The 144,179-nt window shown below is 35.5% G+C and overlaps 2 long non-coding RNA genes across 2 annotated transcripts; one reads left to right on the forward strand and one right to left on the reverse strand.

Moving 5' to 3' along the window:
• Nucleotides 1–27,114: 27,114 nt before the first annotated feature.
• Nucleotides 27,115–54,785, reverse strand: LOC306802558. Its single transcript, XR_013774399.1, has 3 exons — nucleotides 54,702–54,785; nucleotides 54,145–54,236; nucleotides 27,115–27,773 (listed from the first exon to the last, which is right to left on the reverse strand). It is a non-coding gene; the product is annotated as an uncharacterized lncRNA (long non-coding RNA).
• A 4,959-nt stretch (nucleotides 54,786–59,744) lies between these two features.
• Nucleotides 59,745–94,441, forward strand: LOC306802398. The gene is made up of 3 exons (XR_013774350.1): nucleotides 59,745–59,904; nucleotides 60,824–60,885; nucleotides 94,280–94,441. It is a non-coding gene; the product is annotated as an uncharacterized lncRNA (long non-coding RNA).
• The last annotated feature ends 49,738 nt before the right edge of the window (nucleotides 94,442–144,179 follow it).

A 144,179-nucleotide genomic window follows, 5' to 3' on the forward strand; every position in this document is an offset into this window, starting at 1 on the left:
CTGTATTCTGATCTCAGCTAAATGCAATTAAATACAGAGTAATGGCTTTGTTGACCAATTTTTCCCCAGATTCCTGCAAAAATGTCATGAACTGACTTCCACAGTTGATTCTTGTGCTGCACTTGTTTGTAGCCAAACCTGTATGGAGCCTTTTTTTCCTTCATAGTTCCACTTATTTGACATGGTTTAACTCCAGACAGCGGATAAGTACTCTGCAGCATTTCACTAACTCCCCATCTCAGTGGGAAGGGGAGGCAAATAAAAAAAAACCTCCTGGGGGCAGATGTGAACAATTTCAAATAAGTCAGAAAAGGTAATAATGATAATAATGAACAAACAAACTCCAAGAAGAACAAGCTACACACAATAAAATTGCAATAAAAATTATAATTGATGAAATTTTTTTATGAAGTCAGAAAAAAACATTGATATTTCATATGGTATATTCTCTTTAATTTACTTGCTTTTTTGAATCACTTTCTATGAGGCTGACATAAAGGTATGTTCTGGTTTGGATGCCATGCTTTTACATTATTTATTTTTGCTCTGTCCTGAATTTTGTAGCTCATTTTTCGCTAGTTCTTGTTTTTGAAAAGTACAAGGAAACAGAGAACTCAGTCAGACAATTCCATAATCCCTCTCTTTTGTGCTCTAAGAGTTACTAGGAAATTGTTTCGTGTGTGACATACCTCAGGTTTTCACATGTTGGGGAAGGAGCATTAGATCTATACAGTTTGATCTGTAAAACACCAGAACATTCAACACTGACATAAGAGAGGATACACTGCTTACTTCTTTCAGTAACTTTAGCATAAAGCTATAAACTTTAATATAAATGTTCCCAAGACACTAGATGGAATAGAGGTGGGAGAAAAGGTTATTTACACTGAATAAAATCATACAAAGGTCATGCAGCCCTAGCCCATAATGCTTCCCTAATCCATTATTACTCCTGTTTCAAAAATGGTATAGACTGTTCACTATCTTTGAATTACCATGTTCTGAGCACACCAATTTATTTCTTGCTCACAATGACATATAATATGTGGCAGTATTTGTGTTACTACTTCAGATGACAATTTTCCTTGGATGTTCTTCATCCAAGAGCCAACTGTGGCCAGTGTGAATGGAAGACAGAATTCAATGAAATGCTGCTGCTGAAGGCACTAGTAACTGTCTCCTTTTATCTGTATTTTATTTTTATACAGGAAGCAAAAAGAAAGGGATTATATATTTAAAGAAATAAAAGACAACCTTCAGATATACTAAGCCAGAAAGTCTCTAACAAAACCTAGTGGAATTTGTTTGCACTTTCAATTTCACCAGAATGCAATGTAAACAACCATAGGAACCACACAGCCAACTTTCAAATTAAATACTACAATGAATAATTTATATTTTTAAACAAGGATTAGAAGTTCCATTCAGTTGCAGAATATCAGGGGTGGCTTTAATAATTTACATGCTCTCCAAAGGTGAATAAAATGCCCTCTCGAATAAAAATCAAAACAATGTAAATATTTTCTTTGTTAAAACTGCACTGTGATTGGCAAAAGAAGGGGCCACTGTCAAAATTAAATGCAGGTTCTCTGGGAGATAGGTGGAGGAATTCAATAATCTTCAAAGTAGAAGTGTCTGTGTGCAATTCCTACACTTATCAAGAGGAATATGGAAAAATAAAACCCATTATCAATGTGGAAAATCCGCATATAATTTTTGACCTTTACTGAAAAGCTTGAAGTTCTACTATATAATTTTTTGCATGTATGCAGGAGAACATATTGTTCCCTCACAGCAACTGATAAAGTACTCCAGGTCAAATGTTCTGAGTATTACCAGGGTTGTATCTGACCTTGCAGAAAGAGGTTAAATATAAAAGACATACAGTCTGCAAAGCACTATCACCTGGCAACAAGGAACACACTGACTTGAGAGCACTGATTTAAACCAGAGCCACCTCACTGGAGGTTTTGTAGGTAAACTGGCTGCCTTTGCTGTAATTCACAGCCTGTGTTCTTTGCAGTCCTAATAAATATTCTGCCGCTATCTTTATCCTGAACATGTGTACCCTGTGAAAAAGGGCAAGGGATATTGTACCTGATGAAAGAGAGTCCACTTCTCTGGAGAGCTCAATGCAATCACAGCATGAATGATCTCTATCTTTAGTGCATTAATGTAAAATTTAATGCAAGACGAATGTCCAGTTCTGCAGACATGGTTCATAAATCATATACACATTCTTCTTTGATTTTCATTTCCCCATGAAGAAATTGTAAAGAACACAGTTGCCTTCTTCAAACATATAATAACAGAATCATTATTTGCAAGGAAATATTCTGGACCAGACAATTGTTTGTAATTTTGGTTTAACACTTAGGAACAGTCAAACATTGCTAATCTCTGCTCACTGCAACACTGATATTAGTTAGACCTCACATACATCATCTGAAGCAATAGATGAACAAAACAGTTTCATTTCAACCAAATGGCATTGTTTATCATAGACCAGTTGTAACAGAAAAAAATAATGGCAGGAAAAAAATTTAAATAATTTTAAAAACAGATAACAGTAAAGATCAAAGTCAGTCAAGCCCAAATCCAGTAAAAATTTTTTTTTTTGAGTTACATAATAGTCATCTCCAACTTGAATCTAAACAAGCAAGATAAATGAACTAGAATTTTAAAAATGCAGAAATGAAAGGTAGAAGACAAGTTAGTCAGGAGAGCACCAGTAAATGAACACAAACACATTGAGTCTGAGCCTGGCTCATTATAAACAACTCCCTGAGCTAAGAGATCCAGTTATGAAGTAGGAATAGTTAGCAAGAAATCTCACGTATAAGGACAATGACTTTTAAATAAGTAACAACTCTCTGTTGCACTCTCACTACTGAGGGAAATGATCTTCAAATTTTAAATGCAACACTGAAACCAAAAGCAATTTTTTGAGGGTTCAGCTCAATAGTGTGATGGAGCACCAAGTCCAGTACAAAATATATCTGTATGGCTTTTAGAGACCTTTCTTGATCTTTCTACAGTTCAGATTACTATACCTGCTGCTTAGGTTGGTTTAGAGACAGGAAGATTTTGGAACATATTTTTATTGCCTGTAGATAGATTAATTTCACCAAAGAATTAATTCCCCAATGTTTCTATTGTTTTACTGTCTTCCAGTTTGATTATCCAAACAAGACTGCAGGAGAGTTATTTGCTAAATTAGCTGCCAAACTACTGAACTAAGACATTCTGAAATGCTGTAGGTACCTGCAATTTTGCTTAGGCATCTAAATAATCTTATTAATCAATACTGCAGTGTACTGAAGCACTTCGTTCCAAATCATCTTTATCAAGGTCTATAAAACCTTATAATAATCAGAAATAGCACTTAATTCTCATATCCCCACACAGAGCTTTCCCTCAATCCTAAAATGATGAATCAGCATTATGAGAAGTTGTTTAAGTGTGAACATCAGAACAAAAAAAATCCTGCAGTGCATGCACATGAAGTGATGGAGGCAAAAAAAGAAACTCCAAACATCTCCATATCACAGTGCTCAATAATGTTTGATAGGTGGAGGGTCTTACCCACTTTACTTGCCTTGATTTCACTTTATCCACTCTTACTCATATGTCCTTTAAAACTTCCTCCCGAAGAGAAATTATTTTTAGAGGAAAAGGTGTCTGCACCAATGCCAAGAAATTAAATTACAGCAGGATCAAAAATTTCAGTTATAGACAAAAAAAAATCTAACACAAAACTGTTAGACATTTCATTTTGTATGAGTGTGTGCAATTGCAGTCTTCCTCAGACAAGAATATATCCTTATTTATTCTCATTTTTCACAGAAGTCTTTTCTTTAGTCAATATTTTATTCAATACTAGACTACACTGCTCTGCCCATTAAATTAGGATCCTATCTTGTGGACTATCAGATATCTCCTTTTTTATGCTATCCCTTTTCCTTCTCATTTCAAGATCATAGTATATTAATTACTGCAAGTTTTTGTGAAGACACCTCAAATACCATTTACCACTTTTATTCACACTGAAATATTTAATGGGTTTAATTAAAATTACACCACAAGTTGTAGCATGTCAATATGAGCTGCCATTTCTAAGATGTAACGCAGGGTATCCTCTATTATTCTTGATATTTTGAAGAAGTTTCACAGCTCTTGTGAATTAGTGAAGTGCTATACAAGTCACTAAAACTATAATAATTTAATCTACTAATATATAAGATATTAATTATTGGGGGGAACCCAAAAACTTTTTTTTTTTAAATTTCAATTTGGATAGCAGAGCCCAAGTACTTAAACATACCAAGAAATCTTAGCTTTCCACGGTCTTACTATGTTATGTTTCTGGCTGTACAGAAATCTTAAAACATAGAAATATTCAGTGAGAACAGTGACATTACAGTTGTTTTCAACTGGAAGAGAAGGATCAAGCAGTTTTCAGAAGTAATATATTCACTAGCATAAAAAGTGATAGATGAGGATGGTCAGACTGAAGGGAGACAAATTTCTTAATATGCTTTCAGAATCCTCTGCTCTGTGGCCAGGGCACAGTATCACTACCAAGTCTTTCAAATACAATAATTTCATTGTGGAAAAATCTGACTGCTGTCTTGAAAATGGCAGAATAGGAGGTAGATAAAGCTCAAATGCTTCCACCCAGTCCAAAATTTTGTTGAAAAACCCAATTAAGCCTGTCCTACTGGACTGCAATTATTCTGAGTAGTCAATCTCTTGTCTGGATCATTTCCAGCACAATATATATAACATTCATTTAAGTAAAAAGCTCTCATTTCTCCAGGGAAAGTATTCCTGTTTCAGGTTACAAGACTTTTTATTATTATTTTTAATAGAATACCATCAACTTTTTTTTTTTTTTTTTTAACTGTAATAATATACACAGACTTTAAATGAAAATGGAAGGCAAAACCTATCCTGCAAAGATCATTCATCCTAGTAAAAGCTACAGAAAATAGCATAAGATAAAATATCCTTCCAAGAATATTCTCTGGGGATTCTCCCTTCTCCTTCAGCTCTTAGCTGTGAACAGGCACAGGCAAAGCTGCTGTGGGACAAGATGTACATTCTCTTGTGCTAGAAAACAGGCTGACCTCCTGCAGTAACTCTGAAAATTCACCATATTTATCAAATGGTGATAGTGAAAAGAGAATTTCAAATTTATGTTTGTACATGTAATGCCATTTCTATTTCTAAAGAACATTCTGATCCAATAGGGGAAAAAAAGATACACAACAGGATGCATTTGTCAGATTTTATCTAAAGGATACATATGAAAAACTGCTCTGAGACAAATTACAACCAATAAATTTTTTACAAAGCCCTCTAAATTAATCTTTGTGAGTTACAAGCAAATGCTACATTGCTCAAGCTGATGGTTATCACATAAAAATCCTTAGGCCCACAAGGACAGAGAAGGCATTTATTTGGGAACTGGGCAACTTCCAAGAATGCACATCAGAGAATTTGCTACAGAGGAGAAATAGCAGCACTGAACATTTCTTCTCTGGTGAAGACCTGTCAACAAAGCAGGAAACAGCTGGTAGTCAAGGAGAATGTGCTTGTTACTTTAAAGTTTACCAAGGAAGCAGATACTAGTGACCTGGCATTGCTGAAACCATCCTCTTCTTTTCTCACTACATTTCTCCCACTTAACTTATTTTCAGGAGACTAATGAACATTAGGGTGAATATTGCCATAAGATTCATGAATGTACAAGGAGAAAATAGAGTACCTGAATTTACAGAAGAGCATACAAAGGAAGGTATTTAGTGTAAATGCTGCCATTTCTCCCCATCCCTGAAGTCACTGTGCTCAGTTGAGTGGAGAAGGAAGCCTCTGTGTCGTGTGCCTCATCTACTTGTGGGGCCTGTCCCAGGGCAGACAGGGCATGATTCCAGTGGTCTCTTTCCTATTTCCTAGTCTACTCACCTCATCCTGGAGCTCTGGCACTAAGTGAAGGAATTCCTCTACCTGGGGCAGCTCCCACAGCTCTAATTACTGCTGTCATCCCTCCTGGCACCAGAGCAAGGGCCACCCTACAGCCTGGCCTGGGTGTCAGCTTCTTCTCACCAAAGGTTTCTGCTGGCACCCATATCAGCCATGGTGAGTGCAGAGCTTAGAGAGGCCATGACTTTCTGCTGGATCAAGATCACTGTTCCCTGGCCAGGCTGGCTGGCAGAGCTGCAGGTCCTTCCTGAACACCTTGCTGTGCAAACTGCTGCACAAACTGCCCTACCATCTCCTGTTTGCCTGCCCTGATTGTGATGATACAGGCTGATGCTGCTCCCTAAGGGCTTCTGTCAGGTGTGGGGATGGAGCTTGGTCACCACTGCTTCCTTTGTCCTCAGCACTGGTGAGGCTACATCTCAAATAGTCTGGGTTTGGGCACTTCTCTGCAAGTCAGACATTGAAGTGCTGGAGTGTGTCCAGAAAACACCTTCCAAAACACGTTCAAAGAGCAGTGAAGCTGGTGGAGGGTCTAGAGGAGAAGGAACCCAAGCACACAACTCTTGCACACTGCAAGAGGATTAACAGACTACCTTGCCTGAACACAAAATCAAAAATAAATTTGAGTCAGAACAATCAATATACCTTCTGGTGCCAGAATTTGCTCCAGTTTCATTCACCATTGGTTTTCAAATGCATATGGTAAAGTGCTGAACACTAGGAGGTAAAATCTGGGAATATAAAGCAGATTCATACGTTTTACTGGAGCTGAGAATTTATACATTTTATTCTGCTTTACAATTTCATGGGGAAAAGACAGACCACAAGTTGAAAAGCAGAAAATCAATAAGGGAGATACCTAAATAATTTTTTTCTTTATCCCATAGATGCTATTTTGAAGACCACGATGACATTCAGATTTTCCATAAAATATTTATCAAATATATTCGGGTTTTTTTTACCTTTGTTAAAGACCAAATTCCCCAAAGCCTGTGGATGCAATTACTCAGCGTTATAATAATTACACAAGACAATTTAGTAAAAATTATAGAATCTGGTCTTTGTTTTTTAGTGAGAAGTGCAATTTTTATCTCCAGCTAATTTACATGAGAACAGTTTGAAAAAAATATTTGTATCAAGTATTCAACTGATCCCACTTAAAGGCCACTGGTGCTATGACCTGAGGCTGCTCCACTGCAAAAATACTTTGCCAGTGTCCAGAGAACATGGCAAACACCTAGTTGCTTATCTTCCTTAATACAAAGAGAATAACTAATGGAGATATCAAAGGCTGCCATGAAAAGAAAAGGAACACATTTGAAGATAGTAGCTGTAAACAAGACTCCTGAAGAACTGTTTGCTTCACGTTAGCATGGGACCAACAGAAAAACAGTTACTTTTAATTACACCAACAGGAACCACCAGATCCTAGTGTTTCACAGCTAATTCCCAAACACTGGAGGGAGATATGTGTGACCATCATTTTATTTCTTTATACTCCATATAAATGAAATTCAATAATGTAAATGAAGAAGGACTTTCAAAGCTGTTTCCAAAAATAGTATAATGGTATTTAAAATGGTATAATGTATAGGCATGTGCTTTTCATGCTGAAGTCCACTAAGAAAAATTCCTTTGGAGCATTGCTTTACTCTTAATGCTTCACTGAGGTGAAATGAAAGAGAAATCTTCCCTGTAAATTTTAATTTATCACAAGCTGTCTGGAATCTTTAATCTCATGTTAACCTAAATCTCTCCTAGGCCCTCATCTTACATTAACCTCATCAGCCTTTATCAGCATTTCAAGTATCTTAACTTTCAGAAATGCTTAGACAAAATTTGGATAAGAATCTTCCAATAAAATGTTGCAAGTCATGTTATCAGATATTCCTGATGAGGAAAAATATTAAGGCCTGTACTGCTTACTGTACTTGCTTACAGCATTTCCCCAAGAACCTGTAAGTTTGAACATCTTTTGAAGTATTTCCCACTCACTAAATCTTATGATCCCTTTTAATATCCTAGGGAGGACAAGCCACCAATTTCAGATCATTTATCTGAAAATAAAAGTGTATGTTGCTGACTTGCTTATTATCTGTACATTTTCTCCCCCTAGTCAATCACTCCAAAATTAGTTATTTCTTTTGACAACTACTTTTGGAGAGGCATTTGACATCAACGTGCATCTGAAATCCTCTAAGGAAAGGATAATATTATAAATAAAATACATGGATCAAGGAAGGAAACATATGCACCAGCTGTATTATACACTGGTTGCTCTAGAGATCAAAATTTTGATATTAAACTGACATAATGGAAACATAACTCAATGAAGATACACATGATTTAACTTGGAGCATAATAGAGTACCAAAAGGTTAGAAAAATAAAGACATAAGTCAAATTAGTTAAAATATATTCTCTCCATGGAAAACTGCTTTTAAAATTACTTCTTTCTTTCTCATAATGAACACCCAGCCCAGAAGTCCACTTTCTTTTCTTACTCTTAATGTTAGCTTCTGGGAAGAGCTTGTGTTTCTGATTTTGGAGTGATTCTTTGTTATTCTGCTAAATTCTGTCATGCAAAGCTTTTATCATTTAGGCAACACAAGTTCCTTTTTTAATCTGCCATTTTGAAACTCCTCCAAGTTTATCTGAATAAAACATAAGAACAGACTTTAGGATTGTACCTATTGAATTTGCTTACATTCTTTTAAAAAAAACTTTTAAAATAAAAAAAGTTCAATGCAAATATTGCTGTGAAAAATCTTCTTGAATAAAACCTTCACAAAAAAATTTCACATATTTTAAAAGCAAATTACAGACTCCAAGACAAATCCTACATTTCACATATTTGTACAAATGCCTATGACTTCTGCAACAGTGCTGCAGTGCCCTGATAGTTTTTATTATATCACATAAATGCCAAAATCTACTGATTTACCAGAGGTAAAATGTCACCATACTGCTGATATTTATTCCTTGGATATCACAATTTTAATGAGAACACATGAATAGGAGTGCAATGCCTGCCTGGCCAGAAAATACCTGGGCAGAATTTTAAACCCTGGCATGCTTAACACAGTTGTACAAACCACATACTCCACTGCTTAAAACTGGTGGCAAAAGTTCTGTTAGGCTCCTAACAGCAACATCCTGATTTGTTCCAGCTAATGATATCAATAAACAAACTGTAGATATGAGAATAAATATTTGAATTCTATAGGCTGTTGGTCAAGATGGACCTCATGCATAACATATTCCTTTAGTTCTGTCTTAAGAAATAGTAAAATAGTGCAAAGTACTGAGATCCATCTTGGAGGTATTGCCAAGGCTAAGGTGGCCTTTGCACTACATCAAAATTCTTCCATAAAGAAAAAAAAAGTGTCATTGTCATAGAGGAACTCTTTCTAAACAGGAACAATTGTATCACTTTCTATAACTGCCTGGAAGGAGGCGTAGCCAGGTAAGAATTCCTCTCTTCTCTTTAGAAACAAGTGACAGGACTAGAGGAAATGGCCTCCAGTTGCATCAGGAAATGCTGGATACCAGGAAAAATTTCTCTATGGAAAGGACTGTCAAGTATGGAAATAGGCTGCCCAGGGGAATGGTTGAGCCACCATCCCCTGAAACATGTGGTTGTGGTGCATAGGAACATGGTTTAGAGGTGAACATGGCAGTGCTGAGTTAATTGTTGCACTCGAGGTCTTTTTCCATCATAAATGATTCTACCACACTGACTCTCTCTGGCTTCCAGAAATGCAGTCTTCAACATCTTAGCCTTAACTTGCAAAAAGGTATCCATGGATTTAACAAGACTACAACTAGCTGGGAATAGTTTCAGCCTTGTTGCATGGGAGCAAGACATGGAATATTTGAAGTATGTTATTCTCCTGTAAATTATCTCAACAACCTTCAAAGGTGTAATTCTAAGCAAGAATGAGTGCCAACGACCCAGTTCTGGCAGTACTTCTACAGTAACAGTACCTTCAGAATGCTGCAATAGGCAAAACCAGCTCTGTGCCATAAAATATTTCCACTTTTATTGCAAGGGTTAACATGAAACAGGTATTATCCAGTTATGTCGTGAATAATTGATAAATTTGAAAGCAGTCAAATTTAGCTGAGCTCTCCCCTCAACTTATAAAAAAGAAATGTTTCGCAAAAGCATTTTTTTTTCTGCAAAAGACTATATATTTGATTTTTTCTTTAGTAAGCAAACTACTGCCATATTGTACTTATTTATTTTTTCTTTTTAATCAAGATTTCCATACATTTGCTTACCTGTTACATGAATTACTCTCTTGTGAAATATGTTTATGTACTACAAGGCTCGGGAGGGGAAAGTTTCTTATCATAAATGGATTGCACAGATGGATTTCAACAGAAGTGGAAATTGTAAATATTTTACCAGCTTTGGTTTAGTGCTGTCTCTCAGTTCCTAAGTGTACTCTGGGAAAAGGAGGCTACAGCAGCTCAGGACTGGTGCAGTCTCCAGACTATTCATTACCTTAAAGAACATCCAAATGGAAGGGCAGAATGCACTGTAGTGGTAACTTCCATCCAGCCTCCAGCACACAGAAGGATGCTGCCTGTTGCATATCTAGGTCCCTGAGAATAAAATCATTGATGTGCAGAAGTAGTAACTTATGCAGGAATAAAAAAGCTAAACATGGAGCTCACAAAGGAATTGCAATTTTCTTCTAAATTCTGCCTAGAGGAAGAAAAATCTGACACATTTTTTCAGAATGGAGCATTAGCAGAGGTCCACTAGGAAAAGATTCACCCATATTGACTAAAATGGAAACCTAGTAAAGTGGCTAACAAGTGAGATGGAATATGGACATGATATCTTGGGTGTCTTCTTTAGTGGTGGGATAATTTCGAAAGGCAATGCAAAACTGCAGTTAACATTTTTCTAAAAGAAGATAAAAAAACTTATTATGCATAAGATATTTAAATTACTACACAAACATGTTTTTTTAAGCTAAATGTACCTACCTCTCAGGAAGATTTATTGAGAGATTAATATGGAATTTATGGAGCTTCCCATGGAAAAAAAACCCAAAAACTACAGCAGCAAAGGAACACAAGCTCTTTGTAAAATGTACAGCAAACAGGAACAAATGGTTGAATCATAAAATAGGAAAAATTTAAATTGAAAAGATTTCAGGTATCGGTGTCAGGCGAAGTTCAAACTGTATGTTAGGAAAAGTTTCTTCCCTGAGAGGGTGATTGGTCACTGGAATAGGGTCCCCAAGGAAACAGTCATGACACCAAGCCTGTCAGAGTTCAAGGAGTGTCTGGATGATGCTTTTGGTCATACAGTCTTTTAGACAGTCCTCTGACAAGCAGGGAGGACAATACTTATGGTCCCTTCTAATTCAAGGTATTCATGATTCTATGAAATAAGACAGGTATTTTCTATTCTGAATTATTAGATTCTGATAAAAATAAGATACTGTTGGCAGTGGAATAATCAGTCTTATCTGTGGCTTCTCATTTAGGTGAGAAACATACATAGATGTTGTGAACCACCCAGAAGAAGTCAATAGAAATTCTCAGCATGAAGACAGCATTATACAGTGATTCTGGCAGCTTTAAAGTTCTTATTTTAAAAAAATATTTGACTCACACTAGTGTAATTTTTTATATACTCATGGCTCAGACATTGAACAATTGTTAAAATTTCCCCTCCTCAGATTTATAGATGAAATCACTCTCTTCTGGGTTTATTACTTTTTCTATCCCAGCACAATCAGCAGAAAATTCATAACTTATGTTCTGGTCAGTCTTGGTTTTGAAATAGTTCAAAATACCAAGAAAGATAGTGTTTTATGATACTGTTTTAAAGGAAATTAATTCTTTCAACCCAGATCCCCAGCTACCAAGGTAGTGTGTATCAATTTTATATGATTGCTATCAGAAGAAAAACACTCAAATCAGGTAACTTCACTGAAATGTATATAAATAGCAACACAAATAAGCTCAACTGCATATTCAATTTTCCACCAATTCTGACCACATGGAAGAACAGTAACCTTGAACATATGACATCAAGTGAACAGTCTATAAATCACTGAAACCAGAACTTAACTTATCTGGTTTAATTTAATCCGTTCCTCAAAAACGTTCATTTCTTTCTAAACATGGAGGAGGTTTCAATCCTCATTCTTTGTAGCTTGGGGGTTCAAACTCAGAGAGGTTTATTTCCCTCTTCCTCCTTAGTAACTGCCACAGCTCCCTGCTAGTGGAAGCCTCCTTAAGTACAATATCCACTAATATGCAGTAACACATTCAGTCCTTCCTACTTAAGCTATTCAAGTCCCTCTATAAAACCCGAGGATTATCTAAATCCAAGTAAGTACAGAAAACTACAAAAGTCTAACATCCTCCTCTGCTGATTCATCCTGTGCTGATCAGACATACATGGGTGGATGGGAAGTTTGAGATATCTGGATCAGATTTTAATTTATTATTTATTACTTGTTAAGACCTGTTCAGAAAGACTTTTCTCCAGAAGTGTGCTAAGTGCCATAAAGTTTGCCATTATCTTTTGAGAGAGGAGAGAGAGAACAGGTCTCACATTTCTCTCAGCAGCTCTTGACACATTCACTTAAGGTGGAGCTCTCTATGTAAGGTTGTAGACTACCTCAGTGACTAAGCACACATCCAGCAGGTAATCTTTACCTCAATCTCCTCTATTTTAAATCTAACACATACTATTTTACAGTATATCTGCATGTTTGCAGAAAAATGACATGACAAGTTAGTTTTTTTAAGAATCAGGGATTAGGCTGTTGATGAAACTAAAACACCTGAAGTAATAAATTACCTCCCATGTCTATAAAATCTAGAATTTAAATATCTGCCTAGAATAGCTACAGCTCTACACTTTCACTTATATTCAAAGACCTAATAGACTTTTTTCCCAAAGGAACTCTAATTTGTATTCCCAATTAGGAATTGATTTCTAATTGAATGGCATGTCCAGTGCATTTCATATCAGACATCTCCTTGCACACAATGCAACAAAATAGCATCCATCACATTCAGCATTTCTTAGTTCACTCAATCTTTTCCAGGGGTATCCAGCCTCAACACAGAATTGCTTTTACAAATCACATCATTTTCATTGCAAACTTTGAAGATGATCAGTGTCTAATATTTAGTTATCAACATATTATTCAGAGATCATCACTACCTGTTAAAATTACAGAGTAGACAACTCCCAGTTTAAAACTAGCCTAAGATTAGTCAGAACTAGGTCACAGCTGATTATCTCTCTAGGAAAGGAAATATCATTCTACATAAACTATATGGCCTTCACGTTCCATAATACTTCTCAGTTTCTTTTCTAAGTTCCAAAATTTCTCTTCCCTTTTAAAACTTGTACCAATTTTCATAAAGCTTTTTCCATTTTTACTATTATTCAATGAATAGAAACAAGCTTATCTATACACCTAGTGTGATAATCACAGAGTTCTTCATTAAGCACACAAATTTGTAAAATGAAAGTATATCATGGTAGCACTGAAAAACACACAAGTATTTCTTAAATAAAAAGTACTAGCAAAGAGGCAGTCAACAAGAGAGAAAACTGACTAGGGTGAAGCACAGAAATACAAATGATAGAAGAGATGAAATAATGCACAAAACCTAGAGCACACTGATGTGAAATTGTCACATTCTGCAAGCCTTGTCTGTGTATTCTGAAGGAGAAGGGGGAGATGAGCAGACCAAGAGGGTAGAGTATATATTTTATATTTTTCAAACATTTTATATTTTTCACTCCTTAGATTATTTATTCATTTTATATGCTTTTGTTGCATTGTTTTCAATGTTTGCAGTGATTTTTGTACCTTTTATTCTATTAATTGAAAGGCATTATTCATGCAAAATAGAGGAAATAAGAGGGCACACACTGTAAAGCAGTGTATTAAAGTTTTCTTGGCCAGATTACCTTCTATGTGCCATACATTCATCTCTTTTTCCCACTTCTAAACAGCCAGCATACTAGCAAATATAATCTCAACACACCATGAGGTTGAACTTGCATTTTCTGTATATAGCATGCCCCTTTGTACATACATGTCATTTAAGCATATGTCTTACATAGTGTATTTAGAGTAACCTGAGAAAAAGAAGACAAAATATCATAAAATCTACAGCAAAACTGCTGAAGCCACTCTCACCTAGGAAAGATTTTAAGGCACAGCAGGTTTATACACTTTGACAACTTTTAACATGAGCTGAAACAACTCAGATGTGAGTGCAACTCTGGAAACCCTGTGAAAACTTCAGCACAAAACAGTCAGAAAGCAAAGAAAGTATTAGGTTGTGTAAGAGATGAGATTAACACTAAACAAATTGAGATGCCATTATATAAATTAATGCAACTGAAAATCTCAGGTAAATTTGTTCCGCTTGATTACCTGGTCTCTAAATGGTAAGAGCAGAAATACAAGAGTTCCAAAGAGCACCCACAAGTCTGGTTAGACCATGGACAAGGTGCAAGCAAAGCTGCACGTGCTGCAGCCCATCTGGACTCTGCTGCCCATCCCAGGGTGGCATGGGAGCTGTTGGTGCAGGGCAGGATGGAAGCACCTGGCTTCCTACTCCCTGCAGAGCTCAGGCCCAGGTGTATTGCATGATCTGGTCATTAGTGAGAACAAGACTTGCTAGGACACCTCAGGACCATCTTAGCCCAAACCTATTATCTGCATAACAGGGAAAAGGTGAGTGATCCAGGGGATTGATGAACAGATTAGAAGAGATATTCAATTGTATCTATTTCTCACAAACAAGAAGTGCTGGATGATGTAAAGATCAAGGGCAGCCTTGGCATCAGTGATCAAAATACTGTGAAGTTTAAGATCTGAAGAATAGTGACTGAGATTAACAACAAATTTGGACTTCCAGAAGAGCATCTTAGATTCACAGAAAGCTAAGCAAGCATTGAAGAGGACTAGCATTGATGAATGTGGAGCTGCTGACTTGACCTTAAACACAAAAAGGAAATATACAGGAGATGAAGGCAGGAATAGGCTACATCAGAGAAATAAGAAGACCAATCACATCAAGAAAAAAGCCAAAGCCCATATCAATCTGAAACTGCCTGAAGTGATAAAGGGTAATAAGCAAGATTTTTCTAAGTTACTCAGTAGCAGAAGAAAAGATAAGAATAATGTGAACCTATTGCTCATTGGGACAGGAAGTCTTACATGACAAGAGATAAGGCTGAGGTATTCACTGCCTTCTTCAACTCAGTTTTCAGTGGTAAGTCTTGTTCTCAGTCATTCTCCAAGGAGAATCTAAAGGAGCATAAATTGTACCTGCAGTAGATGAAGAAAGAGTTATGGATTACTTAATCCTCCTGTACATACACATGTTTCTGGAATTGAGGTTTATGGAGCTGCTTGTGTCACTGTGAGATTGCTCTCTATCATCATGGCGATCATCAGAGCTTCCCGATGGCTGGAAAAAAAGACAAATGTCATCCATCTTCAATAAGGGCAAGGAGGATTCAGGAACATACACATTGGTCAGCCTCGCCTTATGCCCCAGAAAGGTTACAGAGCAATTTCCCCTAGAAGATATTTCTTAAAAGAAGAGACAAGAAGGTGACTAGGAGAAATGAGAACTATTTACCAAGGGAAAATCATGTCTGCCTAACTCCATTTCTGTCTAAGATGAGATGGATGGCAGAGTGTCTAGGAACAGGGCAGTCAATGCCATGTATCTTGATTTTTATCAAGTCCTTTGATACAGCCTCCTATAGCTCATTTATCATTAATTCTGTGAGATATGAGAGGAATAAATGCATAAGGTAGGTGGAAACCTGAACTGCCAGACTTGAAAGTTGTCAGTGTTTCAAAGCTCGGACTGTACCCACTGTACCCAGTATCTAGTTGGGTTTCTCAGGGATCAGGATGGACACCAGTGCTGTTCACTGTCATCAACCAGGATGCTGGGATGTCAGGTTTGCAGAAAGCACCAAATCAGGAGAGCACACAGTATGCTGAAGGGTGGGAGGCTTGCAGCTCAAAAGAACTTAGGAAAGTCAGAGTCTCAGGGAAGAGATCCTTCCCCTCCATTTTATAAGGCAGCATCTGGAGTGGTGTGCCCCCCAGCACGAAATCAGTATTGACATATTAGAGAGAGTCTAGCTGAGGACATCATTCAGGGGAATGTGGTATTCAAGAAAAGACTGAGAAAAAATGTTTTAAATCAGAGAACAAAGTCTAACAAATGCTCTGGAAAGGAGATATGATTTTAAAAATGCAATTTAAAAAACCAGAAATTTGGAAATTGAGTCACTACAACCAAATGGACTGAGATGAAATGAGGGGTAGTGAAAAAGACAAAGCTTGCTAAAATTACTCCAATTAAAATTCTGAAATCAGGGAAGAAAAATAAACAAAGAGATAGAAGAAACTGAAGAAAGGAAACAGAAGAGAAAGGTGGGAAAATTCCAAACCTAAGTGAAACCAATGAAAGTGAATGGGATGACAAGAAGTGCAGGGAAACGGACTTATGCTTGCCCATTTAATCTTCACTGAAATCTTGAAATCAAAGTTACCAAATGCTCTGGAAATGAGAAATTACTGGTAAAAAAGCAATTGAAAAAATCGAGAAAATTTGGAAATTGAGTGACTGCAACCAAATAGACTGAGATCAAATGGGGTGCAGTGAAAAGAATTAAAATTTTCCAAAATTATTCCCATTGAAATCCAAAAATGTAAATAAAGTGACAGAAGAAGAGACTGATTAAATCAAATGACAATAAAAAAGAGTCAATTCTGAAATTTTGGGAAGTTTTGGTCCTTTTCACTGCACCTCATTTCATAGCAGTCCATTTGGTTGCAGTCACTCCATTTCCAAATTTTCTGCTTTTTTCAATTGTATTTAATTTGATCATATCTCCCTTCCAGATGATCATGATATTTCCTCCTTCTGGAATCCTTCCAGAGGATTTGTGACATTTTCTTTTCTGTTTTAAAGGTTTCATTTCCCTTCATGGAGGGAATTCTTCATTACATGAAAGGAAATTAAAACTTTCAATTTTAATGAGGAGTAATTCCTCAAGGTCTGGTCTGTATCCTTGCACTTTGTCATCCAATGCCATTTGACTGTTTCCCTTTTGGTGCAGAATTTTTTTTTTTTTTATTTGAGAATATAATTTAATCAATTTATTTTCCTGTCTTTTAGTTTGCTCCCTGATTTTGAGATTTCAGAAAAATTTATTTTACTAAGTCTAGATTCTTTTCAGTGCACCTCTTCTCATCACCATCCCTTTTGTTGTAGTCACTGCATTTCCAAATTTCTTTTTCTTTTTTTTTTTTTAATTGCATTTCTTTTGATCATATTTCCCTTCCAGGGTTTATGACACTTTCTTCTCTGTTTTCAGTATATAATTTCCTTTCATGAAAGAAAATTTTTTATGGTGCTGCCCCAACATTACTCCCTTCTCATCAATCTTCTTGGCCAAATGGCGTTCACCTAATGTTAGGACTGTGCTTATGGTTAGGGTCCAGAAATCCACAAATCCCAGAGCTCCAGGGACACTGCAAGTGCCAAGGGGAGCATGGCACTGCCCCAACATTGCTCCCTCCTAGTGTTTCTACTTGGCACCAGCACTGGCCAGGTGCCTTTTTTAATGCTCTGCCTAGGGTTAGGGCTCAGAAAAACACAAAGCCTTGAGCTCCAGGGACATTGCAGTCACAAAAGGCATGCTGAGCAGAGCATGGCACTGCCTCCACATTGCACCCTCCACACTTTTCTCCTTGGCACCAGCCTCACAAAAATGCAGGTTTCACTGCTCTGCCCAGGATTAGGGTTATGCTTAGGGCTTGAGAAAACCACAAAGCCCTCAGCTCCAGGGAGGCTGCAACCATAGTCTTAAGTGTCCCAAAGCAATCAAAGCCACACTGTTATTTTCTAAGGAAGAGAGTGCTTAAATTTTTTTCTTTTCTTTGGGGTTTAAGTCCTTCCTACTCCTTTTAGTCATCTTTCTTCATGATCCACTTCTCCCTACAGATATTGTATATCACACCAAAACCATATATATCGTGAAACGCAATATATATCTTCACTTCTGAAGATCTTCCAGTTTTACAGCCACTTAGGCAAATTTTTTTTTTCTGAAAATCAGCAATTTGGAAAAGGATTTAAAATAAGATTACTGATCCTTGTCATAATAGCAACATATAATCAGTTTCCCTGCCAGTATTGGTTGTTAAGAAATTTAAAAAAACAACCAAACAAACAAACAAAAAAAACCAGAACAAAAAAACCTCCTGTTCCTAAAACCTGACTTCTATCCAAGTCCAGCTCTGGATGTGATGATTGCAAGGTACTCTAGCTCTCTAGCTGCATGTTTGTCTCATTCCAAACCTCTCATATTCCTCTTTTCATAAATAGGAATATTGTACACTAGTTAAGGCTTCTATGAAAGTTTTTAATTATATGAAACACAGGACTGCTTATACAGAATAGTGTTAATTCTATTGCATAGCTTCAGATATTGACAGACCACCAAAAAATTATATTGCTTGGTTTGGGAAGATGCTGGAAGCCAAGAGTTAACTTCAAGTCCATTTATTCAAGGAAATTGTTTCTATATAAATCAAAAGGTATCTGCACATTATAGTAAAATTTAGTCACATGACTAATAAGAAAGATAGGCTTTCCTTTTTAATGAATACAAAAAATTGGTCAGTATTGTTTTCCATTTTCAAATCTTGATATAGCCATCAATTTTGTGTAAACTTACTTAATATTAGCTCCCTGACTTAAGCAGATTGTATTTTAGCCACAGAAGGACTTGGAGAAGCCAAGATTTCAAATAAGGTATTGGTGCATTCCTAACAGAAAAAAAGAAAATAAAAAACCTGAGCAAGCACCTCACCATTTCTCAGACAGTTAAGAGAGAACTAAGAACTTGACCCTCGCTGTGAATTTAGCTCTCAAAAAAGATGAGGAAGACAGTCATCAATTGAAAAGGTAGGTCACCATATTTCTTAATTTATATGAAGAGGTAACAGTATATTACAGAAATCTTATATAACATGCAACATTAATTTCCTTAGAAGGAAATAAATGAAAGAAAATTACTCAAAATTGCAAAGATAAAGAGAAGTATATAGATGACAAACAATTTGAATTTGAAGTGATATTCTAAATAGAATTTAAAAAATGAAAACATTTCAGCAAAACAATAAGCTTTTTATTGTTACCGTTTAATTTTTCTTGTAAAGAAACACAACCACACAATACTCAAGACAGTTAAAGTAAATTGTGATTTTTCATAATTTTTTTGCTCTTTGAAGAAAATTTCTTCCTCTGGATTTCTTCCTGTGAACTTCTAATGATCCCAAATATTCCATTTCTGTTGAATTTTTGTGATGGTCGAACTCTATACTAGTAAAACTTAGTGTGCTCCATTCAAAGAGAGTTGCTTTTTATTGGGAAAACAGGAAAAGCACATGCAAGGAGACACCATGAGTAGTATAAACATAATTATTTATGTTGCTAAGTGTGGAAGGAAATGACCATATTGGATAAACTCCATTGCAAAATGCAAATTATATAAAAAGCAATGGTGCATAAGGGTGCATCGCATCTGACTAATGTCATGTCTATGTGACATGTGGAAAAGCAATCTTCTCCACATCCAACTAATGCATAGAAGAAAAAGTTAATTTCCATTTCAAATACCTGGAACTCCTCTCCAGAATTTTCAGCTCCCATTTGGCCATCTCTCAATCAGATAATTATAAAACTTGACAATTTGGGTGATGGGGGAGAAGAAAGCAGCTATTCATAGTGACAGTGAGTGAGGACAAGTGACATCTTTCTTTTCTCATTGTAATCATTCAGTGCTAGCTGCCTTATTGCTCTGCTCTTGTTAACTCAATTAATATTATTTACCTGCTTTATATTTGGTACCTTTTGAATTTTTTTTTATCAATACAGTCATCTTGGGTTTTATTTTCCAGTTTCTTGAACATGCTTTTATCCTGTTCCAAGAAGTTCTTTCTTTACCCTCCCCCACTTCTAGATCTGTTTGAACAGTTAATGCATTTGTCATGTAATTATTTTTTGTGGGTTTGTGTTCTATGTTTTCTTTACTGTGCTGAATGTTTTAGTTCTGGACAGTATTTGAGACAAAGTTTACAGAACAAGTAAAGTGCTTTGCACTGTAATTTTAATCTAGTTAAGTGTAAAATTACATCTACAGTAAAGCCAAAGGGGGGAAATGATGATACTGGATTTCAGAATAACAGAGTTTAGGGGGAAAAATTCAGCAGGTTGAGTGAAATTGAGTGTAATGAAATGGCAGAGGAAACAGCAGAGAGAAACTGAAATGTGTATAATGAGATTAAAGTGTGCCCAAAGGATGTGGAATGCATAACATACAGCAATAAAATCAGGGGTTTAAAAAGCCTATATGGGAAAAGGAGGGAAAATAGGAAAAAAACAATGACCCACACAGTAAGCAAAAGCAATACAGATGGAACATCACTGAAATCAGGCATGAAAAGGTTTATGTGGTCATCTTGAACCACAGGTTTTGATAATATTGGAAACATCAAGTACAGAGAAAGATTTGAATGAATAGATGGAGAAGCTTTGGATACTAAACCCAATTAGAAAACAATCCTGCAGTGTAAGACAGCTGTACCAAAAATAGATTAAACAAAACTGTTTCAAGGGACTGATGTAAGAAATTGGGAGGATCTTTATTTTTCCTGCCTACACATGTTCCTATTGCCCATTAAACAACAGGAGCTGAGAAATTACAGATGTTCAGGGCAACAGCAATCAATGCAAGAGGCCTTAGGCTTGAATTGGAAGTGGGAAAAAAACCCTTAATCTGTGAACAACAGCAATTTCTAGCATTTAAAAAAGTAAATTTTTTCAAAATTCTGATTTGAAGTGACATAAATAAGCACAAATTTTGAGTGTATTTTTATAAGAGAGAGAATTGCAGTTAGGATATTTATTTTTAACTTGCAGATTTAAGGAAGTGGCAATGTTCAAATATATAATTTGTTCTTTGGAAAAATTGGAAATTTTTTTAAGTTTTTCAACATCAAACATTACTTTTTCCATATTAATCCACTATACTGTGAAGAGAGTTTTGCTTTTTATCTGCACCACCCAATGGGCTGATCCTCTTATAGGTGCCATGCTGAAGATTGCTGAGAAAGTAATTTTCTTCTCTTAAGGGAGCTACAGTACTCAGAAATACCAGAAAATATCACGGCAAATCTTGATACACAAACTCTTACAGAGACTGATAGTTCAAATAAGTTTTTAAACTACATTTTACTAGACCTTAAAATTTGTTATTTCTAATGAATTTTTATTTTTTTTAAAGCTAGCAGAAATCAGCACAATTTCTTTATTTTAGTTGTAGAAAGAACACTATGCTTCTGGGGAAAAAAGAAAAATGTTCAATTTTATTGAAGATTATTTTCTGTTATAAACCAGTTCTGAAATAACAACTTCAAAAATAGTATCACAATTAAAAAGCACTCAACAGGAACACCCCAACCTCCCCCAAAAAAGTGCTTTTCATCCATGAAATACAAAGAACAGTCTGCCTATTATACTTTGCATCATTCATTACCTTCCTCTCCAGTTCTTTCTCTTTGCCTCTTTGGCTTTCTCAGTCTGAATTTAGTTCAAGTTCCTACACTACATGGGTGATTCACACAGGTATTCTCACAAGTTAAAGGCTACCACTTGATCCTGTAGCCTTTGTAAGTAAGGATGGTGGGTTTCTGGAAAGGTAGTTCAGAAAATCTAAGTTGTGATCCATCAGTGAATCATCTTTTGAGAACCTTATTCTTTATGAGTCTAGATGGAGCCTAAGGAGATTAATTGAGTAAGTCAGATTCAGGAAGTTGAACAGGTTAACAATGTTTTGTTTTCTGTGTGCAGTCACCTACCAGATAACTTACCAGTAAACTTCCAGGAACAAATATTTTATGCTAGAAGGTATGCATCCAACCATTAATATAGCTGTAAGTTACATATAACAGGTTGACACAAGATTTAGTTTGGGTTTTTTTAATAATAAAACAAGACCCTTTCAGACATAATAATAATAAAATAGTGAAACAAGTGATTGGTAGTAAGAGAAGCTTGGGTTTAGTAGGATCCTGATTCATACAGTTTTTTCTGACTGACCGCTGATAGAATGTGACTTCTGAGCCACCTGACCCAAGAGGAAAGCTAAGAAGAAAAAAAACCACAAAACCACACACCATTAAATTAGAGCACAAGAAAAAAAGGATTAAATAGTTTGAAGGACTTACAGTTCAAGTGCCATTTAGATAATTCATCACTGTTGCTACCAGCAAGAAACTTTACAAGTATATCTGTATGTCTCCAGTCATGAGATGACACTTTTGAGATTCTTGTAAAGCAACTCACATAATTGCATGGTCTCTTCCATTGTTTCCTGGCACTGTAACACCATTGTCTAGAAAGGGAACTGACCCTTAGCTACCTAGAACTATCATCCAGAATACTTCAGAGGTGATTTAACAAAATGAACCTGAAAAATTTCCACATGAGAGGAAAATAGGAGTGTCTTGTAATTTAAAACAAATTAGAAATATGATTTTAACAATACTGATTTGTGAAGGGGGGCAACTGACAAACAGAAAACAAGCTAAACTAAATTTTTAAAGTTTAAATTGAAACCAGGTTGGTTTTTTTAGTCATACTACTAATTCTCAAGTTTATGGTTGTTACTTACCATTATTTAAATGAGAGTCTGGCTGAAGACTGAATGTCAAAGTTAGCTGATCATTAAATAAACCAGCTGTTACCCCAGTTGCTCTCCAACCTTCTCATTTCTCAGCAAACCCTCTCCAGACATCTAAACATAGATTTCTATGAAGCGAAAGGGAATTTTAAGGATATGACCACATACTTTGTTTTCCTCCTTCTATGTTATCAATTAGGTCATGAGAGCAGCAAGCTGATAGTTTTTGTTTTGATCATCTGGGATTTTGTATCATAAAGGAGCATAGAGAGACATTCTGACCTGAAAACTGTCCATTTTGAAAGAGGAACAAGAATCCAGGTGATAAATGCATCTTTTACCAATTGCACACAGATAGTCTTCAGAGTATTATTTACCACAGGAAAAGGTAGAATGACACCAAGATTCAAAAGCTGATCTCTTATATAAGATGCCCTGACTAACCCAATTATTTAATACTAACTTTATACACAACCCATTATGGTAGTGAACAAAATCAATTTTGGTAAATCAAATACAATGATTAACAATGACAAAAATAAGCAGTCACTATAAACATTACCTCTAATATGTAAGTAAGCTGGTATATATGGACTCCAGTGATCATTGGCATGAATATTTCTCTTGTTTGGTTGCACCACATCCTAAAGAACTCTTGGCCACTGCTGCAGACTTAAGCCCTCTTCAGTGCCAAGTATTTCTGTGAAGGTCAGTATTAAAGCACATACAAAATCTACAGTCAGTTTTGAAGATTTATCTGTAAGTTCTTTAGAAAGATGAATAAAACAAACAAAAATACCCTGAAAAATTTTCAACAAATGTTTGAATTCTCTTCTTTTATTAGCACAATAGGAGATTATTCAAGGTCAAACATGTCTCAACTCCATTACTTGCTTGAGACCTGGGAGCTGTCGGAGCTGCCTGATAATTTACTCTGATGGAGATCCTAGACATACTAAAGGCAATGGGAGAAATATGTCCAAGGCACAGACTTCATTACTCTCTCACATTATTGCCTTTACTACTGAGTTTTTCATTAGTTCAGTGATACTCTGATATAAAACTAAACATGCTCAGGATTAATTTTCACTGTTATAGTATAAACTTAAAAATCATGACTTTTACTGTGACTCTTTCCTACCAGAAATGAGAGATAGTGCTCTGCCCTCATGATCTAAAACCTTTTTGGAAACAAGAATTATATTTAAAAAAAAAAAAAGAAAAAAAAACCCAAAACCAAAACAACAAAACCAAACAAAAAACTAAACCAAAAACAAAACAAAAAAATAATCCCCCCAAACACAACAACAAAAAAAAACCCCACAAACCAGAAAAATCCAAATATTTCTTCTTAACAAAGAAAATAATAATGAAGAGAGAATTCAAGTTGATGCCACTGAGAATTTTTAGCACTGTCAAATCGCATATGTTCTTTTCCATTTCACTCAGTTGTGCTTCTATCTGAGTTGACAGAGCTTCACTTTTACATCTGCCAGAGGTATTGCTGTGGTAGGTTTATCTAGAATGTACTATGCCATATCCTAGTTGCCTGTCTTACATGTTGAATTCGTGTTGCCTTAAGCAGAACACAAACCTGATCTCAGAATGGCAAAGAATAAAAAATCCAAAGCAAATCCAAAACAAAACAAAAAAAAAATTGCTTTACTTTGATCCTCAGCTGCCAGTATTACAACTTGAACTTTTGGCTCTGTGTTCTCCCACTGAGAGATCAAACCACACAGATGTCCATAAGTTCTGCACAGGAATCTGGAAGCACTGAGAGATATTAAAAAAAACAAACTGTGGAACAGGGAGATTTGTTGCTTCAATTTAATCCACAAACAAGTGATTCATTACCCAAAATTTATGTTGATTTATATTTGGCTAAAGTCCGATTGCAGGTGGGAGGAAAATGTGAAATCAGGCACCAGAATGGGAACTGATATACCTAGTACACATAGAAATACTCTGGATCCTTGCATATAGAGACTTGACTTTAGGTATCTCACTTCTAGACACTCCATGAAGAAATGGCCAACAGATTTGTTAGCTAAATAAATTAATACAAATAACTATGTTCATCAGCTGAGTACATAATAATAATAATCTTTAAATTTAAGAAGAAAGTGTCAGAGTTTGGTCTTGCAGGCCATACTAGAACTCTTAAGATTGGTGAAGCAGTTCAACAGTGGCTGGACAGGACTTCTGCTTTTACTGAAGGCAAGATGAAGAAGACATGAACAGCAGTAGACATAGCTACTACCAAAAAATAAATAGGTAAAAAGGCAAGACAGGTACATGTAGCATGTGGACCTTGCCTAATGTTACAATAAACATCATAGTTACAGAAATAATGGATGATGTGAAAAGTTGAATTCCTGTTGGAGAACTGGGTAAACATGGAAAGAAGCATGGAATGTGTTAAACTAGTACATGTAGGCTTTTATTTCTGAGGTAAAATGTGCGCTATTAAGACTAGTTGCTCAAAAGTCCAGAAGAGGTTAGATTTATATATTTTTCAGCAGAATGACAGAAAAAGCATTTGCTCTAAACTTGCACATGGGAATATACTTTGGAAAGAACAACTTAACCTACTTGTCCACACAGAGATGGCTAACTAATTCAGAGCCTTTTCACAAGAGAGATTCAAATGTCCATGTGGACACTATAAAGTGGCTGCTTAGCCTGAATAGACTAAGATAGGTCTTCAAAACAATACAGAAAACTTTCCACAATATCTGAAATAAACATATTAACAGAAACCAGTCTACAAACTTATTTACTCATTACTTATGTCCATCAGAGTTCACTTCACAAAGAAAGAAAAATGTTTCTCCCAGACTCAATGTTGAAAATGCATAGTTTTCTATCTATATGTTGGAGAACAATTTTTGCCATTTAAGACATAACAAGGACCAAGTCTACCAGCATAATAATTCTGGGTCATGTCTCTATGTTTCTCTTTGTTTTCCTGTCACTTTTTTTCTTTTTTTTTAAATTTATTTTTTGGGGTTTTTTTTGTTTTTTTGTTTATATGCTTGTGTTTGTGTAAAGAGCACTAAAGCAAACAACACTGATGTACTTTGAAGTTTGTGTGATGGTCAGTGTGAGCAGCTGAGTCCAGAAATAAGGTTTTGAAAGAATCACTGAAATTATTTATTTTATGATTCATTGGGAGAGTTAAATGGTCTTGGTACTAGGAGCTAAACAACTGTGAATTTTCTAGGCATACAGCAATTTAGTTTCCATAATTTTGTTTAGTTTAAAAAGGCTGTCTTGTACTAAACCAAGGTTGAGTTTATCATTCCATCAGACTTACTGCAGAATACAAAGATGACTTTCTAACTGAAAGACAAGGAGTATAAGGAGAGGTGTGATATTTTCATTTGTCTGGACCCATGCAATCATGTCCAGTTATAAATCTGTTGTCAGTTCCACTGATCAATAATGGTTAGCAATAAGCACCACGAGTCTCCAGCTTGACACTGATGAATGGTGTAACCAAGAATGGGATAAATCTCCTGATAACAGCATCTAGATTCAAAGAAGCCATCCATCTTTTTCTTTCTTTCTCCTGTCCTTCATCTCAAGAACTTATTGCTCTAAACGAGTACTGCTCCCTTTTTTCCATCTCAAGACATGCTTACCCTAATTTTGCTTCAGTGCCATCTTATGCATGTGCATCTTCCTATGCAACCAACTAATAAATCCATTCTTTCATAGCAATTTCTAAAATTAAGTGCAAGAGCTTTAAGTATATAAGCATTTCTGTTTTACTCCAAAGGAATTCAGGAGAGAAACAATAAGAATCATTCATCATGCAGCAAAGGTACTTTCCCATGAATAAAAAGCCTAGCAATCTTTAAGGCTAGCTGTTGAAAAAATTTATTATATTTGTTCCTGGGAGAGGAGTCCTAGATCTCTACATATATGTGACTGTGCATTTATTTTATGTATTTATTTAATTTCAAGAAGCTTTAACTTTAGGCTCCCAAGTCTGCATGAACAACATGGCTCACTACTGGTAGTACTAACTTATGTCAGTGTGACTAAGACAACTGAGTTTGTCTTGCACATTTATGCAGCACAGAAGGAATCTATTAATCCAACACATTGTAAAATAATTTTGTTAAATTTCTTTTAGTTTTAAAGCTAATACGGCTATTAGTGCACATCCAACTGGATTTTACAAAGTTGTTTCACAGAAAGAATTGAGGCACGTTGACAATAGAAAATATTATTTCTGCCCAATTTCACATAGAATAACACTTAAATTCTTCTTTATTTGTACAAACACTTTAAAACTAGAAGTTAAATAATGCAGAATTATAATGGGATTTGCAGAATATGATAATGCCCAGTTTTATTTGAATGCAGATATATTTTTCTGTTCAAATGCAATTTTGTGCACAGAAATGATTTCTGCAGATTAAAGATTGAAGTCAGGTGTCTATAAAACTGAAGACTCCCTACCTGAGAAAAAAAAATTAATTTAAAACATTATTTGCTCTCAGTATAATTTGGCTGAAGTTTTTTTATTTGATCTCAATAGAATTTCATTTTAAAAGTCTAGAATAATTTTTAGATTTATCTTTTACTGGTGTTAGTTCAAAACAGAAAGCAGCAAAACACATTGATGTACAATCACAGAATTTTCTTCAACTACAATAGATTGGAAAACTGTATTGTCCTGATCACCTGGAGAGGCACCAGCTGACAAGGAAGGCAAAACACAAACACACTGGATTACTAAGGGACAAAGTAATACTACAAGTGTTTTAAGAGAAGGGTACCTGTATCCTTTCATTGCTCACTTCTTAAGAAGTGAATCATGTAAGTACAGATCTATTTCATGCCAACTCATCAACATCACAATGTTACTTTTCAATTTATCTCACATTTGTTGAAAGCACAGGAAACCTCAATGACACCGTCTGAAACTTCCATTGATTATTGCTGTGCTCGCAAATTCTTCTATAGTAGAATTATTGTAGTCCCCAATGGACCTTGTAGGAAAGGGAAAAATGTATTATAGAGGACAAGTCACATCACCATAGCCTGTTACTACAGGTAACAACTGCTTAAGGAAAGGGCACTATCAACTAAAGCCTTCTGTCAGATTTAAAATGCACAGTCATGCCCTAGATAAGCTTACCTAATTTTAACACAGCAGCACACATCTTAGTGTTCTTAACATACCAAGAAGCCCTTAAATTCCGTGGCTATATACCACCCCTATACAGAAAATTTTGTGTCCAATCTGCATTTTATATCTCCTAATTATCTATTCAACCAATGGAACAGCTGTCAATCAATTGCAGAGTAGACTAGATATGTAACTGGAGAGAACCAAAGCAAAAATAAGATTATCAGGACAGAGGTTATACCTTTAAAGTCTTGTACAAAATAAAATTACAGGAAACATTCAACTAGAGATATTAAGTGTTCTGATAAGTCTTGCTGTCAATAGTCATGATGGCAATGAAAAGTACAAAGATGACACTGAACCAATGCAAAAAATATATGCATGTTTGTTGCTTTTTCTTCTTTATTTATTTTTAAGATTTTTGGCCTCTTCCCCACCTTATCTTTTTAGATGAGAAATTTGAAGTACTAAATATCAAATCTATAACCATCCTTCAATACAGCCTGGAAAAGTGAATTAATTTCTTAGCAGTATATTTCTCAGTAATCATTGCAGTGCCATGAAATCATGCTTTCTAAATCCATTTTTAAAACCATGTAACACTTCCCCACCTTCCTTTAGTCCTTTAGGCAGTGTTCTGCTGCAATAGCAATTATTTCTCTTGCTTTCTCATCTTTACTCTCTAAGTCTCAGGAGGGTATTATGCATTTCATCTGGACAGTCAGGGAATAACACAGCAAAAAGTAATATTTCTATGTACACTTTTCTTACTGTAACACTCAAACAATATGAACACATTGATATATGGTCAAATTTAACTTGTTTAATATCTTAGAAGTCAGATGATTGAAAACATAAGAAGGTATATTACTTACTATTATGCAAATAGATACATCAGCAGTATCTTGATTACTATAGAAAGCTGAAGAAAAACACTTTAGTGCCCAATTTTCATTTTAAAAACATCATTATTTTGTATTCTTTGTATTTATGCAATTAGTAGCAGTAATTAGTAGAAAATTCAACACAGTGGTAAAGGGATGTAAAGCCACTCTTGTGGGCATTGGAACTGTCATCCACTGGGCCAGGCTGGGACTGAAGAGCTTGGGAGGCTCACCAGGGTGACAGTTTTCCCAGGGCACAGCTTGTTGTGGCTGGTCTCTGTTCTGTCCTGCAATGCTGAGAGCACCCACCTGGCAGATCTATCTTCCCAAGGGCACCAGAGCTGAGAACAGCCCTGGGAGAGATGTGGGAAGAAGCTGTTATCCAAGCATTGACCAGAAGCTCACCAGAGCATCCCTTTTCCAGCCCAGGAGATGCTAGGTGTAACAAGGGAAGAGGCCAATTAGTCCTGTGGATGAGGTTCTGCATCCCATCAGGCTCATCCCCTAGTCAGCTCTCTGGAGTCTGGGGATCTCCTGTCGGTTCCCTGACATATTCTTTAGCCCAAACCAAGGTTTCACACCTCAGGATGACATTTCAGGGCAGGTTTCCCTCCTACTGGCACGGGCTGAATTCCAATGAAACTCATCTGGGAAATCTGGAGCTTATCCAACCTGTTTATTGGGATCACATTACTTTGCAGTCCATGGGTGACATTCCCTTTGTTAGTGGGAGCTGAGGCCATGAGATGCCCTTGTTTGGAAACTGACCTCTTTCTCTCCATGCAAAGCTTTGACGTTTGCCTTCTCCCATCTGATATTGTCACTATCATGTTGTACCTGTCCTACAATCTCCAGTGTCTCTATCACAGGTCCTGAAAGGGTGGCACAGTACTAACGAAACCCCCAACACTTAGATCCCTAGTTTCTACACCACCACATCAAAATGCAGTTGCACAGCTGATGACAAACTTGAAATTAAGGTCAAGTTCTGAAATTTTTTGAGGTGGAGTCCTTCCAAAAGTTCCCAAAAGAGGACTAGTGGAAATTCTCCTTGTGAGCAGAGACTGAGGTCAGGCATTTCTCAGTGGGCAGAAAAGAAATCTCAGTGGGATTGTGGCTGTAGGGGTCTTCTCAAGATACAGATAAACAGAGTCCAAAAGCACTGACCAACCCAAAAAGGCAGGATTTAAATATAAGTGTTCAGAACATCTGTCTTATGTTTGATAAAATGCATTTATTATAAACTAGTGTATCCACCAGTATCAGATCCCTGCAAAGTCATGTTGAATGGTGGCTGCTTTGGCAGTAAGAACTAGGCAGTCCAACTCTCCAATATTAGTTTGAAATTGCAATCTATGCTTTAAATTAATCCTAAATAAATCTTGGACTTGTCACTATTTGACTTACATGATTTGGAAATTAAAATACCTTTTCAAATAGTTTCCTAATTAAAACACATAAAAATAAAGAAGGTCCAGACTCTGCACTTCACAGGTGTCAGGCTATTTCATGAAGCAAATATGAATATTAATTCCAAATCTAAGAACAGTATATTTTTAATACAAATATCCAGCCTAAAATAGGCAGCCTTCACATACTACATCCCACTAACTGATTCCTTAACATATCACTTTTCTATGGAATAAGATTAAAAATCTTGCAAATGTTCAGTACTATGATTGGAATGCAAAAACACACATATACAAAACTGATAGTCTCTAAAAATAATATTACTGTTTAAGATCATATTAACTTTAAGAATTTCTTGCCTAGGCTCAAATAATAAAAATAAATTAAAAATTAACCAAACAAAAATGCACACACCATACCACTACCTCCTTCAACAAAAAGAAACCACAAATCCAAAACATTTGTCTATGCAAAACTTCTTGCAACAGCATTAAAGTACTTGGCTGAAAACATAATAAGTTTAGTTCATTACTTCTCTCAGTTCTATTTTGTTCCCCTTGTGCCATTGCTTTTCTAAAAGTGTATAACTTTGTATATGCACCAGTTTTTTTCCTGAACATTTTTTTTTCTCACGTACCAAATAATACTCACCCTATTTCTCTTTTGTTAGTCCCTTGCACTAGGACTGTATTCTGTCTTCTCTTTTACTCTTACAATAAGCTAAAGCCAGAGCTCAACAGATGTCTTCAAATTCACGCTAGTTTTTCCTTTAATCTCTCATTTCTTCTTTAATTTTTTAAATGAAATGTTACGGAAGCATTTTAATGGAGTTCAAGAGCTCAGGCTAATGAGAAGTTATGAACAATTCATAACTCCTCTTCCTGAAGACAAACCATAAAAGAAGGTTTTCATCAGATTTTCAGTTTTGTGAGTGCCTGAGGATAGCAAAAGACAGAGGAAATAGCTATAAAGGGAATTAAATGTATTCCCTATTATTATAATGTTTCTGCCTGCTAATTAAATTCACCCTGGTAAAGATCTTCCAAAACCATTGCATCTTAAACTCTTCCATATACTGTGTAAGCATGATGCACCTTGGAACCACAAATTCCTTCCTGTGTGTGCCAACTCACCCTTGTATACTCATATACTTACTGTGGATTTTTATTGTCTATTTGGGAAAAGTCTAGTCTTAATTAGCTGATAGCAAACTTTAGAAAAAGATTAATGCAAAAAGGATCCAGATATCTGTACTTACAATACAAAGCAGTGATCCTTTGAAGTTTCTTAAAGCAGAGTTCGTTCCTACCCTAAATTCCCTTTTAAAAGTAAAAATCAATTTAAAAAATTCATTTTAAAAAATCTCATTTTCTTCTCTCTAGATTGCTTTGTTTTTATATATTTAATATTTCTGATAACATTTAAAACTTAACAATTTTGAGTGCATTAGAAAGTTGATATAGCTGGTTTTCTCAGTATGCAGTGTCAGCTGAGTTACATAAGAAAATGCAACAGGAGAGAGGGATTTTTAAGAAAAAAGAAAAATTTAAAAAACGCTGAAGTAAAAGTTTTCCTTCAAGAACTGTTTATCAGTATACCTGTGTCCAAGTAGATGCAATTCCCACCTCCTAATGCCTACAAAAAGAATTACAGTGTTGTATCTTTCCTTGATTCATAAGGAAAGAACTCCTTTTAACTGAGCAGAATTTAGCCTTGAATAAAAGGGTCATAGTGTCTTCTTAATTAGCTGTTTCTTGAAAGCAGTAAGTATAGATAACATTCAATCAGGCTTATGTCTCAAAAAAATTATTGAAACTGCAATTATGCTACAGAGAAAAAAGCATTTTTATTAAATACAAATTAGTTGAATATTATCAATAATGAGTCTTTCATCTCCATTAAACTCTTCATGCTGTCACAAACACAGGTGTGAGTACTTTCCCACCCATATTCTCTTTCATTACCGATACTACATTTTCCATTATACGAAACAGCAAGGAAAAGGACATATGGGGGGAGGGGATAATCAGTCACCATCTTTTCATTCAATTGAAGTGATGAGAAAGGAAAGACTATTTATCTTAATTAATGTTCATCTGAATCAAATTCCTGCCTCCTGAAATAATAAAGGTTCTCCAACCTGAAGGAAAAGTTCTCTGTTTTGTTAAAGTATACAAGCAAGTGATAGGAGACAATTATATATTTTTTTTAGCCATAGGCTCCTTGACATGCTGTTCTTAGACTCAACTAAGACTGATAAGAAATAAAGAATGCCAAAAAAACCCCAAGTTTAGAACACTAGGCCTGAGAAACTCAGTATTAAAATATATTGTTAAATGAGTATCATTAATTTTTATAGCAAAAGAACAAGAAAAGTTCTTCAGCACTCTGGTTTTTTTCTGCCGTGGGGTAGGAAACTAGAAGCAACAGGCTTAGGATATTACATACAATCTGTAGGATTTTTTCTGTTAATTTTTAGCTTAAGCTCCAGTTGTCGATTCTTACTATTGCCTCAGTTCCATATCTTCATTATGTGCATCCAAGCTCTTCTAGTATCAATACCTCTGTAACCTTTTAATATCTAGGAATATTTATATTATCTTCTAGCCTTTAACCTCTGTTAATTGACTATTTTGTTCAGGCTTGTGCTTTTAGTATGGTAGTTTAGAGTTGAACCCCAGAGAGAACATTCTAAAATACAACTATAATTTTTTTATTTGTGATTTTTCTGCCTTCTGCTCCAACAGCAACCATGCAGACAGACAAAATTAAGTTAGGTGTTCATGCCAATGTGTGAAATTACATGCAGAAGTGCCAGGTATGACCAAAATTGCTTTTTGATGTTTGTTGATTTCTTGCTCCTTTACAACCCATTCTAAGAACTCATTGCTTTGTGCATTCTAGTTTCCCATATTACAGTAAGTGAAATTAATATACAGACAGTGAAATTGATATTGTGGATGAAATATTTATTTATGTTACTTCAGTAACCTTAACAAATTCTGAAGTAACATGGTAATTACTGTGATGCAGCATCTGGGCTATTTTGCAATCCCTGAATGGCAAAGTACCATACTTTATGAATCATAGTGTGTTTTATACTAAAGCTGATCAGTTTCTTTACTATAGTCTGAAAAACAAGGACCCAGAGGTTCAAATCCACTCTGCTGCTGGCCTTTGTTATCTCAAAACAGAGATAACAAGCAATAAGTTTAAACATAGCCTTTAAGTAAGATGTCTTAAAAGCATAAATATTTCCCATGAATTTGTTGTGAGATTCCATTTTCTCTCCAGATTCCAAAAAAGGAATAAGCCCTCAACAATATAAAGACTAACATGACAAGACAGAATGAGAAGAGATCCCAAGAAAATAGGAACCTCTTCCTTCCAATGATTTCAGAGTGAGAGGACAAGTTAGAACCAGAGTAGTAAGAAATGTGAATATTTCACAGGATAAGGATATTTTTCATTACAAAGTCTCTGATATACCACATATCACAGTGCTTAAAATTCAAAGCTGCTCAGATTGTATTCCATCCAATGTACTTGTTGGTTGTATTTCTTGGGTATGTAATTTACTTGACAAGCAGAGCTTAAATGCTTTAAAATAAACTATTGTACCAAGCACAGATGCAGTGTAGTAACAGAGTTTTAAGTTTTCTGGGCTTTAAAATGCAAACAATTTGTTAGGGTGAAATCTTTAGAAATGAACCCTAAAACCTGTAAGTGGAAGAATCTATTTGCATCGCATTTTTTTTCCCCCTCACTGAACCAATCAAACCTTTTCCATTATTCATGTGCAAAGGCTCCTGTAACTTATCTAGTGTAGAAGACTTGGCTTGCTATTGTGACTGCAGCACCTATGGCTAATCTAACTCTGAAAATCAGTCAGCAAAATATTTTGCTGAATACATCAAAAGAGATTAAAACATTACACTGTCTTTTTCTACCTGCTTATCCCATCCTCTATTCCTTCTTATTATGTATTAGGCAATCTAAAGAGTTTTGCGTTATGTTGGTTTGTTGTTGTTTTGATTTTTATTTCACAAGTACTTTAAAAGTAACTCTGTATCCTGTAAACTCTGTGAGGAAGGTTGCCTCACTGAAACAACAGTTGTATACATAGATTCTTAAAATGAAAATCTAGTCAAACATGGGCTTGATTATTCTAAGTCAGATAAAACACCCTAAAACACATTACCAGTCTAGTATTTCACATTTAAAATGGCATATCCAATTCCACATTTCAAAAATTCCAAGAGGATAAATTATGTGAAATAGATTATTATTAAAACAAACAGATTATATTAATTCTGAAACTGCAAAGAAAAAATTAAAAGGGAAAATAGAGTCAAGATGATGAAATTTAAAACTTCCATGATTATTTTGTTATCTGAGAAGAGAGATACACAAGCAACAAGGATAAATATCATCCTGGTTAAGTGGCCTAATTTTGGATATCAACTGGAAAAAAAGATGGCAGTATCAATTAGTTCTGAGAATTCTTTAATATATACTTCATGCTCTAAAATGCTTCCTTCTCCTTCTTGACTTGACTTTATAAAAAAAATTATATTTTTTTCTGTTTGTATTTCAGTTGACAATTATTATCAAGGTTACCTATTTCTCTTCTATTGATTAATAACTACTATTGATTAAGCAACCACTCAATTTTATTGCTAGATGAAGTTGTGGAGTTTGCATGATTTTTTTTTTTTTAATCTTAGAATCTTGATATTTATAGACAACTTTTTTTCTGAAAGCCTATGTAAGATCTAAAATCCTAAACAGAAATAACATGAAACAAATCAATATTTTCAATTACCAACTAATGAGGGAAGAGTCACCTATTAATTTGTAACACAAACATGTGGTAGCCATACAGAAATGAACAAACAAAACTGATTATATGCAAAGGTTTCTGGTCTCTTGTGGTCAAGCCTCTGAAGTAAATAAAAGACCTCAGAGACAGATTGCATGTGGAGAAGGTGAATGTATTAGTCAGCTCTTAACCCTCGTTCAAACGAGACTGGCAGGTTCTGCAAAAACTTCTAGTATTTTATGGAAACATTGGTGCAGATCAACTCTAACATTTAACTTTGGCAGGCACAGTGCAAGTATAGAATTTCATGAATACATTGAAAGTATTGAAATGAAATCATTACATGGAAAGAAAGATTATGCTATTTTAAACTAATAAAGTTTACTGCAACATCATGATCCTAATACAGAAGCATTTTCTAGTAAATTTACTCGCTTGTGTGAAAGGCTGTGAGACCTATCATGAATTATAGTTCTAAGTCAGATGAATTAAATATTCTTTGCCAAGCAAACAACCCTTCTACTCACATGCTGTGGAAATCATTTGGAAATGAGTAAGAAAGGACACTGTTTTCTGGCAGATACCTACAGTTTAAGCATAGACATAATCCAAACTGTTAATATGATCTCTCTGTCCTTGCCTCCAGAAAAGACCAAAGCAGCATGAGAGTTACAATACCCTGCAGTTTGCTGGTTAGGTCTAAAGAATGGTAACTTGTATGCCAATATATGCTAGGCAATCATCCCCAAGATGGAACAGGAAATTCCACCAGCAAGCAAAGATGTGTTCATATAATGGGAAAGACAAGATACTTAAAATGGTAAGTTTTACACTGACCATGTAAGACACAGCATACATGGCCAGGACAGCAGTCAATGAAATGAGCATAAGACATCCCTTTCCTGTACAGACAGGGAGGACCAATCTTGAATGGAAAAAGAAATATACTGAATTTGAAGAAGCTGTTTCCTTTGGCTTCCACCAACTTTAGATCAGGACAAGATAAAGGAAAATCTTTTGTCAGAGGAAGAAACTGCAGTTATTTTAATTGATTTATCTGTACAACATAAGTCTTGATTAATTACCCCCTATAGTACTAATGACTGGAGTTTTTTTCTTCTCTTAAAAATACATTCAAATTTTAATTATTTGACGAGTTCTATCAAATTTTAATTATTTGACGAGTTCTAATGTAAACATTAGAATTTAAAAGAGATATTGATGTATTCCCTAAGAAAATAAAATCAAGGAAATTTAGGTGTCCATTTTGTGAAATAATGTACCATTTCCAGCAACATCCTGAGAAAGCCAGAATTATGTATCCTGGTAGAACAGGGGTGTCCTCACTGAATACAGGAATGAACTCTTTATTTCCAGTTAAGCATACAAAATCCTGTATGAAGTTAATCCTCTCAACTAATAATCATACTGGCCATAAAGCCAAATACCTGCTCTATTAGGAGCTCATATTTCTTTTGCTGATCCAGTCTGGCAAGCCTTTCTTGTACTGAGGAGGTGCAAATATGTTCAACATCATATCTTGCACTTTTCTTTGCCTTGCCTCACCTATCACTTCCTGAAGAAGTCCTCAATTCCTTAGTAACCACAAGACATTGCCACCCATTCTTCTTCTCTCATTGCGCTCCATCAGTGACTTTATAATAAAATAAACTAGTTGTGGGTACAAAAAAAACACCTGTTGGTTCTTAGACAAACACTTGAAAGGATGTTTTAGTGAAATCAATATTGCCTTACAGGAGGCATAAGAAACCTGAAAATTATCCCATCCCAGTTGCAAGCCATAAATAGATCAAGATCTGTTACTTTTTTCTTTTTTTGGTGATGGTAGTCTACAAATGCTAAGCTCTGCATCATTCATCTAATGGAAAAGGTTTTTTTAAACATGGTACACAGCTTTTTTGAGATATCACCCTTATACCCTATTAATTTTCCTTCAGCAGTATGAAGTACTAACCTGGTCTTTAACTAAGAGGTTCTCAGCTAAAAATGGATACATGAAGGAGCCCCAGAAAGAATCAATAAATATTGTATTTAAAGGAATTACATTTTTATTACCAGAGTACAAATTTCTACAGAACTGATATATCAAAATGATTTGTAAAACGTGTTCACAAGATATATGCATACCTGTGCATTCACAATTCGCAGCAGCATTACACCTTACCACTGCATGCAAAAATGAAGTAAAATTTAGGAGTTCTCCAAACTACTACCAGATTGAGGAGGACTTGACTTTTATCCAACAGTAGTCTGAAGTACTGATGTGTACTTTCAAAACTATCTGTACTTTTAAACTTAAAATATACATTTCTCTGTCTATATTACCTATCTATATATGGTCTATCTGTACAGATAACTAGCCCATTCTCTCAGAGGACTTGAAGGCAACAAATGTTGGCTATCAAAGAATGTTAGTGAGAAAAAACATTGATGGGTTCTGAATTCAGTTTGTTTTGCAAACTATGCAACTTTCTGACTTGGGAGAGCACATCTCCTGGTCCATTCTGTCAGTGCTGCTAGTTCCAAAACCAGTACCCCTAATGTCAGGGGAATGAGAAATTTAGAATGCTGAGATCAATTTCAGATCTAACAAAGTCTAAATTTGATCCTAGCTATCTTTCATAACATAACATAACATAACACAACCTAGGATGTTATCACTTTGTATATTTCTGTGGCCCAGAGAAAATAAAGTTGGAAGGGACCCACAGATATCAAGTCCAACTCCCTGCCCTGGATAGCATCATCCCCAAGAGTTACAACATGTGCCCAAACCCTTGTCCAAACCCTTCTGCCCTTCTCCTTCCCCCCAAAAACAAAAGGCATATCCCACCCCCCAAGAAAGAAAGGAATTGGCTGATGCCATACTTCAAATAAATTTAATAATCCTGTAATATCTTTTTCTTTCCTTCTCATCTCTTCCTCTCAAGGATCAAGCACAGTCAAAACACCCCGAAAACACTTCAAAAAAGGACTTAGGTTTGCTCTTTCACAGTTCATCAAACCAATCAAGAACTGAAGATCATGTACCTGTGATTGAAAATAAGATTTAACAAGTAGGGAAATGAATAATTCACTTTCCATGTGGTCTTTGGACTGGTGTCCCCTGGTTCTTCTCAAATTCACTACTTCAGAAGAATTACTCAGAAGAGATTTCACATGACACAAAGATTCCTTTGTACTTGTCAGAGAGTCAAGGTGGCCTCCCATCAACAATATGACTCCAGGTAGATTTTCTTTCTCCTTTTCAGAGTCCATTTCACTCTCCTGAATACTGATTAGGACCAATATCTCCAGTGCTCCTGTGACTTTTAACAGAATCAAACAAATTCAACTTTGTGAAGGAATTGACTCGAAACTGTTTGAGGCAGGACTATGTGAGCTCTCTAAGAGGATTTTCTACTTCCCCACATGCATTTTCACTGCACTGACCCTCAAAATTGGTATGAATAAGATGAATTTTTGTCCTTCCCTGAAATAGTTTTGTATACAACATTTGTGACAAGAGCAACAAGATATTGATTTCATATTATAAAGCTCTTATCATTGCAAAAAAAAAAGTGGAAAGCAAAGTCAAAATAATATATAATGAAGCATAAATTACAGATGTGAAATTAAATACATTAAAAAAGTGAAGTTCTTGGACATCAAGACGTACTGACATTTCAAAATATGCCCTTGACATGTTTCTGTATTGCTCCTGAGTGAGCATCAGTTGCTTTTTCAAGAAGGAAATATACTTTGGCAAATATTTCTTCTGCTTATTTTTAAAAAAGTATATCTGATACACATCTTACAACTTCAATTTCAGAACATTAAAAAGGCCTTCTAGGAACCCAGAACTACCTGCTTTCTTATCAAATGTGCAGCGTTTTGCACTTACCATGATCAGAATGCTAATATTTAGGAGAGGCTGTATTATCTATATTTTCTGTTTAGGACCCCAGCAAGATTTGGGGTTAGAACACCTGGAGGAAAGGCAGGCTTTTCCTTTGTGAACAAAAGCTTTCCAATATTCCCATCATTGGCCCAACAATGGAAAGGAGGAAAGGAATGCAAAATTTTTTTTATTTTTTTTCCCCTGGGCATTGATTTAAGGGATTTACGTAGCATATCAAAAGAAATCCATGGCAGAAAAGACTTAACTAGGAAAGAACCCCTCTCTCCTGGAACAAGTATTTCAAGAATTTACTTTTTTTAAAAAACTGGAAATGCTCATAAATTTTGGGAAAAGTGAGCTCACGGAAATCAAAAGAGAGATGACTGCATTTAATAGGCACTAGAATATCTGAGTGGGGTAATAATCAGGAATCTGTTTGCAGAACAGAATGTTCTTTCCATACTGAGATCTTGGTAGTATCAGAGAGCTTACCCTGAAAAGCTAGCTACTGAAGGGGAACAAAAGCTATTAAGGCATAACAGACCATGCTTCATTGATAATTTTATTATTAGGCAGGATTTCAGAATAATTTTGATTATTAAACAAGTAAATCCCATACTACAGCAAGACAGAATACACATTAGTTGAGTCTTTTAAGGATAGCTTGGAGCAAATAACAGTATAAACAAAAAGACCTGTACTCCTACACACATTTCATATCAGACCTTGAAATGAAAACAGCTAACACCCCATAAGAACCAGTATTCTTTATACTGAAAATCTGTATAAATTGATACCACAGCTTAATACAAAGCTGAATGTTACCAGAAATTACATAAGATCAGATTCACTCCACAAGTATTAAATTAAGGGTAAATATTTTCAGAGGTTTTCAATTCTCTGAACAGAAAAGAAAGTTTAATTCTAATAAGGTCAAATTATTGCAAGTTATCCTGCTAAAGAGAAATTCATACAGGTGATCACTTCTACCTCAAACTCCAATGGTACTTAGGATTGGCAATATGATACTAAATTAAAATATTCTTCACTCTGATAACTCCTATCCATTTCCAGATTTATATAGAGAGGAAAAGACAAGAATTGTGGAGGGTACAGAGAAAGTGGGTTATTAGTGCTAGGTTTCCAAAGGACCATCAAAAAGCATAATTTTGCTATTTCTTCTCTGCACAAAATAAACACTCCCCTCTATCCCCAAGAGACAATTTTGCACTCTCAGCAGAGAAGAAAGAAGCAGGATCTCCTGATTCTCCTTCAGTCTGTGTTCTTTACTAAACACTAGATTTTCCTAAAACAAAAAAACAACCAAAATAAACCAACCAAAGAAAACACTCCCCCATAAAACCTAAACACAAACAAAATACCCAAACAAACAAAAACCAAAACACCTAAACCACCCAAAGAAAAGAAAACAAAAACAAAAAACAGCCCCAAGAACCAAACAAAAACAAAACAATAAACCAAACAGGCAAACAAAAAACAACAACAGAAAAGGCCTACTTTTTTGGCAAGCATTAAAATAAAAGTCCATGGTTTTCAAAGTACCATATATATAAAAATATGCACACAGGCACATGGACATTTATTTCTTCCACAGCACTTTTTGAGAAGGCGATCAAAAGAAATCAATGCAGTTTTGCAATTCACACAAACTGTTACTATGCAACAGTACAAAAGAAACTGCAGCTTCTCACACACAGCTTCAACCAGCACATCTGAGTGGGAGCACATGTCAGCCTTTGAAATGGCATTGGTTAGACAGTGTTTGCTCCTCTAGTCCCTAAAGGACGACAGACCCATTTCCACATCAGTAAATTCAGCAGGAGCTTACTTGCTGATACAAAAAACTCAAACTGGGACACCAGTGAGCACACTGTAGGCTGCAGTGTGACTCTAGGCAGAGTTGTGAGGTACAGATACCATTGCAGCTACTGCTCTTACTAGTCAAGAAATATTTATACCAGGAGACATCCTAGTCCAGAAAGACATGGTCAATATCAACTGCTCTCTCCTGTTTTCTTTTTCTTCAGGGTAGACTTTGTGGTTTGAGAAAGGACTCATGGTAATTTACCATTCACTCCATCCAACCTCAAGCCAATCTGGCCAGGAAGCAGGACAAGAGGCAGAAAAATAAGTATAAGAAAAGGGCCCAGGTAGAACAATTCAAATTATGGTGTGATGTGGTGAGTTGAGGCATTGGTACATGAGGACTTGGGAAGTTGGTATGAACCTTTTGTGGGGAAATGTGCATGGGCCACATTATGCTGGGTGTATGGATGTGAATGTTGGATAAAGACAGATTCTGTCCCCTGTATTTCATATTTCTGGAGATATCTCATGCCCTGAAGAAGCATAACAACTACTCTGCTCTTTTTTTTCTTACTTTTTTTTCTTATTTTTCTCCAGAGGAAAGTTAATTACATCCAAATGTACTATTATATAAAATTACTCAAATTAAGTAATTCAACTACTGAGGAAAAAATTATGCAGCTGTAATGCAAATGGAAAAACTCTGCTCTTGAGCCAAACAAGAAGATTTTGTCTCATCTGCCTGTTGATATCTAAAATTACCCCAAAAGTCACTCAACCTAAAGTGTACTAGTTAAGGAATGGACATGTGATGTGAGCTGATCCTCACCTGGGCTATCAAAGCCAGAGTCATGGGCTCACTCCCAAGGAGAAAGAATGCAGGCAATGCTTTGCTGCTCCATTACAGAGCATGGAAAACTACTTTAAGTGAAAGGCAATGTTAATTTTGGTGCAAGCAGAACATAAAGGCAGAATGAAACAACAGCTCATATAGCTGTGAGGAGCTGGCCTTCAGTCAGGCTCTGTCTTGTGTCAAGGTCTGTCTCTATCCTGATGTTATAATTCTGTCATCCTCCTCAGTGCAGACTTCACCTCTTGTTTTTGAGGCTGTGAAACAGTGTTCAGCATGAGGATCATCAGGGTATAGATCACAGTGGCCACTTTGTTTTCATCCACTGAGAAATGTGATCTAGGATGCACATAAGACAATAGTCCTGAAGAACAGGCTGACCATGGTCATGTGGAAGCACATGTACTGAAATCTTTCAGGCTGCCATCAACAGAGATGACAGCAAGCTTGGTTATCACCAGCTGATGACTGTAAATTTGGGCGATGACAATGATGGTGCTTAGGATGCTGTACACAAAAGAAAGGGTGGAAAGCACTAGCTTGCTACTGAGATCCTGTGGGAGTCCAGGGAGTCCACAAGATCCTAAGAAAAGATCCCTGTGGGGATGCTACAGAAGAAGTGGCAGGTCATGCTGGTGGCATGGTCCCCAGCACTGCTCATACCCATGCACACCAAGCTCCACTGGAAGCAGAGTCCCTTATCACAACTCCTAGGGCTCTCTAACCTTGCTGCTCCTCAGAATGCTCCTGCCTGCATCACCAGTGCCCACAAACAACAGAAGTGGTTAATGGTTACTTTGAGAAGTCTGAAGATTCTGCTTGAAAATATCTTTTGAAATCAAACACTGAACTCACTTTTTAGCACTTAGGTTTTACATCTAACAAACACTAAGAAAATAGTAACTGCACTTCTCTGAACATGCAATTTTTCTTCAAAGTACCTTAAAAATCCCACAGCTGTTTTTCACTGCTATTAATGTGAAACAGCCTTTATTGCTTCCAAGACACTGTCCTATGTTCTTTCCATCACTGTGAAGAGATGGGTAATCACTAAATAGTCAGAGGTTGCAATCAGGGTCAAAGTCTTTGAGCAACCTGGTCTAGTGAGAAGTGTCCCTGCCATGGCTAGGGGTTGAAACTAGATGATCTTAAAGGTTCTTTCTAATCCAAGCTGTTCTATGAATCTGAAAGATTTTTGAAGAGTACTATGAGTAGTAACAACCTGGGTTAGGGAAAAACCTCCATCACAATATTCTAACATTTATTTTCTAACAGATAAGTAATAAGATATACATTGTCTGCTATTATACCATGATCAATCAAGCACCCCACTAAAAAGCACTAACAGTAGATTTTCACCAAAAAAATTTAGTTTGTGTTTGTATTTTTTCATAAGATGGCAAATAATATCTTCTGCTGGCAGACATAAGCAAAATATAAATATCTATGTTCATGATTTATTCTTAAATATGCCTTTTTAAATTCCTCTCATTATTTTCTTATCTTTTATGTGTACATTAATAAAATGTAATTATAGTCTGGGAGATGTAAAGAGTTATTCTGAAGGATCACAGGGTTAGGCAATCCCAGACTGATCTAGAGTCAATACTGGCAAGAAATGCAAAGGGCAATAAGAAAGGATTCTAGAAATACATAAGAAGCTAAAGGAAGGACATGGAAAAGACTGAGATACTCAAAGTCTCATCAGCCTGTCTCTACTAGTAAAATCATCTTTCAGGAATTCCAGGCCCCAAAGACCAGAGGGAAAGTATGGAACATTCCGTGAAGTAATTTATGCCCAGAGAAACATATCCTAAAGCATGGTGTGAGAAGTCCTTTGAAAAACTCAATACCACTTTGTTTTCACTCCAGGGATTTTGAAAGAGTGCCTCCCTTGTAACTTAATTATTAAATCAATTAATTTAGAAGTTTATTTGTTGCATTAATCTTCACTAGTCAGGAAAATAATCCTGTTTGTCAGTAGGAAAAATATCTATAAGGTTCTCTAGGTGTAAATCAGAGGTTAAAAGAAAGGATGCATTTTATTAGAATGCTTTTTATTTAACTTAAGTAATCTGGAAATGGTGAGAACAGAAATGTGAGTGATTCTGACACAACTAGTTCACCCACTCAGCACCATTGAAAAGCAGATTCAGGATGCTCCAGGAACTTCTCCACAGACCTCAGTTAAGTGACCTCTGTAAGACACTGTTGTGGGACACATACTGGGAGAAGTTTCAAAAAGCAGTAATAGTCAAAATAGAGTTAGAGATTTTATACAAAATATATATATATATTTACAAAGACATCTATAACAAAAACATCTATAGATTCGAGTTAAGATATATATATATGAGTCATCAGAGGAAGCTCCTTAAAAGGAAATGTTGCATCCTTGAAAAGATAGTTATATAAATTCCAGTATCAAATGAAATAGTTCTCTGAAACAGCTACTACTCCTATTCTAAACAAAGAAGGATATTCCTACACTCATTGTGGCTTATTCCCCTAATTGATAGGATTCATCTGGATTTACAGCTATTAGAAGGAAATAGTTTGTCTGGTGCAGAGAACAGAACTATAACTATGGATTTATCAATTTATGTAACTGAAAAAGATTATAAGTGCCAATCTAACATAATGGCAGCAGCTGCCCTTTTCTTCCAGTATCAGTCCTCTAAATTATCTTACAAATATATCATACATTAGTGCAAAATAACATCTGTGAGGACTTTGTTAGCTTTAACTGTTAATATTTACATTTACATTTGCATTTTCAGATGCCCCATCTTAAGTACAAAGGAAAGACCTAAAGTTAGAAGCTTACACACAGTATTTCTCTCAAGAATTCCTAAACCAATAATGTAGAAAATGAACTATGGGTAAGTGTATATTAAACATTTCTTTTTTAGTTTCCCCTTTATTTCTTCAGATGGAATCAGACAACAGTCAGAGCCTATCCAAACACATTTTACCAAAGGGAATCCAGTAAGCTACATTTCTTAGCTTCAATATCAAAACACTTTGAGGAGGGTAATCAAGCAGCAAGTTATTGCAGGGCACTGGCAGAATGGGCTAAAATTTCTGGTCCTTTCTGCAGAAGAGAGTCATGCAAAGGAAAAAGTAAATGAAATCTGAGACTCAGCTAAAAAGTGTTTGGGCAATTTTGATTCACAGAAACATTCAAAAGCATTATTTTCATCCTATAGTGGAATGAATAGTAATGGCAAGACTCTGCATGTTAGCAGGGATACATTCACTGTCCTTAGGGAGGGAAGCAGGCAGACAGAAGTCAAAGCCTGGGGCAGCTTGAACTCTTGCCTCCCACGTCCTTCTCTATCTCTGGTTCTGAAAGAGGAATGGGGGGATCCCTTACAGGACAACATTGTTTTACTAGATCATGTAAATCACGTTTAAAAAAGAAAAATGCCCAAAGCTGATCATTTGAGTTCATAAATGAAGAACTAAGTAACTATCATAGAAAATTAAAGATTATTTGCATCTAATCACAGTAAATATGTTTAAGTAGCTTCTATAGGAACATATGACCAGCTTTATCTAATAGCAGAGAAGTGTTAATAAAACAGGATGGATATTTTTTCCCCTTGAAGTGTGCTGTAAATAAGCAGCAGCATTCCCACAGCTGAGAGGAGAATTGAGCATGAATTATTTATACTGCCTGGAATAGATTTAGATTCTTTCAGACATTCTGTGAGTTTTGTAGTCAAGATGCAATCTTTCAATAATTCAAATGTCATCAGAAAAGAATAAGAAGTCATGTTTGGAAGCATCACAGTAAATAAGTTTGAAGTGTTGAAAATATACAATGCAAGGACAAAATAAAGTTATTGTTTAGTTGGCATTTGAATTAAATTGTTGATATTATTAGGTTGACTATGAGCTACAAAATAAGGGATTTTAAAATGATGTTGTCCTGTGGAGGAGTACAATGAGCTCACAGCATTTATGAGCATCAGATAGAGATGTCCTGAATGCAAATGTTAATTCTGAAAGAATAAAACCAACTAGCATCACTGAATTTGTGCAGATCACCTTTTAAATTTTAATTCTAACCAGTTCAAGAGACTTTTTTTGAAGTTAGATGCTGTTTCTCAAAGCTCAGAAAGGTTAACTATTAAATAGTTATTTTAAAATCTGAGTACATGAAATTACTTCCTGATTTTATTCAGTAAATAGAAATGTTTTTTTTTGCTAACATGCTAATTCTTGATCATATTTTCCTGTTTCCAGTAATTCTCAATCTTCCCTCAACAATTATGACTTTGAGGTAGAACTGTACCATATTTTTCTTAATAGGAGTTGACACTACCTTAGGTGTTCTTACTGTCTAAAGATGACCCATGTCTTAGGGAAAGTAAAACAAGAGCCCTCTAAACAACAAAGACGACAACTCATTGATGAAGCAGATAAAAATGTCCTCTCTGTCCAGTATTGCCTAGGACCCCTTCTTCCAGTTCTTTTTTCTAGTGTTGAATTCTGAGTCCTCTTGAGTCCTTATAAAAGTTTCATTTCTTCTGCTCTGTAGCAGCTTAGCTCTTGGTCTGCCCAGAGCCCTGTTTCTCTGTCTGCACTGCTCCTGTGGTTGGCTGCTTGCTCTATCCTCCTCTGCAGGCTCAAATCCACACTTTGGGGATTTCCCAATCAGTACTGACAGCCAAGAGCCTCCTTCTAGAGGAGGCTCTTTCCAGAGTCAAAGTAGGAGAAAAGCAAAAGCAGCCTCATTCATTCCAAAGGTAAAGTTAGTATTTTTCAAAAATAGCAACAAAAATACATGCAGTAGTCCATTGAACAAGTCATCCATTTGCTACACATGCACTTTTATAATCACATTTAATGACAATTGACCTTTATATATTTCTGTAGCATATATATATATAGAGAGAGAGAGCAATAGGAACTTTGGAAAGAATAAAATTGCACTGCTCCACAGAAAGACAAATAGTCCAACAAGGCATCATTCTCCATCCTCCCCTTCCAGTTAGCAGCACTGGGGTCTTTGTGATGGATCCAGGATAGATCACTGCTGAAACGATGGTTAAGATCATATTTTATACTCACAGAACAGAATAGGGAAGTTTGTCTTTTTATATTTGGTCCACTTATACTTAAATTATATCCTTGTTTCCTTCACTCTTGTACTTCATTTAGGTGGCTGATGATGTAAAAAATTTCAGTCTCAGTGGTAACGCAGTGGCAGACACAGAGTGGGCACATTACAGTGGTTGTTTTCACCTCTGCCTCAGGCATCATTAACAGGAATGAACATCTGCTGGCTCCAAATATAGTAACTCTTATAAGCCCCTGTCTCTCACAAGACTACAGGATGTCTAAAAGGTTTTTAGAGAGATACAGCTGACAGCACCAGTCAAAGCAGAGTGTTTCATCTCATCAGAGACCCTTGATTTCTGTTCTGCTGTACTGGTAAGAGGTTGGAGGAGAATTTGATTGAAAACTAGCCTGCCCACAGGACTGCTAGAAATGCCTCCAAGCAATGAATTAGTTACACACACAAACACACACACATTTTTACAAATGAAGGCTAGAAAACATAGTCCATTCCTCACCTAAACTGTTAGTCATGTCCATTTTTACCTCATCTGAGAAGATGCTAAAGCATATTACTAAAGTAAGTCCTGAGCCAAAGGACTCAGTGCAACACAGAGCTGAATGTTCAGGGAAGGGAGCTAAACTGGTGCATTGGAAAGCAGGCACCACCAGAGTCAGATGAGTTTGCTCTGGCTAATCTGTCTGTCCTTGCACACCTTGAGTTTGATGTGCTTGGATTTTTTCCCCCCAATCTATTTTTTCCTCCAAAAATAAACTGGTTACCTCTGATGTAACAACTGCAATAAGAGCAAACTCTACAAACCATGTAGCAATTTCAACCCAACAGTTGCAGTTTTTTCCTTAACTGAGTAAAAGTAAATTGAAATATGTTAAAATAAATTATCACACAGTCCTCAGGTATAGGGAGTGCTAAATGGGAAAATTAACTGAATACTGACAGCTTGAAAAAATATTCATTATATGGTGTCACAACAGTTTCTGGAGCACAGTAGTGGAAAGATACATGCTAATAAATCCCAAGGTCCTTGTAACCTCCTGCTGGTACAGGGCAGATTTCATCAACAGATGCAGTTATCAGGAGACTATGCCTCAATACAGAAATTACAGAGAAACACTTCTGTTTTTCTTCAGGACAAATTTGGAGCAAAAAAAGTCTGGAGCAAAAGAGAAAGTAGATCAAGGGAACACACAACTACTCCAAACACAGGAAAAAGTGACATCTCAAGTTTTGCCAGAGACAGCAGTTTCAGTGGAGTCAGGTACTTAAATGAATCTTCCTCCACCAGAAAACCATCAGGATTTTGCTTAAAATATGAGGCCTATAATAATGTACCACAAAGACAACCTTCAATTCTGATTTTTGCAAAGTCTAACATTTTAAAACCTCATCATTTCCTCTGGCTGACCCAAATTTCAGGTTCTTTCTGCTTGTATGTTGGACTATGATCCTAAAGATATTTTTCTAACCTAAATAATTTTTTTTGCCAAAATCTTAAATTTTACTGTTTTAATTTTTCCACAAGGAAACAGATTTAGAAAAAAAAAAAAAAAAAAAAAAAGAAACAAACAATGAGACCCAAAAGTTATCGGAAATTTTTTCTGAAGTAGGCAAACCTCTGTAAATATAAACTTTGAAGACAAAGTTTTTGATGTTTGACACCTGTGTTTCTTAAAAAACTGTTGGCGTACAATTCATTTATGATTCCTTTCATTATTTCCATGTGCCTAAGATGGCTACAAAAAGGAAAGAGCCATGATCACCCCAAAAATAACTAGGATAACTTAAGAGGTTAAAGGCTTCCAGCAGTACATTTATTTCAGCATTAGAAATGCTTCTCTCCTTTGTAATAAATTAATGCAATTAATTTCATGAAAAGATGGGGTCAATTTCATCCATTTTCATTTCCCCTAAAGAATGAGAGTAGGAAGGAAGTGGGGGCAAAACAAAACCATGTTATAGAAGATAACAACAAAGACCAATGCTGAGAGGTTGGGTTTGAAGGGTACTTCAAAACATTGAAATGTTCAATAAAAACCCTGTTGTTACAAGTGCAAACATAAGCATTTCTGCAGCACTCACTGTAAGTACTGTAAGTTCCTATGTGTTGATCAAGAATATTAATCCTTTTGTCAAAAGCCTTTCTGAGGCTCTCTAGGCAGTTATTTAATTTTCAAAAAATTTGCTATGAGAAGCATTTCTGTATTTCTTATTTTTGTAGTTCTTACTTTTGTTCTGTTGGATATTAGCATGGAAACCAGTCCTTTTCATTAGAAGCTTATTTTTTACCTGGAGCCATAACATTTCCACTGAAAAATGACAATGATGTCACAGAGGCAAATCAAAAAACTGGTGATTACAGGGTTGCTCTAAAAGTGAGAAATAGGAGGTATCTCAATTAATATTTCAGAGTAGAGATTCCCATCTCCTAATTTTCTTTAAAAAAAGACAGATTGGCATTTTAGAATTCTTTCCTTTGCTCTGTATACATATCTTACCTTATAATGTACTGCATAACCTCTGTAATGCTTACAGATTTATGAGGCAGACCCTCCAACCCCCTTTTACCCATGTTACTGAAAATAACTCCTTCTGAATACAACTTTAACACCTTCCTGTAACAGGAGCACAGACTGAACAGCTCTTGACCATTTCTTCAAGGTTACTCAGGACAAACAGCAACTTACTGGTGAGTAAAGAGCAACATAAGTATCACTGTCACATAAATTAGACCAAATACTGAGACTAAACTGTTATCGTGACAAATATCAAAGGAAATCACAGAGACAAAGAAAAGAAAATTGCTGGACTTTTGAAATTCCATTGGTTTAGAACTGTTTTGTTTCATAAGCCAGTGTTCATGAAATAACTATTAGATTAGGGAGAAATTATGTTTGAAGCCAGATTGTTTCACAATTACTTTTTTTAGCCTCTCCAAAACAAGACAGAGCAGTTGCAATTGCCATATTTAAGAGGCCTAAGACAAGAGCTGGTGAATAAAACGAGGAAAACTATTGAAAACTGCTACATCAGTAAAATTGCAATGACAGGTTTCTAGAACAAAGAAGGCTGAAAAAAACATGCATATGACTTCTACAGCACAAATTATTTCATCTAGGTCAGAAGAATGTAAACTTCAAGATATGATACCTTAGAATCACTGAGGTTCAAATTATAATCTGTACTTTGTTCCACAAAAGTTGCATTATGAGGCTCTAAAGAACTCCTTTTATGAACCAAACCTGGAGATCATATCATGTTTTTAATCTTAGTGTATCGTAACATCCACCACATCATCAGGCTAATAAAGGCACCTTGAATATACAAAACAAAACAATTTGGCAAGTATGGCAAAAATTCAAAATTAAGCTAATTTTAGAGTCTGTTCACGTGTTTAAATCGAAGATGTATCTTGGCATAGTAATAAACTCAGAAAAAAATTATACCCAGAGGGTGCTGGAACAATGAACCAAAAAAACCCAACAAAACAAAACAAAAAAACCCCCAACCAAACAAAACACAACAAAACAGAATTAATCAAGATTTGGAAGTTGTCTTGGTTGAGAGAAGGTGTGGAGCTGAGCACTGTATGGGCATGACCAAGCTATTGCTCTACACTATGCACCTTATCATTAGGAAGGGATGGTTTCAGAAGGAAAAGCTGGCTGTCACTCTAGAGTTGTGAGATCTTATTTGGAGCTTAATTTCTGGCTGGTGTTAAAACCAGCACAGAAGTGAATCTCTCCTTTCCCCTGAATCCAATATATTTAAAACAGAGCAACTTACCTTTCTAATGACTCAGCCTTAAAAAGCAAAATAACAATCAAATCACAAATTTAAAGCATCAGGTACCTCTGAGCCTCTTCTCCAATACCACCAAGCCATATTCTGCCTTCTTATGTGAATGGTAACAGACTCTACATCACCTAGATGTGCTCTTCATCTTCTTTCTAACAAGAATCCAGAATATAGTACAATACCTTATCTTTATGGACAGGGATGTCTGTATATAAGGGGGAAATATAGTAAGCAGTAACATAAAAGTGTTGTGAAAACATCACCTTATAACACTTCTTATTGTACTGCAAGTTGTGAGAAGTAGATAAACAAGGGCTAAATGGGATCCAATCCCATTTCCTACACTGCAGGGAAGTTTGCAGGCAGCAAAAGATAAATTGCCCTAGTCATAGGTCATCTTTAATGTTTATAGAGCACTTTCCTTGTGAACGATCAGAGTGAATCATGAATGTTATAAACAAATTACATTAACATGCACAGTGTCTTGCACTTGACAGAAATACCAATAAAATGAATTCAGTATGCAAGTAATACATACAGTTTGTTGGCTAAATAAGAATTTTGCTTTCATAGACTGAAAAATTACTTTATAAAATCACAAATAGCCAAAATATTATCATTCTCTGCCATCTCAAACAGTGGTTAGAATCAATCCAAAAGGGTCCCTGGCTCCCGGCCAAGAGTCACTATCTTTTTCCTTTCTAGCCTTCAGCAGAAGATTGCTGTCCACTTTAATCACCAGATATAAATTGAATTACTACTGTTCTTTGAACATGCTAGTTATTCATACTAGTATTTTCAGCTAGTTGCTACTAGCAAGTTGGGTTTTGTGTTTTTCTGTTTCATTTGTTGTTTTGTGGTGTGGTGTGTTGTGTCATGTGTGCCTCCCCTCTCAAATTTCTACCATACAACTATTACAGAGGTACACCAGACAATATTGATTTGGGAGTGGTGGGGTGCATGATACCATGCAAGACACACTCTTGGGAGAAATGCATTTGCCTTATATCCTCTCTCTCCTGAAAATAAATTTAAGAAACTTAGAATCATTCATTTGAATTCTGACCAAGAAGCAACTGTAGGTTGTTTACTAAACCAGGCTTCGCATGCTCCTATGTAAATTCCCACCATCTTTCCTGCATTCCAGGATACCCAGCCATGAGAACTGAAGCCATATTCTGACTCATCCAATTTCCTGAAGGGTAGGTGTCTCAATGAGTCAGTCTGTGTTTTCAAGCAGACTCTCAAACCTGGTGAGTGATTCAAGGTAATGGGTGCTATATTTTCAGTCCTCATACACTCAGCGCCTTTATGTCCAGCTACATCTGTTATCCTTCCCACATCCCTAATACTGCTCTGTTTCAAGGGCCTTTGCAGACTAACTGACCATATACAGACATGTGTCCAAGTTCACTAATTAAAATCTATATTTCAAGTTGCAGTTTGGATGCCACATACTCATTGAAACAGATTTCTGTTACTGAAAGAGAGATCACTGCCACAAGAACACTTTTTGTTAGGAGAATAACTGTAGAAGAATGGAGTTTGGACTTTAAATCATGTAACTTCCAGCACAATTCCTGATTTTAGTGCAATCTCACAACAGAAGGAACTACCAGTTTCAAATGTTCTCCTATGCCATTCCTCTCAGATGTATAAAGGACATGCTCTTCTTCAACAGCCTTTAATTTATACCAAGACAGTGTCAAAAGCCCTTCTACAAAACAGACACAAGTTGGTTTTAGCAGATTTTTTCATTTGTAGTACTTTGAGCCTATTCTTGCTTAGAGAGATTAAAAAAAAAAAAAAAAAAAAAAAAAAAAAAAAAAAAAAAAAAAAAAACAGGAACAAAGGAAAGAGTGGAGAACAAAAGGTCATTTCCATTCCTGCTTTTCACTATAAAATTTCCAACCTTCATTTCAAGCTATGGATAATTTAAAAGAAGCAAATTTTGGAATAATATTACTGCTTTCCCTATGGAAGTTTTAGCTGTTATATACTACAACACAAGCATCTTGTTTAGCATTCCCATATTCCTGGCCATTCAGAGTTCTCTCATATTCTGAATACAAGATTCAATGCTTTTTCTTTTACTTTCATCACCATTTCTGCTTCACAGATCTAGTCATCTTAAAATCATCAACATTAGTCTAAAAGAGCAATACAGAATGTCAGAGATGAGAGAGGAAGTTGATACAAAACTCTCTGCATTTGTATTCCTCTGCCTGTGCTGCACACTGCATTAAGTTTTCATCCATATGAACACAGCATTGGAGCACTTTTCTTTACGAAAACATGACAGAAATAAAAGCAGAACTGATCAGTGCACATGAAATATTTTGAATTATTTCTATCTTAAATTTTTATCTATCTGTAGAAAAAAACACAACACTTGCTAGAACAAAACAAAAACAAGCAAACAAAACAGCCTGTGTACCCTTAATGAATAACATCTATGCTATTACTATAGGTAATACTGATAGTCCAAGCAAAATTGTTTCTTAAAACTTCCAGTGCAAATAAGTTTACTCAACATCTGCTATCATATTTACATCTTCCAAAAAACCAAAAATGATACTTATTTGAACCAGGTTAAAATATGCATAGCTCAAAGCAATTCTGGTTTTTATAAGTATTTGACTTTTTGATTGCTCGGAAAAAAAGTAAAAAATGTTTTTCTGTTCCTCATATAAAGCACAAACAGATCTGGGTTCATTTTGCTGGGTAATACCATTCACAAAAAAAGAAACCTCTCCTAATTAATATATCTGGAGAATATATTTCTCCAGAATACCAATGAATTGTACCATAAAGTAATGCCAACAGCAACATTTTCTGATTTTTAAAACATTTTAACTGCTACAGCAGGCTTATTTTATATCATTGCATATTACCTCTCCTCACAGTTTCTGATGCATAAAACATACTGAAAATCAATTTTAAAAACCCAAAACCATCACAAAAAATCTGAAAGCAAATATGTCTATGCCCAATCTGAAATTAATCACTTTTGTTTGTCATGAGAAAATAATCTGGTAGCACGGTCACTAGAAAAAAAAAAAATCAAAACCATAACTACATTACCTAACATTACACATTCAGCAAGAAAATGAAGTGATCCAAAGTCAACAGTGGAAGATTAATTATCAGGGCAGAACACATGGAGGGTAGGAACAGCTTACAGCCAGCAAAAGGAACACATTTAAAGTAGCAATCCATAGTGAACAGAAGCACTCTTACAAACCTAAGTCACTACTTAGCCAAATTGTACTGCAAGATTCCCCACTATAATATGTTCCCATCCTTGAAGAGAAACAAACTCAAAATTTGTGTTCATTTTAATGCAGACTAGAAAAGTAATCCCTAAAAACCAATGCTAATCAAGTCAATACTTTTTTGACTTCTTCAGATGCCCATAAAAACAAAGCCCAGTGGCCAGCAGGCCTTATGAAAGCATTCCAAAACTCATTCCAATGAGTTTTTAGACAATGAAAACTTAAAAAAAAATACACAAGAACTCACTAAATCAACATAAGATGATGCAAAAGCAAAGAAAAAACAAATGCCACAGCAAAAAGGCGACTAGTACAAAAAACATATAATAAACAAGCAATAGAGCCCTCTTCTATTTCTTACCTGCTTCTGTTTCTTACCATTCTTGATTATTTTGAAGGCGCACTCCAAATTCTCATGAGCATTTTGCTCTGGTTTCTTCTCCAAGACAAAAAGGCACTCCTAGCCACTCCTGCCAGATGTAGAACACTTTTTAGTTTCTGATCTTTTTTCCATTTTCTTTAAAGTAAAACAAACAAACAAAAAACCAAACCAAAACAACAAAAAAAAACCAAAACAAAACCAAAACAAATAAACCCCAACCCTTTTTGTTAAGAAATTTATTAATTAGTTAGTTACTCAAAAGCCTGACCTTGAAATAGTAAAAAAAGCATAATAACACCCTACTACCTACAAAAAAACAAAACCAAACAAAAATCTCTTCTACCACATCCCTATGTCTTATCCCACTAAAAAGGTAGAAGGTTAAAAGAAAGTATCCCTTTTTAAATCATGCTTTACATTGGCACATGAACCTAAATAAGTTAAAATAAAAATAATTTCTGTAAGAAAAAGACAATTTGAGCAGTGGGTAACTGAAAGATGTTCTGTAACTTCTCAAATGTTTTATTGCTGCTCTTACAGTGTTAAGCATTACCTGACTCCTGACAGCTGAAAGTTATCTGAGGTGATCAGAAGTCATCAGAACAACTGGTCAGGAAGGAGGATACTCAGCTAGTGCTAACAATCCAGAGATCAATGGATCACTCTTTTAAAACCCAGGGAATTGCTTCATAACACAACCAATCTGGCAGATTAAAGGTTCCAAAAGTTTATTTGTTAAATTTTAACAAGGATCCAGAAATAGATATATACTGACTTTTCTTAAGTATTTTAGGACACTTCTGAAAAAGTTGAATTTATTCGTAATAACCCAATCCCTTTCTATTTTTTTGTAGACACATCAAAGGGAATTGAGATCTTGAAGTGAAATACAGTAAAACAGGGTAGGCAATTGCAGTGGTTTTGGTTCGCCAATTTGAGGGTTCCCAGCCAATCCACCAATTAATAGAGTGGGTCTAGTGTTGTCCAAATTGCCAGTACACCCACTTGAGGTAGTTGCTCATTCCCTGCTGTGACATAGGATTAGGAGGAAGGCAAAGCACGTTCAAACTTTGAAGAGTATAAAGAAATCTTTAACAGAATTAAAGGAAAAATAAGAAAATCAAAATAAACCTTCAGAACACTTCTCCTATCCCCCACACCTTCTTTTCTTGCCCACTGACAATATAAAGAAACAAAACCAGGGACTTTCAGTCAGTTTATTCCTCTAAAATAGTCTTTCTTCAGTTCACTTAGGGAGGTGAGTCTCTCTTGCCATGCCATGGAGGCTTCTCCATAAGACTCAGTTCTCTCATGGCTTCAATCTCACAGCAAATCAGCCACCGGGGAAAGAAAAATCTGTTTGTTGTGAAAGTCCCTCCCCTTGACTTACAGCTTTCCCCACACCTGTTTTTGAGGGCTTGATCTTTGGCTAATGAATGGCTAATTTTAAGGTTGAGCTGTTCAGAAGCAAGGGCTCTCTCCATCTATCTGTGAGATCATCTTCATCTCTGGGAACAGAGGTCTTCTTTTTCCCTGGGGGAAAAGGGTCTTCATCACTTTTGTCTCTCTCTGTTCAAATTTCTCCTCGGATCACAGCTACTTCAACATTTGCTTGTTCACCATGGGTGTCTTTGCTCATGTCTACAATTTGAATGCTCTATCCCACCACGCTTTTTCATGAATTACAAGGATATTTGAGTGTAGCATCACCATGGTCTCACAAAAGAATTTCAGCCCAAGAAAAAGGCATTTCCTCATTCTCCTCCCATCTGGGATTTGACCCCTTTACTGACCTTCTAGAATACTAAAAGTAGCATTGATCATTATTGCCCTTAATAACAGTATTCTGAGTTTCCCATTTAGTTCAATGGGTGGCCTTTTTTCTCTACTGTCAATGTCACAGGTGCACTCTGTAACCAATGGGCTGTTGCTAAAAACACCATTATCAGAAGGACTTTATGTAGTATAATAAGTATGATATTCATATTTTTTTCTATATGTATATAGTCATCAAACCATGAGGACAACAGAATACAAATGTATGAGGATATTCATGAATATACATATTCATTTAAAAAGCCCCATTGATCCTACAGAAATCAGTATATCCAAGCATCTGAAAAAAAAAAAAAAGGCTTTAAAAAGCAGAGTGAGCAACAACATTTTTTAATTATTATTTATTTATTTGTTTGTTTGTTTATTTTAAGTAAGAATTAATTTTAATCTACAGGTTCATTCTAACAAAGATTGGTGACTTTTACCAAGTCACCTGTGCAGGCTCAGCAAACCAATAGAGCTTATTGACTAATTAAAGAATCAGGTCCTAAATGTAATCAAGATTTTCCTGCATGACAGCAAAGCAGCCAACAATTTTAGCCATGGACAAATGACAAATGATAGCATAGGAAATAGTCAAATGTGATAGTTAAATGGGATAAAAAGCATGGTTGATGCCAACTGCATACCCAAAGAGATGCTTACCTGACAGTCATAGTGCCATTCACTGTTGCATGTAGAAAAAGCAGGATCCATTAAAAGCATTATATTCTTTTTTTCCCAGAATAATTCCCTGAATAATGATTCTTTTGGAAAGCCAAACTTTTCTGAACTTATAATTAAGCAAAAAACAAATTCACATGGAACTTCCTGGTGAAGTAGCTTGGTTCAAAGCACCTCCCAGGAAAAGGATACATTTCTACAAACTGAAAAGTGTGACAAAGGAAATTCAAGTCTTGAGGGATGCAGTAATAGTTGCTCTTTTCCAATATGGCTGCAAACATAGAAGAATTATGCCTGTTAGCTTTATAAAGAATAAACTTCATCTCTCCAGGACAGGAAACCGACCATATAATAGATAATGTTTCTATTACAGTGAATAGAACATTTGTCTTAATAAAATAGAGGCATGCAACTAAGACTGGTACATATTTAAATAAAGGTTGTCCTCACTTTTGTGTGCAAAACCAATTTTCACATCAAAATAAAATGTCCTATGGATAAACAAAAAGATCAGCGTACCCTGACAGTAATAAAACATGTACACGATGAAAGGCAAGCTGACCTACTCATGAGTACAATTACCTGTAAATCCTGTGTGATAGTTGAAAATATATCAACTATACAGCTTACAGCAACTGATAAAAATGACCTAAACAGATAATACTATGTGTCATCTCTTCTTTAAGCAAGCCAAGCCCCAAGATGCTTTAAGAACAAAAGGCTTATTTTGGTCCACTTAGAAAGTAATATATAGACACAGAAAATCATGCTTCTGGAGCAGTAGAAAAAGAACACAACTATGACGTTCTAATTTTGAGAAAAGGGAATGCAAACTGAAACAAATTTGATCTTTTTTCAGCCTGCAGTACAGATGGTTGGATTTGAAATCTTTGTAACATCCTGTGTCATGTAAAGAGGAAAAATGGCCAACCTGAGGGGGTTTTTTTTCATAATTTTGGGGTATATAGATATTTTGATAGCTTTAAAATCTTATATTCATTTTCCTAATATACTTACAAGAATTAGAAATGCCAGTATGCCTCTCTTTAAACGTAGGCACGCGATAATGATTATTTCTCTGTTTTCTGCTTCTTTGAGGAGTAGAGATGAAAACAAAACCAGTTTCTCCAGCAGTAAGAGCACAAGGCACTTTGAAATGTTTTAAATTAAACTGATAATGAAGGGCAAGAAAACCTTGCACTGTTGAAAGAAAAACTTGAATCAGATAATGTTACTGTAATATTTACTTTAAACTTTGGTAGTGTCAAATGCCTAACAATCAGTTCTGTAAGGATCTAATAATGTAAGAAGGCTGACATTCTCTGATGATGATTTCTCTTCTGATGGTAACTACCTCAAAAACCATAGAATGACCAATGAAAGTCCTGAGTTTTATTTGCATTGTGGACAGTAAACAGAATTTTCATATTTATTCTCTGAGTCTAATCCATAAGCATTTTAGGAGTTTAGTGACTTTGACAACCAACAGTGCCTTTAATTTAAAATGTTGCCAACCCATCATCTCTTATGCCCTTTTTTTCCCCTGCACTTCATGAGAGGAACTCAATACCACTGAAATAGTTGGCAAACGCTTTCCTGCAACAAAGGCACATATTTATCTGTTCTTCATTTCTTGGACAGAGTTAAATGCCCTATGAGGTACATTGGCTTTATCACTGTGAAAATGTATTTATTGGTGCCTCAGCCAGAACAGTGAGAATGAGTTACATTATTATGGAAGGTACTACCATGTAATTTGTGAACTTCTCCCTCTTAAATGTAATCACATCCCAGAGAATAAGTTTCAGAAATTATATAAATTTTCACAGAGAATAGAGAACCCCACAATAGTGTTATATTTTTAAACACAGTTTTGGTATTGAGCAAAGCTGATTTTAAGTATGAATGTTGGTTTACCACTTATACAACGGCTAATAAATTCAGATTTCCTATATTAAACATACACATATTTCCTCAAAGTAGCTTAATCGCTCATTACAAAATGAGTTCTGCCTGAAGCCAGCTAATGATTGGAAAAAGAGTGTTTTAAGTTTTCATTAATAATATAACAATACCGTTTACTAGGTTTTCCAGGAAGACATGCATAACAAAAATAACCATTTTTCAAGGAAAAAAAAATCTTAAACTTAGCAAAAGTAGTTACTGAGAAATGAAATTCAAAATTTTCTCTGTGAGAAACATTTTTTATTTTGCTGTAGTTTTTTCTTTAACATTTCTGCTAGCATTGAAGTATTTCCAGTTCATAAGGATTCTAAACATAAGACCTAATTCCTTTGTTCTTTGGCTAGTCCAGGATGCCAGACAGCTAAATGTAAAGTAATCTGCAAGGTTTTCTCCATTGTTTTTCATTTAGCAATTCTTCTTTCATAAGGGTCATAAAGGCAACAGTCTGTAAAATCTGTTTCAGGTTTTCTTGCTCAGTTGTACTAATCTTGGTATTTTATTCTTTTTATCAAAGGCTTGTGTCTTTCTTTTTTCAATTAAAATTCTCTGAATGATTCTTCATGATGTGGAAAGTCTTCATCTCTTCAAGGAATCTGATTCAGTTAACCTAAAGTGACCTCAATTTTGAACACAATAGAAATAATTTGTTTTCTTTACCTCTACTTTTTAACACAGTCATGCTTAGATGATCTTTTCTGGTAACCTCAGTAAGAACTTAAAATAGGATTTAGGTAAAACATTATGGGAAGAGAAAAGCTAATTGAAATTTCAATAAAAAATTAATTGCCACATCCCACTACAATAAAGAGGTCAAATCATCCTCTTACGCTCATTGTGTTCACATTGTCAGAAATACTTTGATGCAGAAAAAAGACCAGTAATGGTACCATTGATCTTGCATTCATTTGCAGTTGGGAGAAAGGTAAAACAAAGCATTTATTAACTCTATTCTCATCCCAGCCCTGTGAACTTACTTAGAGGTATATGGAATGTCCAGTTGTAAGCTATTAGATGTACACTGCTCTGTATGCATTTATAAAGTCATATAAAATGTAATTCTGGGATATGTCACATTATGAATTTCTATCAGCTAAGTCAAGAATGGTCTGGAAAACTCCCTGGAAGCTTTTCCTGTGTTTCCATATCTTTTAGACACAGTATGATCAGTACTTTCTTCCTGGCTATAGTTTCTCCTGCTAAAATGTATGTTTGTTCATTGTAGAGGTTACTTTTGGGAATATCTCCACAGTGCTTGTTGGTTTTTCCTGACCTAAACTAATCCCACTCCCATGGTAATGTCATATCCTTGACACTGCTGTTGGCTGTTGTTGTCAGGATTTCTGATGGATCTTGATATATTTTTCATATAGCAAATATAGAAGTGTGATCTCTATAATACTAATGGCCCACTTCTACTAGAACCTGAATGTAAAACATCTATGGCCCATTTCTCATAACTCAACCAGTTATCCTTATATTTTATGCTAATAACAAAGTTCTATCTTTCATGCTTGATTAATCTGCTTACAATAAATGCACAACTGTGTAATCAGTTATTTTCACTCAAGAATAAACTTTTCTTGAATCTTAATGATATCAATTTTGCTGATGACAGATACTGTTCTCGTGAAATAGGTTTTCTTTAAGATTGTTTCTATCCAAGGAATAATGTCTAGATAGAGCTAAATGAAGTATATTAATTCATTCTCCCAAAATGATATAAGAATCTTCACATATAGACTTGCAGTTCACTTAAATGGTCTCCATCCATTGCAAATATAAACTTCACTTTGTTGTTAAGTGGAAAAGAAAAATGTTCCTAAAGTTATGCTCAAATTCTTACACTATCTCTGAAGACATGCTCCAATATACTAAAAAAACCCTAAAGACACTGAATTAAAAAACATACCGACTTTATTCTATCCATTACTTTATTGTTTCACATGACTTCATGCTGCATTTATGTAGAATTAATTTGTTAAAATGTTTCAGTTTAAACCAGCCATTTTCTTTTTCATTTTATATAAATTAGTATGTAATGTTCCTCTAGAAATTTTTCTTCCATGATATTAGAAAACATTTGAAATTACAGTATCTGTAATTGGTTTTTTGCAGGGAATATTTGAAAAGCACTACCAGTCACAAGAATCATGAATGCATCATTGAGTGGAGTTCCATGTCCTTGCACTAATGATTTCAATTTCCTTTTAGAATCTTGCAGAACTGGTAAATATAAGTCTCATGCACAAAGAAACTAGATCTGAACCATTAAGGTAACAGAAATTTATTCTGAATCTAACTGATGCTCAAAATTACAATAAGACGTTATTTTTAGTGTCTTAGAAATTTTGCCTAAGTACCTTTAGAAGCTGGACTGCATCAAGACTGTGACATAAAGATTGTCTAGAAACATCCTCTTGAAAAATATTGCACAACTTTTGGAAGCATGGAGTTTTTTAAGCCAGCTGAGTACTTTCAAACTCTCTTATTTGGACAGTCAGTATTCATGCCATATACAGAAAATCACACATAAACACACATAAAGTTCCTAAACAGAAAAGATCAGAGGTCAGAGTGTCATAGTTTAATGACAAAGGACCCTCTCAGGAGTCAAGCAGAGCTAATTAAGAAAAGTATTTTCTTTATTCTTTTTGAAGAAGGAATAATATGTTTTGAAAAGGATTGAGCTGAATAACATTGAACTTTGAGTGAAATGTATTGAAATTGTCATGTCATTTCCAGCTTGGCATTCAAGACTGAATCAGCAGCTAATTGCCTGCTATACCAGCACCCCATGAGGAGGGAAATACTGTGCTTTGTGAATAAGAACTTTTCCAGAGATAAAGAACAGTGGTAGAAGGCCAGCTATTGGAATTAGCACGTTTAGCTCAATAAGAAAGGGAATAGGGAATAACAAGGTGATTTTTCTGTAATCACTGGAAACACACTTTCCTGCTCTTTTTTTTCTTCCACTGCCATCCTTCACTTGAACAAAACCTGAACACAGACATTTTCATCTCAGTCTGCATTGAAAAACAGGATGAAGTACTGGAAATACAATGACTTGCTGCATTATCTCATGTTTAGGAAAAAAAAAAGAGAACTCAAAAAAACCCAAAAACAACTAAACACCAAACAAAAAAACAAAGAAAACTGAATGCTGAATGAAACTCAGCAACTTTTCTTCCTAATTTGATCTAAGTAGTTGTTTTTTTTCAAGTTTTAACCCACATCTTCCATAGCTAATAAATCCATTTCAAGAAAAGAATTACTCTTAAATTTTAATTGCACTTCCCTAGAAGGGGAATCTGCCTACTGAGTACAGAACATATTAATATCTTTACCAAGAAAGTCTTTAATAGATCTTTAATATATTTCTAGATAGTGAGTGTATGAATACTAGGATATCACTGACTTCACCAGGACCAGCACTAGAACATGGCAGAAAATCATACAAAATTTCAGATTCAGAGAATCAGAGCAGCAATGTTGAGGAAGACAAGGTGAGGAAATTAGAAGGGATATATTAGAAGATTTTAAGTCTTTTAATAACTTAAATCAATTTATGATCACAGGATGACACAAATTAAGAATGGCTTTAAGAAAGTCAGTCTTATACTACACTGTTCTGAATAAAGTGAATTTGTGTCCTAATCACTGTATCTTCTAAGTCTACAGAGAAAAAATAAATTTGTGTTATGATTTATCATGTAGCCAAGGATAGCCAGTGACTTTCCAGATGTAAGCATTATGGCAAGGAACATTATTCACCATGCAAGACAGAGCGAACTGCTTCACTTTTTCATTGACTGGTCACATTTAGAAAGCCAAAGAAGTTTAAAACAATCATTTTATTTATACTTATATATTCTTCAGCAGTGTCCTGGGTGTCAGTGCTCACCCTTAAAGAATATATGTACAAAGTCAAATTATAAGTAAGGAGACAAAGTGAGAACATGAAATATATTTCCAGTGCCTTTCTATTAAGAAACTAACATTTTTTGCTAGTATCTTTGCCAATTCAATGGAACAGTAGCATAACATCCTATCAAGTGTAATCAATGGTATTTGCTGACATGAACATTTTAATTATACATTACAGAAATATAGTCAATTCTGGAGAATCTTTATACTTGTATTCTCAACTCATAATTATTTCAACAGTTCCATATGTCATAATTTGATCAATTGAAGGGCACAGAAAGCCCTCATGTATACATTACAATGATACAGTATCTGTAATAAAAATGCAGCACGCAGCAATCTTCCTCACTGCTGCTTGCAATATCATTTAGTCTTTGATATCAGAGCTGATATTTTCTACCTGGTGATAATGGCAGGCCCCCTGCCATCATTCCCTTGCAAGCACTAACTGAACATAATGACCAAGAAATAAAAATATGAACTGTCCAGAAGCATCAATGGTCCCAAAAAACTGTTCTGCATGAAATAATTTCCTTAATTGAACAGCACTTGAATTTCCATGAAGGGATCCTGAAATCAGCAGCACTTTTCACAGACAAAGGGTCTTTCCATCTTGACTGCTCAACTTGAAACTTCCAGTGTAGCACAACTGAACCTTGACTATGTATTTCACACTTTCTTCCATAGGAAAGAAAAAATTGTCATTGTTATTGCAGTACTGGCTCTATGTTTATCATCGAAAGGGGTGGAGGAGAGGTAATCTGCCACTCAAATCACATTTCACTGGAGATGTTCGGGGCTTTGGAGCATAAACATGAGTTTGCCAGTCTGAATTTGAGTTGGCAGCAGCACAGCAGTGACAGAAAGCAGACTGACAGCAAAAGGTGAAGTGTGATGTGAAGATCTAGAAGGTGTCAGTTCAGGGGTGGTATTTAGTGATACCATCTGTAAATGGGAGCAGATGAGGTGGCCTGAGGACAATCTGTAGCAGATAGAGGAGTGAGAATGAATCTCAGAGCTCTAATGGAAACTGAAGATAGAAGCTGAAAAGAAGTGCTGCTTGGATAATAAGAATAGAAAGAAAGCTATCAGGATATACAATACCAGTCCAGATAAAAAAGCAGAGGCTTGCGGATTATAGTATCTGAGAGAAAGATTAAGGTCATGACACCTGAGAAATTTTCCCAACATTGTACTGCTGTCTTCATGTAAATGGATACAATTTCTTAGGGGAAAACAATGAAGTATTTTAAAAAGAAAATTGAAAAATCATAATTGAATGTAGCTTTGCACTGAAAAAAGCTAAACTACCCATCTATACACAGCCCTTCACCTCCTCAGTGAAGATCAACTTGATATGGGCCTTTGTATGTCAGATGCTGATAATAAATGATGTTTTACTAGCTACACTTAGTGTGTGTTACCATGTAACTCATTAACAGAGTTAATGTGGACTTTATTGTCTCTCACAGGAACTAGGACTCTGCATTCCCTTTCCAGGTCAGTGCTGCAACACTGTAGGGAGCAGGTGTTCTTGGTGCTCTCCCAAATGACCTAGGATGTGGATTTGGACCCATTTCTGAAAAAGAAGGCATTAAATTTGTCTCACTCATATTCTAGGCAAATGTGCTAACTACCAAATTGTTGTGGGAGACTGAGACCACCTTTGTGAAGGAATGAAATCATCCAAGAAGGAAATCTGACTCCTTAATCATAATAGTCTTGTATAAGGTACACAAACTCTGCAGAAGAAAAGGAGGAAAGATATAACTACATAGTCTGTGCTTTTCATCTCCCTCTAAATGTGGAAGCAGCTTAAATGATGCAGTCCTGAACACTAATAAACAAAGACCTTTTCAGTCTATGACATACAAGTTTGTTTTGTTGATGGATTTTAAATTGCAATGCAATATTAATTTACAAACCAAATTAAACAAAACCAAAAGTGAATTCTGCATTATGTTTTAAACTGATTCTTGAGAGCATTAACAAATAATGTCTGATCTAGGAGATCTTCCTGTCCTCTTTTTACCTAAAATGTCAGATAAAAACTCAAAAATGTTTATGTGTACACTGGAAATGAAATACATTTCACTATCCCTTTTTTGTTATTGACAAATATTTTTCCATTAGGAACACTGCTAAAAATTAGCAGCTTTGGGTGAGTTGTCTGTTAGAATTATTAACATGGAAAAGAGAATGAAACCACACACTGAAAAGAAAATTAAACCATCCACTAAGCATTGTGAGGCAGGGTTGTATTGTGGCTTTTCCCCTGAGAAAAATATTACTTCACCCGTGTCATAGAGCTTTTACCTCTGTCCTTTCAGTTCACTGACATCTTGATATGGAAGGCCTATAGCAGGAGTTAAAAATAAAATGTACTGTTATTTATTTGAATCAGCTGAACCTTTATCCTATGAACCAATAGGAGGGGAGGGGGATGGGGAATGTGCATTGCATTCAGACGACATCTGATGGAAAGCAACACTAAAGTAATACACCTTATATTTACCAGTAGCAAAATATATTATGTACATCACCAAACTATTACTGCCTTGGATAGTGATAGAAAAACATCATGGCTACTATTTTTTAGCTAAAGATATGCTCAAAAACATCAGTCTTGCTGAAAGGATAAAATAAATAAACTACAGCACTGTATATAAGTATCTAGTAATGACTTACTATAAATATCTAGTAAAGTTTAAACAGGCTTTGTTAAGAATTGAGATTTTCATAAAACATTTTGCAAATCACTTTGGCTTGGGTACCAGAATGAAACTATAATCCTTTAAACAAAGAATTTTTCAACTTTGCCTGGACATCAGTATGACAGAAGAAACATAGCAAACAGCCTACCAAATTCATGTTGCTAAAAAATTATATTTGGATTTTGTAATAAATATTAGCACTCTTTGTAACAACCAAGTTATTAATATGGCAGTGGATTATAACTATCATGTAGTTATTTTTCTTTTTTTTTTCTCCTTTTTTCTTTTTTTCTTTTTTTTTTTTTTTTTTTTTTTTTTTTAAAATTTGGTTTGGGTTTTTCTTATCTTTGTGAGGCTAAGGAAAGATGAAAAAGCCAAAAACATTTAAAAAGTACTTGAATAGGTCAGGAAGGTAAAGTAAGACATCAGCTGTGCTGGGACAACTATGGAAGATCATTCACGCACAATTGTAATACAGATTTGGGACAGAGTTCAATTAAAAGCCAATCTCCAATCAAATCCATGTTTTACTGCCAGAAGAAACAACACTAGATACGAAATAAAATAAAAAAAAAAAGAAAAAAAAAAAGAAAAAGGGGGCTGAAGTATAAACCATCACACAAACAGAATTAATGATCCAGATTCAGACAGAAGCAATCCAAGTTCAAATTTCATTAAGACTCAAAGTAAAGTGATAGAAAAGGCACACCACAGGAAATTTCATAGTATATTTTGTATAACAGTAAATTACTCATTGTTACCAAAGGATCCAGACTGTGCCTGCTGGGAAATGTCCCTTATTGTCACAGATATAAGTTCGAAGATATTAAAAATCAACCTGTTTTCCAGATCTTAAGAGGTTTATTAAATTTTGCTCCAGACAAGAAGACCTTAAGACACACTTTTATCACAGAAACACTGAATCAATGAAGTTGGAAAAGGCCCCTGAGATGATAGAGTCCAAACCATGACCAAACACCACCATGTCAATTACAGCACGACACTGAGTGCCACATCTAGTCCTTTGAACGCCTCCTGGATTCCACTACCTCCCTGGGCAGTGCACTCCAATATCTAACCACACTTTCTGGGAAAAATTTCTTCCTAATGTCCTACTTAAAACTCCTCTGGCAGAGGTTAAGACTGTGTCGTCTCATCCTGTGGTTGGTTGCCTGGAGAAGAGGTTGACCCTCACCTGGCTACACCCTCCTTTCAGGCAGTTGTAGAGAGTGACCAGGTCTCTCCTGAGCCTCTTCTTCTCTGGGCTAAACAACCCCAGCTCCCTCAGCTGCTCCTGGTAGGACTCATGCTCCAGAGCCTTCACAAGCTTAGTTGCTTTTCTCTGGACACACTCCAGCACCTCAATGTTCTTCCTGAATTGAGGAGCCCAGAACTGGATACAGAACTCGAGGTGTGGCCTCACCAGAGCCAAGTACAGGGGAAGAATCCCTGCCCTGGTCCTGCAGGTCACACTATTACTGATACAGGCCAGCATATCATTTGACAATTGAAAAGACCCCATGTAGGAAAGCACATTTTCAGGTACGAGGGGACAATCTAAGAATTTGTGTGTACAACTGCAAAGACAAGTGCCAGTGATGAGTCCAAAAGACAGTTTTGACCGAACTTGTTTTCTTCATGTAGCACAAAAAAATGAAGGCTGCTTCTGATTTGACACTGACTGGAAAGTTTCCAGTTACATATGGGGAGGAAAAGTTCTACTTAGTCTCTTTTTTTGTTCTTCTGCCACCTCCCAACATATCTCCCTAAACTTCTTGCCACTAAATGCATGTTGCCTAAAAATGCTTTGAACTCTGTGGTTCCTTGAAGGAAAAAAAACCCAAAAAAAACCAAACCAAAAACAAAAAAAAGAAATAGTGTTCAATCAGCATATAACAAATCATCTTTAAATTTCCACCTCAGCCTCCAAGTAAAAAAAAGATCTATCTCTGTTTCTGTCCTGTTGGCTTCCATCACATCGTGTTTCATGCCTCATATTCTGCCTTTGTTCTGTGCCTCTCCCCAGTTCTTTGGGCAGCAGAAGTTCCTGCTCCCCATTGAACAACTCCTAGACTTCTTTCTTGAAAAAAATATTGCTCCAATTTTCTATTCTGGAAAGAAATAGATTTTCTTATTAAATTGCTACTGACTTTCACCCATTCACACTGAAACTCACTGACATTTCCTACATCTTTCTAAGCACTTTTGTCTGTCCATTTTTCCAGAGCTTCCCAGAGTAAATTGATCTATCTGTGTTTCATTTATTACTAATCTGTTTATGTTTAAACTATTAATTATCTTAAAGTTTTTCTATAGTATAATGTCTATAGGTAGGGTATTTTCCACAGAAACAAAAATGCATTTAAAAAACTGTTTGCAGACAAAATTGAAATCTCTTAATTTAGAGCTTGTACTTGCTTTGCTGCATGCAAGTAGAAAATAAGAGCCAGCAGAGCACAACAGTACTGATTGTAAAGCACTGTGCTTTAGTCTGACCAAAGAATTTTTTTCACTTATTTAGATATTTCAGGTTGAAGAAATCAGTATAATTGGCATTAACTTTTCAGATTAAACAAAAAGTAAATAGTAGAGTTTTAAAAAAAGTTCTAACATAAAATTGTTAAAAATACCAAAATGCATTGCAAATTGGCAAAACATTTTGAATACTTTGAAAAAGTATTTTAAAGCTTTATCTTCAGGTATAATCTAACGTAACATCTGTTTTGTCTTTTCCCTTTGCAAATGGATTTATCCTCCCTTATAAAGCTACCCATAACTTGACACTCACTGAAGTATCACTTTTGCAGGACAAGGGATAAAAAAATATAAAATCTTTATCAAAAATCCCTAAACTTTCCAAATGGTATATAATGAAAGTTTTCAGGTGCACAAATATGGCTATATGCACACATGATAAAGGATTTCTACAATTTTTTTTAAGGTTAGTTAATAAATATGTCTAGCAAGTACATCTAGTAGGAGATCAATTGTTCCAGTAACTCACCCTTGGGTCAGCCTTTCAGAGTTAGTAAAGGGTCTTCTTTACCCCATTTCTTTTTATATCTCTTAAGTTCTGGTGCAAAACAAAATGACTTAACAAATGTCCTTTTCAAAAATTATATGTCCTTATAAAAAGTTATTTTCTTAGAAATAAGACTAAAAGGAATTTTAAAACTGTTTTAGTAAGGGTTAGCTTATTCTGAGAAAGGACAGGAAAAGTGCTAGAAAACTTACAAGTATATATTAAACATCTACAAATCTACAAATACATGAAAAATATATAATGAGCTAAAAAATCTTAAGTCATCTATGACATTAGGAAGCAGACATGTCTTGCCACTTTATTCTGCATATATATGTTGATTACCCTGCCTTCTTTTTTGAATTTTGCTACCCTTAATGGCCTGCTGCAGATACCCTGATATGCTCCAGCTTTTATAAACATCCCCAGACCTTTAGGCCACTTGTTAGGCTTAATATGGCCAGACTCTTATGGCTGTAACAGCTGTTAGTTCATTTTCTAATCTTATCCTATTAGGGAGAGAGAGAAACACATATATAAGTTAGGCTTTTAGTAATTTCCCCTTAATAGGAGAAAAAAAAAAAGAGAGAGAAATTCTGTGGGAGCTTGACCAGAGAGCAAATAAAATAAAATATTGGGTTTTCTGTGGTTCATTTGCAATTATTTATTTCCATTTAGCTAGATCAGAATTAGAGAATTTAACTTAGCTTCTTTAAGTGCTTAACTTTCAAAAGAGAACTCAAATTTTAATGTAGTCACAAACAATGGTGCCTCTTTATTCTCTTTAAATTATCATTAATGTATTTTCATATTTTGCTTTTACATTGGTCTTAGTACTTTCCACATTACCCTCTTTTCCCTTCCATTTTAAATCCATTCAAAGATTTTTGTGTAGATTTCTGCAGAAAGTCTGATGTGAGTTTTAATGCCATCTATTTGTGAAAATAAGAAATGCATTAAATAATAAAACAGTAGAGTTATGAGTTATGAGACAAAAGACAGAAAAATATAAAAACTGTTACAGTAATGAATTTCCAGGAATCCATGGGGATCTGAAAATGCAGTAACTTAATTTCTAACATTTGTATCTGCTTCAAGTCTGTCCTTTCTCAGGGAGTTTGTTTATATATATGTAAATAATAAAGGAATTTTATTTCCACTTCAAAACATAAGCTAGGAAGAAACATTCAAATATTATTTGACTTGCTGTAGTTTCAACCTCTGCTACTGCTTGTTACTCAGTCCACATTTTCAGTATTCTTCATTATGCATTGATCAATGCACTGAATTGTGCCACAGGTCACACACAATTTTGTATTTAAATTACAAAACACAAAGAAATATGCCTGCTGGGTGAATAACTAGCATTCATAGAACATTTCTGATCCATACATTTTCACAGATTTCACATTGATGACTGACACCATGCAACAGCAATTCAAACAAGAAAACAGCATGACAGAGAATGACAGATTTATTTTGACATAATTTATCTTGCTTAATGCTGAAGTTTTCCATATGAGAAAATTATGAGCAAGCAGAATCCTAAATGCTGATAGTAAACTTATATGTTCATTTCAAACACCTATTTTGATGGTTTTTTTTCATCTTTCTGGACATTTAGTGTCTTCGAAAAATATTCCAAAAATCAAAGTAAATTTAATTTTTTTTTTTAACATTGAACATTTAAACACCAACTAAGTACAAATACGAAATAAATCCAATAAATCTATAAATAAGGTAGTAACCAGACAAGTCACAGCTTCTCCAGAGCCAAAACTCTGTTTTTTCTTTGTAAATGATAAGGGTTTTAATATCCCTTAGAATCTTAAATTAGCACTTTCCTTGTACAAAACCAATGATCTTATTCACTCCTACTAGAACTATGACAGAAACCATGACTGAACCAACATAAAATATACTCAATTTGGAGTTCTCAAAAATGCTTATATATGCAGACATGATAGGAGAGTGTCAATGAGGAAGATAACAATGAATACATATATCATTTTTCAACTTTTCTTTCTCTTGTCAAACTGTGTTTTCTTCTCATAAGCACACGTCTGTGAATTGTGCCATTTAAAGCCGTAAGAGCTTTCATTTCTCTTTACTGGCAAAACCCCAGATTTTTGTCCTATAAGTGAAAGATTCCTTTAGCTACTGTTGTTTTTGGACCCTTTCCTGAGCATTTGAATGGCCTGCATATTTGTCTGAAAAAATAGACCCTCAATCTCAGGGAAAAATAATTTTATTTCTGTATGACATTGAAACTATGCAGACAGCAGTGTCTCTAATAATGAGCAGTGCCCTTTTAAATCAGGATAAAGTGCAGTAGAAAAGTTGAGCCAGTGGATAAAAATCAGACATAAAATACACTATAGAATGCCCCCTAACTCTTGTTAAGGTTTATGATTTTATGTACTGCTTAGTCATTATTTCTAGTATGTTTTTAAGTGCATCAAATTAACTCAATTGGGAATGGTTTCAGCTTACTGATAAGAAATGCATAAAAATTCACTAAGAAATTAATAGAGGTATCTATGTGCAACATCTTCAAGATTCATTGGGATGATTAGATGTTAAAAATACAAGGATGATTATTAAAAGGAAAAGGGCTTTGGCAGTTCATATCTTTACAGTATGAAGATACTTTTAATAGTCAGATACTGATTAACAAAATGTATTTCCTCACCGCTTACTGAAGTAAAACATACACGACCAAAAAAGGCTAACACTTCTTGTGTTGAACAGCACTTGAAATCCTAAAATTATGCATTAAGAGTATTCCAAACAAAAATAAACCTTTAGGTCAATGTAATAGTGTAACCCAAGGTGGCAAACAAGACCCTCACTGGTGCTCATTCACTCACCCCTGAGAGTGAATGGGGTGAGAAGAGAATAGAAAAAGTAAGAAAATTTGTGAGTGGAGATAAGGAAAGTTTGATAGGTAAAGCAAAAGCTATATTCAGAGGCAAAAGAGAACCAGGAATTCATTCACTATGTCTCACTGATGGGCAGCAGGTGTTCAGTGGGATAGTGTGAGAAGCAGGAAAGTCCTTGCCTCTGTGCACTGCTCAGCAGTAACACCCCTGTGTACAATACAGCACATATTCAAAACTTTGACTCACACCAACTTCTTTGATGAAAAACAGCTTTATCCTAGCTGAAAGCAGCACAGCTAGCAACAGATTTTAGCTCTGTGTTGGTGAAAGAGGTCACATCCATTATTTGGGTATTACTACTACACACAACTCTAGTGGAGGGGTGATCCTGAGAGAGGTTGAACATTCTTTTCAGGAGACTCTTCAAAATGCTCTCACCAGAATTTACCTCTAATTGTACTGATATGATCCTTTCCTTCCAGGGACCTCTGGAACAGTTACCTCTGGCATGAACAACCACTCCATACTCTCAGGAGTTTTTTAGGCCTTGAGTTGTTAGATAGTGTGGGACTGAACTAAGAATAGATATAACTGTTTTAGTCACCATGACTAATGGAACTCTAAGCAACATGGGCCCAATTTTGACAGCTGTTAAATTGAGCTAACAAGAATAACTTATTTTGTAAAAAACATTGGAGATAAAAAAAAAATCCATCAGAGCCTTACATGAGGTATGATTATTTAATAATAGTATTAGAAAAACTAGATTTACTGAAGGCAGGTGTTTCTGTTCATTCCACAAAGAAGTTGTTAAAGTAGGTGAAAAAAATTATAAAACTGGGCACAGAAATTCAAACCATGACTGTGTCTCCTGTACTATACATACGTTCACACAGAAGTACCTGTTTGTAGATACATCCCTAAAATGTAGGTTGTTGAGAAAGACTTTTTTCTCAAAGATGAGTCAGTTGTCAGTGCTTTGTGATGCATTTTTTAAAATGCTTTATAAAATCTCAGTCATCTCCAAACAAAGTGTCAGCCTACTAGCTAAGGAAGTCACTTTATGAAGCTTCCATTATAAATGAGGAGCTTTGCTTGGTTAGTTTTTCTAGGATTTAAATGTGTTTGTGTTAAACAGCACATAAATATTACATGGACACCACTTAACACAATGAGCAGCTTTGCTCTTTATAAGCATGGGTGCTGTTTCTGTGACTGTCAAGCATTTCTTTTGAAGATTTTATTCACTTAAAAGCTGGTATCACTACTATCAGGTTCATCAGATCTCTCTTGAAATGTGAGATCAGAGGTGAGAATGTGACCTGATCTTAACCTCTTTAAAAAAATAAAAACATCCTGAGGAAATAAAAAACTTCATGGTTTTCACATGATTTTTCTTATGAATGATGAGTCCATGCCTGAAAGGTGCATGGCACATACCTTGTATTTACAGCCTCTCTTCAGTCTGGGCTATAGAGGAGGTAATTAGCAATTCTGGGCCAAATCTTTAAGATTTTAAGCATCTGCTAATTAGCCCAAGAGCTGTTAACAGCAGGAGACACTATAAAGTCTCAGCACATCCATAAAACATTGGATGAAAAGCCAGCCTTGCAGTTTATCATTTTATTGTAGCATGTAATTTTGTAATTTAGTATTTTCTTGCTTATTGTTGTACTTATTGCTGATGGTTTTATATAATATTTTATTTTTAACTCAAACCAAATATTCCATAATTTCAAGAACTCACATCCATAGAAAAAGATGGGGTAATGAATAATATGACACCATCAGGTTGCTGACATTCATCAACTCTACCATATTTTCCATGTACAAGTTCATTACTTCATTACTAGAATTTTTACAATATAACTTTGAGAAATTTCTCTAGTATAGATAACACTTGAGGAGAACATTCCAAAAAAAAGTACTTAAGCTGATAAACAAGGAACATCTTAGTCACCACCAGATCTCAGCCCACACATTGAAATGAATGACTCGTATGGTCATCTGATAACTTTTGCAAAACCCCTTCTTATACCTAAACTTAAGATCTTGTAAGAAACGTGTTGATTATTGTTTATGCAATTTTGTCTAATTTTATTTGCATTTCCCTAATATCTCCACTTGCTTGTTTTATTGATTAAGCTTCAAACAGGTAGTACCTTCAAGCATTTGATAAAATTCCATTCATTTTTTAAGAAAATGTCATACAATAAGTCCATACAATAAGATAATTAAAGACATTGGAAAGAAATTACCAGAAGGTAGGAAGAGCAGTTAATGGATGTTTCTTGTCAGAAACTGTGAAATGTGTTTTGCCAAAGGGATTAAACATACCCATTGAATTCATCATGTCATGCAAACATCCATTATTTGCCAGTTCGATCTGTGAGAAGGAGAAATACTTCTCTGCATCTTGTAGTTATGAAGCTGCTACTCCTATGGTGACATGATATGTTATTATCTATTTGAGAAAGAAGCCCCTTTAAATTAGGAGAGCCCAGTTTTATGTATCTCCTAAAGCCCATAAATTAGCCTCCTGTTTTCTCACCTCCAGCCTTTCTAGGAAATCTCACAAGCTTCCATGCAACACCAGCAAGGAAAACATGATGAGAAGCCCTTCCTGATGGCACTTACCTGCACTGACTGCACTCACCTGCTGTAAATGCCTACCATGCTGTGCCACATGCCTGGAAGATAACTAGGTCTTCTGAACAAGGAAGGTATGAACCTACTTGGTATTTATGAATTACTATGATAGTTTCAAGCGAAGGCCAACATTTAAAAATGTGGGCTTGCTACTATCATATTTTCAAAGAAAATAATTACTCAGGGTTTGTTTTCAAAAAAGATTTCAGCTCTGAATATGCTTAACACAGACAGCTCCTCACTCAAAGTTCTGAGTCACTTGTGTATGCTCAAAGTAAGTTTTGGGTAAGATATAAATAACTGAATTGTGGTACTGGATGTTTCTCTTCATCTCTCAGGAGTTTGGGTTCATCATGAGGTTCTTTCCATCATAGGACACCCAGCTGGTTTCTGCACTGATCTCTTGAAGACACAGCCCTGTTAGGGGAACCTACCTGCTCAGCCATCCAGGAGCTGCTCTGGCAGTCACACTCACACCACTGAGCTGGGACCACACACTCACACAGTCACACCAGGTTTCCTTACTAGCTCAGTCCTAGATTTCCCATAGCAGAGTCTCATATGTCTTGATCCTTTAATCTTGGTTCAATAATGCAATAATCTAGGTGCAGGAGCCCAAAAAAAGAAAACCCTAGGATTTTATACCTTCAGTATAAGGGGACAAAAGTCTGGCATCCTTGACTCCTGTTGTGTCCCTGAGTGTCCAGTCACCTGGCTGGGCCACAGGTCCCTGGGCCCTTTGTATGCAAAGTGTCAGCACTTCAGCCCCCACCATCTGGAGCTGACCCTGCAGCTGCTCCTCGAGCCTCTCCCACTGAAAGTGACCCCACAGTGCTTCCCACCATAACACTGTCACTCTCAGCACCAGTTTGCTCACATGACTGCAGCAGCATTCAGTGGTTTCCTTTCACAACAGGATTGCACTAAGATGAAAGGATGGATTAAAGTGGTGGGGCTCTGTACCCCTCAGGAAAGAGCTGGGTGGAATGAAGCAGACAGATCCATATGGAACCTCATCAGGTTCCTGCCTTCTCCTGATGAGAGAAGCAAGGTATGAGACCGCTGCAGGCCAAGCTCATCACAAAGCACCACTGAGCACTGCGTGTTTCATGGTTCTTGAGGCTGTCAAGACAATTCTGCACAAATGGGATTTCATCTAAAGCTAAAGCAAAAATGGAAAATCTGCAGAATAAAAACACTAAAGTGATAATAATTCAAGTATTTAAATAATAACCCAAGTCTCATGAGGAAACTTTAGGTTTAATTTTATGTATAATGTGGAGACTGAGTTTATTACTGGGTACCGATTAATCTTTCTGCAAGATTTGTTAATTTTTTTTTGCAATGCCCACTGGACAATGATAAAGCATTGCAATTAAGATTGGGCTAAATTATTTTTGTAGCTCCATTTTATGTCTGTTCTATCTCACTTGATTTTGATGATCAGGTTATAAATTTGGGTGGATGGCAGCAAATAGGTAATGTCACAGCACAGCTAGAAATCTTGTATAATTATGTATTGCTTTTAAAGTCATTTGCAATGACATTAGCTTCAAACAGGCAGTACCTTTAAGCATTTGTGTGAATTCACAATGTTTGATTTCTTTTGCCTGATGATTCATCCCAAAAGTAACTTTTAGGCATACCAGAAGCTTCTGAAACTTCATCACACTGATTTAGTACTGATCTCTAGGAATCCCTGACATCCTAGTAGAAGTACCAGTCATTAATTCACAGAGAGCTAATCATACTGGCCATGGTATTGCTTCTGAATATGCTTCTATTCAGGGTCTCCACTCATACAGTTATATCTCTTCCTTTGGTAACCTTAGCCTGCAGCTTATTAAGGGGTATAAAAGCAGAGTTAGCAGCCTAAAGACCTGGAAACAAATCTTTTAACTGGCACTTTGTACATAGAACTGTGCATTTACTTACAGTTTTTAGACTCTGTTGGGTCTTCTCTCCATGTGAGCAGATGTGATTTATGCATCCATCTTCAGAGGCTGTCCCAGTATTTCCTGAAAGCCTTCTTATCTGTTTACACTTTCATTATTTTTATGAACTACAAAAAGCCATTAATAATTTATCACTCATGATCTATTTGTTTGCCATCTCTTACTAATAAGTTGTCAAATATAAGAACTAATAATTGCCTTTTTCAAGCCTGTATTTTACCATTATTTTAGCAAAAATCCCTGTTCTTATTTGCTTATTTGTAGGCTATTGAAAGAGAAAACTGCAAAGAAGGTAATCCTGTTTTTTTAATCTATTGTTCTGATACATATGCAAAAACTCTTCAGGTTTACAAAAGCTGGCATTGGCAGATCACGTCCTCATATAGCTCCCAAGACAACTTGCTCACACTAGAATGAACATCAAAAACCATTCAATTCTGCCCATTCTTATTTTACATCTCTTTTCCCCCATTCATTTATTCTTGTACTGCATCTGCAGTATATATATATATATAAAAAATAATAATAATTCCAAGCAGTGGATACATGACAGTGAAGAATATATATCATCAGTATTTACAAGCAAATATTCCCAAACAACATTACAGTTTAAAAATAGTCCAAGGAAAGACTAATGCATTATATATCTGGAACAAATCATCTGTGGTCCATTTTATCAGCAGTGTACTATACTTAGTTCCTATATAAAAATACCTTCTGGTCAATACGCAACACTCTCACACTAGAAATGACTTTAACCCAAATTGTATTAAACTGAAAATTAATAGAAAAAGAAACCTTAAGTAAATCAGTTTTGCACAAGGTCCATTGTTACCAAATCCTTTCTACTTTGATGGCCAGAAAAAGACAATCCACATCTCCCCTCAGTTACCTCTTTAGTAAAGTATCAATACATAGAATCAAAATCTTGCATGTCTATTGCTGATGTTCTTGTGTGCATATCACACATCTACAGATCAACAAGACCAATAAATGAGTTTTAGAAGAGGCTGGAAACATAAGTCCTGAAAAAGCAAATGTGGTCATAAAATGACGAGAAAAAAAAAAATAGAAAAAAGTGATCTCTATCACATTCTGATGTGTTACAGAATTTTTCAGCAGGTTGCCCATGAATACTTTTTCTAAAGGGTGTGTGACTAAACATACACAAAATCAAAGTCCAGTATCCCCATGAGTATCAGCAGATATCCCAGAGCCAAGTAGTGTGAATGGACAAAGTGGATGAGTAGTCGTACATGTCATAACCTTTTGAAGATAGAATATGATAAAAGAGTAATAAAATGCTAAATAATACATGGACCAGCATATGGCTTAGTGATTTTGTAGCTTCTGGTGCATGTGTGTTTATGCATGTGTATACATAAACATATCTGCTGCTATTTTAGTTATGCTCATATAGGCAATAGCATCATGGCAGCTTATTAGTAGCAGGTTATGTGGTTTTTGCCTTCCTAAATGTCACCATTTGGTATTTAATAAATGGCAAGAAATCTCACCAGGTGTCAAGTGTGCTGAGTAGTAACTTTGCACTACCTCTTTAACACATAACCCCTACTCTTTTGACTCTACTCATGTCTAACCAGCACATTATCAATTTTTGATAAATTAGGAGAACGGTTATCAAACTTCAGAAAGGAGTGACATGTCTAGACCACTTGGGATGGATTACATCCTTACTGAAAAATGGTCTACTGACTCAGAAAGCCTAACTTCTTAACCAGCTCAACCATCTGCTTAAAGGCACTATCCTAAAATGGAGTTTTACAAAGTTTTAGGGCTAGCTTTTCAGTAAAATGAGACTTAAATCTAAATCAGATGCATGCACCAAACATTGATCATGCTGAAGTATAGAGCCTAAAGAACTAAACTTTGTGAATTAGTGGTCTTATTCTGAACAAAATGCAGCAGGAAGTCTCAGAACAACTGAATGCCTATACAGGCAATTCAAAAATGGGAGTGTCCAATTTAAATTAGTAGAATTTGATTTCAACTTCATTTAATTCTCTTTAACTGGAAGCATTGGTCTTGTCAAGATTGACAGAATACTAAAGTACCAGGGATTGGAAAGATTACTCATGAAAAGGTTATTAGCATTTACAGTTTCTAAGAATCTGTTTCTGATGTTTCACTGGCTGGTGTTTCACAAAGCAAAAGCCTGCAAAATAGGTAATTTGGCTTGCAGCTCTCTGTGCAATTAAAAAGGTTACTAACAGTTAGAGTTCCTTGATGTGATTACATCATATAGATATGAGAAATTTGAAGAGTTAGTAAGAGTTCAGTTTCTCAAAGTCAGGAAAAAGCTGTATAATTCTTTTTCTTAGATTATTGCTCCTCCAAACAATAGCAAAAAAAGAAAAAATATAGCAAATATTAGGCAATATTTTAGCATATTTTAGGCTTTGATTCTGTTTATTCTGCTAGGAATGTAAAAGAAACAAAAAACCAAAGAAATAACAGATTGGATAACCATTCTGTTTAATTTATTATTGAGCAAGAGGCCGTTTTCATCTGCATCTTTGTTAGAAGAAAGAATGTATCTGCTTAGAGTTCTCTGAGGAAGTCTCAACTCACTCAAGGCAATTGCATTCATATTTGTTTAATTTATGTAAGCATTAAAAACGTTGCATCAATTGCCAGGTTTTAACAATAACATACAACAAGCTTCAGAACTTATTGTTCTCTTTAAAGGAAACAAGTATTTTAATGCTTATGCATTTTCAAGAATGCACAAGTGCATGATGTGTATTCTGTGACTGTTTCCTCATACATTTCTCAAGTTGCCTAGGTTACATTTGGCCTTCTAGGATGACTTGATTTTCCTCTTTTAATTGCTACTTTTGTTGCAGTAGGGAGGAGATCCCTGATGATCAGTCTTGGGCTGGAACCTGAAGTCAGAATTGCTGGGATTTTTTCTGTGTCTTCTCTGAGAATTTTAAGTGAATGTGCTCTTGTATTAAAGTTCATATTCAAAGCTGGGGGCCAGTTTCCAGTTTTGACCACTCATGTGTATCAGATACTAATGTTGGCCAGATACTGGAAATAAAATTGCTCAAAAGCAGATAGAATTGCTACATTTAGAATCTCTGCCAGCAATTGTGATCCATATTTTTTCTATCTAATATCATTAGGAAAAGTTTTCCTTTCTTGGCTATGGTTCCTTACTTCAAGGGAAATTTATTAACATACATTAATCTCTTACATCTCTTCTGCATAGTTTAGCTGTAGCCTATCTCCTCATTTATATTTATTACCAGCTTTGTGTATATAAGGTGAAGCATTGTGTCCATGGTGTCGCCTCCTAGAATACTAATCACTTCCTATATTTTAGGCACTTCTGATTTTGAGTATTCAACTTAAAATAACTGAGAAAGGTGTTTTGTTACTTCATCACTGACAGAAGGATGCTCTGTGTTGAGCTGAGGGAAGAGTAAGATCATTCAAATTCCAAGGTGACTCTTCCTTCCGTGGAGGCAGAAAACAAGCCAGAAGAGGAAAAGGTCTGGAAAATCTTCTCTGGGGTCTGTGTACACTGATTAACCTAATGTCAGAGATTAACAATTTATGATACTCTGGCTGCAAACAGAAGGTGATTTATGAATTTCATGCCATTATCCTTATTATTCTGGATTATTGATGACAATTGTTTCAACCTCTCTCATCAGCAGGGTTAAATCTTAACACCTGTAAACCTATACCACTAGAACTTGTCATAACTTTTCTCTTATTCCCATTTCAGATAACCATTTCTCATTAAATTTTAAATTGTTTCATTCTACCAGTGAAATTAACATTTATATAGCTGACCCTCACTTCTGATACATTTCAAAACTCTACAGTCATTTAATAAAAAATCTAGGAACCATATTTTATGCCACTGTAAAATTTAACTAACCAAATGGAGGTCTGTTTCAAATGAGGGTTTCTTTCTTTACTCTGCTTAAAGAAACATTGTACTGCTTTCCTTCCTTTTCACCCTCACTAGTGAAAGTTTATTTGTAAGTATTTCCTCCAAGAGTGGCTATTGTATCCAGGAGATCTTGTTCAATGACTAGTTATTCCATATGGAAACTTTTTTCTTCAACAGATTCCTATCACACATAGGAATAAAGAGCCCTTGATTATGTTAATTCAGACTCGCTACCTGCATAAAGCATACAAACAGAGAAAAATTGACTTCAAAGAAGACCCTTTCTCAACTTTTTTAGACAAAATGGATGGTTTGCAACTACCAGATTTCAAGGAAAGATAAACTGCATGCCAAACTAATGACTTTGCAGTAATATATGCTGATTTTCTGCGAGAATTTTAATTGCATGACTTAATAAAATTTGAAATTGTGATGTATAGTAGCTGAAGATTATTTCCAAAGGTATCTGCAGCCCTTGCACACTGCCTCACAATGTGTCATGTCTCTAATCCCTCTACAGCCCCTCCCCATACTGGTTATAGCAAGGTACTCAGATTTCATACTCAGCAAATTTCAGCATTGCAGACAGCTTTTAAATAGTAATCTCAGGGATTTCCACTCCCCAGTGTACCTGGTTCTAGGATCTGCATGAGGGGAGTAAGAGGAATTCTCTCCCACAAGGAACAACTTTAACTATGTGAGGAATAAGGAACATCCATGCAATTTTCCTTGCACCCAACCTTGTGGATATTTTCCATGGAGATGCTCTATCTCCAGGGAAAGGAAAAAAGCATCTCCTTTTCACCCTTTCTTTATATCACATGATTGTCTTTTGTCAAGATATCAACTTCCTTGGGCAAGATTCCATTCCTCCTTTGGGAGAAGTGTGGGCTGGAGCAGCTTGGTGGTTCCTGGTGCTGCAATGAGAATGGGCTCAGTGATGATGGGGGGGATGCAGGACAGATGTGTCCAAAGGCAGCAGCTGCCATGAGGCAGCAGCCAGAGATGCCTTTCTTGCTGTGCTCATGGTAGCTGACAATGAAGGAATGATATGGACACAAGCTGTCAAGAGGGGTGCAAATAGGCAGAATATTGATTAAATAATGGTGATATTTACCGCACCCTGCAGTGAGTCATCATATAGATAAATGACCAGATATGGGGGTTGACAGATGGTGAATGACTCTTATATAATTGAAAAGTACATTTGAGGCCTTCTGAGAATATTCCAGTAGCAATTTTATGACTTCATTCAGTTTTGAGGAACAGTGAATGGTTGGGGATTTTCATAAATTTCACATTTGCTTGTGCATTTTTCACATGAATATTAAAGATGTCACTGTGTATAATTCATAATTACTTCTTCCTAAAATAACTTTCATATTCTCTAAAGGGAACTATTAAATATATTTTTTGGAAATCTCATAATTATATTTTGTGAGTACTAAACTTTACAATGATCATAGTTCTAAAGCTAACATGAAAATAGAATTTAAAGAAATTAATGTTTCAGTTTTCAACAGATACTTCAGTTTCCTCCAAACATTCTGCCAAACATTTAAAAAATGAAGCCAGAAAAAACAGAACATTTACTAATCAGCAACAAAGAAACTTTACTCTCCATTTTGTTTAGGACAGTTAAACAAATCAATATCAGTTTATCAAGATACTTGGATCTAACTGCCTTCTAGATTAAATGTATTATAAATATTAAAATAACTGCTTAAATAACTGTTAAATAAGCTCTGAAAATTATACACTAGCTTTTTCCCTAAAAAATTATTTATGCAATTGCAGTATGCAAGTAAAAATGTGTACTACAGAATCAGAGGGGATTTGATGTGAACCAAACCTTCAAACGCTCCTTTTACAGTTGAGTGTATCTGCCCATCTTAAAGGACAAATATATTTTCTTGTCTTCAGGATTTACTTAGTTACTGTGCCTGCCTGCAAATTCAGGTATTGCTGAATAAATCTTACAGGCCAGACTTCATTACAAATGGGCTAAATACAGTATCCAAAAGATCATGGCAACAAAACTCAGGATTTTCCTCCTTGTGAGAAAAGACAATTAAATAAATAAATAAATAAATAATTAAATGAAATAAGCCAGCAGAGTTTAGAGTATAAGTCAGTAGGAAAGCATATTTAAGATCATCAGTGACTTTTATGATGGTGTTTTGATCAGATTGAGTGGAATGTAGTGATAAACAAGAACAGAAATCCATACAAAAACTGTTTTATATACAGCGAATTGTGCTTCCAGCAGATATGTGAAGGGGTATCTGATTTATAATCAGAGTTCTATACCTTGCCAAGCAGTACAATATGATTCAATTGAATTATATAGTTGTAAACTGAATAAAAAAATCAACGATAAGGTTATGTATTAGCAGAATAGAAATCAATGTCCATTTGTGTAGCCATTCATTGAGTATTCACAGAGTTTTGCACCTGCATCTGAGAACCACAATATATACAGTTGTGCTAAGGAAATAAAACCATTCACTCTGAGATAAGAAAGTGCACTGAAGGTATGTGAAATAGGATTATTGATATTTGAGGTATATGCTTACATGCCTCAACACATCATGTCTATTTCTTCTTTGACATGGGATGCCAATCAGTCTAGAAATTAAAAAAAAAAATAAATTAAAGAACGGCAAATCTCGGGACAATGTGAGCAATGATCTATGGTTGATAATTTGTGAATGTAGAGCAATTAATGAAGATTTTGTGATTTACCAATACTTGTCCAAGTTGTTGTAGTTAACTGTATAAATTGTATGGGACCAACCTCGGTGTTTCTTTTCTTCAAATCAGTAAAAAGAAATATAGCAATTTGGTGAGATTGGGATTAGTTTCTAATACTCCATCAGCTGTGCTTAGAAAGAACCATAAATGAAGAAAAGCAATGCAGTGCATAATGATGTAAAATATAAATTCACCTGGCTCATGGATGACAAATGCAGATAAATGGAGACTAATGAGTTTGGATCAGAAAAAAGAGACAGTGTATAGATAAATGGAAAATTAGCATCAGGGCATCAACCTAAATAGAAATTTGGAAACCAACTCTGTATCCCATTAGGTGGCTAAACTAAGAAATATAAATGAGATACTGGAATGCATCTAAAATGAACAGTATAAATCAAAGCCTAAACTTATTTTGGTTAATGAAGCAACAGTCACAATACAGTACACACTAATTATCAGTAACAGACAGGATTTCATATCCATCCCCAGGAATGAAAACCTTTAAAGAAGGGGGACAATAATTAGGTATCCATATTTAGATCAAAGGGCAACAGACTCAAGATCCAGAGTGACGACCACTTGTCAGCATCCATTCAAGTAATGATGCTGATGCCTAATCCCATGCCCTGTACAGACAAAACACACAAATAAATTACATTCCCCAACATTTCCAGGTAGAGACCAAGGCTTCATGAAGTGAAGTGATTGAAGTGCAGATTTGGAGTAATTAACATGACTTTGCATGAAATCATAGCAGATTTCATGAGGTGATTGTGAGCAAGGGAAGCTGCTCAGGTATTACCGTTATGTACTGTTGCTTTATGGTTGCTGTGCATCACCTCTAATTGGTCTTTAACATAACTGCCCATTACATATTCTATGGCAGTTTTAGATATGTATTTGTGTACATAAGAAGCAGGCATATACCCAGCAGATGCTATGTTATATAAAATATATATCTGTATATTAAATTCTATCAAGATTTCTGAGTTTAGAATAATGATTTTGAGAAAACTGTTACTTTTTCCAATATATATATTCCCCAAATATTCTGAAAAAAATATTTTTATAAGAATATTAGTGAACATAAACTGTTTGTGCTGTGTAACTCACCTTTGATATATTTTTACCCAAATGTTTTATCTTAACTATTTTTAACAAAATGTATAACAAGTAGGGAAATACCACGATTTTGTTATTAAAAGCTAAAATGTGAATGTTATTTCTTTCTCGTTAAGTCAATAAGCATTTACATTACAGATGCCAGAACTTCCATGAATATTTATAGCAAAAGAGAAATCAAAGAACTGTAAAGAGTGCCTTGCTCCTTTAGAACCTCACAAAACCAAACTTTTCTCTCTAGCCTGGAAGTCAGAGCACTTACAGAAAAGATAGTGAGGACTTTCAACCAGGAAACTGATGACCCTTACCTAACAGGTAACAGTGGGTCTCACAAATATAACTTTACCCAAGACCAGGCTGAAGAGGAAAGGCAAAAGGAGAGCCACCAAGATGGTGAAGGGTATTGAGGGGAAGCTCTGTGAGGAGCAGCTGAGGGTCTGTTCAGAGTGGAGGAGACTGAGGGGAGACCTCACTGCAGTTACAGCTTCCTCAGGAGGGGAAGAGCAGGGGCAGGCACTGATCTGTGCTCTGTGCTGACAGTGACAGGAACTGAGGAAAGAGTCTGAAGCTGAGTTGGGTATCAGGAAAAGGTTCTTCACCCAGAGGATGTTTGGGCACTGAAACAGGCTCCCCAGGGAAATGGTCACAGCACCAACCTGACAGAGTTCAAGAAGTGTTTGGATAATGCTCCCAGGCACATGGTGTGATTCCTGGGGTCTCCTGCACCCGGAGTTGGAACTCAATGATCCTAATGGATTTCTTCCAACTCAGCACACTCTGCAATTTTTATATGTCCAACTGAACCAATCTCTGCTCCATAGTAATGCTTTTTCACAAAGCAACTCAGTCCTAATATCACAAGTTCAACATGTATCTTATATTCTCCTGTCCACAGAAATCTCTTTAAGGACAGGGGATGTATTCAAAGAGCTGCCTTATGTCTCACTTTTGAACTTTGCATTCTATTTTTCCCAGTCACCTCACACATTTGGTTCTCTTATCTGAGAAGACATGGTTTTCAGTTAATCACCTTACTTTCTACTGTGGTGCTGGGTGTGTGATATGATCTGCTTGGACATCTGCAGCTTTCCCAATCAAACTATACTTCTGATCACATTGAACTTCTGTGTTGTTCCTATAATTGACCAAGATTTTGCCTAATCTCCCAAAATAATGCATTTTCTATGAGTAGCTATAGTCCACATCTCTCATTTTCTAATGCCAGGATAAAATGGTAATTTCTTGTGACATGGAAAAAAAATACTTTCCTTCAAAATTTAAGTTCTCATTCATGGACTGGAGGCTTCCAGCTGTATTCCATTTAGATGAAATATAGGACGTATATAAGTATAGATGGTATTCAGAAGGCTAGCAAGTGAAGGCAGGATAATGTCTAGAGGAAAATTACTATGTTTAAAAACAAGGCAGGTTTAAAATATTTCTAATTGCAATAAAATTTTGCCAAACTGATTAGAACTCCATTTACATTCACTAGAACTCCATTTACATCTGCATATGTAAAAGGTGTGTGTGCATGTATATTGAGAGATAGACTAAATTACCAGATAGTATCCTCTAACATAGAATCAGCTTCAATTCCCATCCATCTATAGATGTCACAGTATATTAATCACTGAGATTGAAAAGAGCTATCATATCTCTAGTGGGACATCTGGCATAATAGACAGGCAGGGGTATTTTCATTCAGCCACTGAGGCCTCAGCAAATTATATCTGAAGCTTTGGATTTTGAAAGTACTTTTGTTTAAATGGAACCCATTTTGGTAATGATTATATGTTAAGGCATAATAAAGGAGTGTCTTTATAGTTCCAATAGGGAACAAAGTACACTATGTGGAAACATTAGAAGTATTCATCTCTAAATGTCACTCAGCTACAAAGTTTGACAATTGCACAGACTAGCCCAAATGGGAAGTTGGGGAGCAATACAAGATGCTAATATTGGACAGATTTTGAAAGGCATGTGGGGACAACAAAACCACATTTTAAGTACTGTCTGACTCTCATCACACAGTAATCGTGGAGCCTCCTGGAACAGTAAAAGAAAGAAAATTAAAATATGATGCATTTGTTCAAACAAATATGAGTTCAGAAAAGAAAAAAATGGTAAGCTGCTTCTCCAAAATGTACATCTTTAAAAAATCCACAGTCACGTGGAGAAAAAGGCAAAGCTTCCAAAGGACATTTGCATTAAATATTTGGGTAATTAGATATTTTGCATATAGATCAAGCAAAAAGATCTTTTTACACATGCTTGGGTTTATACTTGAATGAACCATCATTTGACTTCTGCTGAATTTACTCATGTAACTGAAGTTAAGAATACACATATAAGCTTTCCTGGATTCTTCATTCAAATCCTGATCCTTATCATAGCCCTCTGAATGTAAACTGATTTCTTTTCAAATGGATTTAAACCAGGCAATGAATGTAGCAAAGCAACAGCTTCATCATTATAGCTGTCACTGTTATCAATTGTTTCTCCCATTTTTCATACAAATGTCTCTTATTGATGCTCAATATCAATATTCCATGATCATGCATTATTGAGATTTAATGTGAGTTCTGCTATTGATTTCAGTAAGGGAAGAGCCCTGGTGAGAAAGGAAAACAAAAAAGAGTAAAGTGCTCTGTAGGTACCAGACCAAATTTCATGCTGAAATCAATAAGTTTATAGGTAGTGTAAAGCCAATATAGAATTTAGACTGAATAATCTTGAGCAATTAGATGTACCCAGACTTGCATGGCTTCAGTCTTCTATTGATTTTGTCATTGCCTTACAACGTGTGTTTTAGTAGCAATTATACTTTCTGGCAAACTTTTTTTTCTCTCTCAGCATCTAAATTGTTGCTTCTTGATTAATCAACAGGAAAAATCAATGCTCTATCCATTGCACTTCCAAGCTTTAATTCAATTACCATCTGTGAACTAATCAAACATTGATCTAGCTATGTCAATAGGCAGAAGGCAACTTTTTATACCACTCTATTTCCTTGTCATTAAGGATTATGTTTTAGTTCATTCCTCACAAGGCTAAATATTTTGTGTAGTTAGAAAAAAAATTCCTCTTTCAACTTTAATTTAATTTAATTAACAACTCATAAGACCTTTTACATCCTTTTCCCTATTTTCTGCCATTCATTCTATACTAGTGTAGGGTTATTTTGCAAACAAAAGTCTAAAGTACTTTTTCCAGGGTGATTTTAATAGATTGAAATTACTGTTGTCAGAAATTACTGTCCATCATTTCAATTCTATTGTCACTGACTTCCTCCTTAACAGTTGTTCTGTCTATTCATTTAAGGAAAAAGGACTCTAGTTGGTTCTTTTTGTTTTTTTAATGAGCAAATCCCTAATAAAGGATTTTTTCTTCCATGAGCTTTCCTGTCACTGATTATATAATTTTGCTTACTATATGTCTCTAGCTAAATGTCAAACAATTTTATCTGAAAAACAGCTACCAGCAATTTTGAGAAAAGGTGGGTTAAGCTCTTATTTGCTGTCACTGTGAAAGCAATTACCAAATGGTAACTCCACTATTTTTATTGCCCAGCCCTAGAGCTATCACGGTTGAAAGAAGTAAAATAATCATAATGAGCAACATTAGCCCTAGTAATATTGTTATATTAAAATGTGAAAATTTAAAACAGAATGGACAACAGAGAAACAAAACCAAAAATCCTCAAAACAGAAAAGAATTCCAGTGCCCTTTCATAGCTTGCATTAAAAGACTTCAAAAAAACACAGAGGTATCTGTCCTAGGGGAAGAGACACCTGACTGTCTTGCCTGCTGTATAAACAATCACTAAAAATAGCTAAAGCAAGAAGTAGACAGGTAAACATTTATATCAGCTAGCTTTGCCTTAAGGAGACTGGATACCCTGAAAACATTTTAACAGGTCTAGGGGTTGTAGCCTAAAATTAAATCCTGAAAATCCAAAGATAATAGTCAAGTAAATTACCTAGAAAAGGCAGCATTTATGAAGTCAAGGGAAGTCTTTGAAGGGCAGGAGTCCTGAATTGTCTTGTCCCTTTCTTTCCACCAAATCTTTGCTTATGCTTCTGCTCTGAACATGCTTGATCACTGAACAAACTGGTGTTTCATAGGAATTGCTTTCACTGCTATACTACAACTTCAGTAATTCATGACAGCCTTACCTAAGTATTTTAAAAGTAGTCTTTTGGAGTGATTAAAACTTTTTTTCCCCAAATTCCAGATGGTTTTAAGTATTTTTTTTTTCTTTTACTCGCTTAATATTCTGTGTAAGATGTCTCATATTGTCTGTGTTTAACAAGTGCTTATTTTTCTTTTATTTCAAAAAAACCCCATTAGATTCTGGTATAAATCCTATCAAATTCTGAAACAGTATTAACATCCTCTGGAAAGAGTGTTTTGGCCTTGCTGTGCTTGGAAGGAATTTGCTTAAGTGTTGCCAGGTAATTACTTTCTCCAGTTGGTATCAATATTCTTGTATTAATAACTAGTTGTATTATCAAATGACCTCAATATATTTTTCATAAATCATGCAATTATTCATCTACAAGAGTATTAAGAAATTATTACATGAAGGTTATATAAAGATACAGAGCATTTACAATGTCTTAAAAGGCACTTGTCATCATAGCCATAAAGAAGAGCCAAAATTTATTATACTGAGAGGAAATATGAGTCAAATAAAAGCTAACCAATGCTTTTACTATGTTCTTTTATTGAAAATACTTTTCTATGAATCATAGGTCTTCACTTGTGAAAGGAATAGAAGCAAGTTCATTTTGTAACATTTACAACTCTAATGAGAATCTCAGCACCATTATGTTCATGTTCCTCAGTAGAATACCCTTACATTGTTCTACATTAAATATATTTCAAAATCAATCGCAATCTGAGTTTTACAGCTAAAAATAATTCCAATATTCCAATTCAATTCTCCTAAATGGTCCAGTTTATGAGAAAACATTCCTTATTAAATGGCTTCTGAGTTTTGAGTATTTATGACTTGCAATTACAGAAAACTCAAAATAATCAATATTTATTTTTCAATGGAATATAAAATGATATTGTGAATTAAAAGGGCATAAATTATGAAAATCTACATTTTGAGGTCTGTAAAAAGCATGGTGCTTTATGACCCTGAATTGTACCTTCTGGACATTACTTAAGCTGTATACTGGGATTCTAGAAACCTACTGGTGTGTTCTAAACCAGTGAAGTGATAACATGAACAGCTGAAACAAGAATCTACACTAGTATATCAAATTTTGACTTCCAGATAGTGGGAATATATAAACCTCTCTCTCTTCAACATTAAAAATACTCAGAGAAGATTGTAATTACCTAATTGCACAATAAATACTAGTAATTATACTAAAAACCTATTTTCATACTACAAAATAGCTCTGTGCTATTTTCATACTTCAAAATAGCTCTTATCTCTTATATCTTATATCTTCAGAAAATTAAAAGAACGTACTGAAACTCCAGCACCTTTCTGTGTCACTTTGTTCAGTACCTCACCAATCTCATAATGAAAAATATTTTTCATATGTAAAAGTATAAACTTGTCGTCTTGCTTCTCTTGTTACTGTGGTTATTTATTTCACTGAAAAATGGTTATTTTAATAACCATTTAATAATAAATGGGGTTATTTATTTGTCTGAAAAGCCTGGTCACAGCTCTTCCTTAGCTTTTAAGTACTGAAGGAAAACAATTATCTGATACTGCAGACTTTTTTTTTCCAGGCTGAACAAACTGCAGTCTAGAATCAAGTAGCCCAAAACTGATCAAGGTATATGGGGTGCAGGAAAAAGGAATCCAAGGAAAAAGGAATATTCATGGCACTTAACCTCTAGCTACTGTCTTTCTAACACAGCTCAATTGCTTTATCATTCCTCCACCCCAAAGGAGCATGGCTCACTCATTTGTGAGATGCTGATCTACATTTTACACCTAGGAAAGGTCCCCACTGCAGTAGCTTGTGGGATAAAGGGAGCAGAAGAGAGCATGTACACAGGTGGAGTTACTAAGCTCAAAGGTTAGTGCATGCTTAAATGCCTCTTGGAATGGGACTATATTTAAACATTGGTGTATGTGTCTTCCTGAGCAGGCATCCCCAGGCATTAATAGTCAGGGCAGATTCAATTAAATATTAATTTACCTGACCCTTTGTTTAAAAAAATTGAGCATATTTCCACTTGTTATACTCAGAAAAAATTCTAGGGAACTCTTCTATTCTTGGGTGTATCTGAGTAACTGTGGGACTGGAGCTGAGTGGCATTGCCACCAAACAGAGCTCTATCCTGCAGTTGCTGCTCAATCCTCATTTGCTCACCCAAATTCAATCCCATTAAAATCAATGTGCAGAAAGAAGCCCAGCATGAGCATTTCCCTACATGACATTTAACACATTTCAAAGCCATTCCTGCAGAATTTACAGTCATAGGATATAACTCTCTCTTTTAGATTTTTCAGTTAGGATTCAATTGAATTTTTAATTTGTTTTATAATTCTGTTGAATCAGCAAAAATTACTTGAATCAACATTATGTTATTAATTTTATGAATTTTTCAGAACATACAGTGTTCCACTTCTATTCTGTTTGTTGATCATTGACTAATATGATCAATTACTCCAGTGCTTGTTGAATCACAGAATGCTGTTTTCAGTCCTTGGGCTTTAAATTTTAACATGCAATGCTGACCTTTTTGATTGGTTGCTCTTTCTTAAAGCACAAATATGTTAAAATTTACAGACTTCCTTTCATGCCAGCCACAAATAATGAGATTTTTCCTGTTACAATTTTTGTAATAGTGAAGCATACTCACCTCCCACCAGGCAGCTTATACAAATTACTACAAACATAATGGTAAATGTTATTTTAACACTTGTTTTGGACTCCAACATAGAAATATATTACATATTTTATTAGCTCATTTACCACCTGCTAAGTTATACTATTAGCTAATTCATTGAACAAGATATGTGTTGGGTAGACTTGGTTACCACTTTAAAGGGACTCCTCTGAGTCTGATCTGTGTTTCTCTGAATCCACATAATTTACTATGTTTATGTACTTATAACTGAAAAATAAACCTGAGAGATGTAGGAAGGCATAAAATAAAGGGTAGGATCTGTCTCTGCCTCACACACCATACCTGTTTATAATAAGTAATTGATTTCTCATTGCCATTGCTCAATAGCTCTGATTCACAGCCCATTAAGGTTAATGAAAGAAAAAGACTCATGAGTGAAGCCTGAACTTCATTTAAGTACCTGTTAACACTTACAGTGACTCTATAGGATTGGGAATTTAGTAAATGTCAAAGTGGCAGAATCTCAGACCAATCCCTTTGGTCTTGAATTTTGGTGGGACATAATCCAAAGTTGTTGAAAATCCTCATCATAAAAGAGATATCAACTAAGACTTTTAATAGCCTAGTCCTACTGAGCATTATTAAAGCCTTGTGTTTATATAAGCCTGCTACAGTTCAGGCTGTCAGCAATAAATGAGTCACGCACATTACAGTTAATGAATAATTTTAGGAATTGTCATCTTTGAAAGTTGGTTCTATCCTAAGAAAGAGCCCTTTCTATTAATGAATAGAATATATTATATGTCATGAGAAAAGAATTTGGGGTGGTTTTTTCCCTGTATCTTAGATAAAGATTTTTTCTTATAATTTGACATAACTTTTCTTATAATATATAGCAAATATGTTTTTAATAGCATTGTAGTCCACAAACACATCAGACCCTTCATGGCTCTAACCAGACTTTAGAAACCTCCCGAGGATCTTAATACTATTAAAAATGTGCAGCAAAAAGCCATGGTGAGTGGAGTGAGAAAAGAAAATGAGGAGCATTAGTTAGAGTAGGAAAGAACAAAAAACATATCAGTGAAATATGCTGCAGTAGCCACTATCCAGCAGAAGGTTTGTGCAGTTTTTGCAGCAAGAGATAAAGATAATCCTATATCATAAAGGAGAGTCAGCTTGATGAATGACACCAGGTCAAAAATAATAGAAAAAAACCCCATAAGCAAAAGTCAAAAAAAATTGAAAGCAGAAGGCTGAGGACAAAGTCCCACAGTAGCTAGAGAGAAGGGAATTTGCTGGTAAAGTTGAAAGAGAGGTTGAAAATATGGTAAGTAAAAAGCATTGATGACCTATTATAAAAAAGAGGGATCATTCCTCTGAATGCATGAAGTGCCTCTTACAGTATGCAAAACCAAAGAACAAAGAAATGAAAGAATGGGAATCACACTTAGATCAGAAACAGAAGGGAAAAAATTGCAAACATTAAAATAAAAGTAAGAAATACGAGAATGGACCTTGAAACAACAGGAGAAGCAACATCCTGCCCCCTCCCCCCTGCCCATGCCCCAGCCCTCTGGTAATAAAACATTTAAAAAAAAACAACTGAGAAAAGCAAAGAATTTCTACCTATGATTCTGTCTCTCATGTCTCAGCTTTGTTGCTTTGTCCCAAATGGAGGACTGAAACTAGACTTAAGAACTCCAGATAAACTCCTGTGTGACACAGCAGCATCTTTTTCTCTTTCAAAACACAGAGAATAAGTACTTATTTTAGCATTTTCAACTCTCCTATGAATTTAGCAAAGGGTTGTAGAAAAGCAGATGTCCTGTGGAGATTATTTTTATGCAATATTTATGTAATATTTTATGTAATGTTTATGTAACAATGCTAATCAATACTTACTGAAAATAAAGAAAACAGAGAAACAATATCCAAGAAGACAACTCAACTTTCAAATTCACCCACCTATACTTGAAGGGTGGCCAGTTGTAGTGCATGGAATAAAATCTGCTTCCATAGCTGTCTTGTATTACAGTTGACAGCCTCCAGATTCTTAGAATAATGCTCCTATCATGACTATCCTGGCACACTAAAATGTAAAATGTCAACATGACAGAGGGAGACACTCAGGAGTTTTATCTGCAAGCTGGACTCTTGCATTTCCAATACTACCCCAAGAGGCTAAAGGTTTGCTAGCTATGTTGCTCAAAAATTCTCATTAGAGAGTTTTTGAACCTTCAGTATAGGCTGTGGCTATGGAGAAACCCAAATTCCTCATGGTGGATGTCCAAAGAAACCTCTTGGAACTATGAAAGAGGGATAGGCTAACCTCTCCTTAATAAGCAGCTCATATTCAATATCAGTTGTAGGAAAAGTATTGTACTAATAGCCATTCTATAGGACCAACCTGATGTTTACTCAACTGGGTTTTGTCCATCTAACAACATTCTACACTTAACACTGACTTTTTTTTTTTTTTTTTTATAGAACTGGGTCAAGAATAGGGACTGAGAGAGCCAATGGATACACTTCAAAGCCTTCTTCAACCAAAATAATTAATTCCTGCATTTTACTAGAATTTACCCATTTGTTTTGTGGAACAAAGCAGCATGTATTAGTCTGACCCCTTATGCTGTCAGTGCCAAGAAAGCTTTACTTTTCTGTTTGGCCTCTCTCAGCATGCAATCAAGGCCAATTGCCTTTTTGCCTCATAGCTTTTTCTGCAGAGATGAAAGTGAAGCCTTACTGACACACACAGGATGGCAGTGTGATCACTGAAACAGCTTCAATCTATTGGTACAGGCATGATTAAGCTTCTCTCTTGTCATCTCCCTTAATGCATGCCAATTTGGCCTTGTCAGTCATTTTATCGAGTTTGACAGGAGCTTTCATCCAAAGAACATCTCCAGGAGCAATCAAAAAGCACTATGAATAGGGCTGGACTGGAAGTACTTTTTTAGTACAGAGCACTCTTTTTGTTCAATTAAAAAAAAAAATTAAGCAGTCTCCATTACTGAATTATAAAATCACTTTTAAATTTTAGAAGCAATCACATGTGCAGACTAAAAATAATAAATAAAAAAATAAAATAAAACCAGCAGTATCAGAGCTAGTCTCTTAGTCTTAAAAAGAAACATAGATTTCCTTAAACTTCTTGGTGAAAAAAGAAAATTATTGGAGTTTTCTGGCCAACAGGTTGCTTCTGCAACAGCCAGTCCCTGATCATTCTCTGCAGTGCAGAGAATGTCTGTGAAGTATTTTTGCCATATTGTTAACTGATCTTCAGTGCATTCTGCTGGATGTCACTTTGACAAAGATATAACTTGATTGCTACAGTACCATCAGGCAAATCTGTCTTTAGGTCTGTCCCTTCATTCCTCTTCATCAAAGCTTTGTGTATAGAGGGGAAGGTGAAAGCAGGAAAAACCACAAAAAAGACAGGTAAGGATGAGAGTGCTTTTTGGGTCAGTTTTTCTGATGTTTAATATTGCATAGGCAATCTGCAAAAACTGGTCTTTTTGCTGTTCTTTTTCAAGGGGCTTAAGTTAACTGGGAGACTCTACAATTTATTTTCCCATCCATCCAAATGTTTTCCAGCCTTTTGAGAGTCCAAGTTATTGAGCATCAGGAAATCCTGGCTTAGATCCTTTCTAGATGAAAATGCCTTTAATGTTTTTTCTTAAAAATTAATTTCTAATTTAATTCCAATGGGATTAACAAAGGTTGTTAAAAACCTTAGGACTTTTTCATATTGGGAATATCATACCACCATAAATATTCTCTTTCCTTTTTCTATATTAAAAAAAATTGAGAAGTTATTGAAAGGATAAGTATTATGCTGAAGCTGATCTTTGTCTCCTAATGCTTTCTTGCAACACAGGATGAAGTCTTGAAGAGGCATTCAATTGTCTGGATATGTTGCAATGCACAAGGCAATTGAAGGTATATTTTGGGGTTAATGACTTCCTCTGAAAGAGAAAGAAAAACAACTCTTGGATCAGAAAGTGACCTCTCTTCAGGGAATAAAACAGGTTGGATAGTAGATACGTTTTCTGTTTCTTTTTACATTTTCCAGGGTGAATCTTAAGCAACTCTGAATCTAGCCTTTATAAGACACCCCTGGGATTCTGAATGAAATACAGAGGGCAATGAATAGATAGCTGAGATGAAGAATTAGTCCTAACTGAGTCTGTTTTGGAGGACAAGCAAGAAGATAAAGTAGTTGAAGAAAAATTAATATTTTTCTTTCAGGATCTGAAACGTTTACTCATAATAGCATAGATTTACTTAGTTTTCCCTGGGACATGCTTGGTAATAAATAAGGCTGAAAATGCTGATGACATGTCCTCCCTTTTGTGTTTATGGATATGCAGGCATGCTTACTATGCTTGCAAAGTAACTAAAATGCTGAAAAGCACAGGAGGGATCCTTCCTGTTTTTAACATATAGAGGAAGATAATATAACAAGTTCAATTTGGAAAGGAGCCTTGAATCTTTTTCTCAGTGTCACACATATTGGTCTTCCTAAAAAGATAATTTCAATTATCTGAAACTTTTTGTTATCTTTAATTAATACTATAGTAATACATAGGGCAATTTCCTGGCTGTTTTTTGTTTTTTGGTTTTTTTTAATAAACTGAAAAGCTAGTACAATATCCCAGAGCAAATACTGATGTGCCTTCCAAAACTGAACAGTAGATGCTGTATTTGACTGTTTCTTGTTCTTAAAAGTAGGCTTTGCCAGCTGAACTTTCTAATAGGAAAACCTGAACAACATTATTTTGGCTGGTACTGTCTATCAGTTATAGATCAACTGTGCCATTTTCTCCTTCCCGAGTTAAGTATTTTTGCAATTCTCCTACACCACTAAAGTCCCAACTAGATGAAAACATATTTCAATAGATTCAAGTATTTGTGAGTCTTCTTTTCTAAAGCTCACATGGTCAATGTAAAACAAAGTATTATTTGCACTTCAATGGAAACAAAACACTCTGGAGAAGAAAAGGATTGCAAAACAAGTAATGAATACATTGCTTTGCCATTCCCAGTGGTTACCTAATCAAGAATAGATAAGGTTTTTCTTGTCAATGTTGCAAGGCATCTACAGATGATTTAAGCACAACACTGCTGCTGGAAAGTAAGATAAGAAAGCATCTGCGCTGGTTTGACAAAGAGACAAACAGAAAAGCAGACACTTGTAGAATCCTCCCAGCAGAGTTCATGCATGCAGCCATGATTGAACCATACTCTGCCCCTAAGCCATCACATCTGTGAGGCAGCACACAGTTCTGTGCATTACACCTTGAAAATATCTGCACCAACAGCTCACTTCTTTGGAGGGTGTCCTTGCTTTCAAGTTCACTAGAGTTCCTTTGATGATCTATGGGGCCATTTTTTAACTATTGATTTGACTTGTCTCTTGCCCAATCTCCAGCACCAACTGATGGATTTTCCATAAACTAAATCCATTCTTGCAGATAATAGGCACTGCATGGATAGCACCCATTATATCTATAATATCTAGGTCTTCTCACCACCTACTGCTGTAGCTCTCCATCTCACCTGCAACAGATAAGCTCAGGTGATTCACAACATTTTCCATAATTCAGAAACAAAGCTGGGTGCCCACAGATGGAAATGGATCATGGAAGAGCCTTATCTAAGGGTTTCTGGCATCTGCCAATGTTCCACATAACAGTGTCTTTTTTTCTCACCTGACACACTATTATTAATGAAGAAAACTGTAAATCCTGTTTCTGCCTTCAGAGGAATATCAAGAGTTGAGTCTATAAATTAAAAGTCTCTTTCACTGAAGTAGCATTGCTAGCACAGTTTAAACTAAGCTATGACTGGTAGAGGAGGAAATTTATTCTGTTCTCTAGATACTCTTACATTACCTGATAGTTAATTCACCGAAAATACTAAAGGAATTATAAAAAAATACTTGCGTTACGTTTTCAGGCAAATAAAGGGTCTTGAGAGGATGAGAGGAAAGACAGTCTATTTGGTTTTGATCAAATGTGAAAAGCTTTGGTTCTGTAATGGGCATGCAATAAAGCAGATATTGTGTGTAGCATACATTCAAGGGAGATTAATGGTCACATTAACCTTTTTAAAAATGATGAAACAGATATATCCCTTTGCAAAGGGTGCGACAAAGCAATCAAAGCATAATAAAATAGAACAGGATTCATGGTCTTCTGACCATCAAATAAACATGTAAAATAATCAGAGATTTACAGCATGAACATGTGCATATAATATTTGACATTTCATCTAAGCAATGGAGAAGCACGATTAGAGGGATGATAATAAGATGTTCTAAAAAGTGCTTGAAAATTGTTCCAAAACTAATTTCAGCATCAGAAACATTGGTGCCATTAGCTTTAATAAAATGCATAGACACATCCAAATCAATCTCTTGGAAGGTACTAAATTAATAAACATTTTTCACCATGTTAGGAATAGCCTTTTGTGTTTGACACTGTTTACACAAAGTCAAAGCAAGCTAAAATGTGAAAGAAACTGACCTGAAATAAAAATAACCACCATGTTCATGAATATTTTTGCAATTGCCATAGAAGGCAATGCTTATCTGTAGTGTTGACTTCATGATCTTTAAAAACCAGCCTCTGTTTTAGGTAAATATTATTATTATTGCCAGCTTGAAGATACTATTTTCTTTTTGACGTAAGGAATCTTGAAAAACCAGAAAATTAATCAAATATGTAAATAAATAAATTTCTTTGAAAAAATCATGCCACAACAATATCCAAAACTCATAAAAATCCCCTTATAAATATCACTGACAAAACCAAACGCTTAGAAAAAAATGAAACCAGAAATGGCACCTCAGTTGTGTGTGCCTACAATGAATAATGTCTCTGTCAGACAGACTAAAACCAGCTGGTCAGGAGAGCAGCTTCATGGTCTGTGCACCTTCCCCTGTTTCACCCAAGTTCTGACTTGGACTCATTTCCACTGGACTGGATTTTCAATCAGGTCAACTCAAACTTATATAGCTGAATTCTGCAGACTGCATAAGTGGACCAACTTTGAAAACAAAGGTCTGAAAGGCCTCAAGAATGCAAGTTTTGTGCTGTGCCTGGGAGATGTTTCATTAAATTTTGTTGGCTCAAAGTCTAACATCTGGTTGAGGGTAGTTGCCTTGGCTCTTCTATAGAAAATGAAAGACACAATGACCTAGAAAATGTAATTCCCCACTTTGTGAGTGTTGGCTTAGCCTTTTGCATCAAGTCTCATTCTAACTGTCAATGAACAGCAATGCATGTGAAGGACAGTTTGGGAATTAAAGCAACAAAAATGATTGTTTATCTATAAAAGTAGCTACAGTGGCTTGACCCTGGCTGAATGCCAAGCACCCACCAAAGCCTCTCTGTGACTCCTCTCTGCAAATGGAGATGGAAGAAAAAATATAAGGTTCATGAGTTGATATTAGGACCAGGAGAAATCACTCACTAATTGATATCACTGTAAAACAGACTCACTTTGGGGATATTAATTGAATGTATTGCTAACAAATCAGAGCAGAATAATGAGAAGCAACCTAAGACCTCAGAAACACCTTTGCCTCACACCTCTCTCATTCCCAGCTCTTAAAGGCAAAATGAAAACCAGATCACAAAAAACAATGTTTATATAGCAATGTATGTGGACTGGAAAAAAACCTGATTTTTCTTTGTAACTTTATAACAATGTTATAACTGTTTTGTGTTCTACAAAACTACTTTGAAAATTTCCAAAAGCTTCAACATATTTTTTACCTATTTTAAAAAATAGTCCAAAGTGTCTTTCTTATGTCCCTTTGGGGTAAAAAACAGTGCTATAAAAAGCAATGTGCTATTAAAACACAAAAAACTTTAGAAACTCCATCATAAACTTGCAGTATCACATAAGTGTATCCAAGTCAACATTTTATAGCATCAGGGACTACCTATGGTTCCTTTCTGCTGATGGTGTTGTCACTAAAATGTGCATTAGTATTGATCAGTTATTCTACCATGATCTTGCAGCTAAGTCAGCAGGAAGATAGACCAGAGTGAAATGTACCTTTTCAGAGAACATCACAGGTAAAAATGAAAGAATGGCTCATGTAAATACTTTATTTAAACCACTGTAAATATTTCCTAGCTCTTGGGAATAATTAATATATACATTTGTACATGCATATTCTTTAAAGAGCTAGTGAATAGCAACTAGTTAGTGAATTTCTAACTGTCAAAATTATTATGCACATCATATGCTGAGAAAAGAAAGATATATCAGATTTTGTGCATTCATTTTATGCTAGCTGATTACTTTCAATTTTTTTTAAATTAAAATTTCTCTAAATTAAAACATTTTACAAATTTTAGATCTCTTCCATCAGATGAAGTCTGATTCTAACTCCTTTCATCTGGATGTTTAATATGAAATAACCAATCATTCTCTTAGCAATTACTCAGATGGTTGAAAAGCCAAAAAATTTCCTTAGAAGTATGTAAAGTAAGGAAGAAAAGAATAAATTAATGTCATAAGAATAGGGTCAACAAAAATCATAAGAAATTTAGGAAAGGCTTTTTAGGGGAGGAGATGAAAACCCAAATGCAGGACGGTTTTGCCTCAAGCAGAATCCTTGACAGGTATGTCATGCATGCAGGAAATGAGGAGTCTGACAAAACCAGCACTGTCCTGAAAACAGCACAGGGTGTTACAGCATAATTTCAGAACAAATGGTCTTCAGAAGAAGGTGCATGCTTCTTGGAGCATCCAGTTGACTATCTTGTGTCACAGCAGAATGATAACTTGATATCATTATTTGAACAAAGGCACTGCACTCTCTTGAAAATTTCCCTTAAATCTCCACAGTAGCTAACTTCCCACTAAGACATTTTAACTGATATTGATATTTCAAATCCTTTTGAAGGAGTTTATGACTACCTGAAGCAAACACCTGCTGTCTAATCCCATAGTTTACATTATACACATCACTTAATTATCTGAAACACATCAGGGAAAGGATTTAGCTACTGCATAAAATATTAACTAAAGATTTCTTCTCACCCCAAACACAATTTACCTGAAAAGGCAAATATTTCTGCTCCTCTGTCCCAGGTCCTAGGAGTACATTTCACTTTGCATATGGAGGAATCACAGGAGGATGGGACTTGAAATATGGCAAAGGAATATTTTGTCTCAAAAAGAACATAGTAAAAGTAACAAGGACAATAGACACATTCACAGAATCCCTTGACAAATGTGCATTTTTAAGTAGTGAGTTGACCCTGGCTGGACATCAGATACCCATCAAAACATCTCAGTCACTTGCCTCTGCAACAGGACAGGGAAGACAAAATATAACAGGGGGTTCATAAGTTGAGAAAAGAGCAGGGAGTTCATTGCCCAAATATCTTCACAGGCAGAACAGACTCAAACTGGGGGTATTAATGGAACTTATTACTAGCAAAATGAGAGTTGGATAATGAAAAGTTAAATATATCTTAAAAACCTTTCCTCCAGTCCTCCCTCCTTCCCAGGCTCTATTTCTTTCTCCCCTGCAGAGCAAGGAGACATGGAGGACCTTTCTGGCAGATTCTCACATGAACTGTTGCCTGGAATCAAGAGAGAAAACCTTTCCAAACAATATTAAGAGTGGTAAGATAAAAAGCAACTCTTAAATTAAAGCTTTCTGGTATGTACAAATACAGCTATATGCACACCTAGCTAAACTGTGAGGAAGGACAGGAAAAGTACTTGAAGTTATACAATTATATATAAAAAATCTACAAAGATACATATATGTAAAAGGCTAAAACTCTTCATGGATCAAAACCATATCTAGCCCCCCTGCTACCAAAACTGGCCATGGAACTCCAATACAACTTTCTTCAGCAATTATTATAATTGATAGTTACATGACTAATTCTGTACTTTATATGGTTACTGATCAATAAGATTACTTGGCTCTCTCGAGTAAGATCACTAAAGTGTAAAAAAAAAAAGTGCTGGAAACATTCACTCTGCTTTAACCCCTCTGGGTCTCTGGGTGCTGTCCAATTTCATACTGTTTAAATGATGTTACAGAATGGTTTGGCTTGGAAGTGACCTTCCAGTCATCAAGTTCAAACCCCTCTGCCATGGGCAAGGACACCTTCCACTACACCAGGTTGTTCAGAGCCCCATCCAGCCTGGCCTTGAACATTTTCAGGGATGGGGTAACCACAGCTTCTATTAATGATCTGTTCCAGTGCTTCAGCATCCTCATGGTAAAGAATTTCTTCCTATTATCTAATCTAAACCTACTGGCTTTCAGTTTGAAGTTATTCCCCCTTGTCCTGTCACTACATGCCCTACACTACATATTACACTACATGCAAATAGTCTCTCTCCATCTTTCTCATGGGCTCCTTCCAGATACTGGAAGGCTGAAATTATGTCACCCCACAGCCTTCTCTTCTCCAGGCTGAATAATCCCAATTGTCTCAGCCTCTCCTCCAAGGTGAGGTGCTCCAGCTCTGTGATCATCTTGGTGGCCTCCACTGGATCTGCTCCAACAAGTCAATGACCTTCCTGTGCTGGGGCCCCAAGCTGGATGCAGCACTGCAGGTGGGTCTCACCAGAGTGGGCAGAGGGGCAGAACCCCTTCCCTTGCCCTGCTGGCCTCTCTACTTTGGACACAGCCCTGGATACTATTGTGTATCTGAAACATAAATGCATGTTACTGGCTTGTGTCCAACCTCGAATCTACCCAAGTCCTTCTCACCATGCCTGCTCTTTCTTCATCTGCCCTTTTCATCAAGCCCTCTCAATTGCCAATGTGAGGATGTTCATGAGTATCCCAGATTTTTGTGCACAACTTACAGCTGGTGGAGAGATCAAAAGTCCTGGTGAAGGAATACAGCTTTATTGATCCCAACTATCACTCTTATTTAAAAATACATAAAAGTAGCTGTTTGATCAGTCCTCTGTCTTGAGCCAATGACTCAATTTAGGAGCAATCTGTAGTACAAATGAATGAGACTTCATGAGACTAAAAGAATTACGGAAAAAAAAAAAGTACAGAATGCAAAGAAAAAGGTGCAAATAATGAACTTGGAGCCAAAGAAAAAGTGTCATTTGAAGAGGAAGAGGTTCTCAGAGTGCAAACTTGCTGTATACAAATACCTAAATTAAAGGAATCATTTAAGACATAACACAAGATTTGTGATGAATTGTTGAGAATGAATGTTTCTGCAAATCTCCAAGAAAGAATAAAAGTGCCAGAAAAGGAAGAGCTTAAAGATCTGTGAGGCTATTGGACACTGGATATTTCTGGCACATTTCCTGGTGTATTTGTATCATAGCCAGAGTTTGTTCCCTGGTGTCTGCACAGTGAACCTTATCTCCCTGCCCTCTCCGGGGTTTCCTAATCCTCTCCTCTCATCCATAAGCTGGAACAGAAGGCATAGAGAAGAAGATAATGCTATTATGAACCTTTTAAGCTGTTACTCTTTTTTCCCCATTGGGTATCCCCTGAAAACTGCCCTCTTTTTCTCTACACATTGCCATTTTATTGCTTCACTCTCCACTGCCAGGTATTTGGGGATGGTTATGTCTTTGCTGTCCCTATTTTGATAAATATTTAGAAACATCATGAGTGGATAGACTATATCACAAAAAAAAATGTTTAGAGAAAGAGCTAGGGGTTGTGGGGACAAGTAGAGAATTAAGAATTTGCTAAGAACTTAGAGAAGTTGGGAAGATTAATGGATAGAGTCTTTGAAGCAAGAAGTGAAGGAGGGCAAAGAAAGGGAACTCAACTGTCAAGTAGTTGCAGGGTCAGGTATATTTTTATGAGCCAATTCTACATAAATAGTCCAAATAATCCTGAATAAAATGAAGAGTCCTCGGTTTCAACCAAGATTTTAAATAATTATTGAAGATTTTCTTCACAGAAAGCCAAAAAAATACAATGTAAGAGAAATGGAGCTGATATTTAACAGTGACATATTTACTAGTTTCTATAAGACTCAATTTCATTTATTTACTTATTTATTTATTAACTGTTATGCACATGAATGCACCTTTATATTTTAGAATAATGTTTCCTTTAAATAATTGCCCTCTATTTTATGAATTGTCCCATTCATTTCTTCTCTTTTTTTTTTTGCATGAAGTCAGGTGTTTATAGATTAGCTGTGGATTTTTACTAAGTGTACTGCTCCCTCCCTGTCTGTAAAGTGAGATGAGAGCTTGATGTTTATGTGGTTAAACACGATTTGTGCTTCCTGCCTTTGAGGCACAGCCATAGATCATGCTGTGTTATTTATCTTGCTTACTCTAGCTTTTTGTGATGAATTATTAAAATATGCCTGGAAGCATGGAGCCATTTGGAAGAAGGGTCTTACTGGAGAGTAGAACAGATAAAAGCACTGAGATAAAACAAGCAACCCTGTCACCAGCAGATGCAAGCAATATTGCAGAGAAGAAAGGGACCATTTTATCGGTCAAATTCTGCTTACAGCCACACCAGTGAAACCTCATCTAGTTCAGTGAATACAGCTGGCTGCTTGAATTCATCAGCTGCTTAGAAAACAGTATAGTGACTATCCAAAGGCAAAACTGCCACATGAAGCATGGAAATACAGCTTACATTGTTACTGTACCTGCAGCAAGACTGCAAGATGACTATAACAAGAGACTAGCCCAGGAAAAAAAGTCCTTCTGCTTCAGAAGTCTTCATACAGAGCTTTTTACATCACAAGGGAGGTAAAACAGTACAGGATTTTTCTCCCAGGGGAAGCATTTGAATGGTCCTGTTATTGTGTTGGGTGAAAGTATGCCTAGCTTTTGAAATAATCAGTAAAGAATTTCTGTGTGAAATATTGTTGCCTCTAACTTTGTAATTCTCCTTTATTTTATGTCACTAACTACAACTTATTTGAAAAACTTAAAGCAATACATCAAACTTCTCCAAGCAATACGTCTCTGTTTTTTAGGCAACTCTCAGGAAAAAAGACTCAATTATCTTTAGGAAAAGAAACAAAAAAGAAAATAATCATGTTTTAATGCTCTACTAAACTTTTAGAGCCAATTCATATATAAGCCCTAAAGCCTGCAGCAGAACATGCAACTTGAAAGTAGACTATCAGGAGATAAGGATCTGCCTTTTCTATATTTCCTCAAGATCTTCCTCCATTATACAGCTATTAAAATGAAGTTTGTATATGCAAAGATTTGCCCTCCCTGACTGTATTCTTGTACTGTGCAGGACATGCACAACCATCACATTCAGTACATTCATGGTGCTCCTAGAGGAAGTTACATACTGTGTTCTCTTAAGGGAAGGAAGATGCTTTTTCTCCCCCAGATTCTCCAAGTCACTTCTGAACTCCAGCTGCCAGGAGATAACTGGATGCCTATCCATAATTAAAACATGCCTGGAGAGAAAGAACAAAGGCAGAAGCTAGAGCATGAAGAAGACAACCACAGATCATCAGACTGGGACAAGCTAGTGTAGAATCAAGAGGCAGAAGACAGCTTAGGAAAAAAAATAAAGGAAGAAAATAGAATTAATAAAGGTACGGGAAAGAACTGAGGAAATTACTTGGAGTTGTCGGTTTTGGGGTTTTCCCCCCTGGTGATAGTTGACCATTACTATATTCTACATGAAAATAATCTCTGAATAAGTCTGAGAAGGACACAGGTATTTTTCCTGATTAAGCATTCAGGTGAGATGGACAGGAAGATGTCACTGTCAAGATACAAGATTTTCTATGAAGCTGAAATTAGAGTCCATTTACAGTTCAAAACCCCTTGGGATTAAGCAATAGCTCAGCAGGGTTTCCAGGACCACAGTTTTGGATTTAACTGTTTAAGTGCTGTTCAAATGGCCATTTCAGTATCTGCAAACTTCAGCCCAGCCCAACAAAACCTTTTCCATTCAACTCCTCCATAGATCTGATAAAATTAGAAAGCCATGAAATTCTGAGTGTGAGTCATAGTATGTCATGTAGAAATGCAGGAAGAATAATAACAAGATAGAGTTCTCTCAAGAGAAAAGCTTTTTAAACTTTCAAAGTCCAGCAATACCAACAAAAAAAAGCTCCTTTTCAATGACTGAATATGAGTATGGAAATAATTTTTGGTGGTAGTACCTTAACACTCATGTGAACTGCACCTTGATATGCTATATCATGTGTTTTACACTGATTTCCAGCATAGTGAATCATACATACTACTCTTCTGTCAAAGGAAATAGGAAAACTGGACAACTAATTCTGTACAAACAGTGTTAATGCTTCACTGCACAACTTCACATACTACAGATTTTAGATACAATGAGGTGCCTTCATTAAAATATTTAATCTCCTTGTGAATTCCTTAAAGTTTTTTAAGTGTCTCATTATAACATCAGTTTATGAGGTGCAGCTGGAGCTTGTTTAGAATGCAAAAATAAAGAGAAAACTGACAGGTAAATGAAACACATGCAGGTGTTAAACAAAGAGACAATAACACCTTTATTACAGTGTGGCTTTCAGAACCTACACGGCAGCTCAGAGGTGCTCTTACTAAACTAATGTGCTCTAAGTGAAATGCCCTGGAACCCAATAAATGCATTGCAAATTTTTCAGTAAATTAGAGGAAAGTCAGTTAGCATAGACATTTAGTTTAATTAGTCAAATTCTACAAATACAAAAAAAAAAAAAAACTTAGGCATAATTTCTCTGTGAGGTTCACTGCAAAAATATGAATAATGAAAGCTAAGCAGTTGGACCCCAAATTCAATACATTGCATGCAAAGCTTCAGGTGTGTACTGATATGTAAGTAATGCTGCTTCTATGCAGCTAAGCTTCAAACATTTAAATACTTCTTGTTAGGATGTATTTGCTGCCATTATTATAGTCCCCAAAACTGTGCCTTGAATTTCAGTCTAAAACCTATTAACATTCTAAAGAGGTTGCAAATAGATCACATCTCAGAAAAAGTATTAGAAATAGTGCCCAACACTCTGAATTCATTGTAGTGTTTTAGCAATAGTATTTTTCAGTAAGCTTTTGTAAAGTTGTGCAAATGTAAAACTTCATCATTTTGATGATGGAGTTCTGAGAGGTTACCTTTACTAAGCTGGAAAATCATCAGTAAGATGAAGAAATCCATCTGTCAGCAGAATATCTACTTATTCAAAAAGATGCATCCATCCTTGATTCATTCAAGTTTGACACCACTTCTTTGCCTGGATGAAATAGAGACAGAAGAAATGGAGTGAAACAGAATAAATGGGCTTCAGATAAGAGGAGCAGGGAAAGAAAAAAAAAAAAGTATCCATGTGGATTGGATGGAAAATTTATCATAAGCTTTGCTGATAGGCATTCTCTCCAAGGAGAGCAACCTGAGATACAAGACATGATGCATGTAAGCAGGATCTCATGAGGAAATCAGACCAGGGTTCCCCGCTGATGACAGAAACTATTACAATTTTATCTCGAATATCCAGTTTAAACTTGTTTTCTTTTCTTTTCACAGCAGTGTTCTTACAGATATTTGTATCTATGCTATCTATGCTGGGAAATGTAAATGGAATTTGTTTTGTTGCATCTTTCCTTAGCTCAAACCCTACAGATAATTTCAAGATGATGATTTTCGTCTTCCAAACATATTGAGAGACTAAAAACAGCAGTCCCAGAGCCCAGTGTCACAGCTTTCTGACATAAAGGTCCAGTGCATCAAAGAAGACTAAGATTGTTTTTTATAGAAAGTCTATTGAATTATATCTTTTATCAAAGGGAGCAGGAAAGAAGTAGGGTCAGTCACTGTCACAAAAGTTTTCTGACATACAGTTAAATGTTTGAACCCTGAAGGTTCAAAGAAATTTTGTAAAGTGACTTGTTTAAAACAAACCTTTTCTGAATCTTTTATGTGTTTATATTTACTGAGATATAACCAGGAGCTCTTGATTTATATTGTGTTTGTCAAGGTAGGGAGAGATTTCAACTTTTCAGGCTTTTTTTCTGCCTTGCTTTGTGACAGGCAGAAGTGCATTCAAACAAGAAACATTGAATTCAGTCACTCTCTGCAAAAGATTGGTTTGATGGCATATACATGACCAAGTAATTAATTAGTTGCTTCTATTTTTCTGTTAAATATGACAGGACATGAATAGAGAAAAGCTGTAAAGTTAGTCTCTCATGCCTGCAATTAAAATATTTCTGTTTGAAAGAATAAGTTATCACATCACTATCTATATACTTCTATATGACTTGGAAATAAGTTTTATAAAAATAATCCTTTTGAATTAATAAATGCATAATTTTATACTTTATCACTCACCCTTTTACACTCTATTGTTTGTACAAAAGATGCAATTGGAAGGGGGGTTTGGGGAGCTTTTTGAGTTTTTGTCTTCTGCATTGTTAAAGATATAATCCAAATTTTGGATACTTTCATCACGTAGTAAGATCCTGACTTTCCTGGAAGCAGAAATCTTTATTCTGGAAAGCTGTAACTATTGCTTTAGTATTACTCCCTCTGAATGTTATTTCTTCTCAGTATACTTTCATTTAGAGTTATAACACAAAACAATACCAAGAAAGTCACTAGACATATTTTTTTTTCCTTTTTTTCCTTCTTTTCCTTCAAAGGATAGATTGCATATAAGAAAATATCTTCACATTTCTAAGCTTCATGTGTATTTCTGTATTTTCATTTTCTAATTTGAAAGAAAGAACCATAGCTCTTCTGACTAGAGAACATGAGAACATTTTGGGCCTATATTCCCAGATGTAGTGGAGATACATATTTCACAGAAAGGGCATGATCTTATGAAAAGGAAATAAAAAAGTAATAAGCAGATTGAGTCAAGCACTACATGAAAGAGTATTAAAGAACACAGTTGTCCTAAAACCAGTAAGTTGTGTGCAATTATATTCCTTGCAGACCACTGTATCAGAAAAATAGGACTTCCTCTGCACATAATTGAATTGTTTTGGTTTTTTGTTTGTTTGTTTGCTTACTTGCTTTTTCTTTTGTTCTGTTTTTAATGAGAAGCAGCATTTGGTTATATAGTCTTCACTTGATGGCTTCTGTAACCTTAGAATGCTACAGCTTCTACCAAAGCAGGATGAGGATTGGTGGCATTTCCATTGACTTTTCCAGGAAACCAATCAACTTTTAAAGAAAATGCAGGTCCTATTAATTCATTTCCTGACAGCACCACTGGCAAATTTGTGCTGGAGTTTTCCTTAGCTCTGATGGAATGCTTCATTGCTGAGTTTGCCAATGTGGCAGCAGTCAACAGTTAAGTGTTATTAAAAAAATCATTGATGTAAATAGATACAGGGCCAGAGTAAGGACTTCACCAGAAAGAAGGGTCTCCAGACTGCCTACCCTCTCCAAAACAACCACTGTTTCCTGGATTCGATTCCAACTGCATTAATCTTCCCCAGAGCCCAGAGAAGGGTTCAGTGTTTTGATGCTCCTAATCAGTTATGCTACCATTCCTCTAAAGATGCAGTACACAAGACTATTTTTAATTCTGTTTCATATTCACTGGGAAACAATCACTTTTAAAAATAGGAGGATTGAACACGAGCCTTTACAAAGAAATAGACACACTAAATTATCTTTGCTTTAGACTCCAAGGTATAGAGCAGAGCAGGTTATATTTAAGTTAATATTGTAATCCTGCATCGCTGCTCAGACTCCAAATTTTTATTGTACAAGAACAGGAAAAGGAGTCTGACAGTGGGCTGAGAAAAAACCTTGCATTTCTTGGAATGACAGGACCAAATATTATGCAGTATTTGAATATCTGTTACTGTTAGGGTTGAAATACAGGCATTCAAATTTCTAAATAAATTTCCACCTACTTATAGTACTCTACACTCATTTCCTTGAGAAAAGAAACCTGAATAAGCATCTAAAAATTTTTTTTCAGGAAAATATGGGAAAAAAATTCTATGTGTAAATATGTACATATGTGTAATTTTTTCCAAACTAGTAGATGAGCAGAAGAGTGCAGCCAAGCTTTATACAGTGGCATTTAACTTTTTTTTCTAAATAAATCTTTGTCAAATGGAGATTTTTGACTGAAGATTTACTGGTGCTAAGCCATGTGCTGAAGTTTACAACCATATGAATATCTGCATTCGTTTCAGTAGGGAATCCTTGCTCCTCACAAGAGATTGTCTGAAGAAGACAAAGAGCAAGAGGCACATGATATCTGCAAAATATGGCTGAGCTTCCAAAGAGTTTCATATGCTGGCTGTTTGTAACTCCTGCTTTGCTCAGCTTAAAAAAGACATGGTCAGAGAACTGCTGAAATGGCACATTAAAAGCAATAGAAATATATTAAATCACTACCAAAAAAGTCCTCACAGTATTCTGGGTACTTTTCTGAGGGCGTGATCCAGAACAGAGCCCAGTCTGTATGAAAAGATTCAAATAGCCTGTAAAAACTGAAATAAATAATTTTTAAAACAATTCACTAAAGTTATAGATGAAATCTGCATCTTGAAATAGAATGAACTCGGGTTCAGAATTCCAACTTTTAATGCAATCCATCCATCAAAGCTTAAGAAATGGTTTCCCTGCTTGATCACGGCAGAAATTCTTTGTTTCTTTTTCATCACTTCAGGGGCTTTTTTCCCATTCCATTAAGAAAGCTTAATTCCAGCTTGGGCCATTTGATTTTTTTTTTCTTAGTATCTTTAAACCTCTGTTGTAATGGAATCAACAGAAGTAGTACCTAATCATATTGTTCTGCTATTTATGAAGGTTTATAAATCTCTCTGCAAGTAAATTAGTGTCATATCAAACTGCTGAGGCTGAATTTTGCTGGCAGAGACAGATATAGGGCACTTTCCTTTAGCAGAGAACAGCAAATCCTGTTTGAAAAATAATTCCTCTCTCTTCCCCTCTAATCTAGTGTATTCAGGAGTAGCACTCTTATGTGGGTCAGCTACAACTAAGATGAAGCTCTCTAAGCTGCTGTTTCACAAAGTATATCTCAACTATTCATTTTAACATATTCATTACTGCTAATTTAAAAACTGCAGCATTTAAACTCCTGCTAATACAATTATATTAAGTCCTACTGCTTTTCACATACACAAAAAAGTCCCCCAAAACACTTCAATTACTTTCAACAGAAATCAGCTTTAGTGAAAGAACATTCAGTGATACCATACAACAGCAAATCAAAATCTTTCCTTACACTGTGAAGCCCATAAAGGAATGTGAAATCCCAGATAGGAAGACAAATTTGCACAAATGTTCACTGAGCCAGTTTCCATCATTTACCAGCAGTTCTGGCTAATCTGAGAGGTCCTGGCCGATTAAAACACCACAAATGTGATGCCCATCTACAAGGAATGTTGGTAGAAGGTGAGAAGGTATATTCCTGTCAACCTGACCTTAGTGCTGTGGTAGCAGATCATCTGGATACCATCTCCCAGTATGCTCAGGATAACCAGGACATCAGGCCCAGACAGCAGGGATTTCTGGAAGGCAAGTCCTGCTTGATCAACCTGATCTTTCTGGGACAAGGTCACTCACTTAGTGGATAAGGAAAGGTTGTGGATGTTGTCTATCTGGGCTTTGGTAAAACCTTTGGTGCTGTTTCCCACAGCATTCTCCTGTAGTTGGGTCACCATCTGGTTCAGTGGTGGACTTGGCAGTGCTAGGTTAATGGTGGGAATCAGTGGTTCTTAAGGTCTTTTCCAACCTCAACAATTCTGTGACCTTGGATTCTGTAAGATACTCTTAAGTAAATCTTTAAACTTGCTATTTACACAGAAGTATTAAGTATTTTCTGCCCAAACTCTTCCAAACGAAATGCTAGAACTTTTTTTTTAATAAATGCAGACAATTAATTCTAAAATAATATATTCTCAGACATGCAAATCATACACTCACCCCCAAGATACTTTCACACACGTCAAAAATTCACTTGGCTGTTGTAGGAAAATAATAAGCTTGAATGGACTGGTTTTGCAAACAAATAGAATGTTTGATTCATGTTGGGTTTTAATTCTGAATCTTTGTGTTTGCTTTGTGTTTTAAATGTCTTCCAGTGTTCTGGTACATTTTGAGTTGTTGGCTTTACACCAAGTTATGAAAACTCTATGGTCACTTCTGAAAACACTTTGCCAGCCTCCACATGGTTTGTATTTCTAATGGTTTGCCATTGTGCTGTTGTGATAGGCAGTCCTGCTTTATGTGGCTTTATAAATACCTTGAAATAGTTGCTGTTTTACAGGATACTTGAGAATTTTTCAGAGGACTCAGGTCTCCTGAAATTAAAGTTTCTAATGAAACTTGGGCATTCTTTCAACATATGGTCAAGACTGAATAGTCAGAACAAGAATATTTATGATTACTTCAAAACAGGTGCTAGAAAAGAAAAATAATTTTAAGAGACTAGATTGGCAGGGTTGAACAATCTCTACTAAACAGTGATTAAACCCCTTCTGGTTAAGAGGAAAAGACTAGAAAGACTATAATTTCTATTTTTCAACTGTAAATTTCAAGCCCAGATTTGAATAAGTTACAGATAAATTTGCCTGATGTATTACTCTTACACTGTTGACAAGGCTTACTAACAAATAAAATATTTCTTTTGCTCCAAAAATTATATTTGCACAAAAATTATTTTAAGTTGTGTATTATGCTGATCAATCACAATAATAGACCAAAGATTTTCTTTCAAGTAATTCCTGCTGGCAATAAATATTTGTCTAGCACTTGTCTTTTGGGGTGCTGTGTACTCTATATAATTCTTAGCTATTCAAAATATATTCCAGATCATTTTCTTTCACTTGCCTTCATAAAGTCCTTTCCTAGCTTGGTATTGCATATATGTTTTCCAGTTTTTCAATTGAGAGAAATAAATTAGTTTGCTACAAAATTAATCTTAATTTTTTTATATAGCTGATCTCAGGTTTTTTCTTCAGTTAAAGCCTTTTCTTTAAATTAAGCACCCTGGCAATCATTTCCTACATTCTGAGCTTAACTAGGCTATCATAGGAGAGAGCTAATGAAAACAATGCCATTGACTTAAGCAGAAGTAGGGCCAGGCATTGTATATTTAAAATGAAGCAAAAAAAAAAATATCTCACAACATTGCTAATTATACCCTTGGGAAGACTGCATCTAAAATCTATAAGCAAGGAATTCTGCTTTATATTCCAGCCATTAAAGTTACGTTGATTAATAAAATAAAAGAGAAAAAAAGTTTGAGTCTCTCCAGAAAATTACTTCTTCTCTAAGTCTGTTTATGTGAAAGATGCACAATACTTTTGTTATTGTTCTGTTTGATGTCGGTGTGTTACTCCCTTCCTAGATCCCTGAGGGAGATTTCAAGTTTTGAGGTAACAAACTTTACCATGCTGTGCCTGCCACCCACCTCAGCTGGGGGGAAGTAATTTTATATGCTACATTTACTTTAACGATTATGAAATCTTAATAATATGAAAATCTATTCTATTTGGGAGAAAAGGCAATTATATGCAAAGCCAGTGCATTAAATGTTTATAATTCTATAAAGTAAAACCATTCTTTCAGTGTACAGGTCCTAAACCGATTTTTTTAAAAACACCATCTGGTTTTTTTTGCCTCTAATGCCAGGGAATGGCTCTGCTTAATCCCTTCAGTTTTGTTATTCCTGAAGACAAAGATCTATTCTCAGAAATATGAGCAAAGAATTTTTATCACAAGAAGTCTTCTTTTGAAAACTACTGGATCTGTAATAACTTGGGTACTTTTGAGGTATTTTTCAATAAGGCCACCAAATCCAAAGAAAAGACTACTAAACTATACTAAAAATCTTCATATCATTGAGGAAAACAGACACAGTAGAACCAGCCCTCCCATTCACATATTCAAAATGGCTCGACTAATAATCAGGAAAGCTAACAGTAAAAGTTTCCATGTTGCCTGACCATCCAAAGCACCACAGTTTCTGCTACTGAGAAATGGATGGTTATGTGCAGTTGCAGTAGAGCTAATCATCCAAAACTACAAAATATTATAAATGAAGAAGGAAAAATGAGGAGTATTGCTAATATGAGAGATTATTGATACAGATAACAAAACAGGGCACAAAGCAACAAAGGTGCAGTTGACCCAAGCTACTGGAGATGATGTGTTATGAGCATGATTAAGATAAACTGGGAGAGGGCCAGCAATTAAAAGAATTATACTAAAGTTCAGGAATGACTCTCATGAAGTCTCTTCCTTCAGGACCAGAATAGTAACTATAACACACTGATGCAAAAATGTGGAAAATTAAAGCCTGGGAAATTAAACAATCTCTTTGTAGCAACCTGACTAGTAGTTGAGCTCTTGTCAGTTTGAGAGGTGGACAACAGAATGTTGAGAGATGGTGAAGGTGAGCAGTCATAGCCCTTTTCTACTGCAAAGTCTAAGGAGCAGGACAGTCAGACCTCTTGCTAGAGTACTATTCAGGCTATTGGGGAAGGAGACAGGTGGGAAATAAGATGGCCTTTCATCTTCCAGTGACTGATTAACTATTCAGTGATTTCCATAGTTGCACTAGAATGTTCAGATATTTTAGAAAATGCACATGGTCAGAATAGCTCTTTCCTTGTGTCTACTTGCTCAATTTGTGTGAGAGTGGAAAAGCATTACTCTTTGATTCCATACTGTGAGTCCCAAGTTTCTGGATGGGTTGTATGCTATCAGTTACTCAGGTATCAGTGCTGCCAGTCAGTGACAGGAGTTGTCACAAACCAAAGTGCCTTTTCCTAGAGTATGTCATTCATCTCAAGTAAGATGGTTGTGGAAGCCAGGAGACCATCAGCAGGCTCATCTAATGTGCTAGGACAGCTATGGTGCTTCTGGTACCCAATCTGGCAGAATCCAGCTTCCTTTTCCTCAGAGATTTTGCCAGAAGGGTCACAGTGCAAACTAAATAAAAACTGACAATTTCCTTCAGAAAAAAAAAAATAAATAAAAAAAATAAAAACAACAACAGTAGAAACCACCAAAAAAACTCAACAAACCCTTCCCCACCCAAACACTGACCAAGAAATTATGTCTGTTTCAAAAGGTTTAGTTCCACAGGGTAGGGTATATTACATTTTGCTTACTCATGAGGACATGTCATAAAAAGCACAGCTGCTAATTTTGCAATACATACTGACATCATGGATAATGGCAGACGTTCACCATCTTTCTAAATTCATCTTGTGTCATTTAATAGTTTTGAAACTGAGATATAACAAACAAATAAGAGATTATGGCAATTAAATTTTATGACCTGGTTTCAATGAGAAAACACTAATAAATAAAAGACTGAGCATAAGGAACTAGGGTATTTTACATTTTAGATTGCTGTTTACAATAATGGAAGCAGAAAATGTCGAGCAACATTTCAATTCATTGCATTTCAGAAACTTTTAGCTCCACAGAACTTTAAAAGCAGTACTTTATCTTGAACTTTACTCACATTGACACAAATCTGAGTTCACATGTGACCTTATTTTTCACTTTCCCTTTTAATCTTCTATTACAAAAATTGCAGTCATTAAATGTTAACAAATTACTGTCCTTTTAGGTTGATTTTATTATTTTACTACATCTTATCAAATCTTTATTATTTATTTCATTGTGGAAGTTTGATTTTACAATATTTCTTTCAATTGCAACTTTAGAAACAATTTCTGAAATTTGCATCTTCTCTTTCTTCTAATATTTTTAGTTTTGTTCACCTAATTTTCAAACTTTTGTGAACTTGAGCTTCATTTCTTAAAAAAAATCCCAGCACATACAATTTGCAATTTTTTCAGTAGAAAAATATATTCTGCCTTTTTCAATCTGATGAATTAATTGAAAGTAAAGCAGTCATCCTAAATAATTTCTGTATATAACATCTTAAATGCATACAGTCACACCTTTCTGAAAAGAGATATTGTGTACAAAACAAGAGACATACTAATTCACAATAATTCTTCTCTTTGTTAAAAATTAGGTCTAAAATGGTAGTTTAAATAACTTTGTCTTGCAGATGAAAGAGACTTTAAATCATCTTTGCATAAGGTTATAGGGAGTTCAGCAGTTGCAAGGGGCTGTGGATGTTAGATTGTCACAGTTCTTCAAAGCCACACTGATCAGAGCCTCTGAAGTAATTTATCCATGCCCTGCTGATTCCAGGAGCAACCAGCTCAATTCACATCTCTTTTCCACGTTCTTATGTCAAGATCTACAAGAGTGTCTCTAAACCAGAGTAATCCACCCTTGTCTCTACTCAGGGCATCTGACAACAGTTTAGACAGAATCTTTTATCTTGAACTCATTATATCCTCTTGCTGCATAGAGAAGGCTGTGGCCACTCTCCTAGTCATCAATGAAAGTTGCATTTGGGAGTTGGGAATATTCTCTTCCACAAGTATGTAAATGTTGCTCTGTTATCCTGAAAGTCACTGCATTCACATGACATGGTTTTTCAATAAAGTGTAGAATTCTCTCTCCAACTGAAAACTCCTTGCCTTTCCCAAATGTTCTTTCTCTGAAGTTTCTATTCCTGTATATTATTATTATTATTATTATTATTATTATTATTATTATTATTATTATTATTTATTATTGCAGCACAAAAGCAGCAGCAATTTGCTAGGTGAACAAATGGATGCTAATTGATCCCTGCAATAATTTTTTTTGGCAAATCACAAAGGATGAAAAAAAAAAAAAACCGCACGAAAAGGAAGCAGACACATGGTAGAGAAGATATCAAATTCAAATGTTACTGACTTAATTTAAGATTTCTAGGTAATTGTAATTAAATTAATAGTCCTGCAGTAACAATGTCAACATATGCCTGCCAATCACTTTTTACTTGAAAATAATGCACATACATTATTCCAAAGATGACAAATGGATCAGATTGGATTGCCACTTCATTTTACTTTATTTAGGTCTGGAGCAAAACACCATTATCTCAGGAACATCTAACAACTTCAGTGGCAAAATCCAAATGTAGAATTTGACCTACAATGATCAAGTCTGTGTACCTCAACATTCAGCATCTTCCCAGAACTCCAGTGAGTTCAGACTCACAGTGCACATGAGATCTGGAAATGTATTGCAGGTATTGTCACTCATACTTTGAATAAAGGGGGAAAATACCAAGCTGTTACTACACTTTTTTAATGTTGAGGTTAAAATTATTTTAATGCCTCCCAATTCTGTCAAAATGTTTCATGAAGAAACTGCTGCTGAGAGTGACAAATGCATTGATGCACTCACACACATTTGGAAAAGAAATTTGTAAAAGTTTCCTGTCCTTCAGTAGTTTGGAGGTGAAGACTGTTAATCTTGAAAATTTAAAGTGCTGTATTTGATGGAGGGAACAGAACAGATAGAGAAATGTCTCCTGAGAGTTTCCTACCTTTGCAGTTTAAAGCACAGTTATAATCTCACAGAGCACTCCATTCTGGCTCAAATAATCTCTTATCTTACAGCATTTCAAAGTTTAACTGACTAACAATAATCTTAGAGAGTTTAAGGAAGTGAACACTCTCACTGCTTCCTTCAACAGTAAAATGCCAAGCCAAAAATCAACTGTCAGTGCAATTTCACTGACTTCCAGCCATGCACTTGATATGCTGTTAAATGCCAGAATAGAGCCAAGTTCTCTCACTATTTTTAAAGGTCTAGCTTTTAATATAGTTACTAAAATTTTCTTATCTTTTTCCTCATTAGTCATATAATAGTGCCAAAGATCTCAAAGCACAGTTATTTTATGAAAACCTTTATATAGGAGGCAAACATTACATCAATATCTTAAACCAGAAGTTGCCCTCAGGCTCAAGATCTCCCTTGCCACAGTTCTGGAGGAAGATGTTCCTGATTCATACCTTTTGCACTGCCACTAGGGGGAATAAAGCAATGTAGAGAGACTAGGCTGCCCTGCCAAGAAGATGGCCAGATGTCACAGATATGGGATATCACAATTGTTGCATCCACTGCTCAACCTGGCAGCCAAGCAAAAAGTAAAAGCCAGTTCCATCACTCATATTGTCCCAACTGCATGATCCTGCAGTCCATACAAGTGCAAGACTGGCACAAAATAAAGGAAAAGGAGTTCATAAATCAGACAGGCAGGTTTAGTGGCTCTTTACACTTAGACTCATCACTGTAAGCATTACAATACACAACAAATCCTGGTTTTAACTCATCCAGCTTCTAATATTTCTCTGCATCTTTGCATTATACCTATTTAATTTGAAATATCCCCTTAACAGTACTTTATAGCATGGTTTCAGCATTGCTCCAAAACTTTCCTTGACAATGACTGCTGTTTCTCCCTTGGTATAAGAAACTATTGCCTTATTTGTGTGCTCAACATACATTTGTATTATTTAAATACAAAGCAGTAGTAAACAGCAGAACATACCTGAACACCTAACATTGGCTATGAAGGACAGACTCTTGCAAGCTGTTAGCAGAAGCAAAAAATGAGATTGAAGAGAAACAAGTCCAAGATAATGCCTGAAAGGACAGACAGAGCTGTTGTCTAACAAATTGCAGTACTGAAAACACAGACAAAACAACTTCATGTATTACTTTGAATTCAATCATTTGAGTTTCTCTCATCACTCTACTGGCAATAGATCTAAATTCTTATTAATCAATTATCAGAGAAAAAAAATGGAAAATGCTGATCTTAAGAAAAAAAGTGGAGAAAAGTTTAAGTTGTATGAGAGATCATATAGCTGGTAAATTAATGCATAATCATAAATTCATACAATCCTTTCTAAAAAGGGATTTTAAAATTACCACATTTGAAACACAATAAACAAGTAATTTTCATTACTTTAATACATATAGTGAAATACTATAGTACAAGTAATTTATAGATACTTGTCTTCAGCTTTTAATTTGCTCCTTTTCTGATCGATCTGGATCTAAATCCCATAGTTACTAGCCCTGACAGTGTTATAGCCATAACAACAAGAGAAGAATCTAGGGACTCTAAAAGAAAGGTCAAAAGGTTTGCCAAAAAAAAAAAAAAAAAATTAGCTGAAAAAAGATCAGAATCCTACCTAAGGAATTAAACTGATACCTTCAGGATGTGCTACAATAAAATGTCTTTGTTTCTAACTCTGTGACACTGTCTTTGATTTGCAGATTAATTACTTCTCTTCCTGTACCTGGAGCTATGTATTTGCACACCCAGACTTCTGCTGGAAGTGAGAGAACTGAAAAATTACCTATGTGACATTTGCAGTAAGAAACTCATTTATTACATCAGGGTCCTGGAGATAAAACTTCATATTCTGAGGTGATGAGTAATGTATTTTATTTAATTTAATCATCTTAAGGAAACAAATAACAAAAAAAAATTAACTCTAGACATGAGAGACTTAAGGTAGTGGGGTGAAAAATACATAGCATAGTCTGAAGAGAATTATGTGTAATGAATACAATGAAAGATAAAAGGAAAGTATAAAGTTTGAATAAATGGCATTACAAACATAATTTACAGAGCTTGAATTTTGACAAAGTAGACTGTAGAATATGCACATAGCTTTCTTTATTTGTATTAAATTAATTTTGGGCAGTGATATCACTATAAAATAACTGTCTTGAGAACATTAAAATATGATTTTGAAAGTTACAAGGGCTCAACATGATGCTAAATGTTTTAACTCCAACACAATTTTTCTCCCTGATTATATTACTTTTCTTTTAAAGGAAGAGAAAGCTTCTTCTCTTGTAAAACAATCAATTATAGTACTCCAGACTATCTTGTTCTGCATCATACCCTGCTGGGATGAGCAGGGAATGTTCTAGTCAATGACATATCACTTGAACCCTAGAGGAAATTTGTGTCTTTATGAATCAAAGGATTAGTGAAACCAGTAAGGACACCAAGAAACTCAGATGTGAGGGGAGAATGCAATTCTCAGTAGACATAATCCACTCAACTCAGAACTTGAATTTGAGCTTGCAGTCCTTTCAATGAATAACATATATTTGATATGTCCATTAGATTGTCATCTTTTTTACTAGCAAACTTATTTCATGAACACTTTCTTGTTTTGAAGAATCTATATGGATAGATGAACAGGATGAGATACAATGAATAAAGGCTCCAGTCAGATGTTCTAATTTGATTAATACTTGTATCAATCAAACTCCAAGGAATTTTAAAACAATTAAAGAAGACAAATAGGTTTCTCAGGAGTCTGAGATGTTAAAAGCAAGATTTAAAAGTGCAAAAGTTTCTGCCTAGGTTTCTGATGATAAAATCCCACCCAAACCTTAAACTTCAAACCGGCTTCTTCAAAAATATTTTCTTTTTTATTTAGATCAGCTAGAATACAGATGTGCATTTTTTCAGTCTTCCACCCCTTATTAATTTCCTATTTTTTTTTCATATCCCAATTTGCAATGAATTCTTATATTTCATACACCTTCCAATTCAGAAGTTAACACATCTTTCTGTCTCTTAACCAGTTTTAAATGTAAATCAACATTGATACATTAGAGTAGCTAAGACTCCCTGGACAGAAATGCAGGCAAGGGTCCTTAGGCTCCCAGTGTGACATTGGAGGGGCAACTTTGTCCTGGGGGCATCAGGCTCAGCATCACCAGCCAGGAAGGGAGGGGATTGTCCTGCTCTGCTCTGCACTGGGGTGGGCTCACCTGGAGTGCTGGGAGCAGGTCTGGGCACCACAACATAGGACATTAAAATAGTAGAGAGTGTCCAAAGGAAGACAAGAAAGATGGTGATGGTGAGGGGAAGCTGTATGAGGAGTGGCTGAGGTCATTTGGTCTGTTCAGCCTGGAGAAGATTGAGGGGAGAGCTCATTGCAGTCACAACTGAGAGACTACAGAAGGCAGAGGGACAGCACTGGTCCCCTCTCTGTGGTGACCATTGGCAGGAACAAAAGGAATGGCCTGAACCTGTGTCAGGGAAGGTTTAGTTTGGGTATTAGAGCAAAGTTCTTCTCTCATAGGGTGGCTGGGTACTTGAGCAGGCTCCCAAGGAAGTGGTAACAGGACCAAGCCTGTTGGAGCTCAAGGGGTGTTTGGACAATGCTCTCAGGCACATGGTGTGACTCTTGGGGATGCTGCTGTGCAGTTGGAATTTGGACATGAGGATCCTTGTGGCTGCCTTGCAAATCAGCTTATTCTGTGACTCTGTGATTAATAGTACCAGTAATATCTATAAGCCACATCCTCTTTAAGTAAGATTTATTAATGGTAAAGATCTGTTAACCTTATACTTGCGTTTCACCCCAATAAATATTAGGTTTGTCTAAAAAAATAAGCAAAATATCTTCTTTTTCCATGTTATTCGTTATTTAGTTTAGTAGAACAGTTTATTAAGATTCTTGATTTTAGTAGAAGGCATCTGTCTCATTATCATCTTTCCATCATCTGGCTCTCACTCTTTATCCTATATAATTATAGGCAATTATTTATACCTTGTTATTTAAAAATATTTTAGTGTCTATTTTATTCCCACCATTAATTCTCCTTCATACTCACAAATGCATACACATCTGTGTATATAAAGACATGAACAGGATGTGAAGAAGGTTAGTGCTATGAGATGCATCCCAGATAGTTTTTAAACTCCCTTTTAGCCAGCTCCTATGGAATACAGAAATAAGCTCCAGGAGAATTTATAGTCTTCTTTTGAAAACTGTAAGAAATAATAAGCTACTCATCAGAGAGTTCTAAAATATAACCACCACCAAAGTACACAGAGTGATTCAGAAACTAAAGAACAGGGAGTGAACCAAGTCTCCACAATCAAGTACTGCCCCAAAAAGATTCACAAAGACTTTCTCACTCACTAGAAAATCATGCATCAAATTTTAGACACAAAACAACAATTTACTTCATTAAAGGAGTGGGAGAGACAGAGCATCACAAGTATTCCAGGTTTCGCAAACTGTTATTATTTGCTATTACATTTTAAAGGATTTCCCTCAAGGCTTCTTGGTTTTACTATTAGTATTTCATTGTATTCTCAAGTGCATAAGAATTTAGGCTGGCTTCATAAAATGTTTCTCAGAGTTTCTTCTTTCTTTCTTGAGTATTTGCAGCTAAAATTGTAAATCCCTTTCTCTAGCATGGTCTGGCAGTGCCTCATCAAGAGAAATAGAGAAAAATTCTCCGGGTATCAAGGGAGAAAGGAACTACAGTACTCCATCTGGAGATGAGGGCTGTGCAAGGTGTGACAGTGTTGGCAAAGGTGGGCAAAGTGTGTGAAACTTGACAGCTCTTCCATCAGAGTTAAGGAGCGGGAAAGGACACTATGGAAATATGGGAATTGGATAGCCCATCTGTAGTGCAGAAAAATAAATACACAGTTAAAGGAAAGAAAGTTCATTAGATAGGAAAATCAAATCTATCAAAGGAAGCAGAAAAAATGGGAAGAAGCATCACAATATAGAAAGATCATCAAAAGTGGGGCATCTGTACATCACAGAAGAAATTTCCATCAAGTGTTATTCCTACAGAGACCATTAGAAGCTTCGATCCAGACAGATCAGAAATCACACCTTTTGGATGAGATCCTCGTAGTGTGTCATTATTTGCTAGATATGCAAATTGAGAAATTATATTATTTACAGATTCATCTTGCTTATGTTAATATTTGTTTTGACAGCACATTTGAAGTATGCCAAACGAATGAAAACTTACGATTTCTTATACAGCTACCAACTTTATTCACAGGCAAATTAAATACTGAAAAAAAATAAATCTATCTGAAAAAAAAATACCATGACTGATAAACTGGTAGTGTTAATTTGTACCCTTTGGAGCTCAGCAGGAATATTAGTCTTTCTAAATGTGAAGCCCTCCTTCTGTTGCACCTTGGATAAAAAGAAAAATATTCAGACAGAAGAAATTAGAGTTACTTATCCATCCATGACAACAGCAATGTGTTAAGTTGATTTCAGCATTTGTCAAAAGAATGAAAATAGGATGGCACAATTCTCCAAAGCTGATGATCTGAAAACTACTACTGGATTTCCCTGGCTGATCACCCAAGACATAAATGCACTCTAGAAAATAATTTATCAAATATAAGTGGACCTTAAAGAACAGACTGCAATGACTTACAGCAGAGATTGTAAAAAGAAATACATGCTCATGTTGCTGTGCTTTATGCATTCCTAGAAGGATTAATGTACTGCACAATTTATATTAAACCAATACCTTATAATAAGAACAAAACAGAATATTCCCCATGTTTCTGTTGTCCAGAGAGTAATTTTTGTGGCAAACTGATAATTATGTACTTATCTCTACCTGCTTTTAAAAAGTTACATTACTTTATTTATATGAGTACTGAATTATAATTGCATATGTAGTGATAACTGATCTGAGATGATCTTTCCACCAAGATGGAACATACATTAGAAAAAAAATTAAACCACTTTTGCTAATAGTATCAACACTATGGCAAAAGAGTAAGACCCTGAAGACTCCTGGCACAGCACTCTATCTGTAGAGTTCTATATCCTGTAAACAACTACAAGGTGCTAGGTAAATCATATTTTCACAGAAAGACTGTTAACAAGTAGGAGCTCGTTTTTGCTTAAGCCCTTGTTTGTGGTAATTAACTGTGAAAACTTGCCACTTTTAAAAGTTCTACTGACAAAATATGGAAGAGAGATGCTCTAAACTTCTTCCTAGTCGGTTGTCTTTAGATTAAAATACATATTTTCCTGTTTCCATCAGTCAAAGTGACAAGCAGTGAAAATAAAAGCAGACTTAACATTGCTAAGATGCCATTCCATAGTTGCTCATGCTCAGATAATGTATTCCAGAGAGAAAGACTAAGATTAGAGAGAGATTTATATTTCTCTCCTGACTGCCCCCCAGGAGTAGGTATAGTAGACAAAAGATGATGAAATTCTATCAATTACAGGAAACTACATAAACCAGCCTTAGTCATACAAAAAAGGGTATTTTCAAGGAATTATAACTTTTCTTTCCAACATATGAACTGAGATGAATAGCTATAATAACACTCTGGACTGCGCTGAGATTGATTGTCTAACTTTTCTCATTTGAATTTTATCTAGCACATAAATATTGATCATTTTAATATGTGATTCAATTACAATGCCTCTTAACAACTATATTTCTATATCCTGGATTATGCTGCACAACGTCTTATCCGTTGTATATAGCTATGAAATATTTCACAACCCTTCCTTCAGGATACTTCAGATTGGACAGGCTTCTCAAAGCTTATCTCTGATTCAAGGTTTGTCAAGGGGAATTGAGCTATTTTTTTGGTGCATTTCTGAAAATTTCTAACAAAGACTCTGTTTCCCACCAAGTCATAAGTTACTGGAAGAGACATTAGTCGAGATGTGACAACAGAACTGAAATGTAAATTTCTTTCACTAAACTGCTTCTTAAGGACCAGCCTGTAGAGAAGTTGAAAATATGAAGTATGGAGCTTTTGTGTAGAACACAATATTGGTCCTATTGATCATCCCCAGTGATTTAGAGCTGTTTGTTTGGATTCACCTTGGTTATGTCCCAATATTCTCTTACTTTTTTATGCTACATATTTTAATAAATGTTAGTAGAAACATATGAGCAAGTTGCCCAGTAAACACATCAGTGCCTTCACATGAATCAAAGATAAGCTTTTTAGTCCAAACAGGTTGAGTTAGCTGAGATGAAATAATATAAAAAGTAAATGAAAAGGGTATAGATGGATTTAATCTTCTATTAAAAGACTCCAGGAAACTGTTTCTGTCCCAGAGTAAAATGAATTACTTGAACTGCAGGCTGAACTGAACCATCAAAAAGGCCAGTTCACTCATCCTTATCTAAAGAGACTTGTTTGCAAGTGTTTGAACCTCTGGTGAACAGCCTGATGCAGTACTAATCAAAAGGTGCATGGTTTCCTTAGATGTGAAAGATGGAGTTTTTGCTGAAACTGTCTGATATTCATTTCAACCTCAAACTGCCAGTAATAGATTGCCACTAGCCAGTAAAAAGTTCACTATAAAGAATTATTTGTCCTTTCTGTCCTTGGTCACAGTTACTATGTTATCTAAAGTAGGCAATTTTCTCATGTGTTCTTCAGAAGGTCATTCAAAACTCTCTTACTTGGCAAGATGATGGGGATCTAAAAATATTATGATCTCCAGGCATTTAGCTTTAGTTAAATATCTCAGTGTTCAAAATAAGATGAAAGTCAACAAGAAAGGTTAAATTCAAACAATCCAGTGCTTACAACTTACATGATATAACCAGAGCCCAATTTTCTAATTTTGTCAGGAATTTGACAGTCATCTTTAATAGAAGTACCAAGAATACAATACATACAGTTCAATAAATTACAATATATTTACACTCCAAGACTATATGCCTTTTAAATATACATGATTCTGACTTAAATGCATATAGTTTGTACTTTCTGGCTTAATTTTTCAGCAACCAAAAGAGCAAACAGCCTGGAAAGTTGAGTGTTCATATTTCTTATTTCATCTCTGAAAAGATGCCCTCATTATGTACAAATCCTACTGCTTCTGAAGCATACACAATAACATTGAAAAATTACATACGGAAAAAAACCCCAACAAACCTCCAGGAATGTTTCTAGAAAAAGACCTCAAGCTGTGGAAGGTTTTATGAAAGGTTTGGTGCGTTTTTGGGTTTGGCATTTGGGGTTTTTTAGAGCAAAATTACAATATATGTGTGGAAAAAATGTCAACAACTGTCATATTCATATTCATTCATGAATTCTTTTAAACAGATATCTCTAATTATCCCTTGATAAATCAGTTAATGTATTTCCCTATTTGCATAGAAATGGCTTAGGTCCAGCTTTATTTTGAGCACATGATTGCTGAGAGCAACACCTTCATACACAAGTTTCAAGCTTACAATTTTACTACTTGTCATAAGGCCAGCATAAAAAAAAATTACCCTAAATACCATAGAGAAGGGATTCTTAAAAAAACTCTTCATCTAACAAGGACTAAACAAATAAAAGAAGGAAGGGTTTGGATTTTCTCAGAGTCATTTGCTTTTCCTTTTTTTTTTTTTTTGTTTGTTTGTTTGTTTTTTTGGCTATGAATGCTGCCCTGAAAGGAAGATTTTACAAAGATTTGCTTATACCTGGTATGAAAAATATGAAGGAAGGAGAGAAAAGATTAAAAAAAACAATATTAGAATTAAAATTTTTTTCAGGTGTAGCACATACAGCTGTTGCTTAGCTACCAAAACTATTATACACCCATCCTCTAATTTGGCCTCTTGGCCAGACTTTAATCTTCAGGAAATAAATGTCTGAAGTTTTCATCTCTGACTGGAGATTTTAGGGTGTTATTGGTCTATAATTTTGCTGGTTAGTTGCAGGGCAAGGTTTATTATCTATCTAATAAGCCCACATAAAGCAGAAAACCTATAACCTCCTAAAGCTCATCAGATAAAAGGATTATAGACAGAAGCACTATCTTTCATGAAGCTCAAGAGCACTGATGCCTTACTTTCTGTGATGAAAATTGTGCTTGGGCAGGAAACAGAGCCCAGCACTATCCAGCCCCTGCCATTCAGTGATGGACAAGTGGAGAGAACAGGTTATCCAATGTGGTCATGAAAAAACTGCTGCAGAAAAAAAAAAAAATAAAGATTCTTGCAGGTTTTTATCAATTTATAATTTCTCTGATAACATCAGTTGAAGACACAGTCCTATTAAATATTACTGCTCTGAAACTGAATGCTGTCATATTTCTCCTAGAATTGTAATAATGCTGATGTAAAAACAGCATCACAGTTTAAAATTTTCAGCACCAACTATTTTAAGGAATTCAGTTTTACTGCGGTTTACAGATGAGTTTTTAAATTGTGCATAGTATAAAACACACCTGGAAATAATTCCTTTCCTCAGGCCATTCACTCTAAGAAACAAAGGAAGAGTTAAGATACAGGAAAATTCCCAAATGCAGTCAAATTGAGCTGTCTAGAAGCTTGGACTTCTGAGTTATGTACTATTAGCTCCATTTTCCCAAGTGATCATGCAAAGTTGAAAAACACTCTATTTCTAGATGAAATGCACTCAGCTTTAACTAAAGCAGGTGAAAAATGAGGACACAGTGGGCAAATGGAAATAAAAATTCCCCTGATAACTAATTGAGCATCATCCTTATCCAGTTCTCCCTGTCTTCACTCTTCACATCTGTCCTGCTCATACTAATGGCTAAGGCAAAGCAGACTTTCAAGTATTAATGAAATAAATCTACTGCAGCAGCTCCCCAGTGTCTTTCATGCATTCTATCCCACTAAAATCACCACAATGAACCATACAATCACCCTATTCAGACAGCATTGCCATGGCTCACTTGATTTGGGGACATATTGTGAAAATAGTAGTCAGGATCCTCTGTCTGCATTTCAACCAGCCACCTGCTGTTTCATTGAGCCAAAAGACTGCAAGTGTGTTCCTCAAGTGCCAATCTTTCCATTATTCTCTGTGTCAGTCTTTCCATGGATTCTCAGTGCTTCTCTATTCTCAATTCAAAGTCTTAATTCTTCAAGTGATCCATGGCTCAGGGTTTTAGCTACTCAGTGATAGTGATTTCAGTGAAGCCTTTAGCTTTGTGATCAATGATATAATATCACCTTTAGTCTGAAATTTGGGATTAAGCACAATAATAAAAAGTAGCAACAATAAAGTGGTCTTCTCCTTAAAAGGATATGAAGCCTTGTGGTACTTCCTAAGGAAATTAAGCTAACTCATATTGTAGAATAAACAATTTTGGCAGAAGTATAGAACTATAAAATTAAGGGATTTATGTAAACTGTTGAGTATCTATTAGCACAGGAAGACTGCATCAGAATGCCAAAATTCCAAGAAAAATAATTTTAAAAAAACATTTGTGACAAATATATTTAAAAGGGAAAGAGAACAAAAGAAGCCCAAACTGTTTGAAGAAAAAAACATCAGTACTATTTTGGTGGGTTATTGTAGATAAAAAAAAAAAAAAAAAAAAAAAAAAAAAAGGCTTTAATGTATTTTGGTGTTGTTTTTTTTTTTTTTTAATATCCTAATCACACACAAGGAAAACTTTCTTTAAAGAACTTCAAGCATTTTTTATAGTTTAGCAAAGTGTCAGTGAACAAAATGAGTAAACTAAATGCTTCCTTTTTCAAGTCTAACTTCACAATTCTTAACAGTAAAGACTATCAGTTATTTGTTGAAATAATTCATAGGAAATTAAGGAAAAGAAAAAGATATTTCATTTTCTCAAATAGGATTGCAAAAACTTAAATTAATTCATTCTTACCTATTTTCCTTCTACTCTACTTCAGCTATGTATACATAAGATAATTAAAAGAATAAATAAGAGAGCTGCTAGTGCGTGCCATTAATGTTTCCCATTGAAACAGTGAGAAAAAGAGTACGCTTCAAACCCTGAAATTTGAAGTATAAGAATCCCTGGGTATCATGATAAATGGTTTGTAGGTGGTCTCTCAAATGGCATTAAGCACAGAAAAGCTGAGATTTTAAAACAGTAACTATGCAAACTCTTGTGATTTGGGAGACTTACCTATGTCAAGAAGAACTCCACTTACAAGGAGTCAGCTGAAAGAAGCACTACAATATTTTAGAAGAAAAGGATCCTTTGCAGTTTCTAGATGACTGATGTGTGTCTCACTTGGAACATCAGTGATATGGAGCAGAGCAGAAATAACTGCATAGAGTACTGTGATCACATAATTAAGAATAATAATAAGTGGAAGAATAATAATTTTTCCAGCCCATACTTATGAAAGTTTTCTAAGCATTCATTTTGAAGCAAAGGACCGTTGTCTATGAGCTTACATTCAAAGTGTAGATCTCCAGCATTCCGTTAAGGTTTCATAAGCTTCTGCTACAGGTGGAAAACACCTTTCGTGAGGAGTTCTCAAAGGGTTTCTAGGGGCTTTTACAGCTGTTAAACCCACCATTGCTTTTTATTTTCATTGTCCAAGACAAGTTATTTTTTATTATATTTGGTTAAAGCTATTAATATTCAAAGATGAAAATTACAACTAGGTGAATCTTCATTATATTCTCCCTACCTCTACCCTTCAAAAAAAGAATTTGTTTTTCAACTTTAATCAACTGCATTTCACACCATTCTCTTGAGATATATGAGGAATAAATAAAGAATTATGAAGCATAATCATAAGGGTGATCATAGCCACAAATATAATCAAGATACACATATTATACATGAACTTCAAAAGAAGACACAGTAAATACAAGCATTATTTCAGGCAAACAATTTTTTTCTGTTTTGGGTTTATTAAATAAAAAAAATCTTTGGATTAGTTTCATTTGATGGAAGATATTCGATGGGCAAAAAATTCCTCAATTTAGCATCCCAGAGGTATTCTCAGAAACTCTGGTGATCTCAACTCTGATATTATTTATGTCAATGCAAGTCACAAACATTACACCTAGAGCTAATAGAATCATACTAAGGAATAAAGCAATCTGGCTCCACAGAGTTCACTGAAAGTATGAAGATTGAATCTGTTCTGTAAGCAGGTTTTTTTCTATTTGTCATAATGAGATGGACCAACCTGCTCCTACATTTGGTGTATCTTAATGTGAGAAATGATTGGCTTTATAGAAGCACCCAAGAAAAACACAAGGAGCACAAAGCAGAAATGCTTTCACCAGATGTCTGTCTTACAGAACTTACAGTACAATAAAAAGCAGTTCTGATGCTGTTGATTGGAAAAGTTCAAGGAAATTAAAAAACATCCTATCAAATTCCAGTCACAGTTTGTCTACTCAAACTGGAGCCAAAATAATCAAATGCACTATATTCCATAACAGTAATTATTTTTAAATAATTTTAAACTTTTCTGCCTTAAAAAACCCCAAATGAAAAGCAAACCACAAGACCTTTCTTACCTTTGGTAAGAGAAGAAATTATGTGTTAAGCATAATTACTAATTACAACCTAATTAATTGCTTTGCAAAATCTATTTTGCTGCTACAAAACCAGGAACACCTTTTCTCAGAGTTATTAATAGGTAATATTTACTGGAAAACAAAGAAAGACACGTCAGTGGCATAGGTTGTACAAACTAAACATTTTAAAATGTTTAGTTAGTACAAAAAAAAAAAACAAAAAAGGGAACTGTATAACTCATCTTATCCTGTAACTCCATATGCTGTAGGAATTAATTTTTTATTGGATTCTATGATGAGACACTGATTCAAATAACTAACCTATGAGTATCTTCAAAGATGATGCCTCCTATCCCAGTCAAAATATATTTAAAATAATTTATTATGAATCAATAGAGTGACAATCTCTTGCTAGCTCTTTTAGTTGTAACTTCACATACTTTGAAAGTGCAAAAAAAGGATTTAAATTTATCATTGCTCATTAAACTTGCAAAAGGCTGTGTTAATTGGATGTTGCCCTAATTCAATTACATGTTTCCTGACAATAAAGACCATATGATTTAAGTTCAACTGATTCTAAAGTCATTATTTACTGACTTCACTGAAGTTCATAGCCTGAAGTTGAATCAAGAGTAGCAAGAACTATCCCTGAGAAAGGAAAAGGATCAAAGAAACCCAATTACTCTAAATTAGGAGGAAAGAAAAAGAAAAAAAGAAAAAAAAAAGAAAAAAGTGTAGAACATACACTAATACCTTTAGTATTTTGTAAGCCATAATTCAATGTCATCACAAATAAAAATCATGAAAATTTAGTAAATGTCACAGCTAAAAAAAAAAAAAAAAAAAATCACTCTGGAAGCTAAAGTTCTTTTTAACAAATTGAACACATAATTTTGCATTAGTGAAGTACATGCAAACTCAAGCCTTCCTAAAGCATCACATTTTAACTCAACCATACATAAGGGAACTAAAAGACTGATATTTTGATAACCATACTCCAAATGAGGGAGTAGTTGAAATACTGACTATCATATGCCCTAATAATTAGTGACAAAAAAGTTGCATATATAAATATACATACAAGATGAAAATTAAAGTAATTAGTAAATTATTTCAGAGCCATATATAATGGGAGATATCACCAACAGAGTATTACCTAACAGTGTAGAATTACTTGGGCAACACAGCAGTGCAATATAAGATTTTAAAAGAAAAAAACCAGGACCATAAAGTGTGAAAAGGATTGCTAAAAGCAAGCTTAAAACATGAGAGAAAAAATAGCAATAGGGGAAATATGTGCCATGCTTCTAGAGATTTTACTGAAAGATCTTAAAAACTGAATCTCTTTCCTGCACATAGCTAACTGTCAAAAATCACACCACAAAAATGACTTGTGGTTCAAAGCTGTGCTAACTTCTCAGTGGGTTAGCACTGCAGTTGACAAGATCCACTTTCTCTGCCCTTGGCAGGAAGCAAAACCTCAGAACTCACTTGCATATGTATGGCAAACCATGGACTTCAGGGCTGTCTCCAGACCATAGTTCTTTTTTCTTATTTCAGCATAGTCCTTTATGGACTTAGATTTAATACTTAGAAGAGTACTAAATATGTGAACACTCAGTGATTAAAACAGACCAGGAAATAATAGCACAACTTAAGGGACCCTAAATAAAAATAATGTGTTCTTAGAAAATAAGTGCTATTTAGAAAGCATTCTTTATGATATTTGCCCAGGGTCTCTTGGTACTAAAAGCAAAAATTGTGCACACTTATGATATAAACAAGATATTTTTTACTGTTTTGTTCATGCATGCACATCCAACCCCTCTCTAGAAGTGAGCAGGGGGGAGGTGGGAGGCAGGGACTGAGCAGGTGGAGCAGGATGTTGGCTCAGAGCAGCAATGCTCCACCTACACTGGACCCTCTCTTCTATTCACACCTTCCTGTCACAACAGTCAGAACTTTTGAGACAAAACATGCTTAGATCTGTTCCCATACAGTCTAATTATGTCTAATTACCTGACAAAGTACGTTCATTACAAAAGAAATTATTGATCTGACATGTTAAAAGCTCTGCAAAGCAAACCAAACTATTTCTAATTCCCTTTTAAAACAAAATAGTTGGAAATATTAGAGAGTGCTCATTTTAGCATCCCTGTGTTACAGAGACATGCAAAACTCTTCTTAGATTAAGACACACTGGAATTTTGACCAGAACATTGTAGAACATTTACCTGAAAAAGAGTGTAACCAGTGAAAGAATAGTTTCCAGTGCAGGATGGATATTGAGAGATTATCCTGGACACACTGCACTACAAAACAAGTCTATCAGAGGCAGCTGGGGTATGATGCAAATGCATTGTAATTGCTGTGGGTTATGTGAGTGACAGATGGCTGAATTGAGTGGAGGGACAGAAATAGTGAATTCTATTCAGGGGTAAAGGGAATACAATAAAAGTAGAAGTGTAAATTTTTGCAGCTGCAAAGGCTTTTGACAGCAATTTGCTTCCAATCACTTTCAAGTAACACATGACTTGGACAGTAAACATCATTAAAATAATTGAGTAGTCGTCAGGAATAATGCATTAATAGAATAATTTATTGTTCACACCCATCTATTCCTAATGTAGACAGCTAAAATATGTGGCTAGAGACAGCACTCTGAATCTGACATGTCAGATGTGATACTGAAATCCATTCTTTAGTGTGTGGCTTAGACAAGGATTTTCAGACAAGAAACACTACTGGAAATAGCAGTGATTGGAATAATTTCAGTGGTATTTCTCAACTATTTTCCAATTAATTTCATCAACACACTGTTGCCAAAATGAACTTGAGAATTACCAAATTAAATCAGATAAAGCATATGAAAGAATTCAGACCTGTAAAGACAACCTGTGTATTAAAAGGAAAATACCTGTAGAAAAAGGCTTAAATCTAATATTTGTACTTCCAAGGACATCTGATACACGGCTGCTGATCTCTCAGAGAGCTCCTTAGTCCATTTTAAACCATTTAATAGAGTAATAATTTTATACAGGAACAAATCTGTATTCACAGGGCAGTGTCTGTGACTGAAGTATCACTGCAGCCCAGCAGTGGTACTTCTCCCTCCTGTCACAGTGGTTTCTGCATACAGATGTGCACAGGATGAACTTTGGTAGCAGTCTATAAACCTGTCCAGCCCTAGGGACCCCTAAATCTAGGCTGTTGCTTTTTCTATAGAGTGAAAAATGAGAATGCTTTCTTGAGAAGAAAATGCTGCAGGACCATGGCATGACTCTGAGGTTGACCATAGATTCCCTCACAGCCTTTTCTTGCTCTTTTAGTGCCTTCTTCAGCACCAGTTGCCCACCTCTGATGCTCAACAATAAAACCAGCAGCTACAGGCCATGCAAATCAACTCCTGTGCTTTTCCCATGCTGGATTTAAAACTACATCTGACTATATAACTGATATTACCACAAAGGAATCAACCTGTCCCCAGATCAGTGAAGAAAATAAATCTGCATACAACATTCACATAAATTTTTAAAAACAAAATCTGGCTAGATACAGTACTGATCAGCTATGTTATGAACCCTCAATACCAACAATAAGATCAGCATGGCTTTTGGGACTCCTAAAGAACCATCAGCATCATGATGAATTTCAAGCACTCAGGAGTTCAAAGCCTACAGTCTTCATTCACACTTTACACAGATCATTGCAGAAAGCAATCACTGAATTCAAGGGATGGATGATTTAATAAAGGAAATTTAAAAGTTTTTAGGGACTTCTGGATTTCATTCTAACTTGTCAAAGGTATTTTTTGTGTGCAAGAAAAAGAAGAAAACATCAGTAGTGCCACTTTTTCACTATATTTTTTTTAAGCTTTAACTTTATTTAATTAATTACCTAAAGCAGAACTAAAATTTAAAAACATATAAGCAAACCAAAGAACAAGTAAGGTATTATGCCTATTTTGTAAATCTATCTTGATTTCAAAATGAATCCTTTGAGTACCCTGCTCTCCAGTGGAATCTTGCCTGCCCATATCTTGAATATGAAGTGGAAATTTAATCCCACATTTAAGTTATTAAATGTACATTTAGTTAGTCTAGGGTCAGGTGGACATTTTCGAGCTTTACCACAGCAAGACTACAGCTTCCATTGTGAAAAACAGTGTTTGTAGATTTCATTACAGAGGAACATCAACCTCCAGCCATTAAATTCTCCTTATCCATACATCTCAGAAGAGGTAATGAATTTATTAAAATAAATGAAACACTATACTCATTCTGCCTTATTTAAAAATATGTCTCTTCTGCATGGCTCAATGAGTTACATTCCCAATACTGTGACACAAATGCAAGAAAAAGCTTCAATTTTTGGAATGGATTTTTCTTTTTTAATTATCAAGCAGCAATAATAAGTGAAACAAAAAGTAAAAACACAGTCTTAAATAATTTTTTATCCATTTAGTCAAATATACCACAATGTTGCTATTTTTTCGCTGAAAAAAACCAACCCAAAACTGAAAAAAATACCTTTTTTGTATTAGTTTTTACTTAGGAAGCACGAACAGAGGCCTGAAATAATCGTAACATTTTTTTTCCACTATTAACAAAAAGAGCAAAATAGACTTTGCTAGCCATTATTGCAGTCACTGTTCCCATAATAATAATTTTTTATGTTACTACTGTATGCATAAATAAGTTCTTTCTAGGTGTTAGAGTGAGTGAATATTAACTAATAATTCTGAAAGTAAACTATAAATTATCTAGTGACTGTTCAAAGTTTCACTATTACTTTTAATACAAAGGCCAAATCAAATCACTTTGATCATATTCCTCTGATTAAGAACCAGTATCACCATGAAATTGGTTTTTGTCATGCAAGTAAATCAGGTCAGTTATTTTTGCATTCTCATGCTTTATTATTAATTTGAAATCTTCAGTGTTTTAGAGATTTTGCTAAAGTACTTTTAGCAAATGTCAGTTAATGAGATTATAATGAGAATTTGAGAAAATAATTCTATTTAAGAAAAAGAGAATGAAAATCAAATACTAACTTACTAAGATCTATTATCTTTGCCTGTTTGCAAATTCAAAACACAAAAAACTACAAAGCAAAAATATGTTAAGTTTCTTATCTTGGTAAATTCATCTTAGAATACTAAGTATCCAATACCTAAATCATAATTAAAATATCAATTGGATTAGAAACAAAAGGTATGGAGATTGGGACAGATATTGCTATAATTATCAGCAAAGTTTACTATTTAATAAATCTGTGGCTGTGGATACCAAATAAATATTAAATTCATTATAAAACAAATTTTATCTGAATAACAAATACAGGCTGGGGTCCACACCACAGACTGAAATTCTCAAGACATACTATCTTTATTTCACAATCAGTATAGTCAAAAGAAAGATACATGACTAGTGGATTTTCTCAAATCCTCTCCTGTACAGAAAAGATAATTTAATTAAAGAATTCCTCTGAGCACAAGATACGTTCTTTGCAGGATTGCTTTGCTTTTAGGTATTTGTTTGGTATTATATCTGGCCATCACATTTACTTAATCTTCACAAACCTCAGAATCCCTGCGAAACACAAGACAATTAGGGCTCAAGTCATTTACCACATACAGCAATAAAATGCCATCTGGAATGTGTTCAGATACCTTAGACAACCTCCCCTTCAGTTCCTGAAGTCTCCTACAGGTCCTGTGTCACATTCACCAGCTACATCTACATATCCTAGAAGATCTCAGATGACACTTCAGAGATGGCAAGAAGAAAACCAATACGTTACTATGTTCAAGAAGCATGAAGCCTTCCTGCACCATTAATGTATCAGATAAAAATGCTGCCAACGTGCTGCTCTGAGTTTTTGAGGGGATTCTCAGTTCCTCAGCACAAGACCAGGTCTCAGAGAATAAGCAAGTATAATAATTCATACAATTTCCTGTTACATTTTAGATCATATTCATACAATAAATATGAGTCTGTCCTCAGCTGCTGTCATGACGTTTTTTACAGCTGTGACAGACAGAGTGTCCAGTGATTTGGAAAATGCACTCAAGGAAAATGAATCTCACAGCAGAGACTGAGGAGCAGAGGGTGGTCTCAGCATTCTCTTTTGTCAGCAAGCACATGAGCCACCAGCTAACTGAATCAGGTACCAGATGCTGTATCAGCAATCTTAGGAAGAAATGAGCATGAGCATCCAAGACCTCAGAGAAAGTCTTGCTGCTCTTTATCCTAAACAGCCATCAATTCAAATAAACACCGCAATTCTGTCCATTAATTCCAGATTTTCCAATACTTCAGGTATCACATTAAACCTGGCTTCATGCAATAATGTCAAACAGTTATTTATAACTTGTTTTCTAAAAGAATCCCAGTAGCAAATACACACAATGGGCTACTTGTGTGACAAAAGTTCTTTCTGGCATTTTGTGAAACCCTCAGAGTGGAGCAGCTTAAGACTGCACATTAAGATTATGAGATGAAAAGTGCTTTGATCTCCTCATTTAATTCTAGTTCTGAGGTAATACAAGATAGATGAGAGCATACAGTGAACTTCATATTACACCTGTGTAACATGTAAACATCCAAGGTTTTAAATTAGAGTTCTCTCTTGCTCAGAAAAGGACCATGATGTTTCATCAGGAATTCCAGTTGGTCATCCCAAGGGTATTGGTTGTGTCCAAAGTGAACCCTAAGCCTAATTAATTATGAAAACTCCTTTTGCATTGAATTAACAAGGCAGCACCTCAGACAAAATTAGTAGGTACATTCACTGTATACATCAAAGCCCCTGACACTTCAAATACCTCATTTTCACTATTTGCAATGCTTTAGTACCACAAGATCCTACAGTGAGCACCACAGCTGGGTGTGCATCATTTTGTGATAGTGGCTTTCAAAGTGCCTGTGCTCCTGAGCTTTTGCTAATTTAGTTCTAATTTTTCTTGTTTTCTATGTGAGCCCACACAAGTCAGTTTCTCATGTGCAATCCAGAGACTGCCAATGCCCATATCCTGGAAGCTCTAGCAGTGTAATTCAAAGAATATATGAGAATGGGTCTTCCAACCAAACCTGAATTGAGTTTTGGAGAGTTTACCATAGACAATGTTTCACCTGAATGATGGATTTAGGTGCCTTTAAAGAACTGTATAGATAGAAACTGTCTATGAGAACAGAGGACAGCAACTGCATGGGAGAGTAACCCCTAAATAAAGCAGAAAGAAGGTCAAATCAAAAAGGAAGCCAAGGCAAGACAAGGTCATGAATCAGATAATTGGAGATCTGCAAATGGAGCCCCAATGGCCTGGCTTTTACACATGTAGGTCACACCACTTCTGAGTCAATGAACAGATAAACCAATTACAGGGTTTTTTCAGAACTTTGAATCATTAATTAAGGGATCCAGAACATAAAATCCATTTTCCTCAAGTAGAAACATCAAATAAGAAGTGCCCTACACTTTCCTCACAATTAGGTCACTAAAATATGCTGTGGCTCAAGACCCTAATGTTCTTTCCCCTGGTAATTTAGAAGGGAAACATCTTTTAGACAAAAGTATCCAGCTTCAGATATATTACTTCTATTTAAAACAAATAAAATTTTATTCTGTAAATGAAGCATTTTTTCACAGTTGGTACCTGAATCCTCCTGTAGGTGATTTATCACCTACTGCCTTTGTATTTGTCATACTATTCTTTGTTACTAAAGTACAAATGACCATCATCACTGCATCAATAAGTCTGAGACCCACAGTTTTTCAGCTCTTAGAATTGACAGATTTATCAATCAATATTTTTCTCACAAATATATATCATTTATTCACAACTTTCTGAAAACAAATATTGTAGGTCTCAATAGCTCTTGCAAAGATTTATTAGTTTATCTTTCATTGGCTATTTCTAGTATGATTGGTTTTTGTGTGGATGAGGATTAAACAACAAACACATTTGTCCAAATATCTTTATAGAGCCAATCATCTCTCTCAAAACACAGCAGCTTACATTATTTATATGTTAGTGGTCAGGGTCACACTGCCAACTCATTCTTAAGTTCTCACTCTCTGAAAAAAAAAAAAAAACCAAACCAAACTTGAAGCATTAAATAATTCAGATATTATTGAAGAGAAATTGGAAGACTTGTTGGGCAAATATCAAAGTAATCTAAGGCTGGTATGTGTAGAAGACATACTGTGCAATGACATGAGCAGAGTTATTATTTTGGGAACACTTCTGCTTGCACTGCAAAGTTTAATAGACCACTGACTGTGAAATGAGATGTCTTCCACTTACATTTTTCTTCCTTCCACCTCTTTGCAATTCTGAACCTTCCTCTTTTAAATAAAATTTCTTAATTATTATTTGGTTTTACTAGCCTCCCAAGTGCAATTAAACAAAAATTAATACAAATTCAAAGATAGACAAGCATTCAAATTACTTGCAAAAACAATGGACAAATTTGGTGAGAACAAATTGCTCAAGAACCCTGTACTTAATAATAGGCAGTGCATGCTTACAAGTCTGAAGAAAAGGCCAGGAGGGAGGACAGCAATACTGTAATATAAAATCTTTTGTTTTCATAAAAGATTATTCTTCATGGTTTTTAATGACATCCTTATCAGCTGCAAATTTAAATATTCTTGGGGGAGGCATGGGGGAACTAAGAAAAGAAAGCAAGTAGTTGTCTAACTATCTTACTGTCAGCATTATGCTCAGCCTGACCTCAAGATGAGGCATTCTCCTCTTCTAGGGCATGTCACTTGGAGAGTTCATGTGTTACTTTGCCTTCACCACAACCTTAGTTGCAGTGTCTTTGACTTCAGTGCAAACAAAGGCAGAGTTCAGGATATACAACTTAACAATTTTACTTTCCAGTTCTGTATGATAACACAGAATGTGATAGAAGGGACCCTAAAGACAATCTAGTTCCAGTCCTCCTGCAATGGACAGGGATACCTGCCAGTAAACCAGTTGTTCAAAGCCCACATCCAACATTTGAGCACTTCTAAGGATGCAGCATCCATAACTGGTGATATCAGTGCCTCACCACCCTCACAGTAAAGAACTTCTCTCTGTTATTTAAGCTAAACCTACTCTCTTTCAGTTTACAACCATTCTCCCTTATCCTGTCACTGCAAGCCTTACCCTTGTAAGCCACCCCCAGCTCTCTGGCAGGGCATCTTTAGGTACTGGAAGGCTGCTCTAAGATCTCCCTGCAGCCTGCTCTCTCCGGGCTGAACAACCCCAGCTCTCCCAGCCTCACATACCAGAGGTGCCCCAAGCCCCCAGTTATCTTTGTGGACATCTTCCAGGGCCAGGCAAGCAGCACCATCTCTTTCATATGCTTTCTCATGTCTTCATTTTCTGCTTCCCTAAATGACCTGATCACCAGTCCCAAGACCAAAGGCACTTGGAGGCCAATTTAGTTGTTGGCTCAGGCCAATATAAGGCCCAGTGTTAAGACTCTGTACTATTCAGTGATATTCACAAGCCAAAGGAAATCATGTGATCTTCTCACTGCACAGAAGAATTCAGGTTTGATTAATAAGAGACACAAAACAGAATGATGAATGACTTGCTGCTTGAGTGTCCACCAGAACTGATGAAATTCGGAGCCCTTAAAAAAAACTAACCAAACAACAACAACAAACAAAACAAAACAAAACAAAACAAAAAAATAAAGCAAACAAATCCCCAAAATAAAAACACATACATTTGCAGGATAACTCTTTCCTCTCCAGATACATCTCAGGAAAATTCCATATTGTGTCTACATTAAGTAAATAAGCTTTTTTGTAAAGAAATGGAGGAACTGTGACAAATCCGATCCATGTCATACTTTAATTTTCTATACCCATGTACAGAACTTTTTCTGAAGTAGGTGGCATACCAAGATTCATACTCCTATTTTTCTGGATTTAAACCAAAAATTACTCTAAACCTTGGATAAAAAGGGAACTTAGACTCAAACTCCTCTCGGTTCTTCTGTTGAAGGTGTTGCCTATGCAAACACACCACAGTTATTCAACAGCCCTGCACAGCAGGCCAAAGAGACAAGCATGCCTTGCCTTTGAGTCAGTCCAGCTTTTCAGCTTTCCAGGCTGTAACTCCACACACTAGCATGAGACAATCATCTACGTGTAAAACTGAATAGCAGCATTTCATATCCCCTAAAAGTTTCCTCAAGACACTAACAGAAAGGCCAGCTGTTAATGCTAAATGTTGTGAGTTCAATAAACTGTACACTTCAGGAAATTATTTCACTAAAATGGATGGTTTTCTGCCCCTGATCCATCTCAGTAAGGAAAATGTTAGTAGTTCTGTCTCATCACTTTTGTAATAAAATCGCTTTCTTTGGTAACTTTTCGCCTTACAAAGAGCTTAAAAAATATCTCTCTTATGTTTTCCATAATAAATCTGACAACAATAAATGGGCCCTGTTTGCTGTCCTGTCTTTTAAATCACAGTCCTAAATAAAACAAAAGGTTGGGCTAAGGAAATAAGATTCACAAAATGAAGTGAGACTTATTTTAAAATTAAGTAACCATAGTTAGAATTCCTTTTCTTAATGTAGTGGAAGTCTCTAGCACACTGTGGGAGACTAAAATAATCATAAATACTTACACCATTTCTCACAAAGCCTTAGTAATGTCTTTGTTTTCAGCAGCTCTTTGAAAATTATGCAGCATAAAAGAGAATAATAATGAACCTTTTACTCTATATTTATTTCTAACTTTCAGGGACAGAGGCTTGGTGCTGTATTCAGGTGACAGTAAGGTTTATAAAGCTGTGCTAATGCATGGTCCCACAGTTCTGAGAATATGACCTGAGCTTTTCCACTACACATTTTTTTGAATAACTGCATATTTTCCTTTCCATACCTGGTTCTCAACCTTTACATTGAATTTATTTTTTCAGTTTGTGGCTGTCTAATTCCAGATACTGTAGGGGGAGGACAAATGCATGTTTTACTCTTAGAGTTATAATGCAATTGCACCTGGTACCATCTGTTGGCCTCCAGTAAGTACTTCAAACCTAACAGTAGCACTTCTTTCCATTAGTCTATTTAAGTCCAGCTGAATGTCTGAAAATGAAGAGTTTTAACAACCTGTGACAGTACAAATCCATGTAAGACCAGGCATTTCAGCAGCCAGCATTGTTTCCAGCCACTCATATCCTGTATTGCATTCCAGGTAATGGAAAATAAATATAAAACTTTAAAAAACGTTCCCCCTCCTCTGTTGCTACATCCTTTTCATTTTCCTGTGAGAAAAGGCAAAGACTTCACATCTTTGAGGAATTAATGTGTGAACACAGACTTCTACAAACCAGGTTTCACTTGTACAACCTGTGAATTCCAGCATCCTTACCATCAGTTGGTAATGCCAGCCAGCCTAACCCTGAGACCTTTACCCTCTTCTCTTTCTCCTCTCCACTCCCACATTACTGACTATTTACCTCTACAAAAGCATTGATGTACACATTACTGGGGAGACTTACCACCATACATTCTGTCCAGAACTTATTCCCAAATAAGCTCTCCATCAGCTTTAGAACTAGCAACAATTAGAGTTCTCACTATTCCTTCTCTAAAACTTTCAATCAATTTTATTAATATAAAACTTTATCATCTTTGCAAAGATAATGAAAATCCATTTGAAAACTCCTAAATAATGCACTGCAGCATGCAAAGATCTACATGTTCCCTCTACATGGTGAAGAAGCTTTGACATTGCTGTAAAATAAACCAAATAAAAGTTTTCATAAAATTAATCAGTATTTAACATGATGGAAAGCCATGCTGATAAATCTACACTCCTCCAGTTTTATACAAATCAGCTCAGTTTAGACCTGTAGAAAAGTAGAATAAATGTTAAGGCTGCATTCTAATTTAGTACAAGTATCCTTATGCCCTATAGGAATTCTCAATAATACTGCACATGGTTAAAGTTGTAAGAACCATTCATAAATAATGAAGTATTTCAAATCAAAACTATATGCATTAAAAGTCTAATATCCTTCTTCTTCCCTGGTCATAATGATGCTTTCACTGCATCACCATTTCCTAGACTGATTTTTCTTTTTAATAAGGAACATGTCACTTTCTATACCAGAGATACTGGAACAAAGAGAAAGAACATTTCTGCTAACCCTTACACAAACAAGGTACATTGCATTTAACTTTTCATGTAAGAACCCCTGGGACTAAGAAAAGAATTTTCTGGGAATAAAACAAGGATAAAATTTTTTGTAATTTGCTAAAATTAATAATATCAAAGAAAATAATCAATTTACAATCTGATAAAGTAGGGGATGAAATGTAGATTGTTTCTGGAATGCTTCTCAATATCTGACCAAAGAGAAAAGTAGTAGCACAGGAAAAAGTAGCCCACATTCCAAATACAGAGTGAGCCCTACACTGTAATTGCTAATAAATTAAACACGAACCTGTGAGAAATTGCTACATAGTTTAGGAATTTGTCTGAGAAGTAACTGGCATTTTAACATATGTTTTTTGAAAAGTCAATAAACAAGAAAAATAGAATCAGTTTGCATGTCTCCTAAAAGGAAAAAAAAGGCTATATTACCCTTCTTTGGTTTGTGATTATTGTTGCTCTTCCGTTTAAAAAGTGAAATTAAGTCTTTTTATCAAGTCACTTGTTTCATATACATCTACAGATGCAAAGAATCATTAGGTATCCCCAAACGATGAGGAATTCAAGAGCATATTAGAAAGAGCATAGATGTGACATTTTTTATTCCCTTGATATTATTTGCTACAGAATGACTAATCCAAGAGTTAGCACAATGTTTTCATTTTACACTCATTAATGCAACCAACCTGTATCATCAATTGCACATCAATTGTCCAGGGTACATGCCAAGAAGAGGTCACTAAAAGACAGGAATTACTTTTTGCTCTTATTTGCACTTATGCCATCTAACAGTGATGCCTTGCACTTCATTGATTGCAACATCTTTAATCTACTCATTCAGTCATTGCAACATCTTTAATCTACTCATTCAGTCATTGCAATTTATTTAGTAACACTAAGCACTATGAAGGAGAATTAATGTGTTAGTATTTCATGAAATATGTGGTTAATTAGGAATTTCTTGCTTTAGGGTTGGGGTTTATTTTGGTTTCATCTTTGTGTGCCGGCTGTGAGCAATTGTTCCTGGGAATCACACTCACTGCCACGTGTGATTGCTCTGCATGGGCAGAGCAATATTGCATACTGTGATGGGTTTATGTTTATATGAAGTAGCTGGACCAAGTGGTGATGTGGCTGTCCTCTAACCATATGTACCAATATACATGGATTACAACATTTAAGCACGATAAAGGGTGAGCTGAATAAAGCTGCCACTCTTACATACAACTGACGACATTCACATTCACTGAACTGCTCCCTGATTCTAACATGTCATAGGATAAGAGAGCCCCAAGCTATGGTTGCAGAAGTCACCTGCAACACCCATCCTAGCAGAAATTACTGATTGTGCATGTCACTGATGCTGGGCAGAAACAGAAACTTTTCCCTTAGCTGTGCAAGCACAGCTCAATAACTTTGTAAAATACTAAGTGAGCACAGAAGCTTCAGCAAAGAGCAGCTAAGAGCTGCAGTGAGGTTCATAAACCAGGAATACCCAGGAGTGTCCTAACACTCTGTGTTACCATGCAGCATCACAGCCCTTTACTCAGACTGCTGAAATCACTTAAGAATATGCTGCCTCTCTAAAATCCATAGTCGACTTAGTAGTCCTCTGATTTTTCTTTGCAATTTGTTTTCACTTGCTTATTCAGGCACTATGAAAGTATGAGGGATCTCCATTAGAGCCATCATAAACATTTTTAGCCTGACCCCATTAATGAACTCTGCATTCATGCAAAGGATTGTTAGGTGGCAGGGGTTTATCAGGAAGAATAAAAAAGTAATAGCTTTAATGGTTCTACAGTCCAGCACAAAGAAATGCTGGTGAAGTTTTCTCTCCAAAGTTAGACACTTTAAAAAACCAAAACTATAATAAAAGGCATTTCTGTGTTTATGCATGTATGTGCATTTGTATGCAAGGGTAGTAGTAGGAAATACTCTCAAGCACTGAAATATACATATCTAGCATGCATAAATTAATGTTATAGAGCTTTTGTGTACATGCCAGGAATGGTACAAGCAAGAAAAATGACATTAATATGTTTTATTTGATTAGTATTGGCATAAAAACATCACATTACCATTTGTTTCCTTTATGAAACCCAAGACTTAAGTGGAAATCTAACATAATATATCTACACCTAAGGAAAGTAAACGTGCAAGTTAGCACTGAAATAACAGTTACGATAGAAATTATTTTAAAATCCCTTTTACTTTGAAATAATATCTGCAGTAAGGATATTTTTAGGGAAAATATGAAAAAAAAAAAAAGGAAAATTATGAAAACCATGACTTTAATCTCATCTGTTTATGCAAGATGTCAAAAAAGTTATACTTGAAAGAGGAATATAATCATTATATTATAATTATTCTATTACTTTTTTCCTACTCTGTGTACCATTATGGTATTTAGATATATATTAGATGATTTTATGCACAACTAATATTCCATACACAATTTTTATTTAATGCAATACGGAACACAAAATGCAACATTTCCCTCCAAATATCTTCTGAAAAAACACCATAATATCACATCAATATTCACAGCTCTGACGTTCAGTATTCCATCATTTATATCCCTGCTTCCTTTTCAAAAGCAAGACACAGGCTCTTGCTATCTTGCTACAACACCTTGGACCCTTCTCTCACATGCCACCACTTCACATGACCACTGCAGCTTGTTTACTGGCACTTCTCTCCTATGCACTGGGCATCCTGTTTACCTGGCTACTCACCTTTCCAAAGGCTGCAAAACCTCACCCACCAGACTAAGAACAACCTGGCATACACCACATTTGCAGTTCGTCAGATAATTCAGTCTGCCTTGCATGTAGTATTTTTTGCATGCAAGTTAAGCCTTATCAAGAAAGCTCAAGAAGTTCAGTGGAAAATTCCTTCTCTTCTTTTACATATGAAAGAATAAATAAAAATGCTTAATCCCTTAAAAAATGTATTCTATATACTAAAACCCAGCAGCATTTTCACTACCTATTTTATACCTTTATATTGTTGCTAATGAGAATTAGCATGGAGAAAACAAGAGAGGCTCATATTTTTAGCCAATTAGCATCTGACAGATAACATGGTAGGAATTCAGTTTGCAGCTCTAAATTGTAGAAAAGAAAGTGCTTTTGACATCAACATCCCTGAAATAAGCCTCAAGGCAAAGTTAATTTTTTAGCATAGTTGAATCAGATGCTAATATATAACACGGGGCATGCCAGACATTGTTTTTATTATTTTAATCAAGCTACTCTCCTGACAAAAAGTCTGATTAGTAAACAAGGTTTGTGGTTTAGAAATTCTAATTTTAAAAATTATACTTCTTGTTAGACAGTGTGTTTTAAATTCCTTTCAGTTCTGCTAGCTAATATATACAGAACCCAGTATCAACAAATTCTTTCTACAGGTTAGACAACTCATTTTTCCCAGAAAAACTGAGAAATTATAAGAAACAGAGTACAGACCTATATTATTCACCTAAATAAGGCAGGCTAAAAGTAACGATATATCAGATGCTTTTATACACAGAATTATTCTAAAATAGTGCCCTTAGCTGAGGTAAAGGGAAGGGAGAGGAGGGAAAGAGGATTTCCATTTCAAGAGAGTAATTCATTTGGAGGATACTATAAACACTCCAAAATTCATTACACACAGGCTATATATACACTAAAAAAAAACCACCATGTAAAGCTACCCAAAATA

Source organism: Erithacus rubecula, assembly GCF_903797595.1.
Source record: "Erithacus rubecula genome assembly, chromosome: 5".
NCBI classification, from domain to species: domain Eukaryota; kingdom Metazoa; phylum Chordata; class Aves; order Passeriformes; family Muscicapidae; genus Erithacus; species Erithacus rubecula.